Source organism: Typopeltis vanoorti, chromosome 4 (genome assembly GCF_054136105.1).
Source record: "Typopeltis vanoorti isolate ZY-2024b chromosome 4, IOZ_Tvanoo_1.0, whole genome shotgun sequence".
Classification (NCBI taxonomy): Eukaryota; Metazoa; Arthropoda; class Arachnida; order Uropygi; family Thelyphonidae; genus Typopeltis; species Typopeltis vanoorti.
Window position 1 is genome coordinate 57,227,179 of NC_143552.1, and position 142,184 is coordinate 57,369,362.

Consider the following 142,184-nt stretch of genomic DNA (forward strand, 5'->3'; position numbering starts at 1 on the left):
AATCTTCTTATAAGATTCAAACTATTTTTAAGAAAATGTTATGAAATTCCAGAGATAACAGTATCCATATGTCAATTTGATGTAAAATGAGATGTAAATGCATCTCTTAATTTCGTTTTTCCATTAACATATAAATAAAGTGTTCAGAGTGTAAATAGAAGCAGTTTTTTTTTTCTTTAGCAAACGGTAGAAGTAGGAAACTCACCCAAAGCAAGTTCTGAAGTGGGTGAAATTTAATACAAAAAAAGTAATTTATCAACTCCCTAACTTTTAGATTTTTCAAACAACTAAGTTTCACCTCTCCCAATCCTTCTCTTCAAGACGTAAAAAAAAATGATCACATTAATTCTTTCGACTATCTTACTCAAATTAACTACACACATTCGAAATAGAAAACTTGGAAAGTAAGTAAAAGGGCTTCATTTAGCTTACAAAGAGTTCCAGAACACATAAAAGGTACTTTTCTTCATCTTCACGAAGCCAAATTACAGAAAGCAAAGAACTCGCCTGCTAAACAGGATGCTTCTTTGTTTCCGTCTCCCCAGACCAAAATGCGTTAATAATGTTGTACGGCAATGGTTTACAAGAAACAGTTTTATTTGGCGAGTGGCTTGTTTGTTCTCCTTCCATTTATAGATAATTAATGGCAGACTGGAAGCCTCGCTGCATTCATTAGTGACCAACACCTCTTACCTACACGTGGAAGCACTTCGGACTCCTAATGACTTTAATTACCACCAGTTAGGTAAAGACTCTTTCTGGAATGCCGCAGTTCTTATTTTCCTATTAGACTCTAACATCTGTGTAACGTGGCAAGGAGGGTTTGGGAGTTTGAGAGATTACTTTTGGCGATTTGTTTGCGTATCCGTAAATATTTTCTGGTTTGTTTAAAGTTTCTAAATATTTTGAAATGATTTGTACAAAAATGCAGTTGGCTTTTGGGCATAAAAATTTCTCAGATATCGATATTAAAAGTCCACGATGAGTAAATAAAACTAAGCATTTAATTTCAACTTTTATTTACACAAATGTGTGACATTCAGGAGATAAAAGCATCACTTAAGATGGCCGTACGAGATTAAGAAAAATTAGCATTGACTGAAGTGAATCCTAATCGGAAGAATCAACTTAAGAGAGAAGATTGAAATGCACCTCACGCGCCTCGCTTTTCTCAGAGAGGAATTAACGGGACTGCAGTTGATGTTTTCAGGACTAATGACCTTCGATTTTTTTTTTTTTCTAAAAGATTAGATGAGATATAATAAGCAAGAAATATCGGGCACTCTACAAGCACAGGAAAAACATTTTAAAAGTCCACACACACACGTCAAATGATATTTCCAGGTATTGTCACAGAAAGAACACTTATGAGAGATGAATGCGTGGCGATTTTAAACTGGGCTTTCAAAAGTCAGGCATAGCCCAATTAAGAATCAAATATGAGCAGCTTTGTAGACTCAATCAATAAGAAATTCATTACTTGCTGCTATAACAGCTTTCATCTGGGAAGGTTTTTCCACTAGAAATTAACACTCGGCAGTCTAGATCTCCGATCTTATATGGCCTACTAAATGACTGTTGCGCTATTGTTGGGTGCAGGTATTTCCATTTCACAATAACCATCATTTACAGCAGTCAATCGGGGAAGCTGAGCACCAATTTCCCGAACTAAGCTATCAAATTTCCTGAACTAAGCTATAAAGGTATCATGCTGCGATAGGGTCACATTGAAAGTCACGAAGGCTCATTTTACTGTTCAATTTTGTATATAAAAGGTTCTGCATCGTTCCCACTGTTTTCCTTAATCTATATGGATCACGTTATGAAAAAAAGTTAGTATTAGGACACTCTCCTTCGTAAGAAGATAACAAAATAAGAAATCTTAACCTTCGATGGTTACTTTATTCATACTCTTATATAAATGAAGTGTCAGCACGACTAACTAAACTGAGTGATAGTCTAGCAAATTTGGCAAGGAAATGAGCAAGTTGAAAACATCAACTGCATCCTGAGTGAAGTAAAACATTTCAGCCATTGAGACACAATTTTAGTGAAGTCGCAAAGAAAACGACAACAAAAGTATTTCTTGTAGTTAACGTATCAGGTTGAAACGTATTATCAAGTTTCCACTTTTGGCTTCCTATGTTACACACGATTGTTGCAAGCGCCCTCTCGTAGCTATTCTCTAAACTACATTGTTTAAAAAAATACTTGCCGCCTCAAAGTTTTTTTCATTAATATTATTGAGACCTTTTGTGAGAGAAATACGTAAACTGATGCATTACAGGAAAAATTTTAAAGATGTGTAATTAATAAAATACAAATTATTCATTAATGCATCGCATTAAAGTGTTTCAAACAAGATATCTCCCGACCGGGGGGGGAAAAAAAACAGAAGCAGGCGTTTTCACTTCTAGACGTGGAGTGTACTTCTACAATGTGCTAGATAAGAGGCCTAATATGTAAGTGATTAAAAAAAAGTGAACTAAAAAAAAAACATTTGCGCCAGAGATCGACTATGAAATGTGCAGAAAAATTATTGTGATTATTTTATCTCTAATGATACAATTAGAAAAACAAACATGAATATTTGTTTTTCTAATTGTATCATTAGACATAAAAATAATCACAGGAACTGAATCCTATACGTTATTCCTTTTTATTTAATGTCAATCTATTAAGAGATTAATTTTTTTTTCTTTACATTAAAAGAATTTGTTAGTAACAAATTAATATATCCAACAGGGTGTGGGTTCGATTTCCTTCGCTGATATGGATATTGGGAATTATCTTTAGGTGAAAGATGAATTTCATCTCCCACTATAAGACCCCCGTCCCCCTAACTTACTGGAAGCCTGAAGTTTGTTGAGAAAGTTCCATGTTAGCAGGTGTTTCAGGACCATGAAAAAAGTAATTAAAAATACAAAACAGCAAAATTTATAAAAAAGGGGGGGGAATAAACACTCCTTGGCAACCACCAAACAACCTTTCATGGAGAACCACATAAAATTTTAAATATCAATTAATCAATTAGGATTCGTTGAAATGTAAATTTATAGAACGGAGACTCAAAGATAATTTCTCAAGAAGTTGGTATGTCAAGTGACATACCAACTTCTTGAGAAATTGGTATATTCACAAAAATGAATCGGGTGCTATTTTATTATATAAATTAAGAAAAAAAATATATTATATAAATTTATAATAAAAATTATATTTTATCTCTTATTATATAAAATAAATAAATAAAAATATTATATATATTTTTGGTTAATTATATTGTTGCTCTCTTTAAAAGAAAAAAACTTATGCCTTCTAAATTAAATGTTTAAAATTTGGAAAAAAGACACACCAGCACTCTGAAACTAAGTCCAGGTGCTCGGTTTTACAACATCCATGCTTTCGCGAGACTCGAACTCGCAGCGTGCGTGCTGTAATGGGAAGTCAGAAGGATATTGTTAAGCCTCAACCAACCTCGTGGAATATTTCTCCTAACCATTACACCACACATTCCAGCAATTATAACATATTTTATCTTTTATTTAAGCTTTACAACAATGAAAATACTCTTCAAATGATGGTATTACTCAACAACTTATTTCACAAATTGTTTCATTGGTCAGCTATAATTGTTGTCACATGACATCCGTACAGAAGGATTCATGTGGATAACGACTGAATTAAACAGGCTTTTCACGACTAATGGGCTTTGATTTAAGGGAAAAAAGGACTGGATGAGATATAATAAACAAGGAATATCAGACACTCTACAAGCACAGAAAAAACATCTTAAAAGTCTACACACAACATATAAACGATATTTCTATGTATTGTCACAAAGAACACATTTGAGAGATGAATGCATAGCGATATTAAAGTTATACACAAGCCAAGAATTTGATTTGCACAAAGAACCGAAGAATTTTGAATTGACGTTATTTATTTACAAATGACGTCACTTATCTTCATCTGATAACAACAAACATTCACGTCACGATTCCTTATCGTATCTTGATCTTCAACTGGTTCAAAGTGTCCCACCAATCACAACACGAATCCTTATCTCTACCATCACCCGTAATTCCATACGCGAACCAAAACACAAGAACTGAAGCCACTGACACATATGCCCACAGGGAAATTCCAAACATTCCCATCTCATGAAGGCACGCCCACAATGACGTCACGATTCCTTATCTTGATCAAAGCGTCACCCCTACTAATTACAACATTATATAAATGCAGTACAACATGTTAAAGGTTACAGCCTGTATTTTGACATTGAATGAACAGTTAATTGGAATTGTTCGATTAATGCTTTAGATTACGAAACAAATGCACTGCGATCTAACGCCGATATTCGTATGCGCTTGTCATTGCACGTTACGACATTCCCACACTGCCCAAACAGCAGTGTATTTTTAGTATCCATACGCACGTTATTTCTGTGAGATATGAAACGTTTATTATTGGTGCGTGTTCGTGGTGAACTATTTTTTTGTAAATCTTATTTTATTTTGTTAAAATAACATATAATTATTTATTTATTATCGATACAAGGCTGAATTATGACGAGTGTCACTGTTGAAAATATGAAAAGAATTATATTTTTTCAATTATCGTTACACGAAACAAATGCACTGCGATCTAACGCCGACGTTCGTTTGCACTTGTCATTGCTATTGATACGAAACTTTTATTATTGGTGTTTGTTCGTGGTGAGGATGAAATCTATTTAATATATGTAAATTTATTTATTAATAAATTGGTTACTGATTAAGAAAAAAGTGTTTTAATTTATTATTAATTAATTTAAAGTATTAATTTAGAATAATAGAATAAAACTATTATTCTAAATATAAACTATTTAGAATAATAGTTTTATTCTAAATTGTATTTTAGAATAAAATACTTTTTATTCTAAAATAGTTTCGCTTGAAATTTCTTTAGGCAGTGCATTCTTTAATACTTTACTCTAACTATGCACACCTTACATGGCAATGATTTCGGCATATCAGCGCTAAATAAGCTCATAGTCGTTTTATGAGCTTGTATTACAAAATAGACGCCTAAGATACCCCCGTGCTCAAGGTGGCCCTATCAAGTGAGAAGTTTGAAAAAAAAGAGAAAATTTTTCTCAACACTGGAAACATGTATCTAGTCACGTTAAGTAACAAGCAACACTGCTTAATAAATTACACAAGATATTTTATTTCTGAATGTTTTTATTATACATTTTCATATTTATTGAAAAAAAAAATTACACCTAAGAAATACATGCATATACGACAACAATCAAAACAAGTTATACTAATAGTTACTGAACAGCAAAACAGATGGCGCCACCACCATTCCGATGAAAAATGGATGAAGCTTAATGTAAAAGAAAATTAAGTTTACTTGTCACTTTAGACGTAGCGGATGATTGATTAAAGGGCGATAGCTTTCGCCACTAAGAATGCTTCCAGCTTCTGTTGGCAGTGAGGGAGATTTAAGGAGAGTGAAAATTACTAAGTGATCTGCTGAATTTCGAGCATCCTGTACCTCTCAGTGCATGGCTAGTATCGGCTGCGTATAATTTGGACGTGGATCGAACGAATCCAGCTTGAAGAATATTTCCTGGAACGAAGTTAAGTTGACTACAACGATAAGAACACATTTCTGGCAGTGTTAGGATTACAGCTTTTTTTTTTAAACTAAACCACAAATACTCCCCTCACAGTTGAGGGTCTTTTCAAGGCAAGCAAAGAACGCAGTCGAATGTGCTCATGGCGATGTCAGGTGTGTCGTCGGTGGATGACATTGCTGATGATCGCGTTGTCGTCGACTTCATCTTGCTTGGCCCACACTCCGACGATGAACATTTCAATATCGCATTCGTTTTCTCCTCTCAGTATGCGGAAATAACCATCTTCGCCCCAATGATGACCCCACGAATTGGCACAAAGCTGTCGAGGGAAGCAAATGAAACAATTGAATCCACAAGTGGTTCGGATAAAGAATGCAAAACAACAGTTTTAGACTTTGTTCTCTCAAAACGTATTAAAATCTTAATTATTACTCATTTAAATTATCTGTATTCCATGAAACTCGAAGTTCTACTCTTGTAAGATACGAAATGTTTTACGTCAAGTTTCGTACACGCTATAAAACTCGGAAGTTTTCAAAGAAAATTCATCACGAATATTGACTTGCTAAGGAATAGCGGATCCTCTCAAGATTATTTTGATTTACTTGCCATGCATGGACTCGGAGAATATATAAATGTCCCCACGAGAGAATTCAACGGTGGTAGAACGTGTCTGTATCATGTATTCGGGAGAACTTTAAGTGGCCCACTAAAAAAATCTAAGCAGAAGTTCTGTGCCAACCTCTCGCGGATGACCTTCCAATCGGTATTAAAGTTTGCAAGTACAGCACATAGATAGTACAACCGAAAACGTCACCAACACAACAATTCACTCCAGAGTATTGAAGCGTAGCTTGAATATCTCTTGGAAAGAGATAACGACGGAAACAAATATGGATACCTCGTATCATAAATTTATTGAGATATTAAACAATAAAATACAAGTTTTTTTAACATATGGATCCGAGAGCTGGGTCAGAAGTAAAACACTTGACCAAAGACTAGAGACCCCAGATATGAGAGTCCTGAGAAAGATCAGAGGCGTGAACAGATGGCATCAATGGCAATATCATATTAAAAAGGAGGAAATTAGAAAAGAACTTGATATTGTCAGCATCAAGGAATGTATTGACAGAGCTAATCTCAGGTGGTATAGTCACTTAAACAGAATGGACGAAGAAAGATTAGCAAAACAAGTTTTCTCTGCCAGGTTGGCAGGAAAACGACCCAGAGGAAGGCCAAGATATAGGTGGATTGATACGGTACAAAGTGCCTTAGACAATAGAAATATGAGATCTGATAATGTTGGAGTCTTGAGAAGTAACAGACTGATTTGGAGGAGGATTGTAGATAGGAAGTTAATAGTGATGTAATTTTTTTTTTCATGTAGTACTATCATATCCTGTACACTCCTTGAGGGTACATGGCAGGAATTTGATGATGATAATAAAATACAAGATTCAATTAAAGTTAAAATAATAGACAAAATGAAAGAAACAAAGGCCTGGATTACACAGACACTACATGCAAATTAGAGATAAAGTTTATATAAAAAGTTTAAAAAATACCCGCACAGTCAATATTATGAACAACGTTTCAAGTACTATAGAAATCTAATACACCAAAAATTAAAAGAAAGTAAAAACGAATACTACAGAAATGAATTCGTAAAATGCCAAGGAAAGCAGAAAAACAGTGGAAGTTTGTGAATAAAATAATCGCCAAAGATATACACAAACAAACCCTCTCCGTATTTAAAGATATCGATAGAAATAGAGAAAACGGAGACAGAGGATTAGCTGAAGAATTCAATAATTACTTTTGCCACGGTCAGTGAAAGCATTCTGAAAAATGCCAAAACCACCTCTCAGAATTGCACTCCCAAGAGAATTGATAACTCCGTATATCATTTCCCCACTTGTGAAAACGAAATCAAGTGTCATAACTAGCCCCAAATCAACCAAAACTTCAGAATACGATGGTATTAACACTAGCATTGTGAAAGAATTCCAAATGGAACCCCTAATATACATTTTAACTTATCGCCGATGTCAGGCAAATTTCCATCAGATTTTAAGAAGGCCGTATTGTACCTATTTACAAAAAGGGAAATAAATTAACTTGAAAATTACAGACCGATCTCCCTTCTACCGGTCATGAAATGTTGGACAAAAACAACTTCTTTTCAAAGAATCAATTTGGGTTCAGGCAAAAGTTTAGCACAGAACATGCTTTACTGAACTTCACAAACACAGTTTATACCTCCCTTGATGAACAAACTAACACAAAGCTTTTGACATCGTATCACATGAAATTTTAATTTAAAAAAAAATTAGAACTCACAGGAATATGTACGAGATACTTCCCTAAACTGGTTCAAAATTATTTAAATGCCAGATCACAAATTGTAAAAATAGCCATAACAGCTCCAAAACAGTACACTGTGGTGTACTCCGAGGATCTGTCTTAGGACCAATTTTATTTAATAGTTTTATCAATGACTTCTGGAATCTTAAACTAAACAGTAAAATAAATGACTATTTTTTTTTCTACGGACACAGCCGAACAAATCAAACCATCGTGAATGCCGAGCTTTAAAAAGTAACAAATTGGTTCCAGTCAAACAAACTCAGTCTGAATGTCTCAAAAACTAAATATGTAAATTTTAGCCTGCGAAATACAACTGGAAAAATGAACTTCACTGCACAATTAATTTTGCATGATTGGAATTGCAGGACAAATTCAAATTGCAACTGCGAGAAAATAGAAAAAGTCAGTGTAATAACTTACTTGGGATTAAAAATTGATAGTAATTTAAGCTGGAAACCGCATATTACCGATGTCGTAAAGAAAGTAAGGATTATGTTAAACAGACTTTACTACCTAAAAAGATTCTTAAATTTAAATATGCTAAAAATACTGTATTCTGCTTGGATTAAAAGCACACTACAGTATGGTATATTAAGTTGGGGAGGAATCTATCGCACTACTCTGAAACCTTTAGTCTCGAATCAGAATAAATTAATTAAAATCTTAGCTAGAAACAAACATAAGGATACTGCAATGTGTAATAAATACACCATACTAAACATACTACCCCTTAGATATTTATACGTCTATACTATTATTCATAAAAAACGACAACGAATACGTAAATATCAAACAAGACAGTTTCCTTAGTAGACATAAGGGCCTAAAATATTTAGTTCCAAAAGCAAATAAAGAAGCAATACACAAACATTATATTTATTTAGCGCCAAAAGTATTCAACACACTACCTTTAACAATAAGAAACGAAACTAACCCAAACAGATACAAAACTCGAATGAAAGCCTATTCATTTTCACACAGGAATGAGGCATTTTCAAAATAATAACATAAATTGTTTTTTGTATATTGGTATTAAAATCCTGTTTCACGTGCAAAATGTAAAACATTTAAGACTATTTAACTACTTTGTTGTATTTTGTTCTTAATTTGATGTTACAACTTTCTCTGTGCACATTAGCATGTTTCCTATGATGTTATATATTATTATAACATGTATATTATGCGAATGTACACGTGTGTGTATATAATGAAAATGCATTACATCACTTTTTGTAGCTTTATGCATATCGTAACCTGGACGAGCTGTTGCTCTGTTACACATATGATTGTCAAGCTTTTGTACTAGAATATGAAGCTTACAATAAAAATATCAATCTGTCTGTCTGTCAATATACGAACTTCAAGTACCTTTCGGAATGAGTTGCCTTGGTATTGAGTTGTGTCCAGAACATTCTTTAAGTTTCATGGTGCACGCAATAGTTTCTTTGCATATCTGACTATACGATGAATTGCTTAATTAAAAGAAATATCAATTTATATATTCTGAATCGTCTTACTCAGAACTGTCGGTTAACTTACCCAGTACTTGACAGGTCTTCCACTTGATCGGTCAATTCCCCACCTAACGGTAAAAACACAGATCAGAAAATTATACTAGAAAAATACTTATAAGTTTTAAAAAGAATACTTACGGGATTTTAAAGCGGATTTGTAATATTTAGTAGTGTTAACTGCACACAATACAAGTAGGTACACCTAAAAGCGCAATTTCAGGTGCACATTTAGTGGTTGATACATCGAAGTGCAACAAATGAATTGGAGACATGAGCACGTCACCGATAAATAGAAACTGAAGAATCAATGGCAAATAAAAAAAAACTTAAAAGAATGGGTTAACTGTTTTAATGCATTTGGTCTTACTGAACATGCCAAACAGGAAAAAAAAAAAGTTCGCTTACAACTTGCAGATCACGTGCAATTTTAAAGGTTATTTCCCGAACCGAGGACAGTAAAAACTTGTGTAACAAGTTTTTTTTTTTCTAGTCTACATTATGATTAGCTTCGTTAACATCATTCAAACCCCCTTCCCGAGTTCCATCTTTCCTTGCTTGTCAAATAGTGAGCGAAGTCTCCAAAAAACGCTAATGGTTTAATATTACGGAAATTATCGAGTGCGTATAATGAATGACAGGTGCTTTCAGATAGCAACACTGTCAAAGCGGATGACCAAGTTATTAAGCCGTAATGTAAGCAAAAAAAAAAAAGAAAAAAAAAAGTCTGAGCTTCCATTGATTTCAAGATCCTATGAAAGAGACGCAACGATAAAACGAAGAGTACAAAATATGAATTGCGTAAAAATTTTCTGTTGTAGAGTGCCTTGCAGTTGTGTTTACCAGGCTCACTTTCGTTTAAATAATTATTAGTTTGTAATTTTTTTTTCTGTAGAAAAATAAAAAACATGAGCCAACCTCTCAACCATTGAAAGCCTCGACTTTTAGCGATTTCGTCACTCCAGTAATAACCAAACAAAGTTCCAAGAACCCCGCTATCCATGGTAAAAACAGTTTCGGATAACATAAATTAAACATGAGTTTCTGTGCGAAATTTCCGGTATTTAGACCACCTTATAATATAAATAATGAGCTTAATAAAATGGAGCAATTAAAACCGACACGTTTCGTGTGTTGTAAGACTTGCATCATCAGGAGTACTAGAACATAAGTTTCACACAACAAAAGCCGATTAACTATTAATCACACACATTAGACGTTTTTGAAAACTTCACATCTGTAACATAATTGATAAACCCGAATACAAATGGTAAATTCGTTACTGGATGCGTGTTGGAACATTGCTAGTTGTTGATATCACGCTGTGTGGTATCACGCGTGCTGTATCCTAGGTTCGTGGCAGTTAAACATTTTATATATTGATTTTAACTGTTTTACAAGAAAATTTAAATAAGCCTCGCAAATGCTTAGGATCTCTACCACAATCCAATAAAAATCAAGGCTTAATTTTACATCAAGCATGGTCTGCTTTCACCAACAATTTAACTGCCAATGACCCAGGATACGATACGGCTGCACGCGTGATATCAACAACTAGCAATGTTTTGACTGTTACTTTCGCAAATGCTATCCTGACTATTTTTACAGGATTTGAAACTCATCGCCATATCGATTCAGAGTCGCATCCAAACACACATCAGCAATGCATTTCAAAGGACTTCAACTAAAATAGATTTTCACCATGTTTTTCCTTCTTTTAATCAGATGCATCTAATTCGCATTATAATAAACTTTCTAGTCAACTTGAAAGTGCCATTTTTATCACATCACAGCCCCTCACCTACTTTCTCTACAAACTCAAATCTCTCAGTCAACTTTTCTTACTATCGTAAGAAAAGTTAACGTTACCTCAATAAGTAGCCTATTGCATGCTACAAGCATGCAGATCACTTCAAAGTAAAAATAGCTGCTTCGGCTATTGCAGAAAAAGGATAATATTTCTCAACAAACTTCTAGAAGCTGGAGAACAGCCAACTTCATACCAACTTCTGCTGGATTTGAAATTGGGAAGAAGCGAAAATTTCGAATAATCTTCTGAGTGCTACTAGCTTAGATTACAGTTATTCTCTACTCTCTGTTCGTCTTCCTTGAGCGAGCCAGTCGGATCTTACTCTTTGATCATGAAAAAAAAAGTTGAAAGTCTCATTGCACAAAATTGTTTTATTGAGAAGTTTCTATTCGAAAGAATAATAATAATAATAATAATAAAAACGATCGAAATTTCTGCATGTAACCGTTTTTGTAATGTTCGAAATTTCTGGTTAAAATCACAAGATGCGTGTTCGAGTCTAGGGAGAATTATCACAAGATCATTCTTATTAAGAATTTTCTAAGAAGATCTTTTTCTAAGAAGCGTGAGTGAGTGAAGAAAGAAATGTAAGGGCATCTCTGGTAATGATATTTCCTGTGGAGAGTTAGCGGGATTAGATCACGGGAGTTACTTTCAAGATGGAGAAAAACAGGATGAATCTTAAGTTTGAAAAAACATTTCAGAGGTATTAGAAATAGGAACAAAACCAATCGAATAAATATAACATCTTCAGCGAAGGTAAGTGACCAAAAATTCAATTAAAATAAATGAATTAATTCCTCAGGTTTTGTATTATTCTGTAATTACGAAGATGGCTTTTAAATTTTGTACGTGGTTGCAAAATGGATTTTTCACCGCATTTGTTCCGTACAATCAATTTACCGTGAATTTTCCTTTAAATAAATTAGTGAGACTATTTCTCAGAAACACCAGTAAATAAAAGCGTCTCATCTAACTTAATTCCAAGTATAACCCACTATTCAACTGTAAATGGGATTAACAACTGAGTCGCTTAAAGGTCAAAGCTACTTCAATGGTATTTAGCCGAACAATTTTTTTTTCCTCTATTGGCTGAAGCCAAAATGAGAGTGAGGATGAAAGATCATGCTGGCGTGGGAACTGCCCAGTTAAACATTTTTTTTCCTATAAGGGAACTAGGGCCAACACTGAAAAGTCAGCTACTGGAACATCCTCCTCCAACTCATTATCAGAATTCAACTCAAGATGGGTAGCATCAAAGTAAGAAGTGTCGATAAAAAAGAAATTTAACTAGGTAATCATAGTATTCAACATAGCCTAGAATGGAAGGAGTGTAATAGTCACGTACGCTAACATCATAATTAGGAATTGGACAGTAAGACATTTGCGGGTTTAGCAAATGTCTTACTGTTCCACTAAGAAGGTTCCACTAAGGAAAAAGCACAGAATTCTGAAAAAGAAACTGCTAACCTAGAGAAAATGTGCGTTCATGTTGGAAATCTAAACAGCAGAGTGAGAAATTAACACCACATATAGAAATGCTTTATATTCATTTGGGGAAAAGAGAAGAAAGTTAATAATACCCGCTGGATTTCTGTTTAAGACATGGCGATGTAAAGATGTGTTTAAATGCAAGTACCCAAAACTCTTATTGGAGATGCTGTTGTTGATAGCAATACTTATTGTAATTCAGGAGACGATTATACATGAGATTTCATATAAAAAAGTTTCACATTCACAATAACCATCCCTTACAGCAGTCGATCGGGGAAGCAGGGGCACCAATTCCACTAAGTTGTTGCAAAGTTATGCTGTGATAACAAAATCAGAAATCTTAATCTTAGCTGTTTACTTTATGCATAAATAAATCAATGAAAATAGGCAGAAACATTGAAAACATCAACTCAATGCAGAATACATACAAGAAGAAGAAAAACATTTCAGCCATCGAGGCACAATTTTAATGAAGAAGTCGCAATGAAAATGACAACAGAATTATTCCTTGTAGTTAACAGATCATGTTGAAACGTATTATCAAATTTCTGCCTTTGGCTTCCTATGTTGTATACTATTGTTGCAAGCGCCCTCTCGTAGAGATTCTCTAAACTAAATTATGGAAAAAAAAAAAAAAAAAACAGAAGGCGGCGTTTTCACTTCTACACGTGGAGTGTACTTCTGCAAGATCAGAGGCCTAATATGTAACTGATTATAAAAAGCGGGCTTTTCTTAAAAAAAACTGCGTCAGTCAAAGATCGACTAACTGTGAAATGGGCAGAAAAATTACCCTAAAAATAATATTAGTGTACCCTGTGATTATTATTATCTGCAATGATAAAACTAGAAAGAATATTAATAAAAAGCAATACATAAGTAAATAAACCTTTATTATATTATGCAAATGACAACGCTATTGCTAACTTAAGATGTAAAGTCAAATATTTATTGCTCTTCTTTGTCGATGTATGAAAAGTTGGAACATTCGGTTAATGAAAAAAGTGATGTCTTTTAGTGGAACTGCAAGATTTTTTTTTTCTTTACATTAAAAGCATTTGTTAGTAATAAATTTATATATTCAACAGGGGGTGGATTTTTCGCTGATATGGATATTTGTAATTATCGTCAGGTGAGAAATGAAGTTGATCTCCCAGTGTATGACCCTCCGCCCCACTTACTGGAAGTCTGAAGTTGATTGAGAAAGTTCCATGTTAGTGTTTCTGGACTATGGAAAAAAATAATTCAAAATACAAAACAGCAAAATCGATAAAAGTGGAGAAAAAATTCTTAGCTCCAATAACCTTTCGTTGGCGAAGACAACATGAAAAATAATATACAATCTCTTAGGATTCGTCTAAATGTGAATTCATAGAACTGACTCAAAAGGTAATTTCCCTAGAAAGTGGAATATACCAACTGAGGAGGGAAAAGAATTGGTGGAATAATTATATTACATGTTTTATGTCATAAACTGTATAAATAGCAACATAAAACTGCTATTCCATTATAAAAAATAAGATAAAATATGATACATAATTTATAATAAAAACTATATTTTCTCTCTTATTATATTAACATATAAATAACATTTTTTTTAGTTAATTATATTGTTGTTCTCTTAAAAAAAAAAGAAAAACACTTGTGCCTTCTAAATTAAAAGTTTAAAATTTGGGGGAAAAAAGACACACCAGCACTCTGGAACTAAGTTCAGGTGCTCGGTTTGACAACATCCATGCTTACGCGAGACTCGAACTCGCAGCGTGCGTGCTGTAATGGGAAGTCAGAAGGCCATTGTTAAGCCTCAACCAACCTCGTGGAATATTTCTCCTAACCATTACACCACACATTCCAGCAATTATAACATATTTTATCTTTTATTTAAGCTTTAAAACAATGAAAATACTCTTCAAATGGTGGTATTACCCAACAATTAATTTCACTGATCAGCTATAATTGTTGTCACATGACATCCGTGTAGATGGATTCTTGTAGTTGAGTTACATTATTTGTTACGTTTACCGAATTAGCGGTGGGTATTTGGTACAAGCCAGAAACGTTGTGTTTAAAAATACTGCAGCCAAGACATTTGATGAAAAACATTCATAAAAGGCACCGCATCAGTGTCTAACACACACGCGCACAAATGAAGGAAAGATGAGGAGAAACAAAGAAAACATGAAAACCAAAGTTGAGTTTTTGCTTTCCATATAAATTGTTATTAAAACGTAATTTAAATTATCTGAATAAACTACAAAATCTTTAATACAAAACTATGTTATCAAAGAATTAGTTTGCATATTGCGATTGTTGGTAGTTATTGAAAAACTAACGCATGCTCAGTTTCAGTGTATTAAGAACACAAATATTCTGAATCTTGGTGAGTGTTGCTTCGTTGAAACCAAAATGCTATCGTGAAAATCATCGTCCAACAAATGGTTGGAGAAGTTGGGTGAATATAACGAGAAAGAGAAGTATATTTTTCACTTATGCCTGTGAGTTCTGATAAAAAATCAAGCTGCTAATCGAATACGACAGACCAGATATGCGAGCGCTCCAAGAAAGGGAAATAACAGGCGACTACGCTGCTGTACTGTGTTTTTGTTAAAAACGAAATATTTGCAACGAAATCGACTATTAGTAATGAATGCGTTCAGACCTTAGGTAGAAAAATAACTTATTTAATAGTTTAAGAAGCTTATAAATAACTTATAACATCGCCATAAGGAATAAGACATTCTTTTGCCCCAAAACTGAAATCGGAACGTTTGGATTTTATTGTGAGCATCCCCATATTTCGCTTGTATCTCGCAGTGGCTGTCCATCCTCAACAAAGAACAAACGCAACACCGTTTCGAGATGTGTGTGTCATCGCATTCACCATAATGACAGCTGCGAAGTCTTTACTACTCTTAAATGCGGTTGGGCTTGCAGAGGATTCAACACTCAAGTGTGTCACGCATTTGCAAATATTATTGGACACAAACAAATATGGTGCTCACTTCAATAATGAACCAGAAATCGGTTCTTTACTCAACTGAACAATTGTTCCTCGATGATTTCAAAGAAGAAAAAAAATACATAAATCTATCGACTGATAGATTTATGCATTTTTGCATAAATGTGATCTCAAAATCCATTGACGGCGGGATCACTTTTGTAATTGCAAAGACAGTTTGAAGAATTCAAATTTGTATGAGAATACGTTAAGGATCGTCACAGAACTATTTTAATGGAAATACTCTTTTCAATTTGGCAGATCAAAATTAGAATATATATTCAACTATTTCAGTAGTAACAGAAGACTTGACAGTGTTGAAAGAAAAAACAGGTTCATAGCAGTACGAATATGCTTTCATTGACGTAACAAAAACTCTCCACTTGTTGGTCACTGAAGGGCAAAGAAATTCACGCATTCATGATACGTTATAATTTTTCTTTCTTTATTAATTTATTATTTTTGTGCGTGCATTTAGAATAAGTTATTCACAGAAATGAGAATTACATTTAACATACTTTTGAGTTGATATGAAACTATTATTATCGGTAATTTCTTCTCGTCGTCGTCCGGTAGCATCCTCTAGCAAGAGGGTTGTAGCGGATGAGCTTCTCCATTTCTCTCTGTCTGTTGCTTCCATCATTCTTAAACCAGTCCATTCCACGATGTCATTAAACCACTCTCTAGTTGGTCTTCCACGTCTTCTCTTCCCCTCAACTTTCCCTTGTAATGTAGTTCTTGTCAGGTGTCCCGAAGAACCTCTCAGAAGATGTCCTGCAAATCTAGTCTTTCTTTGCATAATATTCTTTAACAGTGTTCTTTCCATCCCAACTCGTCTTAAAACTTCTTGATTTGATATTCTTTCAGTATAGCTAATCTTTTCCATCTTTCTATAACACCACATTTCCAATGCATTCATTCTTTCCATATCTCTCTTTCTGAGTGTCCATGACTCACTTCCATAACTTGCAATACTCCAAACTGTTGCTTTAACTATTCCAATTCTAACGCCTATTTTAGTGTTCTTGTTTATTAAAATTCTCTTCATTTCCATAAATGCCGATTTAGCTTTGCCTATTCTATTTCTAATGTCCAACTCTGAAGTTCCTTTCTCTGAGATCCAACTACCTAAATATTGAAATCTTTCCTCCACATTTTATTTTTACGTTATCTCCTAATTTCCTACCCATTATCATTATATTGGTCTTGTTTTGTGTTAATTCTTAGTCCATACTCTTTACAAGAGTTTTCAAATCTTTGAATAATTTATTGCAACCCATTTTCACTTTCTGCCATCACCACTACATCATCCGCATATCTAGTTATTAATGATTCTTCCATTTATTTTTATTCCTTCTTCTACATCCTCAAGTGCCTCTCTAAACATTTGTTCACTATAAAAGTTAAACAATAATGGTGATAACTTTCATCCCTTGTCCGACTCCTCTCTCAAACCGGGAATTCTCCTGTTTCCTCTCCATTTACACATACTGATGCTATTTGTGACCAATATAATCTCTTTAAAATTTCCAAGTCATAAGAGTCAATATCAGTATTTTCTAGAATGTCAAAAAGCCTTTCATGTTTCACTGTATCAAATGCCTTTTCAAAATCTACAAATCCCCAAAACAACTTTCCACCATGGTTTAGTGTTTTCTCCCCAATAATTCTTAGACAGGTTATAACCTTTCTAGTTCCTCTGTTGGTTTTGAATCCAAACTGTTCCTCGTTCATTTCTTTTTCTATTTTATTCCTAATTCTCTCTAGAATTATTTGCACAAGAATTTTTGTTGTGCGAGTTATAAGACATCGTTCTAAAATTGTTACAGTCCAAAACTCCCGTATTTTTTGAAATGGGGATAAAAATTGATCTTCTAAACTCCTCTGGTAATTCTGGAAGTGTTATGACAAATTAATAATTTGCCATAACACTTCCATACCTTTTTCACCTATATTCCTTCTAAGTTCTATCTGTATACTATCTATTCCAGGGGATCTTCCTTCTTTCATCTTTTGAATTGCGCCCACTATGTTCTTTCCTTTGAATTTCTCCTCTTTCCCTGTCTTCGTAAAGCTTACTTACATATTCTTCCCATCTCTGTAATATCTTCTCTTTTTCTATCAGAATTTCACCTCTTTCATTCTTGATTGCTCCAGTCCTTAACATCTTTCTCCTTCCTGTCATCATATTAATGTTTTTATAAACATCTTTTATGTCCTTTCTTTCTGCCTTTGCTGTTGTATCTTTACTTATTTCATCTAACCACTCTTCCTTTTTCCTTCTTATCTCTCTTTGTATCTCCCTACTCGAGTCTTTATACTGCTTTTTTTCCCTCCTCTGTTTTACTATTAACTAACGTTCTTCTTTGTGTTATTTTCCTCAAAATATTTTCCGTCATCCATGGTTTCTTTCTTTTTTCCTCTTTTTTAGCTAAATGTAATTCTGTAGCAGTAATTATGCTTTCCTTCAGAATCTTCCATTTTTCACTTGCATCATCATTTTCTTGTATATTTCTCTCGTCCATTTCTTCCTCTACTTTCTTTGAGAATTCATTCGCCGTACTTGGTATCTTCAGCCGCTCCATGTTCCATGACTTGTTCCGTTTCCCTGCAGTTACCTTTTTTAGATTAATCCTTATCTTAGTTGACAACAATATGGGATCTGTATCACAGTCTGCTCCTGGATATTTGTCACATGTTTCTATATCTTTTGTTTATCAAAATATAATCTATCTGATTTCTTCTACTATTTATATCCTCCCCTGGGGCTTTCCATGTGTACAATCTTCTTGGATGTTTCTTAAACCAAGTGTTCATAATTGCTAAATCATGCTTTCTACAGAAATCCAACAGCATATCTCCTCTTTCATTTCTCACTCCCAATCCAAATATCCCAACAATATCTTCCTCCCTTCCTCTTCCGATTTTTGCATTCATATCGCCTTGTATTATAATTATCTTTTGTTTCTTTACATTTCAAGCCCTGTTCTATATCGCCATAAACTCTCTCTACCTTCTCATCCTCATAATCACAAGTAGGTAAATATATCTGGACAGTGGCGCACTCGGGATTTAACCTTTGGGGGGGGGGGGCGAGTTGAGTAGACGTTTTGCGAATACACACATCGCATACGACCTATGACTGAGCATCTGCAGTGATCGCTAATTCATAAGTAGCACACAACATAAATAAAAAAAAATGAATTTTAATTACGAAAAGATTTTTGGAAATTTTTCTAGTGTTTTTTCCTTTTCTTTGGGGGGTGCCCGGGCCTCTTGGCCCCCTCCCCTCTGGGTGCGCCACTGTATCTGGATAAGTAGAATATTTCTTGGTTTTGCTTTCAACTTTACCACTAAAACTCTGTCTGAGATTTGCCAGTAGCTTCCACACATCCTGCCACTCGTTTATTCAATATTATTCCAACACCTGCTTGATGTTGCTCTTCCCCTCCTGAGTAAAGTATTCTTATTCCATCCTCTGTTCTAAAATCTCCTTTTCCTTTCCATCTCACCTCAGCCATTCTCAGAACGTCTATTTTCAATCTTAGCATCTCCATCTTTACAATCTCCAATCTTCCAGTTTGATGTAAGGTATTCACATTCCAAGATCCAATGCGAAAATTACTTTTAGCCCCTTTTCCACACGAATACTTTCCATCTTCCACTTCTTCACCTCCTGCAGGCTTTAGTAAAGAAGATTCATATGACTGACATGCAATCTGGTCCATATCCATACGGGAACAAGTGACATCCCTGGTAGCCAATTGCGCAGTTCCGGACCCATCCTGAGCTGCGCATTGCTCGTCATTTTGATCTTTATTGCTCATCCAAACTAGGGAAAAAGTAGAAGCATAGTGGTTTCCCGTTACCTTCTATGCATGAAGAGATGAAAAAAAGTAGAAACATTGAAAGAATCACCCCTAGCCCTCGATTACTCTAATAGCATTGAGGGGAAGGAACAAGAAAGAAGGATAGAAAGAAATAAGAGTAGGGACCATCCTATAGATAATATAACAGATGTATATTACATGAAATAAGGTATGGTCCAGCATCAGGTACCTCGGGTTCGCCACTTCCGTAATCACTAAAGTGAGCCCTTGAGACATTTCTTCTAAAAGACCGAAATGTGAAAATCTTTGATGTTGGACCGATTTCCATTTTCTCTTTGCTAATTGCGAATTCATTTATTCCGCCTCTGCAGACAAATGCAGAATTTTGAAAAAATGTGCTATATGTTTATTTTTGTTTAACGATATAAATTTTTAATGATATAAAGGATATAAATCATCGTTAAGATTAACTATGTCAATGTAATTTTAAGTTATAATTAATTAGTAATATTCAATATGTTTATATTATTTTCAATATTATTAGACAGGCAAGTGAGAAAAGCGCTTACAATAATAACGCCTACAAGTCCCGAAAACAAATATTATCAAGACTGCTAACAAACCAGTTGAAGGGCACAAAATAAAATTTCTCCCAGTAGGTTTATTTTTCTCTAGATGGCACCATAGGTTACATAGTACGATAAGTTATTGTAAATAAAAAAAAAAATTGTTGATTTCATCTATTTAAGACTTAAAATATGTGTAAAATTACCCGATAATCCTGACTGAGTGCCAGCCTTGTTCTCTGTGTTTCTCTCCGAGATGCCTCGTCAGGTGAGCATATCTGTAAACGCCACCACGATACATGAAGAAATCTTCTCTTACACGGAAGGCAGCTGCAGTTAAAAACATAAGGAAAATTTGTCAAGAGATTTAAAATGTATTTGTATTATTAATATACTTAACTATAAAATATCGATTAAAATATTAAGTTAGAGTATAAAGTTTAAATAAATCAAAAATTTAATACAGTAATAATTTAAATTGATAAAAAATATTTTTATATTTAAGTTTTTTATAGATTGCTTTGCTTAATACAAGAATTAAGACAAGATTACAGAATAGCACGAAATAATTTTTGCTTTAATATCGCAATATGGTTTAGCATATTTTACATTTGTAACAATGAAATACTGGAGAAGAAACAAAAAATATTTTATAAGCGACTGGCAACAGCAACGGAGCGCCACTCAGTGTCAGTGGGATGATTTATTATTATTATTAGACACCTCCAGGGAGTCCAAAGACTCATCGAAGGAGAGTGTGCCAACAGCATCGAACGATTGGTCCCTCGCGCTCAAACTTATTTAACTGAGCCATTAGCAGCAGAGGTTCCACCAATCGACTAACCTTTACCAGTATTGATCACTATCTCGAACAATCTAAAAACATTTGTATTTCCATCGTAGAAATGGAAAATATTTGCTTTTTTTTTCCTGTTAAGTATGATATATTTAGTTACCAGAATGCACATGAAATAATAAATAACTTCTTGTTACCTTGAACAGGTCCATTAGTATATATCTCCTGCATAATAATGTCTTCCTGAAAATTAAAAATTCAGTATTAGCACTGACTATAATAAATAAATTTCAGTGCATGAAAAAAAAAGTATGCTTTATATATTCTACGGCAGATGGCAGCACAAGTAAACTTCGCTGTAACTGCAAATTAATATTCCAATTACTGGGCAAAACAGCTGAATCTTACCCTAGGACTAATTCTGTATGGTGGAGTAGAGTGATGGAGTATATCTGTCCTTCCATTTGGGCAAGCCACTTGGGGTTCTCTACCTCTGTGTCGCCCTAAACGTCGGATTTGACATTTCCCTTCGTCTCCAGTTTGTCCACTTACGTAAGGATAGCAATTTTCGCTCGAAACGCTGGACAGTATCAAAAAAAAAAAAAAGAAATTTATAATTAGTCAAAGCTTGCAAAATGTACGACTGCATTTTGCTATTAAATGAAAAATATTTCATAATATTTTCTGAAATATTCATTAAACATTTTTAATTTTTTAAATAAACGTTGGTCTTGTTTTCACGCGCATTTTTAGTTGTTAAAAACTGAAGCTGAAGTGAGAAGAATGTTAATATTAAAGATTTAATATTATGAAGATAATATTAAAGAATATTTTATATGTTGATCGCAATAAGAAGAGTTACTGTAGAATAAAATGTATTTCATAACTCAATGTTTCTGCAGTATATCAAAGTAATATAGTTTCACTAATAATCCACTAGATGGCAGCAGTTGCTAACCACAAAATAATCAATGTTACGTTCAAGGTAAATAGTTCACCGTGTCATTTCCTGCTTACATAAGGATTAAAAGGTCACGTTTTTAAATTACAAAAAAATACGAACCGTATTTCGATCATATTTGTTTTGAATATTCTAAATAAACCGTATCACTTACCCATGCTTTCTAAGATACCACCATGCGCGATCTAAATGACCTCCGTTGCAACCTTTTTGACGACGATTTTGACAAGAAACGAGGTGTTGGGCAGACAGCGTTACTCGTTCGTGTCCCAACGTATGCACTGCTAAACGATCAGAAGCCAGATCTGGAAGAATCAACAGAACAACTGAGGAAACTGCCTTTTCTAAAAAAATCCAATATAAATGCTAGAACTCCAGAAAAAAAAAATATAAAGCATTAACATTAATGTCGCCAATATCAATCGTTACATTTCATCACTTAAATGTCCGCGCGGTCTTGGGAGTGGACAGCAGGGTTTTTTCCACCAGTTTATCTGGGGTTTTTCATCCCGCAAGCAGGCAAATCGGTCCCGTGAACACACAGACAGATCTACAGCCATAAATACTTAGCCCCCCTATGAGGGGGCTCATAAAACGCCCCAATAGGGACGGGGGAGAAAAAGGGAGGAAACTCCATACGAATAAATAAATAAATCACTTAAATTCATTCAAAAACATCAAGTGTTATATTCCTTCTGTTTCTCATGGAGCCAATTCCTTTAACGGAATTAATCAGTACATCTTCCCCCTCCCCCAGCCCTCCCATTTAAACTTGAGTGATAGACATTTGCAAAATAAATACCCTCCACTATGCGAAAATTATTTTAATGTTTAGTGTCCTCGTGTGAAATAAGCGCACTTGCCATTTGCTTGTAATATTTATCATCTAGTATTCAACAATCATCACACTATTTCTCCACGTGATATAAATTAATAAAATTACTGCAGCATATTAAGAGGATTGACACAATCTAGTTTTGTTAATGGTTCGAGTAACATAATTCCGTAAATTATTTACGAATTAATCCATTTGAAAATTTATCTCAAAAACTAATATGACAGTTCTAACTTCAATGGACGAAAAAACATTCTTCACTGTTCTGATGAGCAGTGTCCATTGAAATATTTGCAGTAAATGCAAGAGCACCAGAAACTAAACTCCGTGTTTAGTTTCGTATCCAGTGAATTGATACGATATCTCATTAATCAAACCTAACCGACCCATCCTGTATTAAGCATTTTAAGTATTTGTAGGGAGCTTTTAGTGGCAATGGCCCAAATGCGCGAACAGTATTCAGTTATTATATGGGTTTGATTTATATTGGAAGGCCCGTATGTATTATTCAACTTATAGTTTTGGAACCTTCACCAAAAGAGCTCATATCATGCGAAACATCGTTTGGGAGAGGGGGGGGGGGGAGTAAAAAGTAAAGAGATCATTTGCATCGCCAATTTCCTGATGGTGCGACGAGATTGTCGCACCATCAGGAGATGACAGAACGAGCAGAGGTGCAAATCTACCGTAGAAACGATCCAATTTCTGCCTGCATAGTACATTTATCGCACTTGTAGAAATTCAGTTTACAGCAGTGTTCGAAGCAAATGTTAGGACACCAAAACAGGTTTGCTGTAATACTTTCAAACTCCCTCACCTCATCTCAGACAATAACAATTGGCCTTATGGTTTTGGATAACCAAATAATAGAAATTTTCTCCGTGTCCGCAAATAAAAAGACACTATGCGGGAGAAAGAAACAGGAAAGATAAGATACTGATCTTGGTTTCCTCAGCAATTCTTGTCCAAGATTTCGGGCAGTGTTTGTAATTTAGATGATGTTTTCAAAATACAATAGTTGTGAAAGTTGATGAATGGAAACTTTGTTAAGTCGGGGCACGTTCCTGGTTCTAGGATGTTTGTCGGAGTTTTATTTCGCTATTCGTAGTCAAGTAATTAAGTCACCTGTGACCTTCAAATGGTCACAAGTTTGGATTGGGATTGGATAGGGTAGCGTGTTGTATTACATTAAACAAAATGTTGTTAGACTTTGTCAAATTACTCATGAAGAAAAAGGGATTAAAGGAATTTAAGGTTAAAATAGTTTTATTAGTAGATTATTATATCAAGATATTTTATTCTCCTCGGCATAGGTAGGAAATCTAAGGGAAAAAACAGACTCTAAAGAGATAGTTGAACATTGTAGTAACTACAACGTTCAACTATCTCTAGTTTGAGATATTTGGAGCCACTGAAAGTAAATATAGGGTTAGTTGATAGCATCTCTTAAATATGGACATACTTTCTCATGCTCATCTTAAAACCTCCAGAACTAGAACTGTCCAATGATTTTTAACTGAAGGCTATCCTTTCTCGGCTGCAGGATTTTCCCCTTTCAAAAACCTTTCCCCTCGCAAGACAAGCTCACAGGGTAGAAGAACGCAATTTACAAAATATTACCTCATTGTCTTAGTTGCTTCGGCCGTAAATCTAACTAAACTTCAAACTTAAATTCAGAATTGTTTAATTGGGAGGCAGGAAATACAAGGGGTGACATCGATAAACTCATTCGAAGAAGATTTAATGGGGAATGCGTTTCTAAACTGAAAGCGAAAAATCAAGGCAGATAAGTGGAGTCATAATTTGGGTCAATGAATTCGAGGATTTATTTGGCTGAGAAAAGGATTGTAATAAGCGCCTCATCCCCCCCCCCCGCTTGCCTGTGTTTTCTATAGATCCCGGTTTAATTGAGCTGGCATTGAAGTAGAGAGAGAGATGAATTATAAGAGACAAATTATGAAGATTTTATGTAGTGGGAATAAATTATCTAAAAATTTGAGTTATTTAAAATCTAGATGGTTTTAATCCCTTTATTTACTGCTAAAACGAGGAGTTTTAGCAGTAAATTTAAACAGTTAATTTTATTTAGAGCATTCGTAGCCCAGAGACTTGGGTACCTTCAAAAAGTCAAGGATTCATCGAGGGAGGTTACATCCCACAAACACACGACAGCTATCATAACCTTTTCTTCAATTCATTCACAGAATATGCACTTCCAAAAGACATCCATTACACCCACACTCTACTCTTTGAGAGAAAAATCGAACTCTCACCCGTTTCTTGACTGCCTTCATTCTTAACTTCAAAAAGCTGTCCTCTCATGAAATGAAAAATTCCATCCACTGTTTCCAGTTTGATCCTTTTAGAAGTTTGCAGGTGTCTATAAATTCCCAATCCCTTATCGTAATCTACATTTCCGATACTATCTTTAACACTTTCTGTCAGCATCAACCACGGAAGCCAGGAGACCAAACCTGCGCAGAATAGTCGAAGTGAGGCCTTGTAAAGAGGCCTCACTTCGACTACACATCTTTACATGTCAATTTTCGTTTCAGCATTGCGATTATTCTCTCAGTTATATTTCATTCTTTGGTCCATGAACTTCAGCTAGCTATCTATTTAAACTAAAGACCCCTTGCCCTATCAAATTTATTCCAGCATCCTATCCTATTCCCTCAGCCATACTGCTGGTGGGGGTAGCTATATGCTACCATACTAGGGAAATGATTATGAGCAAGGTGCTTTCCCGTTGCCTTCCTTGCCGTATATTTTTATGACAGTAGCTGCGTGTGTTCACGGGACCGGTTTTCCTGTTTTGATTGATGAATATCCCGAGTTACCTGTGGAAAACCTTCCACCTCCGTATGAGACCGGTTAACTCATCTTTAGTCGAAAGAGACGAGATAAAAGATCCTCATGTCACTAACGGGAATCAAACCCAGGCCTTCCTGACCAAAGGGTTTCGTCTATACCGACTGAGGCTCCCTATTCAAGCATAATCTCATCCATATAATACGCCACTGTATCTCTCATTACACTGAAGTGCCTAAACTTTACAAACAATGAAGTCATTTTCACATGCCAACAATTCAAATCATTCTGCAAGTACTACATATTAGTCACATTCACCTTTGCATCATGAGCAAATAGCTGTATGTCTCAATCACCTTAAATCTTGTAGACCCCCCCCCCCCATACACCACTTTTTATATCGGCCAGTCGGACATCCTCTTATCTAAAGTAAGAGTTTACGATTCAACCCCATATCTTTCACACATTATGCAACAACCTTTTATCCTGTCAAAAGCTTCATCAAGGTCCAAAAGTATCAGGTTGTATCCATTTTCCTTTATCAACCTTAACATTATTACAAAATGTGAGCAAGGTACTCTAAACATGATCGTACATCAGCAAATCCATCCTGTTCATCGCAAAATATAGATTCTCTGTCAATCCGTTTTTTCATGAGCCCTAACTAACTGAGTTTTCCAAAATCTTCACCTCTACTCCACAGACACCATTAGGTTCGATAGTTACAGTTATCCATCTTTGCACTTCCCCTTATGCGATGGGATTATACATTCTTTCTCTCCTGTGGAATCTTCTCTGCCGTGAGATTCAGCTGAACACTTAATATTCATGCTAATATCTAACCAGTCCCTATTGCGAATTCTGATTCAATTAACGCAGCATCTCTCTAAAACCTCCTCATATATCTGAGTTTCTTCATCCAGCGTAGCAACAGTGAGCTTAATGCTGCACACACTTGGATGATAATGAATGATAACTCTTAGCAAAATAGACACTCATTAGGTGACCAAAAGCCTTTTCTGCATCAGCCGTCCGATAATTTTTGTAACTGACGGCATCCATTCCTTCCACATCTTTTTTCTTAAGAATCTCTCAATAGGATCCTTATTGTCCATTCCATCTAGAATCCAATACCATGAGATAAAACTGGTATTCTTCTGAGTCGTTCGTCATTTTCTTGTTTACTGTTCAGCATGCAACCTTTTCTGAATGGAATATTCCTACAGTTACCCACTTTGCAGGTCAGTACGGCATGATTACCGTCACCTACTGGAGACAGAACAGTGAATTCTTTAAATTACCCCCAACCCCTCCTTGACACTATAATCTAATGTAACACCCTTTGACCTCGAGTTCCTTCTGGCACATGCTGCTTGTGGAAGTTGCCTGGCGACAGCTCAATAAATTTGGCTTCATTCTTCTCATGAAATTTCAGTGTTCGGATAATTAAACTCACCCGTAATGATTATTCGTTTAGTCCCTGTTCGACTTGTTTGGCAATGGATTTCATCGTCACCACTAACTCAACCATTCAATAAGGCTGTAACAACATTCCATGACATCACGCCAGATGGCTTCAAACAAACTGCTGCACGAACTGTTCTTACTAATATTGCAATCAGTTTTCTACCCCTAACTGAACTCAAATCATCTGACATTAGCAGCACATCCCACCCCCTCTCCTCGTCTTACTATGTTCTCTATTCTTCTTAAAATTTCTGGGATCATATTCTCGATAACGGATCATTTGGGTGGCTCCAGTATCCACCTAAATATTTTTTTCCATTGCATTGAGCGAGGTTATAATGATTTGCAATGATTTGAAAGATTTAGAAACAAAGTGAATTAATTGGAAATGGAGAGATTGTAGAAATGTAAAAAATGGTATCCAAATTAACAATTAGGTGTTCTTATAAACATAAAAGAAATTTTAACATTGTCATGCAATTCGAAGGGTATCACGTCGTTATAGACTAGTGCACGAAGTTTAAAGAATAGGCTCGTGTAGTTTAAGTAATTTATTCGATTTAAATTGCTAAAATTAACCCAAATACTGTAGGGATTTTTTTTTCTAAGCGAGCAAATGGTAATTATGTTGTCAGAGAAAAACGAATAGGAAAAAGACGTCATTTCTTATCTGATCGACGATACGTTGAATTCGAAATATGAGCCAATTAGTTAAAGAAAAGCAAAATATTATTAATGGGGAATTTTAATATGGGGAAATAATAACTCTAAGAACGGAAGAGTTGACGATTTAAGCGAGTCATTTTTGTAGCAAAATTCGTGACGGTCATTACAAGCACTGGAGGAGATAAGATCTTGGATTTCATAACAACAACAGTTGAATTAGTGATAGATCATAGTAAATTACTTAGAATTCTTCTGTGATGACAGGGATCATTGGATCTTAGTACGAGAATTAAGAGATTAAAGGGAATATAATAATTAGAAAGTAGCGGGGATGGAATTAAAAACAGGATGACGAGAAAATTAACATTCACGCAAATTGTCTAAAAGCAAACATTTAAATTATCCTCAGAGGAGAATTTCGCGATTTTGAACGATATTGAGCTTAGAGTTGCAAAATATGTATTGAACATGTGAACAGCGGTTAGTTGGTGGAAGAAGAATGAACTTCATTGCCCGGTGTGAGACCACTGCCCTGCTTATTGGAGGCATGAAGTGGCTTGAGAAAGTTCAGCGTTTGTTCTCTAGAGCAGAGTTTCTGGACTATGTAAAAATAAATATAAAACTGCTAAATCTAATTAACTGTAAAAACCCATATAAAAGGTCTATCTCATCATGATGAGAATCGAAATCGGGTTGTTTCTGATCGAAAGGACCTTTGTACAGTGTTTTTTTTTTTTTTTTTTTTTTTTTCCCAGTTGCGGCACGGAGGCTCTCAGAAACAAAACAAAAAAATGCTACAGACGAAGCAAAGAAAATTTATTGCAATGTCATCCAGAAACAGAAGATAATTTATCAAGAGAAGTATTTCATTTCAAACCCAAAATCCCAGTATGGAAATATCAATAAAGGATTGAATGAATAGCAGAAGTGTGTTGCAAAAAGAAAAATTAGAAGAATAGAAAAGGATAATGGACTGCAGTGAACATTGTCGCGACAGGTTTAAAGTGGAGAATCCAGGATATTCTTGACAAATTGTTAAGTACACCATGACTTCGTTGAGGGAAGATAAAATTTACAAATCCGCTTAAGTCTACGAAGGATTGACGTGTTTTTCTGCTTATTTTAACGAGTTAAATAGATCAATATAATGACTTAAGTGATTTGAATTTCCACCGTAAGTCTACTCATTAAAATTCATTAAGTGATCAATATTGATGTTCACCTCGTGAGATGAGTGGGTCGATATTAGAATATTTCTTAGATATATATATTTATGATTTAGGTTCAAATATTAAGAACAAAATTTCTTTCATAGAAGACGATAAAGTTAGGAAGGGGGGTAGTTAACAGTTTGGATTTCTTTTCTTTTTTTAAACAAGATGTTCAGAGAATATTGGAGTTTAATGTGAACAAATGCAGGCATCTCCAATTCGATAAGATGTCAGATGGATGGAAGCTTATAAGAACAAGAGTTCAGCATTTGTTTAATAGGGAATTCAAGAGCGGAGCAGATGATCGACTTAATTGAAACAGGTTCGCCTCTAGGAAAATAAGTTACGATACTTAAGTCTAGCGAGACCAAGGCATGTATAAAATACATGCCTTGTCAAAAAAACTTTGACAGGCAGGAATGCCAAGAGTTCAAATTATCCTGGCGATGCACTCACGGTACTTAGGACTGAACACAAGGATTGAAACAAGTTCGTGTTCTTTAAAAGAGAAGGTTCTTTATGAGAAGAGTGTGTAAAGGGAATCGTGAATTACTTCTACATCGTCCTAATCCCATTACAAGGACTGCGTTTATTCTAGTTGTGAAAAGTAATCTTACTTACACTGCTCATCTATGACAGAAAACTAATAAAAAAATACGACCTTTTCTACGACTTCCTATTTTTTTTTTTTTTTTTTTTTTTTTTTTTTTTTTTTTTTTTATGTTCAGCGGATACACGAGAGGTTGGGGGAAGGAACACATCAGGGGGAAGACTGTTCCACAATGTAGTAGCAGTAGGGATGAAAGAGGAGGAGGAGGAAAAGAAACTTGTTCTGTGATTTTCAAGGCACACTGTGAAGGGATGTTGAGTAACAGCTGTACGTGTTAAGTTGTGGGAATTACTGATGCTATTTCAGATGAACATTTGCCATGGAAATATTTATAGTATACACATATTGCAGAAATGCCTGTGCAACAGTGGGAGTGAGTTGGTAAGAGATGGGTTATTAATCAATCTAATTTTCTTCCTCTGTATTGAGTCAAGCATTTTGAGAGAGCTTTTAGGGGTTCCCATTCCTAATGGGAGAGCAACATTCGATAGTTGAGAGGATTTGTGATTTGTATAAGGTTAACAGCTGCTCAGGGGCGAAGTAATGTCTTGAGCGAAAGAGAAATCCTAGTTGTTTTTTTCTAAGATGAGGATGCAATGGTTGTGATATGTTTATGCCAGGAGAAGTCTGATGTCAGGGTAATTCCGAGAAGAGAAATCTCCTCTTGTCTGGGGATTTGAGTGTTATCAAATATAATACTGGGGGGATGTTTTTTTTTGTGGGAAAAAAGACAGAACTGGGTTTTACTAGCGTTGAAGTTGACGAGGTTATCTGAGCACATTGGAGGATGGCTTGGAGGTCAGAATTAAGGGGCAGTGGTGGTTGATGTTCTGTGAATTGTGTAGAGCAAGGTTTGTCAAATGAAAGAGAGGAGTGTAATGTTCTGTCGTCTGCAAAACTGTATTGGGTTGGAGGTCAACTGAAATAGGTCATTGATATACAGAAGGAAGAGGGTCGGTGAGAGAACAGAGCCTTGTGGAATTAGTTGGATGGTGAGAGGATAAAGGAACCATCCTTTATCCTCTCATCACACAGACAAAACCAACTGCAGAAGTCCTGGGACAGACCTAATTTATAATTAGACCATGCAGCTCCATTTTAAGATCCATGATATTCAAATAGGCTGCACTGTTAATCCTTCTGTCATGTGCATGCGATATTGTGGAAGTTCTTCATGTGAAGATGTCTAAGACAGGCTATATATTTCAATATCAAATGATTCACATGCCTCTTCGGCTTAATGACACTCAAGTTTGGACGGCCATAAATTTGCCGAAACCAAGAAAACAAATAAATGACCTCGATTTTGTGTGAAGCTTCAATTTGTAGGTTTCAAGAAGAAGCCAAGGGCGATTTCGCTACTTTAGCACATTGTATTAAGAACTGTTTATGTTGGAGATATTAGAAACAAAAGTTTTAGCATTAAGGTATTTGGTTTTAATTATGGATTGTATAAGAAAACATTACAATCGATCATTTATTTGCAGAATAAATGGTTACTCTAGTTCTTGTCTTCCTAATAGTCGTACTGAAACTTCCTGACCGGATTCAGAACTGTCAGTTCTGCAAGACGATCTAATAGCGAATGTCATCCCCCACCCCCCCAAGATGTACCTTTTCCTCTTTCAGAATCAACCAATATTTGAATGACAATCATAATAAAATATTACCCACCCTGCAAAATGTCAACATAAATGAAAAATTTAGTCAATTTTTTTCACTAACTAAATCAGTCAAGTTAATCGAACCCTGAATGATGATCTGAGCAATTTTGTCTTCTGGTGGCTTAAGATTCTAGTAACAGACTTATTAGAATGCTTTAAAACGAAAACCTATGGAAGGAGACCTTCCATAGGTTTTCGTTTTTATGTTGCAAACAAGCAAGCTGGAAGATTGAACTTTTGATCTTTGCCATTTAAATAATACTTTTTATTCTTATTTGCCCACTTTTGTAAACAACGCACGCATAAGTCTGACACACTTCTAATGACGAGAAAAGGAAAAAATGCTTTGAAGAAATTAGAATGAAAAAAAAAAAAACTCACCGAGAGCAGAACGAGACACTGAAAGAATGATTGCTTTTAGTATTTCGTATCCCTTACTTTCTCCGGAGGGAAAAGGTCATAATGAGGAAGTAAATTTAGGTCAATTAAAAGAGAAATGTTAATTCACGAAGGAAAAAAAAAAGTCTTCGAACATTGTGGTTAGAAAAATAAGTAAGCAGTGAACTATTTACGACATGAAAAAAAAAGCTTCCTGCGTGAAAAATAGGAATGATCAGTGCTATTCGATGAAGGAAAGAATTCGCAATGAAGCAATTTATTAAGGATTCTAGTTGCAGTAGCGCCCTATGACCTAGTCAGGAGACGCCACGTGGAAAGACCTGAATTCGAATTGAAAGAAAGGCGAGAGGAACATTTCGCCTAAACTTCAGTTATGTTCAAATCACCCGACCCAAATGAGGAAAATTTGGGTAACTCACCCAGAGGAATACTAACCATTGGAAATAAAATTAATCATGAATATGCACCTTTCAAGAAGGAAATAAACATTGTAACCCACAAAATCGACGAACTATTCAAATTTGTCCACTACCCCAACACCATCGTTTCTGGCCACCTATTTTATCTCACAAACTACAGCTTAAAATCTTTGTAGGCTACACAATTAACTGAATAAGCTTCTTAAAAGAACTGGGCGATGGACTGAGTCCTTGATTCTTTATCCCGTCATTTGAATGAAGAAATTCTGTGTGGATGGGGTGTTATTGAGCTAAAATCTCTAGTCATGGCTGAGTAACGGCATTAGCCGAGCCTCAGTTAAAATTTCATTGGCTACAGCATTGCCATCATTTACCCTGGAAGTCATAAAAAGGATTGGGATGTTAATGGGCGACATTTCCTGATCTCTTGAATACGCTTCCTTATAAGGACTGGCTTTAAAGAGGCAAAGCAAGAATGCTTTTCATCTTCCCCGTTATCTGTAGAGGACAGTGTAGGGATAAGGTGTTATTGAGCAATTAAAGCTCTGGTCATGGCAGGAGGGTAACAGCAATAGCCGAGCCTCAGTTAGAACTTTATTGGCTACAGCATTGCCATTCATTACCCTCCAAGGGTATTGGATTGAATGAATCAATCAGATCTTCTCTTGAATAAGCTTGACAATTGACATTTATGTCTTTGAGGGTGAAGCAAAATGCTTTTCATATTCCCCGCTATCTGTTGTGGTTACAGTGAGGGTAAAATTTACGAGCAGTTTGCTCGCCCTGAATGAGCATGGAGATTATGCATCGTTATAGGAGGCTAATATAGCTTTTGGTCTTCTATATTTGAATATGTCCGTTGGCTCGTATGCTGCAGCTTGCTCAACCAAATCGTTGGGATGTGTGGACGTCTTTAGGAAAAACTTGGATGCTAAGGATTGTAGAAAAGATAGAATATTGGGTCTCTGTGGAGTTAATTGTTTCTAACATACCACGGGGCGTTCAGAATAATTCTCAAGCACTTGTTCTGCACTCGCTGTATTTTGATAATGTTAGCATTAGAGGTGTGGCTCCAGGCCGGAGAGGCATAGGTGATGATAGGACGAATCGTCATCTAGTATAGTTGCAATTTGATTCTGTTGCTGAGTTTGCTATTTCTATTAATTAACGGGTAGATCTGAGCTATGGTTGAATAAACTTAACATTTAACATTAACATTTCTGGATAGATGGGTGAAGCAAAATTGCTTTTCATATTCCCCTTTGTTTTGTAATGGAAGAACTTTGAATGGAGTGTTTGTGAGCTATATGCTCGCCCATTGAGGGCAGTGAAGTTAGTTGCGTTCAGCTGAACTTAAAATAGATTTTGGTCTTTTAAATTTGTAGATTTCTTCTTCATTATATTCCGAGGCTTCCTTGATTAACGGGTTTGGATGGTTACTTGTCTTGGTAAAGAACTTCTCAGCTAGATTTATGAGAAAGGAAGAGATATAAGGGATAAGGGATATTAACTTCACTATGGATCTGGGTGTTTCTTATGAACCAGGGGGCCTCCAGAATCAATTGAATAAACTTGGCAACTTAGTTTTGATTTAATAATATTAATATGTTTTCCAGGAAAAGGTGTATAGATTATATACTAATAGATTAGCAAACTTTTCAATAATTTTATATATTCTGCATTTCTCTACTTAAGAAATATTAACTGCATAAAATTCTTAACATTAATTTAATTGGTTTAACTCTGAAGCCCTGATATCACAATTACATAAAGACCTTTTGGTTCTTTAATACTTTTTCTTCAAAATGAAGAATTAAGTTATCACTTTATAGATTGTTTTCTATTAAAAAGAAACGAGCAAAATAAATCTTGCTAACCTGTTGTTGAGATAGCCCAAGATGAACCGCAATCGCCTTGATCTTTTATCGGCTGAATTAACCCTCGCCACTTGGCTCGGACATCGAAATGTTCCGGTAAGTGGAGTTTCTTCTCGATATGAATTTCGTTCATTTCCAGAGTCTGAAAAAAAAAATAATAAAAACAATTAAAACATATCTGAAATCTAGAATTTACATATAAAAAGCAATATCAACGAAGAGAGTGTATGTAATATTCGTTTTATACAGGATGCAGATGGTGCGTAGCTTATTAGAATTATTTATTGCGAAACTCACAGTAATGGTTTTAAATAGGGATGGATTGTTGATGACGAAGGCTTATTACACCTCCACGGGATAAGATATTGTGATCTTATTCGCTTCCAAGTAATTATTATCTTACCGGTCGAGATGGTCTGTGTGTTCCCAGTCGATATCTTAATCCTTCTGCTAACGTCTTTCCCCACAGGAAGGAATAATTCGATGCGCGCCATCTGGCGAAGAAAAATTAAAAATTAGCCATTAAATTCATTCTCATTGAATACATTCTAAACTAATTTTAATTTAAAATTTTAATTGAAGCAATTTCTTCTTTTTAGCACCAACAATGATACGCAGGACAATATATTCAGTTGCTTGATAAAGACAATAGAAGCTGCTAGATGGGTCTGCTTAGCTATTACATCATCTTGGAGTCTTATCTTTGAAAAGGTGAGGGCAAACAACGTGATTTAACGCAGCGCGCGCCCGCGTCAAACAAACCCATGATGTTGATAAACACGTATGTTGACTTACCCGTAACTCCCCCTGTTGACAGCGTCGATCAACTCCGTTCTAATCAAACAGACATTTTCTTCGCAGACAAAGTCGAACACGCCAGGAGACGTTTGCTTGCACGTGCTACACAAATACAAAAAAAAAAAAAAAAAAAAAAAAAAAAGGGAGAAATAAAAAAAAAAAACGATATTGTGAGAATTCGAACTAAAGAAAACAAAGCATGACTGCTTCTAATGGGTGGGGGGGAATTAAAGAAATAGGTTGGTGTAATTAACATTTCGTTATAATCTTTTTCACGTCTTAAATAAAATTTCTACTTGGAAAGTGAAAAATATATCCCCTCAACTGAATTTGCAATACTTCGCTTCCCCCCCCCCCAAAAAAATATAAATATAATAATAATCCAAGGCGATGTTCATATGACTTCATAATCAGGGTTATTACTGTAAATATTTTTTCCTGCAAGACAAATATATGATAAACTCACTAACTGATGAAGTAGGTAAGCATTGAATAATGTAATGGTCTTCATATATTTATGCATACTTGAATTTAGATATCTTGCTCTGCAATAAGTACAAAATTCTTTTCTGCAGTCTGTATGCATGGCATAACTCCACTTTGTGTGAGCATATCGTAATAGAAGTTGATATTTAGAATCTCTATTAATGCTAATCCAATCATCTTGGTTTTGATTGCAATTAAATTAATTTATTGACAAAATTTCGCAAATCAAAATTATGCCCAGTGCATAAACGAAATGTCTGTAAAAAATAAAGAATAAACTCACAGTACAAGTATTCCTAAAGATTCCACTTTTTTTTTCTTTACTTAAAATTACTCGAAAATACATTCATCGAAACTTTTTTTTTTATTTCTTTAAATCACGGTAAAATATTCGAATATGATTTAGTGATAACCATCTTTCAAATAATTTTTTTTTATAAATTTCATTGCCAAAAAAAACTGTAGTCTGGTTGGTATTCATTATTTTCTATCTTTAGTTTATTCTACTGGCAATCAGTGTACAGTAAGTAAGCTATAACGCAAGTTAAGGATGGTCAACGAAGAAGTATTATCACGCAAAATGGAAAAACAAACAAATCTGAATGAATTACTTCAACTAAATACAGTAATCGTCACGATATGTTCTCTTTAACGATCCATCACACTTATGCAAACAATGTCACGATGGCTGCTGACTACTCAAACCCTAAAAGGAAGTTCCGTAAGCTAAATTGGGTTATCCTTTTACGCTAAGCAGAAAACCAAAGTATTATTTGATAGTAAAATAATGAAATGTAATAAAATTAAAAATTTGTTCTTAATCTGACCAAATCGGTATTTCAAAAGAATCATTCACTTTAAAAATTGCGTGACAGATGCATAAACAAGTTTCGTGTGGCTCTTATAAACTCAGTTGTCTCGAATGCCAGTGGCTTGATCATTTACTTTCGATGCTAAACTGGTCATTGGCCCTATTTTAATGGATGGGCGTAATATATGCAACTAAAATATAACGGTTTTGTACAGAACCACTACATTAGCTGCACCTATACCACGGCATTGTAATGCGTGACCTGTTGGAGATATGACCTCGCTCTGTGACCAGTTATTAGGCCAGTTTGAAACTTACTCAAACTTCCCCGTGAGTTTTCCATTGTAAGCCAAAAATCACTCAACGAGGAGGTCACGAAGTATAAGGCTTTGTTACTTTTCTCGCTTCTGTCTTCACGACAGTCATCTCTTTCCAACTGATTTCAATAGAGCATTTCATTGTAGAAATGCTTAAGGAAATCCGAGAAGTTTCTTTAAATATGCTCCCCCCCGTTCCACTGCTTTGGGTGAACTAATAGAATCTAATATGCATACTAGAAAACAGCCTAAATAACCATTGTATGCATAAATACAGGTAAGCAAAATGTTACCCTTCATAAAATGTGACTATCACGTAATGAGCGCGATGAAAATATATGAAAAATAAAATTAAATTGAAGGTTGATGAAAATCTATTCTTTAATTAGTCGCTTTTCCCAAAATTCAGACTCCAATTACCGCATTTTAATGAGTTCTGTTGTACTGTAAACAACATGCAGTCTTTCTAACAGTGGCTGCCCATTGTCAGAAAGGTTTAAGCATAAAATATTTAGCTACAATTATGCAGCTTTTAATATTTTAATTGCCATCATTAACTCCATAAAAAACAGCGCTGAAGACGAAAAATGTTGCTGGACAACTCAGCCGTAAGCCTTGTGCATAAGATTTGATATTTTTCTAGTAGATGCACAAAATATTGCTGCTGTAAATGCCACCTTGCTACATCAAACTACTGAGTTCATCTAATTGGCTAGCTAGGAGTTCTTATATTTTATTGTTTTTTTTTTCTTCCCTGTCTTATCAATCATTATTATGTCGTCTGCTATAACTTATAGATGGCAGATAGCCATTCACATTTAAATGGAGGTTTCATGTTGGAAGTCATTTTAATAAGCACTTATGCATATCCAGATGTTGGGTTTTTCGACACTAAATGTCAAGAGATTTAAAAAACATAACCGTTGATCGAAATAACTTAAAATGAATCACATTCGACAATATGATTAACATTCTATAAGGTCAGCTCCTGTAGATCGGCAAATATTGATCTTATTCAACAAAAGCGATGAATGGGTATTCGTTTTCATAATTTTTAGTGACAAAACCTTCAGTCTAGATTACAAGTACTTGGGAATTCGCTGAACCCACTTGGTACACGCATCAGACGTCCTCCAGGTTAAGGCCATACGTTTTTTCAGTTATTTGCAACTATCATAAATTCACTTCATCTTTACCATACATTTTTACCGATCAAGAAAGAGGTGAAACATAAGTAGTGGTATCTGCCTTTCGTCGATCCATTCAAGGAGATGTAGAAAAAAAAATTGAAGCATCCCAAGAGGATTTATGTGGTTGCGTCCCGTACTGAAGGCTGTTTGAATGCAACATGTCTCCTTGGGAGAATTCGTAAAAAATACTGCTAGAACCAAGGACACGAGTCCACTTGGTCGTTTTGCTTACTTTAATAAAATGAAGTTTCTTTTGCTATAATATTGTTCCGCAATGTAAATTTTCATCTTTATACCATCCACGAAATCCTTGATTTTGTTCAGAAGTACTCCGCTCTCGGGATCGATATTTCCATGAGAAGATTGATGAAATAAGTTCTGAGTATAATTCAATCCCATTCTTGTAGACATGATGATTGGGTAGCACTTCAGCTTTCGCATCCAATCGTAATTGACCGAAAAGATTCTCCAATTAAACCATATTTATGTAACCTAAGCGTTGTTTAAATCAGATTTTACAAGAGTATCTTTTATAAAGGGTTTAATAATTAAGTTACATATAATAATAATATATTTTATATTTACATTAATTAAGCCTAATAAATTTTGATTATAGATGATAATTAAAAATTACTAACACACTATTTAATTTTTTTATGTCACAAAGCTTATTTCAAAAAATCGTAACGTTTGTATTTTTGTAGTTTTCGTGACTGCAGCTAGAATTTATTGAATTATTCATAGTTTAACTTACCTATTTATTATTATTTTTTTTTATGGCTGATGGGTGCTGTGCCCAGTGTGTTCTTGAAGAACTTTGGATAGCTTGTCACATGCTATGAAGGAATGAGAGGGGGGGGTGGAGGAAGTTGATCTTGAGTGCCTAGTTTAAGCAGGATGGGATTGTGGTCTGACGATAGCTCGTTGATAGTCTCTAGCTGTGATACTAATATTTCTGAAACTAACGTCTAGTACATCTGATCTGCCATGGGTGGGGTTCGGTGGGTCCTGCTACTGCAACGGAGTTTCGTGTTGAATAGTTTACTGTGCGACCATTTTTGTTGATTGTGGTACTGAACCATGCTGTATGCTTGGCGTTTAAGTCTCCCGCTATGTTGGTGGAGTTTGTGGAGCCGAGGATGGCGTCCAAGTCTGACATCAGTAGAGGGTTGTGCTTGGCGAGTTGTAGGCTACATAATAATACTTAAGTACTATAATAATGCTATACAATATACTACAACACAACAGCCCCACAAGACAAAAAAAAATCCTAAACAACATGAACAGCCAAGTCAGAGAAGTATTTCAAAACTACAGAAATCAGGAATGGGGAAACAAGCTAACTGCGCTCAACCCACAGGATTATATAATCTGGAAATTCCTGAGAACCCTTCGTAACCAAACGCAAGTCGCCCCACTCCCCATGCAGGCCAAACACAGTATTGCACACAAAGATATGGAAAAATCCGAAGCTATCATGGACAATGTCGAAAAAGATTGTAGACCATCATATGAAAACAAACATTAACCTCATCTACAAAGTTTAACAGGTTAAACGCACCTTAAGGCTATCCAAGATCAACTCAGAACGCATTACCCCCCCCCCACACACACACACACTACTCCAGTAGAAATGAACATCATAAAGCATCTCAACATAAAGCCCCAGGGTCCAGATGACATCACCAACAAAATTATAAAGCTGCTTCCACGAAAGGCTATAGCGAACCTAGTCAACATAAACGCAATATTAAGAATGCAGCACTTTCCCACAGCATCGAAAACCGCCGACATCATATACCCATAAAGAAGTCAGGTAACGACCCCCAGCTCCCCCAAAGATACCGACCCATCAGTCTATTATCCAACCTGGAAAAGTCACAGAAAGAGTCATCCTCTCAAGATTACAAGAAACAACAGATAAAGTAGGAATCTTACCAAATGAACAATTTGGCTTCCGACGAGAGCACAGCACAGCTCAGCAAATCTACCGACTAGTAGAATACATCACAACAGGATATAATTGGAATTTGCACACCGGCGCAGTATTCCTAGACGTCGCTAAGGCCTTTGACAAGATCTGGCACCAAGGCCTTCTCTATAAACTTATAAATGCCAATAAACCAAATAGGAGTAATAAAAGCATACCCCAGTGAAAGAACCACGCAGGTAATCAACGGAATAGTCTCAATCAGGCACAAAATCATAGTAGGAGTTCCATAGGGCTCCCCTGTTCCCGCCCCTACTATTCGCAATATATATCTCGCAGACATCCCACAAAAGTCGATAACAACCATCATAGCCCCATGCGCAGACGACACAGCAATAATACTAGCAAGATTTCTCTGTCCAATCCGACGACTCCAGGACAGTATCACTACACTGGAGAAATGGTTTGCCGACTGGAGGATCCAAGTAACCCCCCCCTCCTCACAAAATCACCGCCATGCTATTCTCAAGAAGGAAAGCCTCGATTTAAGATGACATCAAGCTCTTCGTAGATAAGATTCCATGGCAAGCAGAAACCAAATATCTCGGAGTACAACTCGACAAAAAAAAATAAATAAAATAAAAAACTCCATTTTAATAACCACATTAAACTCATAGGTGCAAAAGCATCCAAATCCATAGCTCGTCTCTACCCCATGATCAACCACCGCCGCAAATTAGATATACGAAACAAGCTACTATTATCCCAGATGGTGTTACCCCCTGTAATCACATACGCCTCCCCAGCATGGAGCCATACCTCAAAATCAAACAATCTAAAACTGCAGAGAATTCAAAATAAGTTCCTGTGGATAAAACTGGACGCTCCATTGTTCATGAGAAACACCAGATCCACCGAGAGACCAGAATCCCATACATCTTTCCGCTCCTTCATGACCTAGCTGAAAAGTTCTTCTCAAAGGCAAGCACGCACCCAAACTCACTAGGCAGCTTGTCTGACAACTACAATGAATCCGAACACTGCTAACACAAACGACCCAAGACAATCCCAGCTGAACACAAATAATTCCCCAGCCCCCAAAGGGCGAGCGTAGAGCTCACAATTCCCTCCACCCCCGCCTCTCCCAAGTTTGCTTCCACAGATAAAGGTGAATAGGAAAAGCATATTTGCTTCACCCATCTAGCTAGTAATGTTGTTGTGTATATTGTTCGTTCTATTTTTTAAAAGGGCGAGTTTCGAGTAGATTGCAAACAAATATTGTAATGATCTCATGATTATACAATGGTAGGAAACTTTTCTTTATTTTCCACAGTGAGTAGGTCATCCACTTTGAACAGTTTGCGTTTCGCACCAGTGAAGATGTAAAATGTATTTTACTTTGCAGTGATATTATAAAACAACAACAACTGTGGTTTGAAGTAACATTAATCATATAGAAAACGTGAACTTACCACGCGTTGCAATTTGACTTGAAGCTCTGTCCCACATAATACCTCTTGCCTCCGCTCACGCATGCTGAAATGCAACAGAGAACATGGTATGTAAACAGGATAGTAGAAATCATCATGTAAGCGATAAATAAAATCACCTTAATGGATTACTAATAAGCGTACATTAAATTTTGGCTAGTGGTGATTGTTAACTGCCTCTTTGGATTGAAAATTCCTTACAGGGTTACATGTTAACATGTAGAAGGTGATACGAGTAAATATTGAGATCCACGATAGCTAGTTGTGAAATAGAAACCAAACTTCACATCTCTCTGGCTCGTGTTCTTTAGTATATTTAAGTTTTAAACCCAGTGCAAACTAAAATATCACAATCTCAGTTTGCTCGTGTGCAATGAAAAACTGTGGTCGGTTATTTTGTTTACGCTGTAGATGGCGCCACAAGTAAATTATGGAAAAAAACAGGCATATGTTACGAAAACGGTATTTGTGAAATACCGTTTTGTTTCCACCTACTTTCGCGGAGCTGTTTCAACTACAGTTCCTGTTATCTGGAACTGTAGTTGAATAAGGAAGAGTAAACAGACCTCTGGTCCTTCAACACAACTCCTCTTATCTTGGCGGCACTTAGACGCCAAATCGTGAGATAAACCTGGACTGTGTTCTTTAATGATGACTCAAAGAGAAGGTTGTTCCGCGAACAGGTGATATTGTTATGAGGAAAAAAAAAATGGAAAATTCCATTAAGATCATATCCTCAAGATCCAAATCTATTAAAAAAGTAGGAGGAACTCAAATATCTGCAAAGATCTTCGGGATTATGATTAGCATACATAATCTAACGACAGAACTTCAAAGCAACGGACCTTTAGGATCAATCTAAGATGCGCAATAGGTAAGGTCCAGGTGAGTAACAGCATCTGCACTTGTAAAAGGTTACTTGGGGTGGAGAAAGGATAATGCGTGTGTGTGTACGCACGCTATAGCGATCATTCACGAAGATGAAATCCTGAAAACGCAAGAATGAAGACATTGCTAGAGACATGAGGGATGGGCTGATAAAATCTGTTTCCGTCATATTTAATATGTTTGCTAGATAACTGGTTTCCACCAAAAGTACAGCCCCCCCCCCCTCCCCCCGAAATAGTAAACATTCAAATACAGGGCTTTTCCTTAGCGAGAACAGCATTTTTGGTGCTTCCCTCGAATTCCACAAGGGCTTAATTTTTAAGTTACCTTTACCACGCCGAGGGAAATAGAAAGGGGTTGCACTCTCACGAGGTTGACGAACTCTCCGAATTCGATGGTGATGTAACCATCCGATTAACATTCTTGTTGCCCGCTATCGGATCATCATGAGGTCACCGGTGAGGTTACATCCCTGTAAGCACCTGAGCAACCAATGATGAGTCGCGGTGGAGAAAGACGCCCACAGCCGCTAATAATGAATGACCTGTTGCAAGTGGCATCTCAGGCGTCACAGATCTACGACAAATTACCGACTCCTTATTCAAGAGGGCTTGCATTGCATTTTACGTTAGATGAGCTCCTCTGTCCAAATTATCAAAATTATTTCAGTTTTCTGTGGCTGAATAGTGCAGGGATATCTTCTCGAAAAACATGTCACGAAACATTCAGCGAAGACATTGAATAAAAATATTCATCTTAGATCGCTTTTCGTTTTCTTAAAAACATTGAAATTGTGAGATGAGTCCACTTGACTTTTTTTTTCTCTTCGTATTATGCAAGAAAGCCATTTTGGCTACTGGGCCACCGGCTTATAATCCCGTAATTTAAAAGCCTATCTATCTTAAACCTCCCCCCCCCCCAAACTCCTCAAAAACCATTTACTTCGAAATTCCTTCTCCACTTAATTTTTTCTAAAATGCACAGCCTAATCAAGGACAAGCATCCTTAGCTACTGATGTCAGTGAGTTATGTCCCATATTGCACATATTTGATTGGGGACCTGGTCCCTTAAATATATGGAAAAATCTAAATTTTTCGAGGTAAAAAAAAAAAAGTACAATGTCTTAAAGATCACGATCAGAGAAAGATAAGTAAACCTCCTCTATAATAGCGTTTGATCTTTTGTCGAATATGAATATTTCATCATCATGTCGTCTTCTAATAAGACTTTCGTGTGGCGATAAGCATATCGAGGCTATTTGCGTTGCGATATATTTGCTAAAACTAATGAATAAAACGTTTAACTTTTAAGCCATTCAAGTCTGACATTATAGTAGTTGACGTCGCAGACAAAAAACATTTGTGGCTCCTTTACGCGCGCGCACTTCAGTTGGGTTGTATCGAGCGAAAATCCTCATAACTTGAAGGAAAATCTTTTAACAATATTTAAAATGATAAAGTCTTCGAGAGCTAGTTGGATCTTAGCGCATTCTTCAGGTATACACACCTTAAAAAAAAAAAAGCTCAGTTAAGTGAGGTTTGTCAGACTTCCGTGTTTGCATACTGGTTTCCTCATTGCATTTTTTTTTCTAGCAAGCATCATTCCGACCAGCTGTACCACCTTTTTTATTTGTGTCAAAAGAAACAAACAAAAAAAGTGTCTTTGTTAAGGTCAATGTCCACAAGTAATATTTAGGAAACCTGTATTTTACGTCACTCTAATTTCTTGTTATCCCCTCCCGTCAATCCCCTTCCATTCACACGGAACAGGTCACTGTACCCAGCAGCAATGTCCATTTGAAGTATCTTTGCTCAGCTTGGAATGAAGTGCCGATGCAGCACCCAGTAGAGGAGAAAAGGTGGGTGGGTGGCTCTTACACCCTTCATCGAGCAACTTATAGCGATGAGACAGCAGAGCGGCGTCTTCACGATTGTCCTTTAAACCGGTCATCAGTAAATAGTTAAAATGATACATCGGGAATCCATTTGTCACTGAGAGTTCCGGGTGACTTCATGTTTTACCAGTTACTAACTATTCCTAGTTATTTAAAGGTCTTACCGGATAAAAGGCCCTTAGGGAAAGGAAATTACGTATATCTGACCTCTTGGTGATTAATTTATCCCCTCATCAAAATTCTAATCACCAGAAATAAATTCCTAGATAAAGTGCGCATGCTCTGTACTGTATAACACATCTTATAAATTCAGAACTATTATAGGTGATTTTGAATGCCGATATGCGCGCGCCGTGTGTGTGTGTGTGTGTGTGTGTGTGTGTGTGTGTGTGTTATCTTCAAGTGTTGTATTTAGCATTATCATGATAGCCCCCCCCCCCTTTGCAATTATGATAGAATATGGAATAAACAAAGCATGTCAGTTTAGCCTAATGCACATTTAAATCAGCTTTACTAACAATTCAATTAAAACAAACAGTATCGGCTTTTTAAATAATTTAAAGATAAAAAAAATAAATAAAGTTAAACTACTACTTACTAGGTCGGATGACAGGCTCCGGTGAGGGACGCTGTCCAAGGCAATGTTCCAAAAAGTCTGGACAACAATCCGCTCCGTTTGTCCTGTTACAGAATATATCACAATAACAGAGGGTGCCGAGGATTGGTACCGTGCACGAGTCCTCTCTCCCGGGACAACAGTCTATGGGCCTGCGAGAGCGACAATAACTTCCTTTTAAGTCTTCTGTATAGCAGCTTATCAAAGAAGTACACAGGAGCACCCCCAGCGCAATGAGAACGGCGTCTGGAGCTTTCATGTCCACACACAGGAGAAGTCTATTAGCCTCGATAGGAAAGACACGGCTTTTGTCTATCACACTACTGCAGTTGACACTTCACTTACAGACCTTTTTGTTCTACGTTTAATTCACCTTTTGTGTTCGTCCCTCGAAGCGGTCCTGACCTATATAAATATATAAAAGAAAAAAAAAAAAAGAATACGTCAGATTAGTTCGAGACGAATGTCAATATTTGTTTTGCGTGCAGACACCATTGATATATGTCAAGCTCAGGTGATAAGAGGCCGGAGAAACAGCGGGGCTTCTTTTACCCCAAATCAGTAAATCCGCTTCTTATTCCAAGAGCTTTAAACTAGTTAGTAATTCTCGTTGACCACTACAGTACAGATCCACTGAGATACGCGAGTTACATAACAATGAACACCTGACAATACCACGTGCTGTAGTTGGTATAGCAATGCGCGTGCTGTGGATATGGAACGACCAGAATGGCGCATGTGCACTGCAATTAGATTTCTTCTCCCCCCCTCCCCCGTGTACTAACTAAATATGATGTAAAAATTATTTATGCAACTAATGAGCAACTCCGATCTACATTTCGGGATCTTTGCTATTTATAGGTCACCACTTAAGGCGCTCAAGTCACCAAAGCTATCATTGTGTTGTAAGACCGATTACCAACAGAGGGCGCCATCGGTTATAGAAGTCTATGTCTTCAATAGAAGAGTTGTGGTTTTAGAATTCATTACGCTACCGAATTATAAAACGCCTAAAGGGTCAAGGCACTACTGGCTCAAGTGATCACTTTAGTTACATAACAGTCACTAAATTCACGCAGTGATGATGCAACAAGGAAGTAAATACGGATGACGTAATCAACAGTAGGAAGAGCTCAAAGTATAAATTAAATAAATTAGATAATTGTAACACCAAATACGGAACAAAAGACTTTAATAAGCTAAACAAAACCACACGTTTCGTAGGCTTCCGAGAAAAGTGGGAGGGGAGGGGGGGGGAGCGAACGCGTTGGTTGTCGCTATTCAAACAATTACTCCGCCGTAGCTGGCAAGAAATGTAAGAAATTATTCGGATATCATGTTACGCCAATTAGAACTTGGAGTTATATCACGGATAGACGTAATGTGCCAGAAAAAATATATTTGCGAAAAGGTACAAATTTCTAATAAAAAAAAAAAAATAGAAACAAAATATATTCAAAACTTACCATAAAACAAAAACCCTTTCAACAATTAAGCATAAAAAAAATATTTCTTCCCGACACCTTATTCTTTTATAACTCTACATTATGATGCTGAACTAGAAGATAAGCGAGTTAAATGTACTGTTCAAATACGAGTATTAAAAAAACGATAAAAAAAGAATTAAAACAGTATATATGGAGGTTATTATTCAGTTTCTTTCTCTGACGAAAACACTACCTTCCCCTCCCATCCTTTTTAATTAAATTGAGCAGTTCAGAATTCTTCGTACTCATTCTTAGCAATTAGTGAGATTCTTTATGATGTAGAAATTGAATATGAGAAATTATTTAACACTTAAAATAATACATTAAACGATTTCTAAATCTACTAGAAATATAAATTAACGATTTCAATCGTTTTATATAGCAAATACTAAACAATTAAAAAACAGCTCATTGTTAGACAACAATGCACGGAGAACGAGGCTACTCTATAATGCTAATAAACGAGAATAGCCGGAGGACACTGACCATATTTTAAATAATGCCGATTCTATTTGTCACAAATAAAAGCACTTACTTTAATAAGCACTCCCGTAAGTCTACTAATACGAAGTCCTCCGGCCTCTGCCACATTATTACATTAATGAACTTACCGTGGAACAAACCAAAGTAACCAACCAAGTTGTGAAGTGCAAGTCCTGTATGCGCACGCGAAGGTAGTACTGTCAGCACGTACCTGCATTCCGAAAAGGTGGTTACATACCGCTCTTTTTATTCTATGAGCATCACCGTTGGCAGCTAAACGCCAGGGGGTGGAAACAGACGGGAACGCACAAAGCATGATGTAGTTCTTCCTTTAGTCTGTTGTACTCTTTTAGTTTCTTTTATACAATGGAAATTGTTAGTCAAAAATAATCGTTCTATCTATTGAGAGAATGGTCGTAAGGAATAAGTAGATGGCCGTTCTGTGCATTTTCATTTCAAGTCAGTTAGGGAAGATTGCGTCTATTGTTGGGAGTAAACTGTTTCTTTGAACTTTGTTGCGTTCAACGTTCCCACGAGACCGTATATTCGCTCTATCAATGGATTCTAGTTTACAGAAAGCTCTCGAGTGCGTTAATATATTTATCGCTTATTTAAGGGAGAAAAAATTATTTGTCATTAAACTAGCGAGAATTAGCTTCCAAAAGATTTTAGTATTAGTGATGACTTGCATAAACTTTTGAACATTCGTAAAGACCAGTCCTTTATTTACATCAGCCATAATACGCAAAAGACATTCATCACTAAACAATGTGCTAAAAATTGTTTAAATATATTTAACAATATATTGTTTCAACTAAGAATGTAAAAGAAAAAAAAAACGTGCATTTTTAATTGTTTAATTTTCATAATTGACACAAAAATAAATATTTATATTTTAAACAATGAAGAACAATATAAACGACAATTAAACTGAGCTGCCTTTATTTATATTAGCTGCACTAAATAATTGTTGAAATATAACAATATATTGTTAAGAATGTAAGAAATATGCATTTTAATTATTTCATAATCGATAACAATGTATTCATTTATTAGATTCCAAACAATGAAATGCAATATAAAGTTCAACAATTTAAAAAATATATATAGGCGGGTGGATATGGTCAACACCATTAGGTATTCCCAATGAGAATCCATTCAACAATTAAAGAGAACTGATTAACATTGTGCAATTACAATCACGTGACTATAAATAAATATTCACCTGTGGTTTACAAAAAAGAAGCAACCAACCATAATGAAAGCCTACACATTGTTCCGATTTATGTCAAAATTTTGTACAATATTTAATTATTGGTGCCAAAATTATTGGCAAAACGGTCAAGAAGTGTAGTAAACTCCATCAAAAATAGGATGTGTACCTTAAGAAAGCTATTGCTCACTTATTTCATTATATTGACGTAATCAAGACCTATAAACTTCATGTATGGATCACCAGTGGTCACTTTGGTGTCACGAACTATTAATGGTTCTTACATCATCGCTTCTTAAGAACGCAAATATTAGAATCTCTTTTAATGAGTGCGTTAAGTATCGGAAGGTTGTTTTATTTATTTATTTATCTGGACAAGTGCTTGCTGAAGGCTTTCACAACCCTGACCTACTTTTCTATCACTCAGATAAAAAGAAAGCGTCATAGAGCGATCTTAACGCTGTATTTTAAAGTAGATCTTTATGATTAAAACCACCCCTACTGCTCATACGCCGATCTCAAAGGGTTGTTCACGTGTAAAAGTTTTGAGGCAGAAAAAAAGAAAGAAAATAAAAAAAAAAGGCTTTTTGGAACAATAATTGTACTGATACTTTGAGCGGTATACAATCATCGATGGAGATTGTTAAAAGATGATGGCGAAAATGCAAACAGAAATGATATTTAGGACCTTAAGTCTAAGATCTTAATGCTGATTTTTCTACAGTTAAAATACCTTAACGAGATTTGAGAGAGGAAATGTCGTAATACCTCTCTCTGTACCTGATTTATTGTTACGAAAATGATAAGTGCTTCTTAAATAGTGTTACAAACTTCTTTAGGACAGAAATAAAATTTTTAAGTTCGTCGTAATAAACAAAAAAGTAATAAAATATAACCAACTAGTTCTACTACTCACATAAATGGTAGCTTCAGAGTCACAGAAAACGTGCATAAAAATTAAAACACGGCGAAGACAGCTCTTTTTTTTTTTTTTTTTTTAAATAATATGCGTTAACAATTGTTACTCAACAATATAAACCAGAGAAGAATTCACCTATCGAACTTTGTTTACTAAAAGTCTTCTGCCATCGTTTTACGGTGATTGTTCAGAGAAGTGGCTTCTAAAATGTTAAAACATCTGATAAACAAATTCCATACGTTTCACACAAAAAAAAAAAAAAAAAAAACGAGGGTTCCACGTGAACGAATAACTTCAATATATTTCTTAAATCGACACCAATTGGTCTTCCAAGCATTGCATTCCGCTCAGTGGTGTGGTTTGCAGGTGTGACATGAGCATTGACCCCTGTCTTTTCTTTTATAAGCGACATCGCTCACCGACCTGCTTAGTGGAGGACTGAAGTGATAACAGCGGCGTTCCCAGATTATTTAACATTTAGCCCGCCCACTGTACTCGATGTATGACCAACGTTTAGTGGGTGGGATGCACGTGAAAAATATAGAAAATCATGGAAGTTTGGTGAGCAAGCCTCGCTACTATACACCGGAGATGTCAGGTGCGACCACACGATTTCAACAAAGCTTTCCATAGCACGTGTACAAAAGTGTGTGGTAACGATGAGGAAGAAGTTCGTTGTTGATTTCCTTCTCCATGATTTTTTTAAAGAAATGAAGTTTAAGTAACTGTGCTACAAATTGATAGCTGACTTTTATATTTTTTTGAATGGCCTGAATATAACCTTGTTTTTTATCATATATGATGGGTATCAATTCTAAAGCCAACATTTTGAGTCCAATTAGGGAAGGGGAGGAGATATACCATCAGAACCAGATGATTATTGGTATGGAATTTGCATACCAACAGTCTTCTAATTTCGAAAGAAAAAAATTCATAAATTTCTCAAATGGAAGCACGCGATAAGCTGGTCTTGGTATGGGGAGGAGACGGCACTTTGCTTTGATCATCTATGCAGGTGTTGGAAGAAAAGAGAAGACTGATTACACGAAAAGGATCACAGATAGGATCGTTATACAGTGTTTGATGTATTTGAAATTTTTTTTTTTTTTTTTTTTTTTTTTTTTTTTTTTACCATCACATGTCCGTTCTTCATACAAAACCAGAAAAGGGAAGGATTTTAAGTTAATATTTGTTAATGTTCTAAAATGTGATTCCTCCTACTAATTCTGATGTAAAAATAATTTTACAAATATTACCAGCGACATGAAATGAGACTGTAAGAATGCTCCAAGGATTCCAGCGCGTGTTCACTGACACACACACACACACAAAACCAAAGAAAGAAAGAAACCACTTTCCCGTGAGTGGGACGAGTACGTTAATTGAAATGCGTGGTTAGGCACTGCGTCGTGTATGGTCAACGAGATGATAAGCCTTGTAATAAGGGGGAAGGTAGAACTCCGCCCACTTCTTCAACCCTTGACCTCACTAACCATTTTTTTTCTCGGAATGTGAAAGATGAAGTAACTTCGGGCAAAACTTCTTAAAACAACAAAAAGAAAATGGAAGGAAAGAGAGAAGGCGTAATAGAAAGATTATTAAAATAATATATTATGAAGGTTGATAGTTCAACAAGTACTTCACTCGATTAACCATCTATTATTTAAGGATAAATGTTCCTCCAATACACGAGGAGGAATAGATGGAAGGAACCAACACGAAAAGAAAAGGCGGAGTAGAATTCCGATTGTAATTCTGAGGAAATATTTAATTATAATCGCACTCTGGTTTGTTGGTTAAGGTTGAGGCAACTAAGGCAAAAAGGTCCGGGTATTGTGTGCGCACGCGCTACTTCTTTCAGGTCGTGTTATAACTTATTTCCTTCCTATGTAAACCACACTGGAATTGTCTTATAGAGGGATGAACAAAAGCACGACTGGGGGAAAACTCAAAATTAAATATTCGTCCATACTCACACACATGCCCTTGATATTTCAAGGACAAATGCGATTCCCCGAAACTTTCTGGAGATGATGGCGCAAAAGTGAAACTCTGGCGGAATTTCTATTGGAGATCAGTGAGTGGGAAGCTTCAAGGTTGTACGAGTTGGCTGTTAAGATATTCCTCCAATACTTGAGAGAAGAAATTGATTTCAGCAATAGAATTGTAATGGAATGGGAAAGGTATTCTTCCTTTTTAGGAATCAGAAACGTATGGGCACATATCCAAAGCACGCGATAAATGCTAGCAAATGGGGAATATTAAAAATCACACAAGATAGGAGTTAACTACGGAGCACACGCTTAGAGAACAGTTGGAGAGATGCCATCCGCATCAGAAGACTTCCTTCTTTAGAGATTCGGGCGTGGACTTTTTTGTGGAAAAATAAAAGGCGGTAGACTGCATGACGCTGAAAGCGTGCATTTAGCCCCAAGGAAAGTGACCGATTAAGCAACTATTAGGTACACAAAGAGCAACCTGTCTGGCAGACTAGAAATTGTAGCTTACTTCTTGTTAATAGATCCGCAGTAAAGACGGTACAACCTTCGGGATCTTTAACTCAACACTTTAGCTCATGCACAATATAAAATACAGTTTAGGAAATGACCAACCACAATTAAACAGAATTATCTCTTGCTATCTACGATTCAGCACCGATGGTAATGGGCCACTAGATTTTGTTACATGCCAGTGTTGATAATTTTTTCCCCTCATCTCCAGAAAGGCTCATACATCCGTTGGAAGGAATTGTGGGTATTTTCGTTTCGCTCCAGTGATATATCCAAGGTAGTGTTGATAGGGCAAGGACTCCGAGGAGGAAGCTAGATTATCTACTGGATGTTATTTTAATGTCAAAGAGCAGGAGAGAAGCTGTGACAGGAACTCAATAGCAATTATAATCCGGGTTATTCACAGGAAGAACTAAATCTACAGTATATAGAAGGATTATTGATAAGAAAATATCGGATTTGCAGAAAATAGTTACAATTAAATGAATTATAGTAGTAAATGAAGACAGATTTGTGGGCAGATCGTTTGCGCTTCGCTATCTGTACCGACTGAAACAATGCAAAAGCTTAAAGGGAAGTTAGTGGAAGCGAATTTCGATTGATGAATGCATGTGAAAAATGAAATATTGATAACGGAAAATGAGTAAAAGAAAAGATTTTAAAGAAAGTGAGCTAAGAAGATTATAAGCTGAAATGGATTTCATCAATAAAGGGCTGGGGGGGGGTAACATATTTGGGAAATAAATTTGAAAGGTTTAAGATAATTCCACCAACATAAGGTTGGTTGGTTCCAATACATTTTTGTACCTTGGGTGGGTTAAGAGGTTAGAAATCAGGAACCCTATTCTAGCGATCAAACATGGAACTTCTAAGTCGATTAAGGCTCCTAAATAAACAAGGCGGTGGTCTCACGTCGCGACGAAACTCGTCTACCAACGAAAGTTGAGAATCAGAGTATTTATATTTTAGCAGCTACGCCTTTTGTTTTTAAAATTATTTTGAAACCGGAAGCCAAAGAAACTGAATCATAAAATAATGAACACTTTAACTGCAGGAGTTTTATGTAAAATTTTCATATATATCGCAAAATATCATGGATTTGACTCCTCTCAGTTATGACGAATATAATGTCGTTTGAAATTGGTAGCTTTTTATAGACCAGAACGAAGACTGTCTTCTCACACAAGGCATGATGGAAATTATTCACCATCTAATTTGCCACTAAAAAAAAAATCACGAAAAGTAGTGGTCTCGTGTATCCTGTAGTTTTCTTCATCATCGGTTGAAAACAACGCGGTACAGATATTCAGTCACGTGCTACTTTGCTCCAACCCCCATTTTTGTCAGTTCCAATTTGCAGCTTGTCACAAAATTATATGACGTCACTACCCAAGCATAATTATCTGTATCTGATTAATGAATTTGGGACACACCCGTCTGCTTCGAGAATGGTTTTTTTTTTTTTTTTTATGTATCCAGGTGTTCTAAGCACCTGAGCATACATACGTGCGTCTTATGTGTGAAAAAATTCCCTTACCCTTTACACCACACCTTAATTAGGTGTCTACAACAGTTACTTGGAAAGAAAAGACTTCCAAATCTTGCACGTGTTTCTATTTTTATTTATTTATTTTATTTTTGCCTGGTTCTAAAACCTCCAATTAAAACCATAGTCTAATTCCTATGCGCCTCTTAATGTTATGATTTGTGGAAGGATACGGAAAAATCCAAGAATAATTATAAGAAACTGAAAAACGAGGATAATTTATCTCGAGATTTCTAGAGTGTAATGCAATTACCTTTCATAAATGAGGCAGACAGCGAATACATGGCTTGCTTTTTTTATTCTTAACATGAACCAAAGCAAGCTTTGCCATCGTATGTTTGAATGTAAGAAAAATAAATTCAGTCGCATCTTATTTAGAACAGGCGAAGGGCCTCTGGCCTTTGTGAAGAAGTAAATTGGAATGCTATTGAGGAGAAAAAAAAGTAAAGTAAGTTAAAAAAATACATCAATAATGTAGTGACAAATTATTCCAAGCTGTATGTGGAAGTGCCAAGCGTGAACAAATGAATTATATATGTAGAAAAACTAACTTCTCTTCGCAGTCTTGTGTTCTGAAACCTAAAGACTTAAAGCGGTCCCTCTAAAAAGGATGTGCGTATGGGAGCGAATTTCTTAAAGAAATTAAAATACAAAAACGCACACCCAGTAATGTATTTATTGTAAGAAGTTTGCAGATAGAATATATATTATATACAATAAAATGCATACGTATTTTATACAATTTTTTTCTATTTCTTTTAATGTAATATTTCCATAAAGAGCTTTATATTCTTAGTAAATGTCAGATGAAAATGCCTTTTAATTGACTAAGGGTATATGCTTTTTTTTAGAGCGGATGGCCTCTATTAATTTGCCTATTTCCCGCGCTAAAAATGTGTAAGAAATAGGCTAAGCAACAATTTTCACAAAGGGCAAGAATTAGCAATACTGGCACTGACCAATTGTAGTACTCAATCATACAAAATAATTATTTAATTGATTTGCAGTTAGCAAATAATTAAATATAATAGATAATTTCTTTACAAGATATTTTCTGACAACACATCGGAAACATGTTTTCATTACACTTAACATAAGCTGCAGTTATCATGGAATTATGACGTCACATACATTGCAAAAAAAAATAAAATAAAATAAAAAACAAAAAAATAAACAATAATTATCAGTAAAACAACAATAGTCCACATATACACGTGACAACACACGTTTCGTATATAATGTTAATGAGTATGTATTGTTGCCAGTATAATCAGAATGTTTGAAATTCTGATAACAAAAAGCAGAGCCAAAAGCTGACTCGTTGATATCTAAAAGAAGGCTTTAAAACACGAATATTATTTTTTACCCTAATGACTACATTATTAATTCTTAAAGCTTTTTTTTTTTAATTCTCAAGCCAACAACAGCGAAATAAAATTTCACAATTTTTAAACTCATTGTTTTATTCATAACAAAGCCTTCAATTCCAACTTCAACAAACATTGAAGATAACTGCTGGCTTTTGTAAGGTGTCAGTTTGCGCAAACAACAATTCAGTTTATGAAACTGACGCCAATGAAATAACGAAGAGACGTTTGTTGAAACAAACACGCCTGAGATCTCGTGTTACAGGACAACGACAGTATAAGTTACGGAGTTCAGATTTAAAGTCTCAGAGTTCCCCAATTTTTTTTAAATTAAATTTTGGTTCTTCTTGCGAGATTGTCTCTCGAGATAAACGTAACTCTTAAAAACTGTTCCCTTTTCAATGACCTCCCCCACCCCTTCTGAATACCGTTCTAGTTAAAATTCATTGAACGATGTAGTGGCGTACTTAAGGTGGTGGTATCCGATTTTAGCACACTGAAAATTCAAATATCTCGAACAGTTAGTATACCCTAATTAAAAAAATACTTTTGGTAGGGTAGTGTATTTGCTTAAGGATGGATGGGGGGGAGGATTTTAATGAAATTAAAATTCCAAATAATATTTGGAATTTTAATAAAAATTTATTTTAATACGTATCGATTTTTATGATGTAAATAAATATAGTTTAGAAAAAAAAAATCCCATTGAGTCTAATGATATCGAAGACAGAAAAAGTCGACTTACATTAACGGTCTCCAAAAGTTCTCATCCGAATCTTTCTCCAGTAATAGAGTGACGGTGAAATATAGTTACCGCTTCTTGAGTGAATCATCCTTATATACGTGTCAGCCACCTACAATATTAGCAACATTATCTTGAGGAGAAGGCCAAGGCCTGATTGCCTCTGAACGGACGCATTCTGTCTTTTGCAACATTTCCCGCCTTCTTCTCTTGCACCTACTTATCAAGTAATTTATCACCTTCGTTCCCTCAGTGCAATGTTTCCAGTAATGACCTTCGTGAAGTGACGGCTGGAAAATTAGCAAGAATGCCAGCGATCGTAAATTATTTCATTGTTAGTAAATGAGGGCGGTTTCCCTGTGTGCTCAACATCCGGAGAGGACTCATTGATGTTCGTCGTCCACAAACAACGAAGGAAGGAAGGAACCATGCCAGAACACGTACGCACGCGCCACTTAGAAAAACAACAAAGAAACAGAAGATCCTCACACACAAACGATTTAAATGTCGACACGTGAACGACGCGAGAAATATCCTTGCTTAGATTTCATCCCAGTTATCAAATAGACAGAGCTGATATTTGACGTACATTTAAACATGAATTTAACTGTGAAAAGAGCGAGATTTTAGATAAAAGGCATGCTCGAGCTAACACAGCATCATTAAATAAAGATCAATACATTCGCAGCGATAAAGGACGGTCTCAAAATGGCTTATCGGCTTCATTGCTTTACCTTAAAGAGAACCTAATTCCTAGAAGCCAGATGTCACTGACAAGCTGCCCTCCTTTCGGTCAGTTGCTTTTAAATCACCGACGGCAAAGTCTAAAACTTTGGGTTCATGAAGTAGTTTTGCATAGTACGACCTAAGATGCTGTTCAATATTTTTGGTAGGGTAGTGTACTTTTCCCGATTGCCTTTGACATGTGGCGTGCTCAGAGGTGAAATTATAACGTTGCGTTCATAATTGCAAGGGGGAAGCGAGGGAGGGGCTCATTTAGCGTGTAGATTCCTCCTAATTCCGACGACCAGTTAAATGGTTAGACCCGCGGCATATCGTGCTAATAATAGCTTAAGAATACAACACAAATTACAATTTCCTTGAGTTGCTATGTTTTCATACGTGTGTACCTTCATTAGTCACTAAGTGTTTTCCTTTGCTGATGATTCTAAAAATAATGGAAACATCCTTTGAAATGTGCCACAATGATTTAAGCAAAGAACCCAGAACATTACTTATGTTTTTATGGTAATCTAACTAGCAGTAGGCAATTAGAAATATTTTTATTAAGAAATGAGAATTTGTCGAGCTCAAAAAAGGTGGTAGTTCGGTATTCGTACAAATTTAGCATTTAAAGATTATCATTATTCTTCCTTAATTTGCTCATGCGCAGTGCAAAACAGCACAATTTAAATGGCTGTCAACAATACATGCATCGCATTATAGTCTAGAACTAGAGGAATGAGATATGCATTGTTGACCTTCGCGTGAATTGTGACGTAGTACAGCATTCAGGTATCTGTAAGAATAATGTTTTATCTGAATCCGTTTCCTTGAAAATCATGTATATTACCTTGGAGTACTTCTTTATCTCATTTACCTTTTCATGTTATCTAAAAGTTTCAATTTTGATATTTAATGCGTATCTATTGGAAAGGAAAGAATGAGAAAATTGTTTTGAATACTTAACACTTTGTTATATCTATCGATGCATATGAATGAAAAAAAAGGTGAACAATAGACTAAGATGATACCAGTTTAATAAAAATGCATTTATTTAAATAAAAACAGTAATATATTAAACTTATATACTGCGATAAAAGTTACAAATTTAACCCCTCCAAAAAATAAAAATAAATAAAAAATATCTTATAAAAAAATGTAAGCACATGTCTTGTCTTTATCAATATTTAAAACAGCCTTTCTTTCCAAACCCTTACATAATTCCAAGAATATATTTAGAACACTCTCAGATCTCTCCTCCACGTAGTATGAATGGGTCACTGTTCTACATCCGGGATCTCCATCATAGGAACAAGTTAGCTTTCAATTCCAGAACATGAAATAATAGTTGAAAGAACACTTTTATTGGAATAAAGAACAAAGCAATGTAAATAAGCATATAACTAATTAAAGCTGTTTATTTAGCACAATATAGACGATGGATGGTTTCAACAGCCCCACATACAGAGAATAAACTTAGATTTATTTGCTTATTCATAAAGGACTGAATAAATACGTCGGGCATCGTGGTTCCTCTTGTTTACAAGAACCCTGTGGCATACTAAGCTTGGATAAGTAGGTTAGTTCATTTGCATTATCTTTACTTCCTCTTCCTTTCTATCTCTGGTGCTTTTATCACAGGAAGGACTTCAACTCGTCACTATGGCAACAACACACTGGTTAACAGTGTTTGGCAGTTGGATTTCTCAAGTATTGAAGCCCACTTGAGAATCAAAGGGACTACTGTATCGCAATGAAATCGCCCGTGAAATTTAAGATTCTTTAGCGTTCTATGAAAGAAAGGGTATATCGTAAGTAGATCTATTTCAGTCACCAAAAAAGAGTCTAAGATTACTAGCAGTAAAGAGATATTTATTGTACTAAGAAACACAAATCTTTTACAATTATTATGGATAGCCTTGGGTGGTTATCTTAATATCAGCGTGAAGTGTCGTTGAACAGGTTATTGAAGTCATTTTTTCTTTGAAAATGTGTGGCTAAATGAGTATTATTGTATTATTTAATATATCCCACTACATCCTAATGTTCCATTAAGGTTAAATAACTTAAAAAAAAAAAAAACTTTTTTTTTTTTTTTTACTTTGAGCTAAAACATTGCAAGAAATATCCTCATCAAATGTTCTTTGAAAATAAAAAGGGAGAAAAAAAACTACGCATCAAACTCATTTACGATGAATCCCTAATGCGGTGTGTTCTCTCCCTATTTATTTTTACTTGTCATCAGTGTATAAATAAAGACAATAAACGTATAAATACCATCTTCGCTAGCCGAGTGTTGTTGTAAGCTAGTCCTTTACTGCCGCGGCTGGAAACCTACCAAGGTAAACTGTGTGAAATAAATTTCTACGAAAGCGGTTCGAGCCAGCTGGCAAAGATGGGATCCCTACAATCAGGGTGAAGGTCTGAACTGTCAAGCTTGTTGTACGAGCGGCCTAGTTACCAGGTTTGTTTGGGTAATGTTGTTGCCAATGTTGGTAGGAAGTTACTTAACTGCGAAGAAAAGCAATTATAATTTGTACTTCGTCGGTGATCTCATTTTCCGCCTGCTTTTCCTCTCTGATCATCACCTACTTGGTAAACTACGAACTTCACTTCGAGCCTACGCGGACTCTATTTTCTGGATGTCACTTATTTACAATGGGAAGTCTTATTATCCTTATTATTCTATAAATCCGACCGCCTATGTTTCTACACACCAACGTTGAAGGCAAAATAAGCGAGTTAGTTACTTCCTTTAAACTTGGAAATATCCCTTAAAAACACTTATTTTCTTTCGGCGAGTGGGGGAAAGAATTGGTACTTCCGGCCAGATGCTCTATTAAGAGAATCACGGACTTTATTGCAAATGCCGACTGTGTAATTTTTTTCTCATTTATCAAGAGCTGTATCACCTTTACTTGTTCCACTTTCTCGTTTGTAGGGCTGACTGGATTTCTGCTGTCTTTTGAAATAAAATCACGTCACCTGTTCTTCCAGGAAACGTCATAAACTGGACTCCAATACGGTCGCTTGTCTTCTTAATTACGTGAGATATTTAAACAGATCCCCAAGGGAACCGAGCTTCATATAATTTAATACTATTATCCATCATGTGCTTGGAGATCTTACGTTTCCTTATTCTTCAAAAATGTAATGAATGACTTTTGCATAAATAAGCACGAAACATACGATACCATCATAGTACATGTCCCCGGTAGTGGCTAATAAAGTTAGTTACGTGTGGTCTGGCGGGTTGGTGGAAAAAAATTGTTTCATACCTTCTAAGAAATATGTAATCTTTTCCCTATAAGAATTTAAGACACTACCACACCTATTCTTTTTGTCAGCATGAAGTTCTTAATTAGTTTATCCTCTGATTCGATTTTTTATGACTTCATTAAAATAGCACTGAAATAAAAATAAAATAAAATAATCACTTAATATTTTTTTCATTAAATAGAAAATCAGCTGGAAAACAAGTGAATTATTACAGAAAGAAAATCAGTAAATGACTAGCGAAAGATATCTTCAAGAAAAGATCGACGACAAATCCAGAGAAACAAATCTGCTTTGCACAACATTAAAATCATATATAAAATAATTGGAAATATAATAAATAACTCGAATATTTGAATAAACAATAAGAATTTAGGGAAAATGTAAGAAAAATACAAGCAATATTTTTATTAGAGCAAATAATAAAGAAATCATTTATGGCTTTGACTAAAGTATTTGATAGAACACAGTTAAGACAATCACCACGCTGAAAATAACACGTGCAGCCTACAAAAAAATAAAGAAATCAATAAAACCACTGAAATGAAATTGAAGGTGTAACAGAATATTAAACAAAATCAGGACCACGGAGATCAGAGAAAACTGTAAGATGCAGCAAATGGTTGGATCCAAAAACGGATAGAATGTAGGATAAAGAAAGTAAATGACGGGATAGTAAGAGAAAAGAAGCAGAGGGACACCAATGAGAAGATGGCGGAATGTGGCACTATAAGCAGCTAAGCTTAATAGCCAAAGTAAAAAACTGTTTTGCTAAGAAAATAACCCAACTGCACGCAGAAAAAAAGTCAAATTTCAGAAAACTTTGGTTCTACTATTAGGGAGGATATTGATTTGTTTTTCTTGCTGAGTTTCTCCTTCAAATTTGAAATTACTGAAGATATAGCAATTTCAAGTAAGTACAAGTTTAGTTGCGCTTCCGATGTAGTTCTTGTAGATAAATCTAAATAGTGTCGCTTACTTTACTGATCTCTAAATTAGCAAGAAAACAAAATTACATTCTAGGTTAATGACAAGATCAACCATACATTCAACTGACCTGATCGAATGTGCAGTGATGTCTTCGTTTTCCAAGCTATACGCTGTAGGTTCGAATTCAGTTTATTGGAGGACTGAAGTGGCTTGAAAATTCATTCTGATTATCCAATCTACGGGGCTACCTACAGCAAGAGACGTTAACACGCTTTTATGGATGAGATTCGCAAAAACAAAACCCGAAGCAGAACAGTCGTTTGTTTACAGTACTCGAATTTGAATCCCCCTACTTGGCGTAGCACATCAAAGTGGCTTTCGTAAATATTGGAGGAAAGGGAATGACCGGAAGTCAGCGCCCTGTTTTATACACTCAACACCATCACCTCTCTCTCACTCCAGCACTGCGAAACCCTCCAAACATATTTCTAACTCCCCATTCATTCGTGAAATATGCTTAATAAAATATAACTAAAATATTTTCACCAGGAAGATCACACGATGATGTCGATATTAAATGTAATCTTCCTTAAGCGCGTATGGTTTTCATTTCACTAAAAGAAAGGGAGTTATTGTTTGATAAGAATCTTCTGGCACACATCACATTTGTTTTCACTATCAGTTTTCTCAGCCCAGTCAGTGCTGTGTCCGGTTCGCAACACGAGGGAAACAAACACTAATGCGGAGAAGCAAATTATGCGATAACAAGATGGGTATTTGTTAGGAGGAGAGAGAAAGAGATGGGGGGGGGGGGATTAAATTAGGAAAGAATAACGAAAGAATGTAAAAATCAAATATTACACGAAAATGTAAACTAATAATTAATAATGATTACAATGAATTTTTTTTCACAATAAGAAGGGTTATTAAGTGTACAAACTGTTCGATGCACTAATATGGTAGCTTCATCTAGAGGATTCATCATGAAAGGGATGAATTTCTCTGGTCCAGCCTACGATGAGCGGACAATCTGATTGGTGATGTTAGATACCAATGAATGTTTTTCTTCTGGTCGGTTTCCGATTTGGAACGAAATGACCAGGGTCGTCTGTTAATAACTTGGTCAAAGCAACCAATCAGTCCATCATGAGCACTCATCATAAAGAGATCGCAGCACTCCATCGTACCTAAACTAATGCATCAACTGAAACAGGAAGAAAATTTTGTTTTCCGGTCACTGATGCTGTTAACTGAGTTGTCATCAAATGAGGTCGCAGAAACATTGATTGGTTGCCTGTTTGACCACTTTATATCCTCTTCGTTTAGTTTTAAGGAAACTATTCAACTGTACTTTTCTTAATCGGATTTTAGTACGTGAATGGAAAATAAAATCACTGCCTGTAGGTAAATTAAAGTGGTTTATTAAGATCAGATAGAACAGTGTAAGATACAATCATCCCTTTATTTGAATTAGTTGTAAAAGTATGGATCACAAGGGAAGAGAATTTAAGTTAGGCCTATTCTCCGGATAAAAAACATTCATTGATTCATATGGATAAGCGTTTAGCCGGACTTATAAAAGTTAAAAAAAAAAAAAAAGTTTAAAGACTTACCTCATCTCCAACAGAATATACGTGAAATGCTCACATTCTGTTAGAGTGAGTTTATACAAGCATTTATTACCGTAGGAACACCATTAGCATGACCTCGAGGAAGGGGAAACTGTTCCCTATATTGCCATTTGCTACCAATCGTAATAATCATTTTGACTAGTGGTTCGGCTTTCACCCTATAGAAAAAAACACATTACGGATCATCCTTGGGACACTGGAAAAGTGTGTCAGATATGTTAGGTATGTCCTCCAGCCTTGTTTTGGCACCAAGGCCAGCAAACTACATGTGACAGAACAAGCCAGCAAGGAAATGACACGACGAGAGGCATCCAAATGAAATCATAGAAAAGACGGTTGTTTGTTGGAGGGTCGTCAATCCAGGTGACTTCATTAGCTTAAAATATTCTGCTAAATTAAAAAGAAAAGATTATATTTCAATACGAGAAAGTGTATTACATTTATTGTATCAACCTACAGATCAAACAAATAGAATCCCTCTCCCATTGGGTTTACAGGATTCCTGTATAAAATCTCATGCCTCAATAAGCAGTTTTCCGAAGAATTAATTCTTCAGAAGAATTAATTAATTCTCTTTGTGTTGTAAGTTAGAAATACTAAACCAGTAGATGTTAAATTAATATTAACAAAATATTGCAATTCTAATTCTGCTTATATTCATATGACAATTCTTAAGATATTGTTGAGAAATGCATTTAGAATGTGAAACTAAATTTGCTTCACTTGATTAAGTGAAGCAAGTTTAAAAATCGCCTGAAGCGATCTATAAACTCTAATGAAAGTGTGCAAAATTAGAACAAACCTAGTTACGTGCCCATAAAATTTTATTGCTTAAAATAATGAGCAAATCAATGTATTTCTCTGTTCCAAATAAGGGCTCGTCCATCTATTATACAACTTTAAAAAAAAATTTTAGAACCCCTCCCTTCTGTGATAAAAAAAAAAAATCTTGTATAAAAGTTCGTTGCCACAAAAACATTTGGTCCCTTTATCCGTTTGCGTCAAGTAATTTGTCGCAATTAATGGAATACTTTTAAAAAGCTTTTAGGCAGATTTCTTTGCCATTTGAGAAGATAATTTTGCATAAAAGATTACTGGGAAAGCCAGACATTTTCTCATTTCTTTTCCCTCATTTCAAGATCTCAAGAGTTGTACTGAAAAATAAAAACTTTAGTGAAAAGTTTCAGAATCTTTTAATAAGTATCAGAAGAATACATTTTGATTTACAAGTGTATTCTGTCTTTTTATAACCATGTCTAGGTGTTTCTTTAAATATCTAAGGAGAGATTACACAGACTGCGTTTTGATTGATTCAATGCGATAGATGATCAAAATATTCGGAAGTTTTTTTTTTGTTAAGAAAACTGAACATTATTGAAGATATTGTAAATTGGGGACGCAGCTCCAGATGCATTAACTGGTAAAGAGGACACCAGCTAGGCTTAGAGTATTCAAGACTAAAGCAAAGCGCAAGCATACTGCGTGCATTTTAATTAACATGACCACAGAAACATCTCAGTAAAGAACACCGAATCAGTTAAATATACAGGGTGTTCGGGATAAATTTGACAGTTTCGTAAGGAAAAAGAAAATCTTCTTTGTATCTATTAAATTTAATGAATTGACAAAAAAACATTACAGGCAGAGTTAATTACAATACTATCAACAAGATTTACTCAAAATAACCACCATTAGCATCGATCACAGCTTCAATTCTGCTTCGGAACCTCGAACAAGCTGATGCTACAGTCTCCCTGGGAAGGGCCGCAAAAACTGTTTTAATTTTATCCATTAACTGGGCTTTTGTATTACTGGAAGTGCGATTGGTGTCTTTTTCAACTGCGCCCCATACAAAATAATCCATGGGGTTAAGGTCTGGGGAGTTTGGAGGCCAAACATTTGGACTGGTGAAGTCGTAGAAAATTTCAGACAACCATTTTTGACTTTTCCCAGAGGTGTGGCAAGGGGCCGAATCCTGCTGCCATACATACGGCCTACCATTGGCTACCCTTGTTATCCAGGGCTTGACTACAGTTAACAACTCCACGAACAAAGCCCGAATTCCAATGCCAGGGTTCTTCAACACCTGTTCCTGCAGATTTGCGAGGAATTCTGCTGTACGAACGCAATCAGATCGTCTGCTAGGGATCTTTCTTCTTGCTACATCCTCGTAGTCACCATTGCAAGTCTCTAGTTCATGCCTGATTGTTTTTACTGTATTCAGGGAGCATTGGGCAGCAGTCGTAATATCCTTATTTTGATGGCGGGCACGAATCATCATGATACAAGTTATTCTCTTCCATGATTCAGGTGGGTTCCAGCTATCCATCCTTTCTGACATCTTGTATATGAATGAAGAAGGGTCCAAACTTTTAAATGAAGAGAAGTGTGTGTTAATACATGTATTACGGAAAAATATAATTAATTATAAATATGTCAAATTTATCCCGAACACCCTGTATTTGAATCATTCTCCAAATGAAGTAAACGAGACAATGCTAATCACTTTCTTTAACACGAAAGGGCAAGAATTCGACTGGGTAGTACAGTACGATGTTTCAACATGGTCTTCTAGCACCCCGCTTCCCAAACTGTGGGCCGCGTCTCCCATGGAGGCCGTAGGTTTTGTTGAGGCAGGAGGGGGCGTGAAATAATGAAAACAAATTTAAAATCTTTTAAGACTAAGTAGATTTTTTTTTATCTTAAAAGAAACGTATTTAATTTTTATTATTTCTTTTTTGTTATTTTTTATATTTTAATGGAAAAAAATCACCCATTGGTGTTGGTTCACAAATTTTGTTTCCTGCGTATTTCGGCGCTTAATGAATATTAGTAAATATATGCTTATTCATACAAGTTTCATTTCAAAGCAGAAATCTAAGAATTGCAGTTTCAAATATTTCACCTGATATTGGTATAGCAGTATTGAAACACATCCGTCACATTCAATTGTTATTAAACTTTTTATATTTTTAATTCTTTCTTTATTACTAATCGTTTTACGTTTCATGTGCTTGTACTGCAAATGTACAATAACAATATACCTATCTATCTATATAAAAATGAGATAATGTGCCATGTCAAATGCGTATGTAAGACGCTAAAAATATAATATTTGCATTTGATTTTTGCGTCCTGGCATCCAGAAGTTTGGGAAGCACTGTAATACCTGATTTCACTTGCAAGACAATGAGCCAACGCACTTGCCTCTTAATCCCGCGTATTCTCGCGGTTCTCTACACGCCTTACTAATTACATCTCTCCCCCCCGCCCTAAACTTCTTACACACACACACACCGAAAAGCACCTTGAAAGAGAATCCAGTTCAACGCTTCAGATATGCAGAAAAATACTAAGCGGCAGCTAAGCCATTACGTGATAGCCTTCCCAGAGATGAAATAGAAATAATAAAGGGTCGCGCATACATTCAGCAGCTTATTCTGTCTCCACATATTATTTCACGCTGGAATTTGCATATTTTTTTTGAAAAGGCTCTTTCATAATATATAAAAAATAACAGAAACATACATTACCGAATAAATGTCCGAGTACCATACTCAATCGATACCTAGAGTGTGTGTGTGGGGGGGGGGGGTTGGAAAGCGTCTTCTCTTTGCTTCTAACAAAAGTGGAACATGATTTTCATCGTCCAGTGTGATGCAAATCACCACCCTGCGTATTGGAGAACTAGGGGCTTGAAACACTTCCATGTTTGATCTTTAATGAAGAGTTTTCCCGATTATCTAATCGATAAACTCATATTGGGTGGGCTTAAGGATTAGATAATCCTTAAGCCCACCCAATATCAGTTTATCGCCTTTGATGGATGGAATTAACTTAAAAATACTCATACTTCATTATACAAGGCGGACAAAGAAGAATGGCAATGATCGGATCATCTGAAAGTCTGTTCATCTTTCATTCATTTATTTCAATGGGCAAATCATGACAGACGAAGTCAATGTTTTTCTTCTTTAGTTAAGAGTTTTTGTTCTAATATTTCAGTTAAGACACCTTACAGTATTGTAAGGAGATCTAAAGATAGAATAAACCCAAGAAGTTATCTTTTACACATTCATCAAAATCCAACTGCCAAGTTAACGGTTAAGACATCAATAAATATTGCTTACCTCACAGTGCATTGTCCTAAACATCGGGGAATACGGAGTAGCTGAAGGAGAAGGCAGACAGACACTTTTAACTCTAAGAGACACTCGATAAGCTTTTCTTGGAGAAGTTCAGTGGCCTAGACCCCACCCGATACTTTCACCACCTTTAGGGAGCTACTTCTTAGATAACATTCATCCCTCCCTCCTTCCAGATGTTGTGCTCTATAAATAATTCATGACCAACGGGTGTGGCGCGAGATGTCTGTTCCTTTCACATCAAGAGGTTGATGCCTTCGCAACTACCCACATCGTTGCAAGGTGTTTCAAGTGGGTTCTTTATAGCAACACAAGTCCCGAAGCTGTTAATAAAATCACAATGAATGACTTGAGTTATTTGAGTTTTACAAGAGACACATGAGCGATGTTATGTAGCTATTAAAGCAGGCAATGTCTCGTGGCAGAAGCTCACTTATCCAAGCCTCAAGACGATTTATTGGGCTTGTTTTGTTTTCTTCTTAACATTGCGTTTGCTACTCTGCTTTTCAATCGCATTCTCCTGAAGGGTAACGGCCCATGAATATATTTAATGGGTGTTTTATCGGATCCTATAGAAAGATAATAGCCACTTGTGGAGTTGTAGAGTTGAACGAGCTTCCATTAGTAGCTGGAAGGAGAGATTTTATGAGTTGAAACCCTGTTAGTCATCAAACTTATTCTGAGCACTATGTTACGAGCGCCTTATTGGGACGTTGAATGGCTTCCGACATTGTACGTGCATTTTCAATCTCGTGGTCTGATTTTATTGATAATTTAGCGGGTGGTCCGTAGTTCGTCACTGCCTTATCCGTATTGAATCGTTACTGTTTATCTTAATCAGTTTTTGTTTGATTTAGTGGATGACTACTTGTGATTCGCATTCACCATTTTCCCCTTTGGGTAATCCTCTACCCCCAACCTCCAATAGAACTATCATCTCGCCTTCCTTCGCATAATAGATTTTGCGGGGTTTCTTAAATTCAGTAATTTAAATAGTTTACAATTCTCTAAACATGGCACCTTTAAAAGTTCGATTTCCATAATTTTTCGCATTCTGAAAAATAGCTTTAAATATTATTTCACGTAGTATGAAGGTTTGATATTTTTGCAGCTCTTATACAGCAGTTACATTTAGTGGAACTATTTTAGTCATTTTCGACAGAGCACGTGTGTCTTTCTATAACACACTAAACACGTTTTTACTTGATTCATTTGGAAGTTTTTTCCCCTTCGTAAAAGGGTTCAAGTGCTTATTTCTTAAATTCATATTGCTGACTTCAGTTGTTTATTAAAATAACAAACACATGAAGGTTATTACGAATTTAAAATAACTGCTTGCTGAAACTTGTATGAGTCCCAACTTCACCGACATCCACTAATGCTTAGCTAAATAAGCATCTCCTAAGCTCTCTCTCTCCTAATCCTGCAGCTAGAAATTGATGAGTTTAGGCGTAGTCCGAGAATAAACTTTTTCCCCGTTTTCTGCCCTCTCTTAGGAAGATATCCACTCTTAATTTCTTGTTTCATTTCAAGATGTTTCATCCGCATAATTTCAAGAACGCCTTAAAAGGACATCAATAATTTAAAGAATTCTTGAAGACGATCTTTCAGTTCTTCCAGGAATTAAGACGGTTCCCAGAAAGAAGGATGATCCAGTGCTGAAGCAAAATATACCTATTTAAAAATATGTATTTTCGTATATCCGGCTATTGACATGACTAATACACCATAGTGTTGATAAGGACAACGATTCTCATGAAACTTCCAGTACTACCATCATATTGATTATCCCGTATATATTTCACTAGTTTTTGTTCCTTTTCTGTCTTAAAAGTTTTTGTAGTTTTCATATTTTTCATTTTCAAAATCTACAGTTTCTTTCTTTTATTTACACTTCATCATCAACACTCTTCTCTTACCGCATGTTCTCGACTCAATCAAGTTTAGCTCCAAATATTTTATCTCCCACCTTCTAAAAATATTCATCCGGGTCTGTGTTTCAAATTACTCTTCCAGTATAAATTAAATATTTTATATTAGTCATTTAATTTAATTTCTAGTTGGAGATACCAAATGGCTCCATTACCCAATAAGTTTTGCTATTTTTAAATTGTTAATACGTGGATGGATATTAAAATTATATATATATTTTTTTAATCTCGTTAGACCATCTATTCATCCGACATGTCTAACGTCAATTATGTAAAACACTTTATATTCGTGAAAAATGTCATCGGAGGTTGTTTTTTTTTTTTTTTTCCCCTTCAAGCAAGTTTGATGATGTACATCAATTATTTTTCAGAAACAGGTCATCCGTGAAGTCACTGGAGAATTAATTCATTGAGAGAAACCCGAATGAAGAGGGACAGACAATTACGCATGCGCACATCCAAAACAATTTCGACTGCGATCGAAGACCAGTGGTTCCCTAATTCGTCAAATGACCTAAATTAGTCGCCGAGGGTTTACCATTGCGAAAGGCCCTCAGAAAAATAAATAAATCATATTTCGGTAATAATATCATTCTTTTCTGTTTTATTTTAGATTGGACGATGTTTTATTTCATCAACGTCATCATTTAAAGAGAGGGGGGGGATAATTTTGTTGAACAAAATTGTTCAGCTATGCAATCAGCTCAATGTGCATGACAGCCCGCTATATAATTCAAAATAGTCTATTGGACGAACGAAAACAAAGAAAATAAACTGCAACAAAATTGCACAAATAAAAATATATAAACTAATTTATATATGAATTTAAATAATTTAATTTAAAGTTATTCTCCTCATAGGTACGCCTGCTATTTTGGTCATGTAAATTAGCTAGATTTTTGGCAAGAAAATATTACTTAATTCATTTTTTATAGAAAACGAAATTATTAAAAATGTAATTGAAGGGACCTCCATGGGTTCGCCTTTTCTAATCTCACTTATAAACCGATCGAAGACACAAGCCATATATTTATAAGTAATTTTACAGAGGAAATATAAGCTAACATTATACGCTCAAGCAGAATGCTGTTACTATGGAAACATCACATGCATCAGTATTACTAAGTTCAGTAAACAAAACAGATACTCTCAATGTACGTAAACAAAATTGTACCTTCTCTCGCCAAAATAAACTGAAAAAAAAAAAAAAGTTAGCCATTTCTGTATTAAGGAATGTCTGACTAAATGCAAAATAAAAGTACCCCCCCCCCCTTCACTACACAGGTTACATGAGAACACATTAGTTGAAAATGCAAAGCAATACCGTAAAACTAGTGTTAAAATTCATCATAATTAATAAATTAATAATAATTTCCACTATAACGATAGTGGAAGTATATTTTAGGAAAAATAAGTAGGCTGATATCAAAGCTCGTATTCAAAATAAATAACACAATTCTAATCCGGTCTGTAGAGAAGTATTTTGAGGGATTTGTTAAAATTAATAATAATAAGTTTATTATTTCACTACTAAACGCATGCATATTAATTTTCATTTGCACGCTTCCCAACTGTAGTAATCTGTTAGAATACTTAATTTTCAAACAATGAAACTTAAAAAAATTTAAACAATGATATATTTGCAATAATAAAATGCAATATTTTGTGTTAAACTATATTCTTGTTAGCTGAATGAACAATGTTATTCATTCAGCCATTGCATTGGACAACGCTAGCTGTGCAGTATTTTCTATCTGCGCAACAAAAATAATACAGTTTCATTTTCTCTCCTAATTAAAGATATTCATCGCTTAAATAAGTCAGTAGTTAACATCATTTAATAGCTAATATCTCCCACAACACTCACCTTTAAGTCAAGGGGACTGTTTCCCGTAAGATACAACGTTCAAGGCCTCCAGGCATGGCATATTTGTCACATAACAGCCAGCCTCCTCCCGGGATGTTCCTTATATAACATCACTGACCAGCAGCCTCATCCAAGTTTCCACACATCCCATTTGTTAACATGTGTGTGTCGTCAAAAAAGTAAACCCCTTAAATACCAAACGCTCCTGGCACCAGAGTGTCTGTCGGTGTCCCTTGTGTACGGTGAAGATGATGTGAGTCAAGGTCTAAACTGGTACGACGCTTCAATGCTATCTGTTGACTGCATGGCGTTTGTAAGATGTTGGCAGCCCATCGTGCTCTGCCCTACACGTATCTACTTGTTAGCACAGGTCGGGCTGACATCACCGACCTTAATCTGTCTTAATTATAATTAGTTACACTTAGGTGTCCAGAGATGTATCACACTTAGATAAAGCAGAAGACAGTCTTCGAAAATTTTATCTGCTTGTTTTCTTTTATTCCCCCTCCCCCTTTTATTTCGATAACACTATCTACTGAAAAAGTGCAAACTAATGAGTTGGATATTATTATGTAGTTCACGTGTAGCACACCATTGTTAGACTCTATTGCTGGATTGCAACAATACAAAGTGATTATTGTTACATTTACTGTTGGGAAATTGAAAAGCCACACACTAAGCCTATTTTTTTTTCTTGTTAATCTGTTAAAATAGAACTGGGAATTCTGACTAGGAAATAAAGGGTATTTTCGGGTAACATATTTAGCGACTTGTCTGATAAGTTAACTATGACTACTAAACCATCTTTTGAACTTCTATTAACGAAGTTTTTGCAAAAGAAATGTAACTGTCCATACTGATGTATGCTTAAACACAAGCTAAAGAAATGTCGTTAAGAAATTGTCCCAAAGCTTCAAACGAATTTTTTTTTTTTTTTTTTCAGTGGATCATATCATCACAGACCACACAACTGATCAGTTCGGTACCTCAGGGCCTTTTCAGCTTCGAAAGGTCACTAGAGACAGACGTATTCTTTAATATTCCCCAAGGGCAGCAAATTACAGGAGGTCCATTAGGAACAGCTCTTTGATAAAGAGCAACTCCAATAGAAAACGAGTTGCATTGAAAGCAGCATAGACACTAAGAAAGTCGAATTCCTTTCATCTCCGTAATTAAGATTCCTGAAGTGATATTTATTAGCCCAAGTGTGAACCTACATATAGACGCCCCCCCCCCCTCGTTTCACTTTTTCCCACCACGACATGAGAAGGAACGTAGAGCAGTGTCGGACCACACATCGTCACTGCTCAGTGTTACGAACCCAGTCACGGAGTAAACGAACCTCAACACGCGAGTGGGTCGGAAGGCAAAAACAAGGATACCTAAGAGGTCACGAGGGGCGAATGAAGATATGGATAACACTTACGGAGCAAAAGATCGCGGTCTGTTTAGTAGACCGAAGTAGTTTGATAAGCGGTGAATGAATCGGAAAGAGTTGAGTGATGGCGTAATGAAAAATACTTGGGGGGTGCATAATGGCGACACCTATGGTCGATCTGCTGATAACGCACGCCCTGGAGGTAGTGGAGGTGCTTGGCAGACACCGAAAATATTCCTTTGGCGAGTTATATCGCCGATAAATAAAGATAAACGCATCCGATAAGCGTGTTGCGATGATCCGGCTGTCAATTCCTTGCCAGGGAAACGCGAGTGGTTCTGGGATTACTTGTGAAACCCGCGCCGGCACGTGCATGTCTTTCTCTCTCTCTCCACGCGACATGCAAGCGGATGCAGTGACAGCATCGAGAGCTCGTGCAAAGAAATGATCTCAAGGAAACATTTGTAGATGTGTTGGCTCGAATAATGCGAACTCTGTCTGGAAAAATAATAACACGTGAAAGATGTTTCCATGGTAACTGAAAATTGCGCTTACGTTGCTTACACAATCTGCTAGTAGCTTTTTTTTATTTATTTTTTGAATGGTTCTCTGTATATTCTTTATACAAAAAACCGTACCCTCCATACTAACATTCAATTTTGTTACCACTTTTTGGCAAATACAATTCGGGGAAGAGAAGGGGGGGGGGAAGCAGAGCGGAAGTTGTTAATACAGTATGTTTGAATATACATTTCTAATTGTTAGAAATGCCATCAAAAATGATAACCGTCAAATTATAATTTATCGATTAGCGGTTATCATTTTTATATATAATGAATAATTATTCATTAGGGCTTCAAAAAAAAGTGCAGTCATTTAAATAATTACATCTGACCCCCATCTTCCTTTCCGTATATCATCCAATGGCCTGTACGGCCCAACAGCGTGGATTTCTTATACATCGAATTCGTTTCTGTGTTTTGCTGAAGTAAGAGTGACTTGCGGGGAGGAAAAACTTCCACTTTCGTGTAAGACTGGTTTATTTATCTTCGGTTGAATAGCCCTTAGAAATATCCTCATCTCCTAGATGAGATTTGGAACCCAAGAACTTTGCTATTACACACCGCGCGCCATTTTAATTATACGAGATTTTTTCTTTATCAGCACGTTAGTCAAGCATAACTCACTCGACCTTATAAAAATCAACTTCCACTCCAAATAATTTCTCGGAGCAATTTTTGCTTCTACTTTAACTTATTAGGGGCCAGAAATGATGGAATGGATCCAAAGACCGTTTTCATAAGGTCAAAACAATAAAGTACTCTTGAAGAAAATACATCAAGAATACATCTATCGAGTCGCTAAATGGAAATGACCTCGTATGATTAGTTCGCATATGCAAAAGACTACAAATCTTACACTTTCTACAGACTGCAATGATAGTGAGAAGAAATATCCAATCAAATATTCCTGCCTAAGATCATTTCAAGTCCCCGTTTTATCCAAATCAAAGATGGCTAAAGCTACATCACGGCATATCGTTTGGCGAAGTAATGAACTTTCGGGAATTCAAGAATAAAAAGAACGCCATGAACAGAGTTGTATTGTGTGTGCATTGCGTACGTCACCAGTGTTATCAAGTTGTGGTGGAAATACCCTCATTTTTAGAAGGGAGAAACGATCTCCTCGCCTTCAACAGAAAACATCCTCAGAGGATCCATCTGTTTTAGATGGATGCACGAGGAAGCAGGTAGCAAAGTGTATGTTAAGAAAAAATAAACCATGGGTAATGAAACGAATGCATTGACTGCTGCTGGGTGGACGCCGTAAAACAAAAAAAGTTCGTGACTAAATATTTAGCATCTAAAAAGGTCGGGCACTTCACTTTACGCGACTGACACCTTTCTGTCAGTTTTTTTTTCTTTTGTAACTTCCCAAAGATTTATCTTCAAAACAATCGATTTTTTATGTACCCGCATTCCGCTTCATTTAGCCGTCGTCAATTCTGTGCTCCAGAATTGATTCCCGTTCTGTGTTGTCTTTTTACACGCTTATTCCATTGATATCTATACTGCAATCTGGAAATCAGCTCATATTCAACCTATCTTTAGAAACCGCAATAAATCTACACCCTCAGATTATCGTCCAATCTCTCTCTTACTCAGGTTCTTTCCGAATTAATGGAAAGAGCCATCGACACTCAACTGCTACACTATCATGACCGCTAGTACGGTTTCCGCCACTGCCAACAGGCGATCTACCCATTTATGCTACCCATATCTGGACAAGTACCATGGAAAAGTTTGGCGAGCCCAAAGTGATGTTGCTACTGATATCTCCAGGGTTTGGCACAAAAGGCTGTTTAATGAACTCCCATAATTTCGTTGCTCCCCCTCCCCTTTTGCCGTCGGACTGCCAGCTTTCTGACTGGAGGCTCACTTCGGGTGATGGTTCCAACAAGGCTCTGCTCTCTCGTCCACCCTATTCCTTCTAATATGCTTTACTCCAGCAGAATACCAACCCAATACATAGTTTGCTAATGACAGCATTCTGCCTTTTCATTTGCTAAACCCAGCAATAAACCAAAATTTCTATTTCTAGAGCCCTGACCACTACTACCTTAAATTCAGAACTCCAAAACATTCATCGATGGGGTTTGGATAATCTGCTGAATTTCAATGCAAGAAAAACAGAACTCTTGTCTTATTTCTCACAAAAGATGACTTTCTCTTGCAGCCTTACTTTTGACACCGAAATCCCTATGCACGACGAGATCTACCTCCTCGGGATCGCCTCCAACCTCTCTTGGAACAAGCCTATTTCAAATACATCCGCCACAAATACACCCTTCCTAGCAGGGGCGAATTCTCCATGCTTGCTGCGCAAGCTCATTAATTGAGAAAGAAGTACTATTTATTTGTTAATAAATGCATACATTTATAAGTATTCCATTTAGGCTTTGATTTTTGTAGACGGAAGACGTCTTAAGCTTGCGCGGCAATAATTGAGCTTTGCGTTGCGTATCGAAGGCCGATGCTTGCTCGTCTAGTCAAAGCTACCTTGGCTTGCTCGGTTGTAGGAGCTTCCAGGCCTCCTCGCTGCGGCACTGTGATTTCATGCGCGCGCATAACCATTTCCGCTTCCTTCACGTCGTCTTAAACACAAGACCATACGCAGTCAAAGTAGCTCTAGCCAGTGAGCTTCAGCCAGCGCCTTTACAAGTCTGCGTGTTGCTTGGGAAAATTAAGTTACAACCAACTTTTTATGACGATGTTATTGACCAGTTCATAAAGAAGAACTGTAAGGTAGAATTTGTATTCAAGTAGCTAAATTGAAAAAGATAGAATGTCATTTGTAAAATAAATGTTGTATTTATATGATTAAATGTACATAAATGTCTAAATACATGTACATAGTGTTAAATGGTCAATAATTCATTATTCCGCAAATCAAACTTAAATCACACCTCTCACTCCCTGAATGATAACAAGAGCAAGCGTGAATTTCAAGACTAGCATTCGCCCCTGCTTTCCAGTGCCATTAAATGGAGGGCTCAAGTAACTCTAATTTAGATTAACTAATATGGATTTCTTCAAGATTTGATTTGTACGCGCACTTTTTTTTTTAAAAAAAAAAATCAAATCAGCTAATTGCAAAGCTGACCCTTCACTTTTAAGCTGTGGGTGCGACCCTCACTGACACCGAAGTTTATGAATATCTTTGTGTGACCGGCGATTTTTTGTGCGGTGTGATATCCCAATGAAAATAACACCCTTACTTATTATTTAAATCGATGGGTTCAAATCTTGCATAAGAAATGAATGCTTTTCAGTATGCGTTTTATGAACAAGCTTGTACAGCATATTGCGTTTGTGAAGTTACTTTTTTTTATATAAAAAATGGAGAAAAAATGCTGTTAACAGCTGCTTTAAATAATAACTCTGCGAGTCCCAATAATTTTCAAATACGTATTGGAAACAGATCCCAATATTTCTTTGAAGAGCCAATCAAATTGTTTGATCAAACAACGTTTCTGAAGACGTACATTTCTATCCTGACAATGCACTGCTCTGTTCTAACCCCTCTGAATCCATCTCCCAAAAGTTTGAAGGACTTCGCTAGCAAGAAATCAGTCGACTGTAACCATTATTATGATTTCTTTAAGAAAGATGCATTATAATCAAGGAATATCGTACAAAAGTGATCATCAGGATGTTGCTGGACCAAACACGTGGCATCACACGATAATAGGCTACTTGTGTAAAGACGTTAAGTTATGCCATTGGAATATATCGATTAAAAATATTTTTAAATCGTACACTTCGTCGAAAGGGTTCGTATTTAAGCCCACAACTGCATTGGCAAATGAAACAAATATACATGGCCTCACAACGACCACTTACTGCCTTTCTTCATCCTAATAGATACAAATCTTTTCGTATCCTTAATTATCTACATATATTAAAACCTCGGGGGAACTTTTCCCTAAGGGGTTAAATAAAGCAAGCTTCTCAAGATATTTAATACACGCCGAAATCACGAAAACGACATAACTTCAAACAACCAATCGAAACCAAGTAGATTAAACATTTTTATTCTTCATTCGAGCGATTAAGAATTTCCTGTTTAATCATATGCTTGTAAATGTTTCCGCTGACATAGTTCACATTTATTTTAAGAGTTCTTGGAACACGCTAACCTCAGACGTGCTCCAAGAACACACACCTGATATGTTGGCTTCCCATTGCTGCTAAATAGTAAGAGAAATGGAGTAACGATAGACTTCTTGCACTACATATCCATAAATAAGTGTTATGACTCAAGGTCTAAAGGCAAAGTAGAATGGGAACTAGAAAAAAACTTTAAAAATCACGTGGAAATTGCATTGTATCATCCCTCGTTAAGATTTCATATTTTTCCTTTATAAGGAGAGCTCATGGCGAATGGGACGAGTTGCAACCCATTTACAATGTATTTTAACAACAATGTTTATAAAGGTGACTTATTGTTTGTAATTAAATGCTGCGTGTGAAAATGATTTATATTTAGAAATTAAAATTATATTCGCTCTACAATTGGAAACTCATTGTTCACGGCTTAGTTATTCAAAAGAGACTCTTCCTGACAACAATGATATATCATCGCACGTGACGTTCAGCTAATTATTAAACAGCTGCGATTTGATATTGTTACTGATATTGTTCAGTAGATGATTGTTGAAGTGCGCATGAGTGTGTTCAGTGATGTTTTAAAAAAAAAAAAATTAAGACTTTCACTCATTTATTTTATCAAAGGAGATGAAAGATCTTATATTTAAGACCTCTAGGCAATAAAGAACAATTACAATTTGTTACAATTGCATATCAGAATGGCCCTTTACTTCCACTTTTATTGATAACAAATCATACATGAACAGTTTTTTTTTCTTTATTTTATTCAGGCCATTCAATTAAATCTCTCAGGCAGAAAAAGATTACAAAGGATCATGGAAATAAACTGAATTAATATATAATATGGAAAAAAAAAATCAATACCCAGAGGGTAGACTAGCAGTGACTAATAATGCATAGTATGAATCTTTTAGCAAGGCCATTGAAGCCTGCAGTTACTCTTGTGGAATAAATGAGACATCTAAAGAACTCTATAATGTAATATTTTGTAGAAAAATAACTACTGTTCAGGTACTACTATGCGGTTGTATACACAATAAAAAGCACATAAATACATGATATATACAGAAATCATGTGGTCTCAGGTTGGGTTCCATTTTTACACCAAGGAACATGCAGGTAATCTCAGAAGCTTAACGAGCAGTTATCACTAGCCGAGGGCCACATCCTCACGCACGTGGCTTGTTCCAGGTGTAGATCTGAAATAAGAAAAATTAAGCTTTTCAATTATATACAAGCAATTTTTGGCATAATACCTTCATTTGCAAGCCTACAAATTAAATTAGGTTTACAGACAATTATATTAGAATTTTTTTCTTGTAACAAATACAAAACATGCATTGACATAATTCTTACATTGGCGCACTGCAATAAAGTACCCATGAAAAAGAAAAAATATTAATAAAAAGAAACCACAAAGGAATTCCCTTTTGAGCGAAGGGGATTAGCCATGTGTGGGTAATGTATCGCTGTGAAGTCGTAACGGGACTGTGCAACAAGCCATAAATAACCAGATCATCTTAAATAATGCTTACGACACTGAAGAGGAATGTTGTACTTTGTGTTATGCAAACATCCGCTGTTCATCTTTCCATGATAGAAACAAGTGATATGTTTGGTTCTTCCATTCCGGTGTCGTCCTAAGGTTCACTTTATGGCCTTAGATTGATGATCTGTTTAAATTATTAGACATGGAAAATGTCAGATAAAAAAATGACCTTTTTAAGTAATGTTCAAGGTGAAACCACTTCAAGGACGCGTAACCATCCGTGACTTAATCATTTTTACATTCCTGTTAAGCCCTCGGCAGGATTGGATGCTTTAATTAATTCATAATTTCGTTTAGTAAACGTAACATTTGCACAGCATGAACTTTGAGTCACGCAACACAAGACAATGTTTGCATATTTCAACAATGAGTTTTACAATCCATTGTTGAATGACGCAAAGTGAAGTGCATTTGTTCATTAGCTCCATCTACAGTTAATACAGATTAAATTCCAAAATATTATTCATGTATCTCGTCATACAATTTACATAAGTTCATGAAAGTTAAATATACTCTAGGCGACACTTCCCATTTATGTGACGTCGCGTAAATTAACTCAACATTCGCTAATTGATTTCAATTGTCGAATTCATGCTGAATAATTAAACGCATACAATGATGTTTAATTTCCTGGTTTTCTTATTTTGTCAAGATTGTGGCGCCATCTCTTGGTCGCAATGATAAGATTCATTAAAATAGCCATTATTCGTATTTTTAAATGTAAAGAAACTTGATATATATATATATATATATATATTGAAATATATATAAACAGGATAATCATTAACACACGTAAAATCTATTTCTATTGCATCAAAGAATATGTGAAGAGATAGACAGAGAGAAGACTAAAACAGCTTAAGGGTAGGAGGAGAGAACAGAAGATACATCAGAAAAACATAATTTTGGTCACCTTTTTAAGATAAAATTAATGCACATTTCCAGGTAAAAAGAAGCGTATTGAGTGCTATAGTTTCATTTACCCAACTATAATCTTTAGGTCTTCGTACGGTTTCCTAGTATTCTTTGATTTTTTTCCCCTTTAATCTAACAGAAGTATTTTAGGAGAGTTGCGTAGAAATTGCTTATTAGGAACCGTATATATGCGATGTATTAAAAACAATCTACGCTATAATCATTTTGATGACAGCACAGGCTACATCTTACGTTTTTTCTTTTAAATCAAAAGTTCCATTACATTCCAATCCCTTTCAAATTGTTCGATGTTTAACAATTCGTTTATAACAATTAAATTTATCCCTCAGCAAGCCATTGTTAGGATTTGCACCAATTGCCCAACAATTAACAATGCGAAAATTGTGATGTATAAAAAATATTTATTATTATTAACCAAAGGTAGGATTTAAATCAGCATCACAGCATTTTATACAAGAATTCTGACTTAAGACAATTGAAATAGAACGTAAAAATTCGTACTCACCAATTTTGTTTTTTCCGTCGGCTGCCGCACTCCCAGACAGTGTTCCCAATAATCTGGACAGCAATCATTCCCTTCGCGACGATCACAGAATACATCGCAGTAGCAAAACGTGTCCATTACAGGAACCGCACATTCGTCCTGTCTTCCGATGCAGCAACCACCTTCGGGCCAATTTCTGCTACAGAAACTGCCTTCGATGTCTAAAAACTGGCAATCAATACGCCACGAGAGAAAAATTAGAACCAAGCAGCACGCGGATAAGAGCAAGGTAGACCGCTTTAAGAGATGCATATTCTACGATTAGGGTGGGCGAAAGTCTTCCAATATACTCGCGTCTTACTGATTTTACCGGCTTTTCTTTTTTTTATTATTTTATTCGGAACAAAAAAAGCAAACGGTCAATCGTTGCCAATAGCAACCGGAAGGAAACAATGCAGTAGGAAGCACGCAAGGATGAATGCAGTTCGTTGCAGTTAAAAATTCAAGCAAATATAGCAAAGTTCCTTACGGTTTGTGATATTCCTGGTGTTCGATGGAATACTGGCTTTAGAAAAGCGTATGCACACAAAGATGTCCTTGTGGGCTCTAATCTAATTAGAGTCTTGTTTACCCATACATCTTTCGCTCGCTTCGACCCACTTATCCGCCTCTGCCACACTGTTTTACGGCAGTACTGGTCGAAACGTCGGCAATGAAAATTTGGCAAATTTACAACTATTGTACTTGGCGCCATCTTCCGCCTTTTTCTGGAATTATTACCTCGACACGTACAACGTTGAGTCTTACTGACATGCCATATATATTACCGACAGGATAAAAAATTGACAATTACTTATTAAGTGGAAATTTATTTAAAAAAAAGGTATACAAATTTATTATTAAATTTTAAGAATAAAAATCTTATTTTGTCAAAAAAAGGATGAAATAACAGAAAATATTATAGATCCATTTATATTTTATAGCTAAATATACAAAAAACTATAATAATTAACACGCATGCGCTAAATAAATTAATTTATACATTTGCTTTTTTCTCGTATTTCAAATTCATTAAGTTTGTTATAGAGCGGGATGTGGAGTCTAAAATATCGATTTCAAATGAAATATTAGCGTGTTTCTTCAATCCATGATAGTATCGGAAGCTTACACTAAGCTTATTAATGTTTACAAGTTGTGTGTGGGTCACGGGCTTTCAAATGCATTTTCATTCAAGTGCCTGCTCGACTAAAGGTCATGGTGACTGCATACGAGTGCAGATGATTGGATGAACGGTGCTATGTTCACCGCATCTGAATTTTATTAACTTAATTTTTATTTTTTTAAATAGTATAATTATTTTAGTTTTCATGTAAAATTTTCATTTTATTATGTTGTTCTTCCATTATTGTACACCGAATACTTCGGAAACATACCAGGTGTGAATTACATGAGTGATTGTATCGGTTTTTAGTTTATTCTCAAATTAAGGACGTTATAAAAATTTATAAATTTATAAATCTGTTGACAAACGACATGCATCTCGTGGGACGTCGGTTTAAAGTTATCGAGACTCATTTGGTTTCCAAACAGTTTTCATTGGGTCCTCAAAAACATATCGAGCTTCTTATCTCGTAAGCCATCTTTGCATTTCGCACTCTCCTTTCTCCTAAGCGATATTAGTTCTCATTCGGATCCCAATCAGTTAATTGTCTCGTATTATGGAAACTCTGTCTTTCAGGACCATAAAAACGAACCTGGGTAGGAATAAATTTCGACAAATGTCTTACTGGTCCTGCCTGACCATTCAAAGTTTTTCCCACATCTGCACAGTACGTCGAGTTCTTGCAAACTGTGCATCCATTCGTTCACATCACGTAATCGACGATGCATGTTTCTTTGTCCTTACACACGTCACGTTTGATGACGTCACTGCAGTACGAATTTGTTGAAGCATTTCTTCCAAGTGTAAGGCGACTTGCGTCCGAAAAAGAACAGCGTCATTTATCTTCTTGACACACCATAACAGCTGTCAGCAATGGCTTCTTTTAAGATTTTCTACCTTAGCGCGCGCGCACACACTGCGTCTTCCGGTGCACTTCCTTCTCTGAACATCAGCTCGAGACAACTGTTTTATTAACTCGAGAACTGCTGAAAAGGGGTGTCTGATGTGGAGGAAGAGAAAACTTTGGATGTCCACGGGTGCAGAGGTTTAAACATTTCAAGACACTTAACACTGGATAGCAGTCTTGCAAAACTTCAACAGTACGAAATAGATTTATTCTGATAATGCCTTCACTACAGAACTTAATCCCATACAAAGTACCTTCTTAGTCAATGGATACAATCCCCTAAACTCCTACCCTTCCAAACCCTAAATCCATCACAATCCCATATATATATATATATATATATATATATATATACACACATATACATATATATATATATATATATATATATATATATATATATACACACATATACATATATATATATATATATATATATACATATACATATATATACACACAATACACACACACACACATATATATATATATATATATATATATATACACACACACATAACTTATTATTCTCATCACGTATAAACAATATTTTTAAATATACGATTCAAGTATTACTATCATATTTTCTGTTGGTTTTTACATTTGTTTTTGGCTGATTATTTTGTTATAGACAAAAATATTTTCCTTATATATACAAATAGAGTAGAAAATGGTATATACTTGTCAATGTTTTAGAATCATAATTGGACATGATATGCGAGTTATAGTGATCTCTTGTAATATACGTTTAAAACAAAAGTGAACATTATTATTTAGTCCCATGAGGTAGTCGCTCAATCTTTTTCTGAATGCATATTCTGAGGTTATTGATTTTGGGAGTTTATTATAGCTGCTTGTTGCTAGGTGTTCAAAGGATTTGTGAAATATTTCTTTGGGTACTACCAACAATTTCCGGCCACAACGTAAACCATAGTCTACATTACATACCGAAAAACTTACAACGTTCTTTCTTACATATAATATATAACCATAGAGATAAAGTTTCTTTAATGGCAAAATGTTATGAATGCCAAACAGATGGTTGGTTGAATGTGGTCAGTAGTCAATAATAGCTATAGCTCTAATTATTCTAATTTGTATTCATATCAAAGGAAGCAGACCAGATTGTTGTAGTCATCTCCACTCCAAAAGGTGATACTACATTGCAGTGAGGAATTGACCCAAGCATAGTATAAGCATCTTAAGAATGATGCACTTATAAATTTTTTTAACATAATACATTCTCTTAATTGCGAAAACTTCAGGATTGTGGATTATGAAGACAGATTGAGAATTTGTAGAATGCAGACACTAGCAAAGAGGAGTGATATGATTGAGACTTGCAAACTTCTGAAAAGGTCATACAGGATTTCAATTGACGGAATTTATGGACGGATGGGGGAAAGGACAAGAGGGCATTTCTCTGAAGCTGAGAATGAATGCTGCTAAGAAGGGGTGAGGGATAGATTTTTCTCTCATAGGATGATGCGTGATTGCAATGGATTGCCTTTGGATGTTGTGAGTGCAAGCGGCGTGAATGAATAAGAGAATAAGTATGATAGCTTGTGCGTGTAGCCTCTCTTAATAATAATCCAGGCATGTCTGAAAATGTTGCAAAAAATCGTAAGAAAATAATGTAATGACAACTTTCAGACCACATAAAAGTTGACAGTCTATAGATATATCTACCAAATGTCCTTTAGGTGCAATTAGTCCTACTCTGGCCAAATAGGTAGGACGGCCAACGTCAGAATCTCCGAGTACCACATCTACCGTCATCACTATGGCCACTCAGAACTCGCACACTTGGATATCAACTACAAGATCTGTTTGGAAAAGGTCACCTTACTTCACCATAGCGAATAACACAAATACAAAACTTCCTGGAATCTGCCTCTGTTTTTTTAAAAAAGCTTACATTGAGATGCATGAATCTGCCTCAATTCTGAAAAGTGCTCATCCTCAGGCTAAAAACATCCAATCAAGCCAGTAGGGGTTCTGTTTAAAACTTGGGACTTATCTTTGTTTCTCCACTTCAGTCTCACTCATGTAGAGAATTTGTGCAAGTATCTTAATCCATATATTGTTCCCTGATGATGCCAGTTTGACTTTGTCGAAATATAGGACGGACTAAATTGTATACGGACGGACAGATCCTAATTAGTATTTATGCACTGGTACCAACAGAACTCATTAAAATACGAAATTGTTTATAAAATAGTTTTAAAACATTTGACAACTAAATTTTAAGTACTTAATTAAAACGTTATGTATTGTAAAAAGTTAAAAACGGCTTATGTTTTTCCTTTAAACAAATCTATTCAAAGAACACAACCTTGTTTATAAACAGAACTCACACTTTTACAAGACAAAGAAGCTTTTTACATAGACGTTGCAGCATTTTTTTTTTTTTTTTGAATCTTAATATGAAATGAGTTGAGCGCATTCTGTCCTCGCTAGTAAACAAACGCATCAAAAATGCAAGAGTGCGTTCTCCGATGGTGTGCGTGCACGCACACGCAACTTGATTACTCAGGTGGAAATACGAAGTTTCGTATTCTAAAATTCTCTTGAGATTGCTTAAATAAAAACAAGTCACTTGCCATAGTTACACAATACGATTTCTTACTTAAGAGTTGATGACAAGTAAAACGAATGGCTGCATGGGAAGATTCAAGAAACAAAAATATTCAAATCCTGTTTCGAAATAAGAGAGAAGATGTAGAACATTTTATTATTCTTACGTACATGAAGCTCAACAGCCTCTGCACGAAGTGAGCTTTCAATTAGTTTCGCATATCAAATGGGACTTCCGTAGCTCAGTTGATTTAGGGAGCCCTTTGGTCAGGAAGACCTCGGGTTCTACTTCTGTCTACGACTCGAAAAAACTCAACTCGTCTTGGACGAGTGGATTGATTTCACAAACTTGGCTTCTTTTTATGTGAATCCCACCTACGAGACTTACAGTATAGTACATCCATAGTATACTGTACATTTAGTACTGCAAATAGGCAGTATTAAATATACAGGATCTGGAAACCCAGTTCTAGGGACCAAACGAACTTTTTTTTTCAAGCTATTTCAGGGTGGAAATAGCTTGAAAATAGTTGACTCCAATAAGCAGGGTGGATTTCTAACACGGAACATGATATTTATCTCCACCTCAACCTAAATAAAATCACCAACATCCATGCTCACAGCCGAGATTACAAGCGAAAGCCTATTTGGAAAGCGAGTACGTTAACCACTCAACTAACCAGGTTGGAGCCGAAGAGTACTGGTTAATGCAAATGCTAGTAAACCATATGAAAGACCTAATCGTAAGATTGTCTTCTATAATATTAAAATAAGGTAAAGAATACACCAAATGACGTGTTGTTCATATTTATTAGCAATACATGAAATATTTTATAACCCATATGACGATTGAGATCAAGAGACTCAGAGCTCCAATTGTAGCTGACCTGACGAACAAAACAGTTGATGACGTCTTTAATTCAAAAATATCTACTCCTGAATTGTGACATTTTGTACCTGATTAGCCTTTTGTTTTTGAATTTATCGAAATGATTAACGAAATTTAAATACGTTTAGGCTAAATGACATGTGGAACTTCCGATATTTGCCTTTGATTTAAGTGATCAGCTGATGTTTGCAATGGTACAGATGTTGTGGCAATGGCTAACGACAACTCGCTCATGCAGATGATTTCGATGCGCTATGCAATTGTCACGGATTCCCATTCTCCAATTATAATTTAGAACGAATAAACATCTGCAGATAAAGAACCAATGATAAAGAACTCCGAACAACGCTAGGAGTCTAACGAAACCAAGTAAAAACTCAACCGATATAAATCGAATCATCTGTACCGCAACACGAGGGATTAAAGAAGCAAATCTTGTACGGAGTAGTGGTGTGGTGTGTCAGATCTCATCATTGTGATCGTCTCATTATTGTTAAGCACTGGAAAGAATACGTAAGACACGCGGCAATCTTAAGATAGAATAAAGAAACAAAAACTAACGCCTACAACTAAATAAGACTGTTCGAAGCATTCCCAAAGTTAATTATAGGAGTCGAAGGTGTGCGCGTGTAGGAGAAACCGAGTGAATATTTATAATGTTCGCTTCAGGATTATCTTTGATCCCGAAGGATTTGGGGGTCTTCGAAATGCGGTCTTGTTGCCACGGCAGACAGAAAACAAAACGAGACTGGCGGTTATTAGCAAACAGCCAATACGAAATGAATAAGGGGTGGGATGGGGGGGGGGTGATTTTATTCATTTCCTTTCATAATTAGAACTTCGAGGATTGCGATTAAAAATTCCCAGTAATGATACATCGTGCATTATCTTTGAACGTGCACATTCAATGCTAACAACGCCTTTTTTTATTATTATTTAATTTCTAATTATGTGATCTTTCCTGTTCCTTCGTGAATGTTATCGTTTCTTAGCAGCGTGTTGACTTAAGGTACGAAATAACGGATATTTGCGACGCCCATTATTCTGAGTGGAGCGATATTCCAATAAAAGGAAGACGATAGGAGGAGGAAATGAATTCACGAGGTGCTTGGGCATTAGTTCTTCCTCTTGATCTAAGACATGTCTGTTTTCTTTAGATAGGTAAAGAAGTATGGATGGTTTTATGAAAAGAAAAACGACATTCTTTCATTGGAATGTATTTCACGTATTATGGATGTGGCCTAAATAATTATTTGCTCTACTTTAATTATATGAAAATTTTTATGTTTTCAATTCTAGTTATCTTTAAACAAGTTTAGTTTTCGCATATTATTCATAGATGGCGCCATTATTACTAATGTCAAATACCTACAGATAAATTTAAATTTATTAATTAAAAATGCACGAAAACAAATGAAGATTTCATTGTAATAATAAGAAAATTAGGAACTGCAAAAATTGCCTTTTAACGTGCAACTTATTTCTCCTATTTTTTTTTGTCAACGTTTAAACGTTATTTATTTAAATAATTATAAAATTAAGAAGATGAATAATCAGAACAGTTGTAAATGATGCTACGTAATACCCGCCCCCCAATTGGTCTGGAAAAACGGAACTAAGTGAAAGACCAGAATGCCATTTGCTTGGGTGATCTCACACACATAAATACGCAAATGGCGTGTTTGTGTGTGTGTGAGATCACCCAAGCGTCAAATGCCATAACAAGTGGTGATTTATTACGGAAGCTTCCTGGTTGCGCTACTGGGTTATGTTTCATGTCCGACCGCTCCTTCTGCTTTTTTAGTGTTAGCTCTTTGATAAAAATCATTTAACGCAAGAGTAAATATTGAATATGATAAAAAAAAAAAAATTACCGGCTGTCCATATATGCATAAGTGATTTGTGACATTCTGATCAATCCTCCTTCCTCCAAGATACCATCAGGAGTGAATATTGAAAAACGTCTGTGAAATATTAATTCCATGCTTCATCCTCTATTTTTTTTATTTATTTATTCAAGCCCAAGATCGCTTTACGCAAAATGGGTCAAGGCTAATATATCATAAGACAATCGGCTTGCTCAAAATCAAGGCCAACGTGCTAAAGAAATGATCATGTCTTATCTGGTGTCTAAGACATTTCAAGTCGTTTCGGATGAAATTGTGTGTAAGCATGAGACGTACATTTACTTTTAGAATTAAAGTAAAAAAGACTTAAAATAATTATTTTAAAGGAGCCTTTAAAAAATTATTTTTTAAGACGTGACCAATTCCATATGCACTTGCCACGTTTTCGTTAATTTTTTTTTTATTTACGCAGGTAAGTAAATGACAAAACTTTAAAACATTAAAGCTCAATTTAAGTTAAACAAACAAAAAAAAAAACTGAACGCAAAGTTGTTAGGCACGAAACTAAATGTTTAAGGGCACGAAAAGCCATGCTATTTATTGTGCAGACACTCACGCGAGTTGCGTAATTATGTAAGTTTCTTCCGAGGATGTCTTTGACCCCTTCACATCATAACAAAGCAGTTTCTGCCGTGGTCTGTCTCGTTAATCTTCTCCCATTTACTGCAAAGCTGTCTTTTGCAACTCGAAAAATCCGAGCAGTTCGGTTGAAATTTGAAAAGACGCGACGGCGTGTGTCACTCATATTGATTAGGTCCGTAAAAAACGAAGAATAAAAACGATTGGCACTTTCCTTCCATTCGGATGAGTAGAATTATGAGACTTTGTTTCTACGGGAATCGATCTATCGCTCCAAACAGCGAGCGACTGCGCCAGAGGTGGAATCCCGAGCGATAGTAGCAATCCCCGCAAGGTTGAGAGATTGCAACTGTATTAGCAGACACCGTCTCTCAGGATGCATCGCATTTTATCTTAAGATGCGTAAAGATTCTTTAAAGGCCACAAGTGAGAGAGAAGGATGGAAAGAAATATTGTTTTTCTATGCGAAACATACAGGTTTAAACGAGAAAGAAAGAAAAAGAGAATCATTGAAGCGATATAATGACTAAATTGCATATATTTCATTCAGCTATTTTTTTATATTTTCCTAAAAATTATTTTAATCACCGTAACGACAATACATTAATCTTGAATCAGAAACTGACGGCCTTGAATGCAGCCGTGTGCGCGTTCACGGCCTATAAAAGGTGAAATTACGTTCAGTCGACTCTAAACTGGCGATCTTTTGCAATTATCATTGCTACTAATTCCTACAAACTTTCACCAAGGTAACAAACGTCTGAAAAACTCCTCTCATTGTAAGGAAAGAAAACAAAACCGAGCTTAATCTATGAGTGTTATTCTACTTTTATGAACATGGTTTAGACCACTGAATACCTACTTTCTACTGCATCTAAATACATTACGTTTTGGCAGCATCACAAATGTAGTGGGCCAAATAATTATCGTATTGCTGTCCATTACTAATATTAGTTGAGTTCTTGAAATTAGCCAGCTAAAGCCAGGAGAGAGGAGTGAATTATAGCTGCCATTTCGCACTTCGTTGGTGGGAGAAAAATTCCAAGTAAGAAACTGTCATAGATATCCACCAGCTAGTTCAGTCTCTTCCTATCAATGCTTTGCCTGACTGACTCCATGGGAAACCTTAAGGCTTCTGACTTCCTACAGCTAGGTAGTATTGTTCTACTGCTCATGCGAGTCAGTATGTTCAATATCCTTATCATAACGTGGGCTATTAGTTTATGGCTTGTCATTGCCTGCAGCTTGGAGAAATCTTTAAAATGTTTCAGCATCAGAAAAAGTATGTCGTGGAATGTAAAAGAAGCCAGAAAGGTCCGGTCAAACCGGAAGAATGATGAAAAGTGTTTTGTGGACTGTGAAAGACGCATCAGACTCATTTCTTCAAATTGTCAACTTACATTTAGGTGTCCTCATGGTTTTAAGGGAGAATACTCGAAGAAACGATCAGAAACGTAGTCCATCCAGAAGGACTACGTTTCGGGGAGTGTGAAGCTTCATCACGACAATGATCCAGCGCATTTGGCCAAAATAATGCGTTTGGTCTCACACCATCCGCACTTTGATACGTGTTTTTTCTTTCTTATTTATGGCTATAAAAATGATATAAAATGAGCTTGTGCCTCAGAATAAGGAAGATTTTTTCTGATATCGAGACCACATCGCAGGTAAGTTTTAAATGATGATTTTCAGCCGTTTCCAAGAGTGGGTTAGTAAGATTATTTTATTCTGTGAAAAACAATTCTTAAGAACTACTTTTTAATCGGATCCACAAAGGCTTGCTAAGCACCTAATTTTTCATCGATTTCGAGAGATTTTTGAGTAGCACCACACACACGATGAACTTAAAGCATACTGGAAACCTAAATGGAACAAGCGTACCTTTTTGTTAACCGACTCGTGCAAATAGGATAGGTCACGAGGAAAGGAAGAAAATGTTCAATGGCGTAAGAGATAAAGTGTGGCAATTCAGAAGACAAACATCAGGAACTGGTTCGGGGAGTGTGAAGCTATTTGAGAGTAATGAGATTATCAAGAAAAATCGGCTGAAATGGCCTCTTTCGTGAGACATCGCGGAACAGGGAAAGCCAAAATCTACACAACGAAATTATCTTAAGGAGGCTATTTAAAGAAAAAGAAAGCATACCCTGCTTACCCAGTAACGGAACCGTACATAAACTGCCCCCCACCTCACAGAAATGAAAATGTATATTTATCGATAAAAATGAAACAAAAAAAAAATCCATTAGTCTTATCTTGACGCAACAAGAAGATAAGTTGCTTGGGTTCTACTTGGCATGTTATTCATCCTTAATGTGGCAATTTAAAGTACTCAGAAATGTTTCAGATTGCTAGATGAAAAGGGCCCACGCACTCTCTGACGGAGAGAAAGCACACATTCCTGGAAATTAACCCAAAATGATTATAAGGACAGAGATGGCAGTAACGTCACTTGAAGCCATCTTTATTCCAAGAACGTATTTTGGAGTTGGAAAATTGAGTTGAATTGGACGAGCACTTAGCCAGTTAAGTGCTCTAACAGCATTAGCAAATTAACCAACAAGGCCATCAAAAGAGAAAACTTGGAGCTCGCTACAAGACAAAATATTCCAACAAGCCAATGAACGTGTAACAAATCTTTGTAGACATTCAAATGTTTATTCAGATGGCTTACGTAAACAACCCCATATTCCACTTATCTAAGTGCTCAATTCTCCGTTCTTATGGGGGGGGGGGGGGTCTAAGTGAAATTTAATACGTGCATAAGTCGGTTTCGTTATTCCAATTCGATAAAAGTCTTCTATACTCTGTATATAGATTTACATCAAGTAGCGCCACAACCGAGTATTTGATGTTTTCTTACAAATATCTCCATCTCTTCTCTAAGTTTCCTGTTTACTGCGGTAACCGTGCAGATTCTATTACAACACACGCATGTATGTCATCAAACGGGGATGCGATATTATTGTCTCCTCTCGCATCGTCCATTTTGCATTGATGTTCCACCGGCGTTTAGATCACTCTCGTTCAAAATAAGGAACTCTATTGACGAACAGTTGAATGCATAGAATTTGCTCTGTATCTCGTGCTATGTTCTGATTGGTTCCTATAATAATCTGTTCCTCTTTTATTTTATTCATATTTAACGTGATGCTTATGAAAGAGCTAGCATCCAAAGGCGTGTCCGATATTCTACGCTTGCTGGGGTGTAGACTTGTGAACTTCTACAATCTGCCCACTTAAAATATTTCGGCGTTTACAGCATAAGCAGTTTTGGCTACTTCCGTCTGCACTTATCGGCCATTCTGAAAACTAATATGCTATACGACAGAGCCATCTCGTGGCCGCATACTGAATTAGATTCTCAACAGCCGAAATTAAGCCTTGTTTTATCTAATTCATGACTGTGCATTCAATAGATGTTTGGGGAAGCCGATAGGAGTCCATTATCATTGTCATAAATGTCTTTTTCAACAGACATTTAAGTCATAAACGCATTCTCCACGCTGTGACAAACCCCCACATCATATTTGTTGAAGGCAGTTTTTTTTTTTACTGTTCTTAAATCCCTAGTAACAGTATTTTTTCTAATTTCAATGCAGGTTAATCATAAAAGTGAATATATATAAGATATATAAGAAACAGAGGAAGGCGACGTTCTCCAGACATGGGATTTTACGACTCTGCTATCTCAAGACATAAAACTCGTCTACCGCTATAAGAAAATACCGTTTCGCTTGTGCATATAGAAAATGCCTGGATCAATAACCGAACTCTAGAGGAGAAAACTCTATAATTGGCACTTGAACGTCAGAAACTCGTGCATATAGAGGATCCAAGACTGAAGAATTCTTTTCGCATGCAACAGCATCTTAGAGAGAATATCTAACCATAGCAAAAATTCTCTAACAACGAGCAAAAAATAAATGCAGAACAAAAAGAAAAATAAAATTCTTATTTTATGCATCTGTCTATGAATAAAATCTTTAAGAAACAAATGCTATTTTTGTTTTGTACTTCATAAGTTTGCTACTAGGTGGCGCTGAACACCACTGACTTTTTTTAATAAGAATACGTAGCAACTTCATTAATATGAATGACATTAGCAATTTATGAATCTCATTATCTTTATTCGGAGTTCCTGATCTTTTTTTTTATTCTTTCTCTTAAATTAATCTTTTCTCATAATCTTAAGCGTTTATTTGATTCCGTACAATTTTTTTAAAGTTTTTTCTTCATTTTTTTTACCTATAATTAACCAATGGGAATGTTTTGTGCAGAAGCGTGTTCGCTGTTTCTTGTAATACAAAAGAAAGACATCTTTTGTTTGTGCAGCCGTAAAGATAATCTTTCTATAAATTGCTGTACATCTCTCCATGAAACCGCTGATTATTCAACGCAGAGGAGAGAAAAAAATTGCGCCCTGAATTTAATTGCATACGACGTTCTGAAGAAAAGGTAATTCTCTGGTGACTCGCAGTAACCTTTGTAATTAAAAGTCTCGAAAACACAGCTCTAGTGAAGAGGCCGAGATTTAAGACTAAAACCTCTAAGTTGCGTAATTATCTCTTCTTCTAACATCACTTAATCGGATCACGAGCCTTCTTGTTAAATCAGACAACGTCGTGGAAGCAAAAAAACTTAACTTTCTTTGGCAAAGTTTATTTCTAAACGTGAAAGTGATAAAAAAACAGAAGACAAAAAAAGGAAACCAAAAAACAATAAAAATTACGTCTTCCAGACAATGAATCGAAATAAAAATTGTAACTATCCCAACAATAGGATTCCCTACATTGTTGTAGAGCTCCTGTTAACTTGGTTAGAATGCTATTGTATGCCCCATTGTTAAGTTTGATATCTGTTATTGGTTATTAGTATTAACCTATGATTGCCACATGATGTGCATGCGTTTATGGGCCAATCGTGTTCTCTATAACTGGAGACTTGAATGGACTTCTAGGTCACACCTTATTTGAATGAATAATTCATCAGATAAGCAGTTTATCCAAAACTATCGCATTTTTCCAGTTTCTTAGAAAATATATCTCCATCTCTGAACATACTTAACTTTATTATCGAAATCTAATTTGTTTAATTCCTGTGAATATTCAAAGTTTTGAGAAATCACAGAAAATATCCATTTAATTTTAACAAGAACTCGAAAATTTTAACTAACACGTGGCTTTACAAATAACTGCACGCATATTTTTTACAGTTTTCTCTTCCTATTGTTGCTTCAATTCAACAATGCAAATATTATGATTGTTCAAGCAGTCTATCAACAATGATGGCTCGTCCATATGCTGGTGACTTCAAATTGGATTAAAACTGTTATTGTGTACATATACAATGAGAGTTGAGTAGCAAAAGCCGTGAATAGATGGTGGAAGAAAGTTCTGGAGCACTAAGTAACATATGGGAAATCTTTTATCCTGTCTAGTTATTGATAGGATAAAAGATTCTCTTAGAGTTTCTTCTATGGGAACTTTTAACATACTTAGACCTTCGAAAGAAGAAAAATATATTACGACGTTCTCTGCATAATAAAGAATTATAGAAAAGAGGGGTTTGGAAACTTTTCATAAAGCAGCGTAAGATATTTAAATATTCTACTGAGAGTAGAAAACAGGCAACGTTTTATTAAACATCAGAAAGTAGACAGAATTTAAGACTTAAAATATTTCTTTAACTGGATGTCTTCAAAGTTATCGAAGATAACTTCAAAAAAGAATTCAATAATATGTAAACAGGTAGTTCCGCACAAGTGAATAAAATTTCACTGGCGCATTATTCTTTGATACGTTATTTTTATTTGCTTGTTTTATTTACCCTCCGTGTTTACATTTCATTTTGGGTGGTTTATCAACCGGAATGAGAATTAATAAATTCTTCCTGCAGGATTCAATTTGAAGTCTCGCGTATCCTGGTAACCTTTGCACGAGGAAAGTATCCGGTAGCAGAGAGCAGGAACTCGTCTAGCAACCACAGGAGACATTTAACACTGCAAGTTCCGGATGTGTAAACTAAAATCACTTAAAACATTTCTTCATTCAACAGGAAACGTCCTACATGGTTACTCTTTTCTGCGTTTCATACTACACTTCTGTTTACTTTTTAAACAGGTCAAGTTACCTCTAGCTTAGTCTTATGTCGTGGCTATGTTCGTGAATTAAAGCTGTTCGACAGTTAAAATAAATATTCCGATGAAACTGATAGAAATGGCTGTTTTAAGTACCTTAAACTGTGATCCCGTCCTTTGCTAATGGATTTACTTTAAGCAAAAATTACACAGTAACTGATCCTACGTGATCCGACTTTGAGCTACGCATGACTCGCCTATTTCGTTCTTGAGAACGTCATGTATTGTGTCTCCGATACATGGCACAGACGTCTTAAAACAAACAGTATTTTATTCTATATTATATAATAAGGGTAAAAATCAATTCTGACTGGTTTCCTTGTGTAAGTTACTGTACAAGTTTTAAAAATTAGGCTTAATTTACTTTAACTCTTCAAAAATTATCTCAGTGTTTGCCATTGAAAGATCATTGACTTAAATTGATGTTTTCTATGAGCTGGAAAAAAAAAACAGATTCGATAGATCTTTTAAAACAAAATTAGCAACATGATTAATCGATTAAAATAATAATTAAATAATGCAGTAATGCTAAGCAATTTATTATGCTTGAAGTCATAATTCAATATTGTGCCGCCTCACTGTTAAAAGAAAAGGTGACGGAGTCAAAGCGAGTAATTGGGTTTTGCTGTTTTTTTTTTTTTTTTAATACCTTCACGAGGTTTGACATTTCATAAGCAGCTAATTTCCTGATGGAGAACCCTTTGTTTCCTAGTCAAGTACTTTCGACGAACAAGAAGAAAGCGAGCTTCAAATTTCTACTCAAATCGCACCGAATAAAAGCACACACAAAAAAAGTTCCTTATCAATTTTCGGCTTGTAATTAAAGTCTTAAGACTTCTACCTTTCCAAGCAAAAGGAAAAAAAAAGGCTGCCCTACGGATTGCGTTCTCCCTTCTTTGACAGAAGAGATATTAATTCTCTCTAAACCACTTGGACGACTAAAGTTCTCCGTCTGACCCCCCCCCCCATAAGAGTAAAAGGTTGATTAATTATAAAGAGCACCACCAGGTGTATTAAACTGGTAGGATTAAATAAAGAATAGAACGGATTAGCAAACGGTGAAAATCTTGCCCGTAACATTCTCTCCCAAGTAGAACAAACCTTTTTCTCTCTGCGCAGTGTTCAGCACCAATATAGCCAGTGGTATTATTTAAATTGGTCTACAGGTTTAATCCTTAAGTTTTTAAAATGAAAAGGACAACAGTTTCAGACTAATCTAAACCAGGGTATTATATGTAAGTATTATATAAAAGATTACTTCCACTACATTACGCTTTATCTTGGTTTCGTAACCGAAAACACATTTTCGCTTAATTTTTTTATAGCAAACGATATCCTTATCCATTTTAATTTATAGCCTCGAAACCTTTGTTTACCAAAAAATTAAACTGTATGGTTTATCTGCTACTTAAGCCACAAAAAAGCGTACTTTTTTATTGTAAATTTTTAACGGTGACTCGAGCCGATGTTTAACACACAGGCCTGGGAAAATTAGATCTCGATTCCGATACCATCTCAAACTAAAGAAATTGTATTAAGCCTTTTGGCAAAACCAAGTGCGGAGAAGTCGACGGAAAATAAAGTCTTCCATGCTCTCCATGTTTTCTCAAAGTGAGCACAGGGATGAGAACCTTATCCACTGAAACGAGGTCAAATGTGAAACTACCACACCGGATGCGGTTTCGAGGTACTGAACGAAATATATTTTCTCCTTTCATAACAGTTACATCAGTGCTTCCTTCTGCTTTTAAACAAAATCTGCTTTTATTATTCATATTACATTAGGAAAAAATAACAAGCAACTCGCTTTTCAGCTGCTGTTAAAAAATCCATTGTGTATTACATGTTATAGCATAATTGTATTCCACTGTGTTCGTTTTTTGATCATCTTACCAATAACTTAGATACCAATATACGATTACTATAAAATGGAGCTGTACAGAAATCTTTCCAACCACTTTGTGTTAAATATAGACCAATAGAAAAGAAAATGCAGTTATATAAAATTCCAGTCACTCGGAAAAGTAATTGAATCTCTCGCAGTGCAATTGTTATTATTGCGTCACAGTAAAGTACATGAAATTGTGTTGTTTGAAATTTCCGGTTGTTCACAACAATAGATAGTTCAAATCCCATAGATGCAAATGAATTTTTTTATGAATATATATGAATTGTCGAAAAGAAAGCTCGGCAAAACACGAAAATAAATAAGAAATACATCAAGAAACTTTAACAAGCATCCAAATGTGTGTAAACATTGTCAACAATGAAAAACTGTGATGCTTCTATTTGCTTGTTTCACGAGTGAGATGAGCATGCTAATAGACAATTGAGAGAGAGAACGAAAACCCTTCACTCATCCCCATTCTTTGATAAAGCCACAAGATGAGTGTGTGAAAAAGTTTTCTTCTCTTTCGCGGTAACTTACCTCTCACCGCTGACAAGTAGCAAAACTTCGTTTCACTTCCAAACCAATCTGTCAAGGGAGAAGAAGCAAAAACCATTTTCACGAGAATGGCGTCTCAAAATTAGATTTCCGTGTCTTTCGATTTCATTTTCCGTCACATTACTTCTTTCCCAAGCAAGTTTTCATCGCTTGTCTGCACTTTTTGTCTTGGAATTGTACATCGCTACCAGAAACGGAAGTATTGAGATGGTGGATTGGTCAGGATAGATGTTTTGCCTATCAGTCAGAAAGATACAGCCGTTTTGACTACGGTCACGTGTTCAAAACTCCTCATCGTGCTATTGTAGCAAGGACGGTAGCCACGATGAGCGCCGCCTGATCTAAGAATTACCCATAACTTCAGTGTTACCGTCCACATCCTCAGGATGGCAGCTGTGCAGGCAAACTCGGTGAAGTTCTCTTGATGTTCCTTCATCTAGGACTCGCTAAAGTGCATTAACAGATACACACTGGTGGACGTTGGCGAACAGTGTTTCCATGGCAACACTATTCTACTGCATGCCAATGACAGCCGTCCTACTTACGATGTAATATCTCAACACAGATCGCCCGACAGGTAAATTTTAGCGTATTATCTACACGAACATGTTGATCATCCTTAAATGATTCCAATCCGAAAAGATATTCTCCAATAGTTCAGACGTTTTTCTAAACAACTCCGGTCGAAGTTGAGTCAACCAGCCTCAGATGGCGACAGGGGTTTTTCCTCTTGTAAACCCGCTTTTCTGGAGTTGAAAAACAGATGAATCTTAATAATTAAGATTAATACCTTGAGGGTTAACTCGGCAGTAATTTAAAAAACCAAGGAAATGCGCTTCTATTAATTTTAATGTAAATTCGTTGGTAATATTTTTCAAATAGTGTATGATATACTTTCGTTATTTAAATTAGATATTTCTTATTACTCTTATCAATTAAATACGTGGTAATAAGTTCGGTATATTTTAATTGGATTTATCGTGTGGTAATATTTTTTTTTACCTTCCTGCTGTGAGAGTCAGGCAGGTAAAAAATCGATGACTTCGCAGTGAGAAGATGGTTTTCGCTCCAAGATAATTCGATTGAGTGGAGGAATGGGTCGACTGTATTGATAACAAAAACAAGCAAGGATAGAATTCTCAGCAGACATTTTCATGATAAAGCAAATTTGTTTTTCTGTGAAAACTGTTGAAGTTAAAGGTTTTCTTGCACACAAATTAAAAGAAAAAAATTATAATAATCAATTTGGTTGACTTTGGTATTGTGTGCATCTTGACGTGCTTCACTGAACAGTTCGATCGTTGGATATTTTTCCTCATCTCCGAGAATGCATAATAAGCTGAATCCTCATGATTATTTACAAACAACATTGCATTAGATTGGGATATGGTAAGACATTTTGTCGCTTAAAATGCTGCTCACAAGATCGCTTTTCTGCAGATAAGCATGGAAAATTGATGAACTTAAGAATCGTAGTCTGCACAGAAAAGTCGATTTCGATGAAACTTGACACTGGCGCTAAACCCCTAATAATCTAGTAGAGAGAAAAACCTTATTTCGGAAAACTTCATTTCCTTCACCAACTTGTGATTTAAGTCATCAACTTTCTTCTTTTCCCCACATTTAACTTATCGCATTAGTGGGCTGCTTCCTCTTCTCTGTCGGCTTACCACTAAACAAACGTAATGTAGATCGATTCAGAGTACGCACCACATCAACAGCGTTGCCATAAATGACTTCAGTGTGCGTCTTACAGTAAGTTTTTTTACTTCATTAAGATCGTTTAGTTTTAATTTAGCGCTGATTATTAAATGAAGTAGAATTCCTTCGCTCTCTTTAGGATGATGTAAGAAAAAACTGTAAATCAGTTATTTCACTTTTCTGATAACTTAAATAACAATCCTCATTGAGTTTTTTTTTTTTTTTTTTTTAATTCTTCTGGGCCAGATGTTTAAGTGTGCGCGCGATCTTGGAAAAAAAAAGTTTTTCATTTTTTTTCCAAAATTTTTTTAACCGAATAACTTTATTACACGAACTTAAATATTTCACCACATAAAACGAAATCTTGCGTACATACTATAAACATAAACAATTCCAGTCGTTCAGAAGGCAATATAGTTCCGCGTGACAAATGACATTTTTCAGGGTGTGATCGAATTTGACGTCAATTTCTGCCAACTGCGTGGATTTGTATGATTTGTATGACTGCTGAGAAAAACATGTATTCCAGCTAGCAACTTCTTTTTTCTACTTCACCCCCCCCCTTAAATTTGTAAGTCGCTCATTTTCCCAACAAAAAAACAAACATTCATTATCTTTTCTACTTGAGATTAATGAGAAAACAACACATAATAGGATTATGGCAAGAAAATGAAACTTCGGAACTTGGCTTTAAGTGTTGTTCAGTGGTTTGAAACGGTTGGCAAAAAAAAAAAAAAAAGCAGAATATCCTTCATTCATATATTTACATGCTTTACAAGCTCCATTCCTTTCGATAATCTGGAGTTTCTGTCAAATGGCGACAGTGATGCAGTTGATGGTCACCGGGGAAGCGATATCGGGCCATGATTGAAATTTTTGCACGTCTTGGTGTAGAGGACAGACCCGAGTTGTGGTTTCAGCAGGATGGAGCCATAATCCTTACTTATAACTAAACTGAAATCGTACTGAGACTTAACGAGTCGCAAGATTCACTGGAGCGTGATAATAATTTGCTTAACCGAAGCAAATTTGCTTGAATTTATAAAATTCACATTTTGGCTGAAGTAGCCTTTCTGAAGCAGACATGTTTGTCTTTCTTTTTTATTGGATTAATAGTTACCAAATATTTACTTTCTGCATTAAGCGAATTATTCATTCTTATTTCATATGTAAATTCATTAGCACAAAAGTTAGGAGAAATGTTCGCGCAAAATGCGAGAAATAATTTAAAATTATTCCAAATGGCTTCGCCGACGGCGATGATGATTACTGCCTTCTTTCAATTAGAATCATTTTTAAAAGGCGGTAGTCATCGTTTATTAAAACTATTTCTAAATAAAGTTTTAATATAAATATGAGAGAGTTAATAAGGTAAGGAAAACGGTAAAAGCTATCGCCTTGTTACAGAAATCTTGTAATATTCACTGCAACAATGCAAGGGATTCGGGCGTACATAGAATTCTCATCGTGATAGAGAGAATAATGAAAAGAAAGATATTAAAGGAGGAAGAAGGAATTCTGTGTGTGTGTGAGAGAGATAGCGCAAGTATGTGCTCCACATACACACACACACACCTCTCTCTCTGGATCAATTGTCATATTCTTCGCGCTAATTGGCTTTTCGTTTTCTCCTCATTCTTCTCGCAGCATCCCTTGTGCCCTTTCGCACACGTTAGCCGTTCGGTCCTCAAATGACAGTCAAACGCCAATTGGAAGTGAACAGAAGAAATGGCGGCTTTGTTGTAATGTCCGTTTAGTTTCTGTTCTGAGGCTTCGCATGTGCAATTGACAGCTGAATTCTGGGATGGATTTTAAAAAGGAAAATTCTCCTCGCGGTATATCAGACATTAACTGCAGCCTTGCGCATCCCACGGTTAACCACTGAACTTCGTCATGTACAAACGCAAAAAGAAATTCGATATCGGGAAGAATAAACTCACAATACCGTGCATCCAATTTCTTATTACATCTTCTTATATAAAGCTCAAACAATTATCAGGAAAATTGAACTGTAGTTGCAGTCGTATAGGTGAAGAGATGCGATTGGTTCATCAAATTGGTCACGTGATTTCACAGGTTGTTAACTGGCTAATGCATTTCTCTTATATTTTGAACTTTTACAGAAATTTATTCAAGTGGATTATCAGATATAGTTCAGTGAAAAAGTATATTCACTATTTATTATTATTATTTTAGTGTTTTGCAACGATGCAAGGACAGACTGCTAAACGGTGAAAACGTAATTCCATTATAAACTTATACTTGAGAACTTTCCATTGGGGAAACTGTCATAAATTTTAAACTAGTTCTGAAGTTTGTTAGTTTCTGTTTATAGGTTTTACCCTTCTTTTCTATTCTACTGGATAACCGCAATGTTCATTTTGAACTTGCGATTTATCGCCATTTTCGTTTGTTTTAGGAACTCAAACAGAAGTTGATAAGATTTCCATTATCAACGACTACAAAAATCGATTTTATTTTTTTTATTTTTTTATGTTTTACAGGAGTTGTAAAATCTAGTGGTTGTCAATTCTTTCTCTCACTAGAAACCACTTGCGATAAAATCTTTTACGGCTGTGTACCAATAATGCTTGTGTTGCAAACTCAGTTCACTCCGTGTGAGTTCTTTCATCTCGGTCCACTAAAATGCACTCGCCATGCTAGACAGGAATTATCACGGAATCCGATTTCTAGCATTTGAGAGAAACACCTCATCTCAATGTACGAAATCAACGTGATCTGGAAGGGTTCGTTGCTTTATATCTTTCCATTCTTTACGAGATAAACCCTATTCTTTTCGCGTTTCTATTCAATATCTTTTCTTTATTCTATAGATTGTCTTCTAAGTTCTTTTTTCCCATTATTTCTCCAAATAAAAAGAAAGCTCCCTCCAATAATGATAGCGCGCTTCCATTTTAACATCGATATTCTTTACTCGTAAATAACTACACTACTAAACAGAAGATTTGTTTCACCCTGAAATGTGCATTTTTCGATTTCAGGCTGCAACAATAACAGAAATCTGTGCATGATTTATATCTTACATACCTCTTATTATTACGTCATTTAAAAGCATTGTAACCTTTGAAGTAAAGATCGTTATAGAATATATTCAGTTTAATTGTGAACCAAAATTTTACTTTATAATTTTCGTTTTTAATATTTTTATCATAATTCATCCGTACAAGAATATTGGCATGAGGAAGAGGGAGAAAAAAAAATAAAAACGAAAAACTCCTTTCGTCTAGAAGGGAAGCTTTGGTCTGAGGCATGCCCATTTGCAACACCTCGGCTTTGCAACGTTGGATAGACAGAATAACGGGGTTTTAAGATTTGAACGTTAACAATGGGGAGGCTAGTAACGATGACATTGCTGGCAACAAGACGTTATTAAATCATCGGGGCAACACCGTTACATGAAAATAATAAAATCATACGCGATGCAAATATTATTAACAGAGTTATTGTTGAATCGGGAGCAACGACGCCATTTTGGTGAAAATTAGTTGGCATAAAACACGAGGAACAAAACATGGTGATGTTCGCAAAGTGAATGCAACAGGGGGACAGATCCCAGAGTCTATGATTATGTTACCCCCCTTCCACATACATACATCAAATGGTTTTTTGGCTATATTGAAATAACGAATTTTATTATTTTAGTGTACTGAAGTCACAGGTGGTACTTGATCTGCTTAACGGTGTTTGCTCTGGCATTATTTGAAAGCTGTCCAAATAAGGGATAAAAATGTGATGCTCACACGAAACGAAGTGCCGACGACTGAATTGATTTTTAATAGTGTTAGGAGGATCAGGAGGATTGTAAGACTTGACTAGTTCAGTAAAACTTTTTAATTTTAAAATAAAAGAATGCTAGGTTCATTAATAAATATTTTATTGATGAAAAACCTCATAAAATTAATAACTATACTGAAATATGAAGAAAAAAATTAACACAGCTATGAAACATACCAAATTGAAGTCATTCTTTCTGCCCTAAGAATTAGAACTCTTACACTGCTCAAGAATACAATGAATTTCTGACGTAGTTTACCCATATAAAACTTCTTTTAAATGCGATTCACTAAAAAGGTTGGAAAATTATAGTTCATTAGTACATTAGGCGGGTTATGGATATACATGGTATCTCATAAGTTCCGAAATATTTCAATAATTCATAAAAATTAGAAAAATTGGTATATTAGAGGACGGTTTTCACGAAAGTGAATCGCTGCACCGATAGAGGGCGCTGTACCGCATGCGTTATTTGTAAATGCGTGTAATGAGAGTTCTATAAAATGCAGGATGTGCCACTGACAGCTCGTAATGAATGCGTGCAAATTCCCACTCACTGAGGGTGAACAGAGTTATTTCTGTGAAAAGAAAAATTTGTTGCTGTGATGCTTACATTGGTGGATAGTTAGTGAAGTTATTTTACGTAAGTGGGGAATCGATAGCGGAAATTTTACGAAAGTTTCGAACGCAGAATGAAGACAGGTCGAGGTCCTATCACCCCTGCCAACATACAGTCTGTAATACGACGTTCCGAGGAAACTGGAAATTTGTCAGATCGCCCTCGAACATTGTAGACCAGTGTTATCCGAAGCCCGTACATCAGCGTTGTGGTATTGCAAATGAACGTCCTAGCGGCACAATCAACAAGCGGTGTAAGCAGTGCACGGGAAGCTGCAAGAATCGCAGGCATAGCAAAATAGTCAGTATTCTACATCTTTCATGGTACGTAATCATCACACCACAAAAACAATTCTGTTCGCCCCAATGACTGGGAATTTGCACTAATGCATTACGACCTGTCAATGGTACACCCTGCGTTTTATAGACCTCTCATTTGCACGTATTTGCAAATACTGCATGTGGCACCTCGTCCTCTATCGGTGAAAATTTAAAGTAAGTTTTTTTCTCCCTGCCAAAAAAAAAAAAACTCCCCCCTTGCGATTCAATTTCGTGCGAACTGCATTCTAACGTACCAATTTTTGTAAATTATTGAAATATTTTGGAACGTTTGGGACACAGTCTATTTCTTTATTTTTACATAATCGGGAAAACTTGCTTTATAAACCAAATATATGTCCTTTTCGAACCAGCCTGCAAAAGTGGGGAGACTTCATTGTCTATCACTCCGATTTGAACTCTCAGCCTGTTAGGTGAAGAGGGGGGGGGTATGTTTAACCACTCAGCCCACCAACGATAATTGATCATTTTAAGAAATGTGGCGTCGTGATATTGTAATCGTTTTATTCAAATTTCGTTTCCTTTAAAGATGCTCTTGTTCGTTTTAGATGTCGTTTCAAAAGTTTAACCCCATCCGTCCGCTTAGAAATCTGCTAAAAAAAAGTCTCTTTATGAGACCATCCGAGTAACCTTCATTTGAAAAGTCGTTAGTGTATATTACGCATGTTTCTATAATGTCAGAACTACCAATCAAATTTAACCCAATAACTACATCAACAGAGAAAGTTAAAGGGCTTTTTGTATTTTAGAAATTGCATTCCTCAGCAATTTCGTGAATTCGGGTCATGGCCAGGAAACAATTTTTGCAATTTAGCAATATTACTGTATTAGGTTAAACTGTAAGCCAGTGAATAATAATGAGTCATCATTAGAATAAAAGAAAGAACGTGGGTAAAGTCATTGTGAAAAGTCAAAACATGATTTTTTTTTAGTCTGAAATGGCATAAACAATATTTGATCCCGAGGACCTACTCAATGACATCTTCACCCGTGCACGTTACTATATTTTTAGCCTTTGAATAGAATTGCATTACAATCTACAAATGTGCATTTAAGTAATGCGTATTGGGGAAGTAATTACAATACCAGTATGAAAATTATCAAGGGCAATTTTAAAATCATTACGAAACACAAAAATGCATTTTTGTGTTTTGTAATGATTACTTATGAAAATAATATTATTATATAATGACAAGGAAAGGGCTAAGTCAGGAATTTTTTTATAGGTAGGGATCGTTGCAATTGATAGAGATCAATTTTTTGTGGGGATTATTGAGCATGGAAATCTTTCTGCCATCCGGATTGCTTAAATGTTCTGCATATATCAGCCTCATGAACTGTAACAGATAGTACAGCATACTTCCCAATGCTCTGCTGACTGAAGCAACAAACTAGCGTTAGGAATATCATGTAATTTAAAGTGATTTATAGTTGCACTGGAGGATATCCCTTTAAAATATTCATGTTTACTATCATCACGCAGTGCGGAGAAAAGGAAAAAAAAAACTTGCAAAAATTATTACGAGAAGCCAAGATCGCATGCTGCCTGCACTGGATGACAACTCCACTTCTGTGTAATCTCTCCTCCGGATTTAAATCACCCTAAACAACGTAATATACTCGTGGCTCTAGAGACACCCACGTGCAACGCGCATATAAAAACATTTTAATCTACAGCAGATGTAACTCGGTTCATGGCCGCTCCCAGAATTGTCGTTAAGGGTTTCCACTAGCAAAAATGTGAAATACTTCTACTATCCGTCCTTCTGTCAGCTCTAAAAATAAATTGTTTGACCAGTGGAAAGCAGTGTCGGTATTGCCCTCTGAGTGACAGACCGAAAAGCATGTAATTGGAATATTTGCATCGAGATGTTTCGAACTTGCTATTCACTAACTTTCTTTCAAAAACTTTCGGTGATTTGTATGCAAATAGCCGCCTGCTACTTGCATCCGCAGAAATGTGGGCGCGCTTAATTTTGAAGTAGCCATGAATAGAAGCTACACGCTGCTATTCATACAAGGAACTACGGAAATTGGTTGGGGAAAGTTTATTTTCAGGCCTATTAAGATGGATAAATTGTTCACATGGATCTTTTACTATAAACTGAGATTGCTTTTATTCTTTTTTGTGGAGTGAATTACGTAAATAAATCGGGGAAACAGATTAGTAGATCGTATAAGTTAAAATATACTGAGTTATAGTTTTATATTATGAAGTGTGTAGAGAAGGCATTTCGTAATGTAAAACTGGACAATTAATCGCGAAAAATTGACAAAAATAACTGCATCGGTTTACGGTTTATATAAAATGCAAAGATGAATGTTAAATTCATAATGGCATTTAATATGACACAATGCTGTACTGGACTGATAAGTTAACAGGAATAGCATCACCTTGTTAGTATAATTATTTCTTTGTCATGGAGAAAAACGTACTTCTAAGTTTTCCTAATAGGATCTATACGGTCACTTGTACAGAGCAGTGCAACAGATCTACCAAAGAGAAAACTCACCTTGGTAGACAGAGGATTTAAGGGTTTCAGTACTAATCATGTACGTAGGATTACCGCAAATATTAAGTACGGTTTAGCTGTCTCTAAGCAGTGTGTGCTGTTCATTACAGTAGCTTGTTTGTGGGACGGAAAAGTAGTTTTTCTAGTAAAACGAAACACTGATGGCTTTAGATAAACGAACATAAACAGGGGAAGGGCGAAATGGTTGGTACTTGGCAAAATGGCCGGATTACCAAAAATTGAGACAATTTTACGGTCTGTAAATTGCGTGTGTTATCTGAAAAATAAAAACTAACCGAAAGACAAACAGAAATAAAAAAAAGCTGGATAATAAAATGCATCACTAAATATCACTGTACTATTGAATTCGATGGAGTAATACATGTTTTCGTCTGTTCGTGTGTTGGTATTTCCGTTTCATAGATTACATACCTTACTCGATGACTATTAATTCCTCTAATACTATCGAACAGGACAAACAGTGGGATTTCATGTTTGGTGCATTATCAGCATCGCCCCAGCTGTCATAATTCCTATTGCATGGCTTGTGTTTCGTCCTTTGACACGGTAACTCATTTAAATCCCGCATTTAATTGAGTGCAATATCAAACAGTACAACCGCCTCGTTACTTGTCGACCACATCACAATTTCTTGTTTTCCCGTACATGGCACTATAACGTCAGCAATTATTGGACAAGCCGTAGTTTTGCAGGACCAGACCTCTTCGTCGAAGGTAGATAATTCCATTTAGAAACTGCAGTGTTCGCATTAATATAATAATCCTACACATTTACTGTATTAGCCTTCTGGGGTAAGATAATTTATTGTCTCATATTTTCTGTGTTTGCTTAGGAAGAGTTAGTTTATTATATGGAATTACGTTTTTTTTAATATATTTTTTGGCTTCTGATCTTTAGCTTGGTACTGGAAAATTATTTTCTCAGATTATTGATTAATAACCTCTTATTACTTCGTTTAATTGAATTATCTTTGCCCATTCATGGGATGTTCAAAGTTTGTTTGTCGCGAATTATCATAAGACTTCCAGAATTCCACCTGATTGTTTGCTTCATTTATTTCGTTTTAAACTTCGGCATTTCTACAGAAAGGATTATAATCCTAACTACTGTTTCAACCCCCCCCCCCAAAAAAAAACATTCATTCTTTTCGATAGTTTAGAGAACAATAAAGGCAAATTATTACGTCAAGCCTAAGCTCGAACGTGCCATCGAACTCCATTTATCATTAACTAACAACAGCCCTCTACAAGAAGACATCTGCACATGACATTGCATTACGAATGTTGGATCACGTGAGAATGCCACGCAATAATAAAGTAGCTGAACTTAAATGGCTGCTCTTGTTAATAGCAGTTTCAAAGGCTCGAATACACAAAAGACAAGATCCTTCAGCCTGCGGCTCTTTCACAAAGTTTTAACTAACTCCTTTACGATGAGGAATACATTAGAGAAAACTTAAAACAGTTAAACAAAAAAAATCCTATTCGTAACGTTTTACAAATAAAATGCTATTTCCATAATGCTGAAGATAAAATTCAAGTAGTCGAGCCTGTTTTGTTCGATCCGATGTTATACTCGTTTTGTGCTCCGATAGAATCCATGTGGTTACTTAAGTACGTAGGTGCCTGTTCAAAACAGAACAAATAATCCATTTTTTTTAAAATTTAAGCCTTATTTCTCTCGATAACTTTCTTCTCAACATAAGATCGTAATCAGATCGACTTATACCATTTCTATCTCAAATGAGACGCATGACTGTAATGAAAAATTCATCCCTCTGCCTTAAGGATGGTTTTTTTTCATTTAGTATATTAAAGCGAATATCCAAGCTATCATTAAGAGAACATAAGGACAACATTTTCGCTTTATCAATTATTTGTCTTTTGATATCTTCTTAAATAGTATCAACTGCCTTCTCAGCCTCATGATTTTACTCAGTGAATTTTGCAGACGAAAAAAATGACTTCAGTAAACAAACTGTTGACGTCATTTTTACAATTCGTTACGACGCTAAACGAGAATAGAGAACAATAGGTATGAATAATTTATTGGCACGCTTTTAGAGCACTCGAGATAATAAAAACAAAACAAAATCCACTGCTGATGGATGCTTATCAAGCATAGTGAGAGAGTCGGATGTCTGCATTAAAATAATTGGATTAAAGAATGTATCATAAACTACAGAAATCGACAGAAAAGGGATTCATAAGTACACGTGGATACTAGGTTCTGCATCCTGTTACGGAAAATGATGTAAAAAATTAAGAATTGGCGATTTAAGCATACTTCCGGAAGCATATTGAACAAGGATTCTTCCTGCGTTTAAATATCACTGAGATTTTATGGGGAACACGAATGAGAGAGATAATATGAATTGAAGACGTGTGTGAACAACATAAAAATTAAGCGTAAAGATAGATTGTAAAATAACGAAATATAAGTCAAGAATTCGTTCTTTCAAGGTATAAAACTGGGCTGCAGCAGAGAATGTTGTTCGCAGGGACGTTTAAGGCAGTGCTGCATTTCCTAACCATATACAATTCATAAGTACCGAGGCAGCAATATACTGTATAAATACTTTATATATCGCTGCCTCAGTACTTACAAATATATAGTACAGATCTATAAAGTATTTATATATTTTATTATTAATTCTGAAAGCTTTTATACTCCCTGAGATTATTTTTAAATGATCCGGCTATCGCTGCAAAAGTTAATTTAGCAATAAGTGAACAAGTCTAAGAAATGATGCTGTGGTGTAAGATTTACCCAATGATGTAATACAGGAAGAGGAAACTGTTTACGTCATAAATTATTAGACAACTGATAAGGTTGGAGGTGGGGAGCAGATGTACGTTAGGGTTGATCAATTTACCTTTGATCATCTTTAATGAATTGCAAAGACTAGGAATAATAATAGAAAACCTTGCTGGGCTATGCATAATAAGGCTCACTTGCTGAGCAAGGTACAGCACGGTTTTGTTAAAGGGAACTTGGTAATGGCCATGATGCGATTTAATTGGATTTAGCACAAAAGTTTACTTGTTTAAATGTGCCAAATAGGTATTGATGATCGCATTGCGACATGATAAAATATAATAGTCATTTACGAATCGGATGGTTAGGAGCTACATCATCATGATAATGTGTTAAGGTTCTTGTTTAATACATTTATAAAGGATTTAGATTCAAATATTAAGATACAATTTCATATTTTTACTGACAGTGCTTCATTCAGTTTCATTTTGATGTCGATAGAATTGAAAGTATTTAGAGAGAATTTAATAAATAAGTGGAGTGAGAGTACCATGATAGTTATGAGAATCGCATGGATAGTTGTAACGGATGAGTGTATCTAACAGGGGATTTAATTTATAAGTTAATTCAGGACATATATAAGACAGGGAGCCGGAGTTTTTGCGCTTGGTCGAACCATGTTCTACTAGAGGATATAACAAGACGTTAATGACAGGAAGCAAACAATGGAAATTCATTACTGTTTTTTACTGTTGAAAATATGTGCAAAGAGAGATTGAAGCAGTGAATTTAAGTAACTTTAATGACTGAAGAACAAAAAAAAAGAACATTAACTGAATTGATTTATCTATTGATTGTTGATCCAGAACTGTTGAACATGTCGGTGCATGCAGAGATAACAAACGCAAAAATCACGAGCCTTGAGCTTGATGCTTCAGTTCTCTCGTCACAAATAAAAAAAATTAACACTCATCTTGTCACAAATATAAAAATGGAGCACCAAGCTCAGGTCACAATCCGTGATGTTTGTGCTCCACTTAGACACATTTGGCTGTCATGTTATCTGTAAGTGGGGAGGAATCAAGTATATATGGGGGTAACTCACGCGTCGTTTTCCTTCAAGATGGAGTTGTCTTCTCATAGAAGATAATAATAATGAAATTTTGCAAACTAGAGACAGTCTTCCTAATACCTTTCTTGAAGGTCAGTTAAATGTACGATTTAAATCTCTCGTCTAACTTTCGGCGTATAACAGTAAAATATGGGAGCTTTATATATATTAACCACGATTTCAGCCAATATGAAATCACAAGAAAGCGGAGAACATCACACATGAACATTGATGTGTGATGTATTTGTCAATATTCAACATCACACATGAATGTTTGGATGACATTCAAACTAGTTCTAAACACGCTTTGTGGAAAGAAATACGTTCGCAGATGTGAAAGCGATAAACAAGATGAGAGAGAAATTTTCCAAACTCGAAAGAAATAGAAAGAAAGAAGACTCAAGAAACTTTCCATCTGAGATACGCTCGAGCTACTACGAGCGCGTGGAATCTTGTTTTAGAAATTTCCCGAAAAATATTTTCTTTATATGAATGCTGAAATTCGACTTTCAGACGAAGCCATCTGTGTTGGGTTAAAATTTATGGTAATCTTTTTCCTATAAACGGATTCTATAAGAATATCGGGAATATGCTTGCTATCTACTGAAATATTTTCCTGCTGGCTCATTCTAATCATTTTCTCATAGGCGTTCAGATCCTTCCTTTTCTATAGTTTCACAGAAACTATTTTGCTGAACTGTCAGTCACTAAGGACATCTGTTGGTTTTCCATCCACAGTCCATACTGAAGCCTACGGAACTACTGCTAAGCAGTTGCGTTTAATTCTTAACCACTTATCTACATATAGAGCTGATGTGCTATAGGTTTCGCAATCTCTCACGTGTGGCGCAAATATTAATATAAACAATATATATATTAGAATTTTGTATGTAGAGACTAACTAAAGAAATTATTACTGCGGTCATCAGCTATAAAACTGCGGAAATACAATAAATTCACAAAAAGTAATTTAGTAGGAAAGCAAAACTAAGAAACAGTTTTTTTCGAATCGTAGACGTCCTAAAAGTGCTAATGAAACTGAGTTGCATGGTTGTGTAAAGCCGATTCTTGTAATTTAACAGACATTGATTTTATATCGGAATATTCTTTTAATTCAATGTTTATATCGTTATTTATAAAAAATGCATTTCAAATAGTGTATAGTGATGCCAATTTTTTATTAATGGTGTATTAAATAACCACCAAAAGTTTTGTGAAAATCACAATTTATAATTTTCCACGGACAAAATGGGAAAAAAACTATTAAAAGGATTAAGTAAAACATTAGCTTCGCAATTTGAGATGTACGCAGTGGATGAGCTAAGGGTCAGATAATCAAATCAGTTTTGTTCATACCAAACACGTAGTTTTGCTTTTACAAGCTGATCAAAATCATCAACCATCTCAAGACACGTTAGGATTCGAACCCACAAGCCTGTCTTTTGAAAGAGCTAAACTCTGTTCAATCGGTTCTGTGACAACTTTCCAGGTCTGCACAGTTTGTTACAGTTATTTTTATAAAGCTCGCTCAATAATTTTAAATTAGCAACGTTTGTAGGGCTTATTAAGCGCAGTCTAAAATCATTCAAAAGACAAGATCACCTCTGCAGTGTAAATAGCTCATATTAGGCAAGAAAGAAATCAAAAACTCTCATCACGTTCATAAATATCCGTCAACAGTACGAAGCACGTTGTTTTAAATGCATCGTCTCTTTCGACGAAATGATTTTCTAATGCAATTTTAGGGGGGCGTATGCAGGATTTATTAAAGAAAGTCATGTTAAATAACGCAAGATTTTAGGAAGATTTCTCCCAAACTAGTCTGATGTCAAGTGGATTTCTTTTTACGCCTAATGTCTATTATACTTCAACTAAGACATATTTAGAGAGATTACAATAAATGTCTCTCAAAATATGTGATGCTTGTGACAAACGTACTTGATTTTCAAAATTTATACTAAAACGCAGCTGATTGAATGGCTAAAGCTTACATTCCAGAAAACCCTGCTAACGAGACTAAACTTAACTTTTTCATATCACTTCAGACTTGCAAATGAGCTCTGGGTGATAGTCCCACACGAGTTGCGAACATCAACTCCTCCTTAAGGATATTCCCAAACAAGCCTGAACTGGGATTCGATCTCCGAACCTGTTGTTTGGAGAACAACACGATCCACTCGAACAAATACGTCAGCAGCCTTTATATAACAGGCCATGCGCTCTATTCGTGAATGAATTATGCTTCGTTAAAATGAATTAACTCCAATGTTCAAGGTCATTTCACTTTGTTACAGGCACACTAATGCATTTATTATAAACAGTACCGAGTCCACTGTGCATGACGCTCGTGCATTCTGTGCAGAATCACTGTTATTTGCCATCAACCCACTCTTGTCAGAATGGGAGGAGGTTAAACATCACTGCTCGTTAATATTGTTTATCGGAACACGAAGGTAACTGTTAAAAGTTCAAATCTTACTTGGTACAATTACAGTGTCCTTCGAGTGTTGATTTTCACAGGCAGAAATCAATAAATAAAAGACGCACGTTGCTGATTTCTATTGATAGTTAGCTGATGTAAGATAGCGGGAGAAGTGTTATGCTGAAAAGTATTAAAAAGCGAAAGGAAGCTAATACTATACAGCTCTTAACATACTATTAAGACCTGCGTAGCTGAAACGCATACGATAACCATCGTACTATTTTTATTTATTGTATGGGCCAACTCAGGGCGTTTAATCTTTGGAATTAGCAGTCGCTTATGAGTTGTAGTTTGAAATTTCTTCCAAAAGTGAAATGAAAATGCAGCATTCTCAGCCTAGGAAGGGTCAGAATAATGAATTCTCATTTCACTTTTTCCTATATTTAGACAGCCCGTAATCTTTATTTCAGAAATATACTACATCTATTGCTGAAGTAGAACTCAGCAAGACAACCATCCCGTTTATATTGCTTGTTCGTTGTCAAATATACTGTTGTCGCTGTTGATGACAAAGGAGAATGACTCGCTAGGACGACAACAACACATTGCATGAAATAGCAGTTGAAGATAGGAGTAAATCGCCATTCTCTCTTTCGGACATGGGCTAAAAACAACAGACTCACGTGTTTACAGTCTGACCAATGCATAAGCCAAGGCAAAAAAAAAAAAAAAAAAAAAAAAAAAAAAAAAAACCATAGAATATCTATTGGGAAAATGATCTAGAAAAACCAAAAGAAACAAACCAATAACTATGACTGGAATGTCCTTTGAAAACGGGATATCTTTTAATCCATAAAAAATTTTGCAGGAACAGCTGATTTTTTGTTAGGGCAAAAGGCAGTTCTCTGAAGTTCGTGGGTAATATTTTTCCAGTGTGTCATCACCTGCAAGATTTTATGACAGAACCGTAAAGTATTCGTCGATGTCAGCAGAGTAGTTTTGAGCAACTACCGAAAAAGAATGTGGACGTTTGAAACATTAAAAATAAAGAAAGTGATGAGATACTGATTGATGACTCGCTTTGGTTCTGTCCAGATAAAAAAATGAAACTTATGGATGACTTTAATCGTATTTATGAGGCAAGAGTTTAAAATAGTTTTATTCAGCCTAGATTGTTCGCTGTTTTAGGTTGACTTTTGAAACCGATTTTTCGATTTAGCTATTGAGGCTAAATTTGTTTTCAGAAGGCCAAAGAAAACCTTAACGTGATATGTCTCCGAGCGAAAATTTGACCCTGCATAAAAATTAAGTGAGCAACTTCGATTAAAGGTGGTTAATTTGAAACAATTCTATGAGCGATGGCAGCAGAAAAATGTACTTTTTCGATAGTACTAGTAACAGTGCCACGATTTCATACTTTACTGGGCATTAAGTTATCATTTTCCTGCGTTATAAACAAATTAAACTCATCTCTGCAGTTTCCGGGTAGCTCGCGACTCTCATTGATCGGATACCTCAAGTTGAGTACCTTGTTGTGATTCTATGCATCCTCAGTATCTTAATCGAAAGTTGACATGCAGCAAACGGTATTATTGCAGTTGTTTCTATAGTAACCGATGGTAAACAAGTATAGCTTATCTCTCCTAATTACCCGTGTTCTCTATGTGAGTCATCATATTGAACCTACGCGAAATTATAACAACTGCAATAGTGCGCTATGTTCATAATCTCTTGCGGGGAAAAAATACTATGTTTTCAAATTCACGACTCACTGTACATACTCCCACAATCAAAATATTATGGTAAGCAGTGATGCGAGGCAGCGCTTCCTAAGGGAAACCACAATTGTAGACCATCTCTTTACGTGCTGTTGAAAGATGGATTTCTGTATATTACTAACATTCGGAAGCCACACTAAAAGAAAAAATATATACGTTAGGAAATTGTGTTTTATAGTGTAGAAGTATTATGGCTGCTCAGTTGATAAGATGATATCCTTCGTAATGGTACATGTCCAAGTTCTCTTGCTAATAACTTTTCGAAAGACGATCAGTCCCATGAAAACCTGCCTTAAGATTGTCGCAAAATGGAATTGTTTACGATTCCTATAGAGTGAAATCCACTTTCTCCATCTACACGACATTAAGTAGGCCATCAGTTTATCCATTTGGAAACTGGAAATCTTATAAAAAAAAAAGCGAAAAAAGTAAATGTACTTCTCGTTGTGAGGTTCTCCGTTTATACAGTCAGCCAGTTTCTAATATTTTAAGTCCACACTGCCTTTCAGGAATGGCTGTAGGTTTTCTTATTCGATTGAAAGAGCAAAAAATCCTTGATTAATATGAGTGCATACTCGTCTCATTTTGATCAGATCCCTCTCCCTTGACTTTCCTCCTATGTGATACGATCGAGAAACCTAAACATACATTACATGCCCAGAAACACCCATCACAATAGTAGATTAATATCTAAACTACGCTATCTTTGGACTTCATTTGTCTTCGTTCTAATGTATTTTAAGACATATAAACAGACAGATTATAACAAAATCAAACCTACCTTTCATTTCAGCCTCTCTATAATCCTGCTCGACTACTAAGCTAGTTGGGATAAGTTAGGATAAGTAAGTTGCTAAATAAACACCACAAATGATTCTCATTGCGACACGTGTCGAATATCTCTCTCATTGTATTTTGCATTCCTAATAGTACTTATTGCTTTAATACTATATTAATAATGACCAGCATGTTTAGAATAATATCAGCAAACGACAAGGACAGCATAGATTAATTTTAATCAGCTGATTAAAATGTTTATTGTAGGATCCAATGGAAAACCTTTCCAATCGTAGTTTCGACCAGGATGTCTAATATTGTGTTTGTCATTTTTATTTATCTCCATAAGTATTGTTTTTGATGTCGAATTGTGGGTATGATCTATTTGATTTTATGCCTATTTTACTATTTATTAGAATAATTTATTAATACGTATTCACACAGAAGTTTAGTCTAGCTTGGTTTGTATTACGATGATTTGAGAAATGTATCTGGTAAATATAAAACTAAACTGTCCTTTTAAGAAGTGCAACATCCCATCTCTACTTACAAGCATCAAACCTGTTCTGCTGTTTTTGAGAGAACCTCCACTGGCAACCAGAACCACTACTACCCACGTTCGCTTTTCAAACTACACTTTCACACAACTTCTTCGTGCAAAGGGCGAAAGTGCATTTATGAAATCGGACAATTCATGAACGCTGTCCCCCTCCCCCTCTTCTGCTATCGCTCAAAATTTCTTTGCCTCATTCAATGTTCATTTGCTGCCTCTATCGTTCTTTCAATTCTGAAACTTAACCTTTATCTAAGAAATGTGATCATCTGCAGTCTAAATGCCCAAAACAGTGAAGTTGTATTCCTTGAATTTCCAAGGTTCACAACTCAAAATGACTTCCCTTTTCCAATTTACTAATCAAACCCAAAAAAGATCTTACGTTACCAATCTTTAACGTATGGAGGAGTCATTAAAATATTTACAGTCGGCGCCAGTCTCGTGCTTTTTGTAAAGTTTTAGTAGTTATTCCAATTAGCATGGAGATAACTAATATTTTGTCCACCGAGTGTATATTACTGAATTAAAATTGCAAAACATCAATAAATTACTTTATCTCGATTCATTGATGACCTTTACTGGCATATGGTTATCGAAATGTGTTATATTAAACAGTTTCTGATAAAAAGTGAATCATAACAAGCAGCTGATTTAAACTCGAACGATCAGGAGATAAAAGGATTGCAATAAAGTAGATAGCAAAGAAAGGAAATCGTCCTCGCTAAATGGATTCAGAAGTTCGGTGTTCGAATCAAAGAAATATAATTCAATCATTCTGTTTTTACCCACATTAAAGCTACGTTTTTTTCGGGTTCAAGTAAGGGATTTTTTTTTAATTTGCTTTTTCCTTAAGAGCCAACGATTGGTAGTGTGTTAGAACTAGTACCACAGAGAAGAGGGAATGTTGTCGTAGCCGATATGAGTGATCGATAACTGCATTGAATATGGGAATTGGGATGATCAAAGCAATCATCATCATACTTCCACGTCTTTCTATGCTAATACAGATTATCGCACCGTTAAAGAAGAAACAGATGACTTTATAGGTCAAAGGTGCATAACGCACCTTCAGCCAACTATTTTTTTACGTAACCGATGCCTAACTTATTCATGACCTTTAACGATCCATTAGCAATAATGTTTCCATTTTCCCGATAGAAGAAATCTTCCCACGGCTTCATTTCACTTTCGAATAAAACTGTCTTCTGATAAGAGAAGGAAAAGATGAGGATGGACCACAGGGCAAGCCGCAACGATCCTACTTAGTGCTCTAAATATAGATCTTAACGGAAGGAAATGAACTAAATCGATTTCCAAGACATCAGATTAATGCTGCACAAAGATTAGCTTTGTTTCTTCTTCCTAGTCACATACCTTATCTACGACCGTAATAACTTGCATCGCTGTGCATTAACTAATTGAACCACCCTTTCGCCGTTTTCTTTTTTAAACTGCAATATCATAACACACGGAAGGAAAAGATGACTTCAGTTAATGGGGAACCCAAAGACGATGTTCGTGCAATTTAAAGCCAATTTCTATTTAAATTTTAAAGGATTGAAATAATAATGAATAAATGAAGTTAATCTTCTATTCATGTCTTTAATACATGAAGTCTATTAAAGATGTCTTCATCTTTAATAGAATAATTTTAGTAACAAGCAAAAGAGAATATCTCGTCTCAGTAGACTGCCACCTACTTGCACAAATATTCACACTAAATATACTAATTAAAACGAGATAAAAATGGCTGAAAAATTCTAAGTTAACAATTACTGTGCCGTGCATACCAAAAACATCACTCGCCCACACTTCACTGCTGAGGGAGTTCCGATATGACAGTACATTACGCCTTCCGTTTTCACCCCTGCAAACGTACGCCTCCGTGTCGCATTTGATATCCACGTTGTAAGACCGGTGTTCTTCGTGTTCTAAACAGGATCTGAACCCAGATCTTTCCAACTAAAGGGTATCTTCGATACCACTTGAACATGTTATTGGATTCGCTGTCTTAGTTTCGGAAATAACGCCAGAGAAATCAGAAGCAAATCACTAGTTGGGAGAGGTCAAGTCGTTGGAAAGATTTGGATTACATCCCCGTTCCACTAACGAAGAGCTTTTATAGAAACCTTACATGAAGGTGAGTTAGCGGTCTCAAACAAGCGAGAATTTTTTTTTCTCCTATTTCTTCAAAATAGGCAACCGACATGAGAATGTATGCAATTAAAAAAAAATGGTCTGATATGTGAGCATCAGTCATTTATCCTAGTATTTTAACATCCTTCTGTCCTCGTACTTTAACAGACATTGCGTTCCTATCGATTAGTAGTTACAAGTTCGATTTCTTTCAACTACCTGCACTGCTCCCTTCCTAAGGAACTTTTTTAAACTCAGCTTTTATGTAGTGGTTAGGTGGTCCTAGGAAGATATAATTCGCTTCAATAAATTAAGTTTTTTTTTTTGAGCGAATGGCCTCGGAAAACTATTTGAACAATCTGTCTCAGTAATTCTAAGAAGGATATAGAGGATGCTTGCCAGTTTACAGCGATGTACTTGGAGGATGTATTCCTGAGGCATGTATACAACGATCTCAACAGTTTTTCCATGGATGCCATGCATCCATGGAAGTTCTCAAATGTGACTGTGTTGAGAGTCACTTTCTGCGATTCTGCCTGGATCTCCTCAATCGTGTCAAAACGATGCCTTTCAGCCGGAATTTCTTCGTGGGCGAACAGGAAAACATAGTAGAAATGACGTCAGCAAATAGGAAGGTTTGAGAATGAATATCATGTTTTTGGAAGCGAGGAAACTTGGAAACTTTCAAACCTCGCAGTAAAACTTGCCGATGACAGATTTGATCGGGGGGGGATTACTTTGAATGTAAAAAAATAAATCAACATTGACTTGATTTTTTCTGCCACGACTCTTCTTAAACTCCAACATTTCAGCTGGAGAAGAAAGTCGCTTTATTTATTCCTATGGCAAAAGGAATACAGAACAGTTACAGGTCAATGTCCAGTCTGGACAGCCAATCCAAGGCCTCACCTGTGGACCTGTAGGCCACCACCGTGAAATTGGCGCCTTGGGCAGTCGTACACAATATGAGTAATCGTCTAAGCCACGGGAGAACAATCACAATAAGGGTGGTCTAACAGCCTCCATAGTAGGTAGCCACGTCTGCACTTAGTTCTAATCCTGTTGATTGATGACCAAATCTTCCTAGGAAGAGCAAAACCAGGCTGCAGAACATAGGCATCTTAAACCAGGAAGCCGTTTGTTGGGAGATTGTTGGACCAGTGTTCTCTCCGCATGTCAGGTGTTGATGGCAGGGCAGCTGAAGAGAGTTCGTCCATGGACCAGAAAGCCTTTCTAGATTTTAGGTGAAGACTAGGTGGATTTATGAGAGTTGATGTAGGGGCAGGAGTGGGTTGCTCATTGCTTTATTAAATTCCTTAATCGAGACTTCTCTTCTCCGTATGTGTGGTGGAGCAATGTTAGATAGGACAGGCAGCCAGGAGAGAGGGGTGCTTCTCACTGTCCCATTAATTGTGCGCATGGTAGAGTTTAGCTGGGTGTCTATAATGTTAGTGTGTGCACTTCTTTCCCAGACAGGGGCACAATATTCTGCTGCAGAAAATGCGAGGGCTAGTGCAGACGACCTTAGGACTTCTGCACCACAACCCCAGGTTGTTCCAGAAAGCCTTGAAATGATATTGTTTCTCGTTTTAATTTTGTTGGACAGGTTGGTGATGTGCCTTTTATAGGTTAGGTTCTGTCCAGGCCAGTGGCGTATCCAGGGAGAGGGCCATGAGGCCCTGGCCCCTCCAAAAGAAAAAGTTAAAAAACACTAGAAAAATTTCCAAAATACTTTTCCAAATTAAAATTCATTTTTTAATTTATGTTGTGTCGCGTCTTCTATTTCTATACTACTTATGAATTAGGGCTCACATAAGGTAAGAGAACGCCTATAGCAGTGTTTCTCAACCTATGGTCCGCGGACCACAGGTGGTCCACAGGCTTAAATTAACCAAATAAATCTATATATGTCAATTATCCAAACAAAACAAATTAAAATTGAATAAGTAAGTAAAAATTATTAAAATAAAATGAATACTTAAAAAAAAAATAGCGGCAGAATGTTCATTCCATGAACATTCTGCCGCTATATTAATTTATAGCGGCAGAATGACGAGTAATAAAAGAGGGGGCGAAGTGAAAAACAATATGGTTGTATTGCTTCCACCTTCCCTTGCTGTTTTGTCAGATTTGAAGTGAACATGTGTTGTCCACATGACCACATTTCAACCAATTGCTTGTTGTTTATTGATGAAGGGTTTCCTCCTTCAACCAAGGCTCAACATATCTTCAGAAGTGCTAAGTAATACTTAGACAAAATGTGTTCCTTATAGTCCTTATAAGGACTGGCTTAAAGGGGCGAAGCAAGAATGCTTTTCATCTTCCCCATTATCTGTAGAGGACAGTGCAGGGATAAGGTGTTATTGAGCTATTAAAGCTCTGATCATGGCAGGAGGGGTAACAGCAATAGCCGAGCCTCAGAACTTCGGCTACAGCATTGCCATCCATTACCCTCCAAGGGTATTAATTACCGCATCTCACGGTCCATATTGACAAAATGTGTTGTGAGTTAACTCCAGTATTTATATATTTTTCAGAAATCGCGCGAAAAGCAAGCTGACAATTGAGTTGAAATGCTAACTCTCTTCAACCGAATTCCAATAATATGTGAAACTGCCATAACAGCATTCACTATATATATATAGTGAATTCGTAAACGTGTTAAAACAAAGATATATATTATATATCTTAGTTTCAACACGTTTACGAATTTTAACACTTTCGGTTGAATTTTACTGCTGCCGAGCGAACTCACACAATCTAATTAATAACAATAGTTTTTAGTTAGATACTGTGTTTGCCCATGCAACATATGGTTTTGCTTGAGTCTACATATACAGCATAGTTCCTGTATGAGGGGAGATGTGATTTATTAATTAGTGTCGTTTTTATCTCAGTTGTTTCTAATTACACTATTTGTTGAGAAATATATTACACAGACTGCTTATACCTTATTCGCTTACATAATAAAAGTACTTGTTTTTCTTGCCTCTGCAATATAGTGGCTATTGGGGGAGGGCGTGCTGTTTACCGCGGGAGCAAGTTACTATCGCCCTGCTCTGAACATGTTTCAGCTTCTTTCATTTGCGAGGTATATGCGAAACTTTTTAATTTCTTTTTTTCGAAAAGTAAAATCAGGGGTGAGAGTTATATGCGAGTAAGTACAGTATATCAATTATGGATAAATACATTGGTACCTTCTTTAAATCGAAAAACATCTCGGATGACAGTGATAATACAAAACGAATTTGTAATGACAGATTGTGTGTAGTTTCTGAAGAGAAAGAGGTCTGTAACGAAACACAGAATTCCCATCAATTGCAATACGCTGAACGAAAGGAAAGATTTGCTGATTTGCTGGACACTCGACCAGTGGATCACATTTAAAGATAAATACAGTTGGTTATTTTATAGGAGCATTTTTCTGTTTTGTGACTTTTCTCCCTTTACGGTAATTATGCCTACATTATTGTGCTATTATTCAACAATTGTTTACAGTTTTGAATGTGTATATAAAGTCAATATCAACATTAGCTGATTACAAACACGTGATGAAAGGGACGGGGAGGTTTGGAGCTTCCCCGATTAATTTATATTAGTTTATAAAATATTAGTTTAGAATTTAACCACTGGGAAAGGGTTTGTGTCCACCTCAAAACTCTGAAACAGAATTTGGAAACATTTTCCGAATAACTTTTTATAAGAAATTTCTGTGATTTCACGATCCATTTCAGGCTTGCAGTCACGAGAACCACCTTTCGTTATCGAAAACAGAGCAGCTAATTGAGCTTTCAAGTGACAGTGGGCTTAAAATGCAATTCCGTGATCGTGGTTTGGCTCGATTCTGGATCTCGACTTCAGTGAGAAGTGAATTTCTCGAATTATTCGAAGAAGTCGAAAATCTTCATGCAGTTTTCTACAATCTATCTTTGCGAGAAACGATTTTCATCGCTCCTTCAAATAAAAACGAAATACAGAATTCGTCTCAGTGTGTGTGCCGATCTTCGACTGAAGTTGACCAATATTGAGCCAGATATCCAGCAACTCTGCAAGGTCGAGAAGCTCATCCATCTCATTAAAAGTAAATAGTGACATAATTATATCATTTTATTTATTTGTTTAATAAAAATTAAAACTTTGTTTTAAGTTTTATCTTAATTTTTGTGGATAAAAATTAAAACTTTAATTTTTATCCACAAAATTTAATTTTTTTATCTATATTCCAGCCTGGTTGGCCGACTCTCCAGCCAAAAGGCTGCGAGTTCGAATCCCGCCGTGGGCATGGATGTTTGTGATTGTCTGTGAAAATACTAGTGGCAATGGTCGGCGGTAGACAGCGTTGGTGTAGATGATGATTGTAGTTGTGGTTGGTGAAGACGGAGAGTTGTAGAGTAGGTGCCCTTCCTCGATATGTCTTTGGACTACCTGGAAATGTTATGTAATAATAATATCGACAAGCTTTATATGTTCATTGTGCATCACTTGAATTTGGCACTTGGAAATGCTATATCTGTGACAAATAAGAAATTGCATTGGCATAATTGAAAAGGTATAAATTTCTTCAACCCCTAAAAGATAGGACGTCCTTGTTGTTTATAATATTATAATATTAATATCTTTTAAGATTTATAATATCTTTATTTAGCTTGCAAAAAATAGTTGTCTGCACCTTACCATTGTCTAAAATAATGCAAAAATCTGACAGTAACCTCTTAATTGCCCAAAATTTCGTTGATGATGATGTGGCTCAATTAAATACCGTTCGTGAAACACCAGATTCTTCATTTAAAGATATTTACGATGAAGCATGTATAAAAGCGAGTAATTTTAATATTGACATTAAAAAGCCAAGGACTTCATCAAAACAAACATTAAGATCCAATGTTACAGCTGATTCTGTAGAAGAGTATTTCAGGAGAACTATTTCATTCCATTTATTGACCAAAGATTGACTCAACTTCATGAACGTTTTACTCGGCACCGCAACATTTTGAAATATATTTTTTTCTCTTCTACCAAATGGAAAAGATGCTCCAACAGCAAGTGCAATGGAAGATTTTCGTCAATTGTGTGAATTTTTTTTTATGCCGATGATTTGCCTTATACAAATCCAGCAATTTTGAACGCCGAATTCAAGTTGTGGTATAAGAAATTTGAAACACCGTTTGCAATAGCTCCATGCAAAAATACTGTTGATGCAGTTTCAAAGCGTGACAAAATGATATATCCTAACATCTATAAATTATTAAAAATATTTGCAACGCTTCCGGTAACAACATGCGTCAGTGAAAGGTCATTTTCTAACTTACGACTTTTAAAACCTATTTAAGATCTACCATGACACAATCACGATTGAACGGACTGGCTTTGCTGTATATATACACAGAGAGAGAGAGAGATTAATGTACCCACGACTGAAATAATTCAAGAGCTTTGTAAAAAAGAAAACTGGATTTTATTCATTAAATAAATTTTTATAATTACGTAATGAATTTATTTAATGAAATTTAACGAATTTTAGTTGAACGGATAAAAATATTTTTAATGCAAATTTATTGTATTAAAAATATTTTTATCCGTTCAACTCCCCCCCTCAAGATTAAATCCTGGGTGTGCCACTGGTCCAGGCTCACTCCAAGGTATTTCGGGTGAGGCTCGTGTTCTACCATTTTTCCACAGAAAGAAAGATTGAGGTGTCGATTTGCCTCTGCATTCTTCAGGTGAAATACTGTGGACACAGTTTTTGTTGGATTTGGATTCAAGTACCACTGCTTGAAGTACTCCTCCAGGATGTTCAGGTCTGTGTGCAAGGTTGATTCCAGGTTGGCAAAGGAGGTAGATTGATGTAGGATCGCTAGGTCATTCAGTACATATACTTGCTTGAGCTGGTATGTCGTAAGTCGTACAAGATGTTAAAGAGTAAAGGGGATAACACAAAGCCCTGTGGGAGACCGTTGTGAAGGAATCTGGGCCTGCTCTTTTTTCCGCCAATATGGATCCGGATGTTTCTATTGGAGAGAATGGATTCAAAAAGCTGGAAAAGGTTTTTTTTTTTTTGCACCGTATAATATTTCCTAGCTTTAGGAGAAAGCCCCTGATCCAAACAGTGTCATAAGCTGATGTTAGGTCAATGAAAGTGGCTCGGGATTTAAGTTTCTGCTGAAAGCCTTCGTCAATCTGTGTTGTCAGGGCCAGGACCTGGTCACAGCAACCTTTTCAATCGGGAGTGCTCTTTCGATGAGTGGTGAAATTCGTTTAAGGAGAATTCTTTCAAAGAGCTTAAAGGTGGAGCAAAGCAAGGAGATAGGTCGTAGATTTTTGACATCATTTGGATCTTTAGTTGGTTATTTTGGCTTCCAGCCACAGATTTCATGGTTTTCCAGTCATTATAATTTTTGAGAAAAGGGCGGCGAGCCATGTATGACCTCGTTGGCCGAGATGTTTTAGAAACTCCGGGAGGATACCATCCACTCCCGCAGCCTTGTCATTCTTGGTGAGTTTTAAGGCTATCTGTACCTCTTCCCGAGATACTGGGTGTAAAGTTCAGGAAAGTCGCTGAACCACTAAAAAAACCGCATTGCAAAAACGCAAGTAATCCAAACCAAGAACGCAGCCCTCAGCTTGTCGGCATACTGACTCGCCCCTTATTGCAGCGAAAGATCGTACTACAACCGGTTCGCGCGAGCCGTTCAATTTCGTCAAAGTTTTGGGTACTACTTTGTATGTTACTACACACGGTGATCATAATATTTTTTAACTTTTCTCTTGCTTATTATTATGTATCACTGCTTAATCAATAATAACGTTATTTCATAACAAAACCCCGAGAGATTTATATTCAAACAAGAGGCTCTTGATTTAAATTCAATGGCCGCAGTTTGTTTAACTTAAAACATTACTTTCTAATACACAACAATAATTCTTCTCACAGGCACTTTATAAAACTCAGAATCAATCGTTACTGTTAGCTGACACTACTCTGTACTACAAATATGTTGCTTCACAAGTGCTCAAGGTTACGGCGTAATTTAAAACACAAACATTTCACTGTCCAGTGGCAACTGGAAGGCGAAACGTTTGTGCTTGCCACGGAACTAACCCGGTGGCAAGTAAGCATAGAAGTGTAATCCTGGTCAAATAACGCAATCGTTATGGCGTGTATGGCTTTTTATAAAAGATTGATCTTTTATAAAAGAATGACAAACTTATGACTCGTGGGTGGAGTTGGCCTAAAAAAATAAGTCCAAAGTCGATGCGAATTCCGAAAGAAACTCTCTTTTGGGCATCAGAGCTTACTGGGAAAAGATTTTTCACACTCCAACGTCTACACACAAAGGAGAGCAATTACCAGTCAGCTATTTGTAGTAAACCATCCAATAGTGTATGGTGCGAAAGGACGAACGATATCTATCCTTAAAAAAAAAAAAAAAACAGATTAGTCCGTCAAGAAAAGCAGCATATCTTTTGTGTTCATGTTACAGATTTAATGGAATATTAACAGCACTGAGAAAGGATTAAACTAATTTTAATACTTCCAATATTTCGTCTCTGTCACAGACATCTTCGGGGACTACAAAAACTTTGTAACAACACACACACACAAATACAATACAGAGTGAAACTAAAGTCCTATCTAGGTGGTGCGCCCTCTATGGGCATTTGCAGGTGGCCTGGGATGTCAAGAGGGATCTCTGATAATTAAAGTTTCCCAAATTTTGGGAAGTTTAATGCAACCATATTTGTTTAAATTAGGTTGATTCCTGAGTGCAAATGCAGATTCAAAGAATAGTCTTTCTTTTTTGAATTTACTATAGTGGAGCATGGTAGTTTTTTTCCAGGAGATCCTGTGGAAGGTATCCAAAACATGGTCTGCAAGGCCAGACTAACCATAATCTGCTTGCAGATGTAAGAACTGTGTTCTTCTAACCGGATGGATGCTGACCTGCCTGTTTGTCCGAAGTAGGCAAGTTTACAGGAACAAGGTACTCTATATACACCAGGCACTGAAAGAGGAGAGAACTGGTCTTTAGTGGAGCGGATTAGGTTAGCAAGTTTACGGTGGGGCTTAAAAGCTGTATGAAGGTTTTACTTTTTTAATGATCTGGCTATTTTTTCTGAAGTGGCACGGATGTAAGGAATGGTGATGGCATTTCTGAAGTCCTTTTGAAGAGATGGTCGGGGAATGAGGAAGGACTTGATTATTTTTTTTAATTCTGTAGTCATTATAGCCATTGGAAAGGAAGATGTGTATGTGTTTGAGTTCGGTTGAAAGAGCAGTTTTACTGGAATAAAGATTGTTGGCGCTATTGGTCAGAGTTTTAATAATGCCATATTGCTGGGAGGGGTGGTGGTGGTGGGAGAGTTTGTGAATGTATCTGTCTGTATGAGTAGGTTTTCTATATACAGAGAAAGAAAGGCTACCATTAGGAAGGCGTGTTAACTAAAGTGTCTAGGAAGGGTAAACTATTGTTATTTTCCTTTTCCATCATAAACTGGATTCTTGGATGTAGACTATTGAGGTGACTGAGAAAGGAATCTAATGTGTCTGGGCCATGAAGCCAAATAGAGAACACATCATCTACATATCTTAGCCAGATAGAAGGTTTTAGAGGGAAAGAATCAATGGTTCGTTTTTCAAAATTTTCCATGTAATAATTGACAAGAGGGGGGGGGGACACATCTTTAGTGTTCACCGAAATTTTGAGCTGATGAACAGTTATAATTAAAAAAGTACGCTAAACAATAAGACCAAGGAAATGGACTATTACCATCAAAATTTTATGAAATGCCTGCTGTACAAGGACCAAAGAAGATGACGACGGTGGTTACGTATTTTTGTGAATAAGCCACATTATACAGCCATTGACCGGTTCGACATGAAAGCAGGAAATTTTTAAACTTTAAGCCAGATATTTTAACAGCTAAATTCGAAACTTCTGTTATAAAAATCGAAAATTATCTTCTACAAACCAATATTACACCAATGTCATAATACATTCTGCCAGATAAAGAAATCATACGTTATAAAACATCTCCGTACAAGCAAATGCCGTCAGTTACATTTCACGCCTTTGTATAAGATGACAAATGGATAGATCCACGACTGTTCAAAGTATTCAAATCAGAATGCTAAAAATTCTTACCCGCACAACAGAAACGTAATCCTATTTGCGTTATTCAATAATACAAACTCTCTGCTACTATTTGCATTCGAATCCCGTATGTATACTATAACATGTTTGGTGGATTCTAACACAGTTACTAGTGGGATAAACTTTATCAAACCACGTGGTTTTGGTAAAGAATCTACCATGGGTAGATTTAATATAGATTTGAATTAAATAGAGATTCAAATTAAAATTTGAATATGACAATATTGTCAGATTTATATTTGGGATTAAATGATATTTAACTAAAGGTTAGAAAATATTATCTTTAATATAAATAATATCCTTAATACCTTAACCGAATATACAAAATAAAGATATGGATAAATGAAATTGATTTTTGGAGTGCAGTTTTTCAAAATAGCATAAAATATTATTAAAATAACTAATAATAAAAATATTCTAACCAGTTTAGGAATTAAGCTAATCAACAGAGTTCAAAAAATTAAAAAAAATAACAGTATATCATCGCTGGTAATAAATTATGTGAATCCCTAATTCTGTACATACAGAATTTGAAATAAAAGCAGGCCAATAAACTATTCAGCTGCTAACTACAACTTCGAGATTCCATGACAACTGTTTTTTTTTTTTTTTTTTTTTTTTTTTTTTTTGGCTGTTGGCATACTGCCAAAAGAAAAGTATCAAACGCAACAATGGAAAAGTGTTTCATAAATAAACAGTCACGTATAATGGACATCTATAAAAATGATATATGAAATAGCTCAGCACCAACTGAAACTGGTTTATATAGCGATAATGTAAGTAGAGCTTCCATCCATCAAATTTCTTCAATATCCATCAAGTCTGTTCAAACAGAGAGATCAGATGTGCAGATTAAATGTTCTGTTTACTATTATTCAGCTGGTAAAAAATATAAAAAAAAGTAAGACAAACAAATCCTTCAAAAAATAAAATGGAAAAAGAAGGCATTCTTAAAACCTCCGATCAAAATTTGATGACATCTTTCTAACTTAAAAAAAATATATCAGGAGCTTCTGCACGCACACCTGTCGGTCTCTCGGGGAAGTTTGACGATGATATTTCGCCTTTGCGAAAGTCTTAGCAAATGAAGAGGATATTTCGGCATCTTTTCAACTTGGAAAATTTGTCATTCTACTCCAAATGAGTTGATTTCTCCAAGTAGCCCGACATCGTTCCATCGTATCATACATATAAATACCTCGACATATCTCGGAAACAAGGAGAAATCAATCACACTGAAGCAAAGCGTAGCTCCTGTCTCCGGAGAATGACTGCGCATGTGCTAAAGCGAATTTTATGTCTTTCCACCGGCAAGCATCAGGAGTTTCACAGTCGGCTGTGACGGGAATGCCAAGGAGGAGAGCATCGCTTCCCACATGCCATCCCGGCGTCTAAACGTACGGAATACATCAACATTCTGCAGTCATGGTAAGTAGAACAGTTCATGTCAAAATAATATTCCTCGCTTTACACCCGTTGCATATTGTTAGATATGCAAAGTTGGACATGTAATAATTAAGCATTTTTTTAGCTCGGTAAACTGAGCAAAAAAGGCAATAATTTAAAATAAATACTTTTTGCCCTTTATTGATCAGTGGTTCTTCGTGTTCTAGACAGATATTTGAACCCAGAGGTCCTTTTAACCGAAGGGCATCATCGATAACTGGAGTGGAAACTGATTATAGAAATATGCTTGTAAAATCTGATAATAAAAAAAAAAACTTCCCAGAAGCCTAAGCGCTTAAATTACTTGGAAAAAAGTAAGTATTCTGGTCTGCAGTTTGCAAAAGTTTCCCGTGTAATCCCTCCCACACAGCGCGTCATGGAAGGCGATACGAAACCGTAAAAGTTGCGTGTAATTTGGTTGAACGACTTCTACTGTTTGAAATCCAGATATCCCGCTTCTGAGATAAATTTAATTGCGAAATATTTTGGTGCTCTTGAATCCTTAATGGTAGCGGAGGTATTGTGAACATGCTATCACTTGAAATTGTTTTGCGCTGGGGTCCAGGGGAGCAGCGTGTTCTTCGCACAAGAGTAGTTTATTAAATAGGCCAGAGTAGCATCAGTAAAAATGTTCATGTTTTCTGCCTAAAAAGAAAGTTAACTTTACTGAACGTAATTCAAAATCGCCACAGGCATTCACATCACCAAATCTCTTTGGATCACGTGACTAAACAATCCTAACCAGGAGGAGGATACTCCACGAGACTGAAAAATAAATATGCGAAGATTACACTTGCAAATCATAACAACTTGACATTCAAATTAATGTTTAACATTTAAACTATTTTTAAATGAATTGTACCCTTCTAGAATGGTCGTACGTTGGTACACTGGCTAGGCTAAGGATTACGTAATGCAGAACCCTGCTCTAGAGACCAAACATGAAGCTTTTCAAACCACTTCAGGCAGATAATGGTTCACTGGGCAAAGTAATTCCTCTATCAATTAAAGAGACGAACAGCGGGATCCAAATGCACAGCCTTTGGGTTGAAGAATGGATCCGCTATCTACTCTGCCAACTAGTACTGGTTGCACTAATTTCTATACAAGAAAAAGAACTTCGAATTTTTTTAAATTACTTGCTATTTGAATTTTTTTAGTTAGAAAAAAGACAACTCAGGATATGATAAGGATCTCATATTGTCTTTAGCATTGTCTTCATACAAAATATTGAAAATTTTCGTTGGCAAAGTATACTCTGGGAAAATGAAGGGATTTTCTTGATCATTGAGCGTGTTAAAAATATTTTTTTCACTCGCCACCTACCCATCAGAGGAGACAGGTAGGCGCCCTGTTCTCAGTATGCTGCTTTCAAAATTCACCAGTTTTTCACTCGATTTCACGCATGCGCATATAAAACCTTTGCTGCATTCCTAACTTCACATTAGAAATTTAAGATCGTTAATTGGCCTTTATATAAGTTTTGTTTTTCGTATCGCCGAGTTTAAAGAAAATGTTGAACTTATTATAAAACAGCTAAAAGAAACTGTTTTAGGTATTTGAATCGAACTCTCGTTATTCTTCCTGGTGGTCATTTCGTCTCAAAATGATATGAACAGTGCACCTCTGCAAATAAGTGACACCTAATTGGGTTATTGACCTGAAAAGATCGCGATATATTCGTCTATTACGTGTCCTTATGTTGGAAAATAGCATTTCGGAAAACTCACCCACCTCACTTTTCTGCGACACATCGTAAGCAGGAGTAATAAAGAAAGGCGTCCAAGATTACCTCGAAATAAGATATGAGTTTGAACACGACATTCCTTTCTTTTAGCCTCGTACTCATGGAACTTGCTCTTCATAGATCTTTAGAGTTCATGCCGACTAAACAGCATTGGATTCATTTTGGAAGCGCCAACTTATATTACGTTATAAAGTTTCCTAATATTTGTTCGAATGATTTCATATTACAAATCATGTTGCTTTCCACCACCAGAAAATATTTCATAAAATTTTATTGATATATACTTGTATTGTCATCATAATAACGAAGTAAAACGTTGCTGGAGAGACTTAAACAGAATAACGTTCTCTCTCTTACATACATGCACACTAAGATCGACTACAATCCGTTCCAACTCAAATCTAATTAAATCTTCAACAGACTGAACAATTTATGATATTCTCAAATACTGATAAAGCAGAAACTGCGGTTACAACCACATAATCCTCTTCGGGAATGTTTTGATTAGATATTTCTAAAGTCCCGACAAGATAACTTTGATTCCTTACAGCGACGGCATTAATTTTCACGCAAGTTCATTTGGAAGAATAACAAGTTCACGTAATGGGCAGAAAACTAATCTTCGGTTTTAATCTTTCCCCTATAAACGAAATCAATAATTAGTAACGTGAAAGCCCACTTGTTGATTGCTTGTTAGGATGGCAACAGCACAACAAATCCCTCTAACATGTGTAGGAATTTAAACTAAGCCACGCCATATTCGCCCAGATTAAAACAAACTAAGATATGAGATCGATTTAGAAAATTATAATTTGCCGGTATTGTTTTAATGAGTATCGCATCGTAATCTGTTTGGTGATATTTTTAGTGTTCTGGGAAATATGTTTATTATGTTTATCATTTACACCAAGTAAGTTCATATAGATATTCATAGAGCGTGTTAAGTGGTCATCTAAGTGGACTTATCTTTCCTGGTTCAAGGAAAGTTAAGTCCACTTAGGATGACCATGGCACAATTTATGAATTTAAAATTCGTTTTACTTCATAGTTTATTTTTTAACGGCGAAAACAACGATCATTTTACGACGTTTAGTCAGACAAATGTGCATAGCGAAAAAGTTATTTAAATGGCGATATTAAAACACTTTAGCTGTTAATGGATAAAAAAAGAAAACTAAGTGATGTGATCTCAATATTTTCCCATGAAATTAACATCTTGGGAAATTAACATCTTGAGACTTTTCGCCCCTCATCATGCAATCTTCTTGTGTAAAAAAGCATGAAGAAGAAAGTGTATTTTTGATGTCATCTTTATATCGTATTTCTTTGTGAAGCATCAAGCAAGTACGTTAACTAACTGAATACAATTATGAGGATTTTGGTTTCACCCACGAAGTTTTCCTTTATTATTCTGAAATCTCGTAAGCAATTTCCTCTGTTTCATTTTACCATAAAATGCTAATGCGCGTTATTTTCGGAGCAAAAAAAATACATTTCTTTATTCTGACGTCACTTTACTTCTAATTCAATGCAGAATAAGAATTCAATAAACAGAACAAACAAAGATTGTCAAGTTTTCCCAAATTGAATATGCAATTGTGCTAACTAAGTGTTTCTTAGATCAACCAACTAGCGATAAGCATTTTCTATTCGAGTTAAGTACTTCATTTATACCAGTTATTACGTAACAATAAATGACGTTAACTTCAATACCACATAGATATTGACTTCGGTATTGTTGTGCATGTAAAAGTAATTTCGTATTATATGCACGTGATCCTTTGTTTGGGAAACAATGTGTACAGCAACCAGCTATTCTATTAATTTATACTTTATTAACTCTAAAGAACAGTTGAGTTATTTGAATAATTAGTTCAAAATTTTCTAAAAATAATACTAATATGAAAAAAAAAGTAAATTTGCTTAATTCTATCGTCGTTTTAGTGTTTTAAACAAACATTTGTTCCCCCTGTTTGTTTAACCAAACTTTCGTTTCTGCTTCCGCCAGTTTGAAGTCGGCCAAGTCATTATTTCAAACACTTCTTTGGCTTTTCGTAATATTCATTCGGAGGATAATTGACTGCGCAGAGCTGAAGTTCTTTTGTTGTCTACCTCAGTAAACTGTGGAAACTGCTAATAAAGCGAAATTATTTTTCGCTATGCCGACCACACTGTAATTGCGGATTAAACAACATGCAGGAAAATATGAATGTAAAAATAGATTCGAAAAATGTTTCTGGAAAGTCGTTGGAGAAATCATCACAAGTTTTCTTCCTTGTGATCCTTGTGAAGCATCACAAGGAAGGCATTTTAAATGCCAACGTTCGTAAGTATGCAGACACACAAGGTTTTTACTAATTATACTTACGAAGCTGGGGGGGGGGGGTCTGGAAAGTTCTGATAAACACCTAGAACAAAAATTATATTATATCAGTTGCTTTAATGTCATTTTTTCAACCATTAGGTGCTTATCAGAACTTTACCGTCCCCGCTCGTATATAATTAAGTACAAGTCTGTTTAAATTCAGTTCTCTGTTTAAAAGTACTGATTCTTTGTGGTAAAAAGCACGACTTAGTAGCAGGGTGCCTCTTACCGAAAGAGGTATGTAGTCTCAGACATTTTTTTCTTAATCTTTGCTAATTATATCTATACAATTTCATGAAAATCTATCCTGGTAATAGAATAGATATGATCACATTTTTAAAGCGTCTTTTTTACTCCTAAAAGACTACTTCAAATTAGGTTTTTAGCAAACTATCTAAAGCTGAGTCATCATTATATTAGGCCTCTGCCAACAGAGCAGATTCTCGGGACTGAGCCTGCTTTGGAGTGCGAAAAATCCTCACTTCGGAGCAGTATGAACCGATTTCTCCTTCCAGGACCAACTATTATTATTGGCTACCCCATGGAGTCTTCAGACTCATCGAAGGCGGCCCTAAACATCATGCTATCCAACATTCGAGCAATATCTATCATACTTCGAACTCATTGACAGTCATGGCACCCACAACAGATTCTGGCGACCTATTCCACTTATTCACCAAGCAAAAAATCTAGTTCTAACACTCTTGCTAACCACACTCTTGCTCAGTTTCCAAGAATGGCCCCTAGTTCTCTCACCACCAGACTTGTTCTGAAAAATTTTCCTCTGAATTAATCTTGTAAACACCCCTCAGAAATTTATGTCTCGATCATATCACCCCCTTTCCACCTGTCAACCAATTTCTGTAACCCACAAATCTTCAACCTGTCCTCATAAAGTTCATTCCATAGACCAGCCACCATCTTGGTCACTCGCCTCTGGATCTCCTCCACCCTCTCCTTATTCCCAAGAAACCCAGGTGACCAGATATTATGTGCACAGTAGTCAAGATAGTCTTATCAAGGCTCGATAAAGAAAAACAATAACTTGCTTATCTCTGCTCGTCAAAGTATTCTTCAGTAAGCAAATATTCCTATGAGCTACTTTAGCCACTTTTGCTATGTGCCCCTCCCCCCCAAACTTTAACTCACTATCCACTAACATTCCTAATATCTGGCTTCGTCAGTTTCCCCGAGTACAGTTCCATCAATGTGATATGCTATTGCCTAATTACCTATACCGTTAACGAACAACTTTAAACCTGTAGCGGTCCAAGCACACCACTAGTCACAGGCCTTCTTTTGCATTCTACTCCTGAATAAACTACTCTCTGATATCTCTTCATGAACCATCCTCCTATCCATTTCGCCAACCTTATGTCCATCCATATGTGCTGCAGCTTACTGATTACAATTCCATGTGGTATCCTGTCAAAAGCTTTTTGTGAAGTCCAGCAGTCTCATTGGAAATCCATTACCTTCTCAGCCAACTCTCAACTGTCACTGTATTATAAAACGTGAGAAAGTTACTGAGGCATGACCTACCCTTCACAAAACAATGCTGCCCCCATACAGCATCGCATTTCCCTCTATCCATTCCTGTATTTTGCCCTTGATCAGCTTCTCCAGTAACTTGACTGCGACTCCTGATATGCTGATCGGTCGGTAATTTTCTACATCAATCTTGGAGTCTACTTTATGTAATGGAGCTATTTTCCCCTCTTTCTGCCCCTTTGGGACTAACCCAGAGCCGAGACTTTAATTAAACCACGTGGATACAAAGGGACTGCCAATTCACTAGCACCTTCTCGTAAAACTGGAGTTGGTGTAGCATCTCCGGTTCATTTACATCAGTTTCCATATAAGTCTTTGTCTCTCTCTCTCGTTAGTGGAATATCTCCACCTGGATGATATTCTCTTGCAAAGTGTTCAGTTAGTGATTCTACCATTTCGCCTGATTCAGTGAACCGCTACCATCGGCATTCATTAAAATCATTCTGCCATAAACATTCTTCCTTTTACTTGCAACATGTCGAAAGACCCCTCTCCAGCATTATCTTTGGACTGCTAGCTAATCTCTTTTCATACTCTGCTTTTGCCTTTCATACCACACTAGTTATTCTTCTGGCCTGCTTTGTACTGCTCATGTGCTGGCCACCTTTCTCCTTGAATTGCCTCCATTTTTTTGCAGTTCCAACTTAATGATGATATTCATTCATTCAACTCCCACTTGATTTACTCTCCTGACTCTAGGCAGGAGAGTAGGCAGTCTTCCATTACCTGCCTCAAACGCTCCTTTACCACTTCCCATGCACTATCAACATCCATCCCTTGCAGTTTAACATGCCATGGCACCAATCCAAGCAACGTCCTAAATTTGTCATACTTACCACACCTGTAATTCCACATGTACCCCCCCCTCCTTAACTGAAAATTCCACACATTTAGCCACTTCCCAGGTCAAGACCTTATGATCACTCTCACCAATTGGTGGCAACGTGGTCATATTTGTTATATCTCAAATGCAATTACTAGATCGAACACTCTCAAACCCCTAGTATATTCAATCACATGCTGTCTCGGGTAATTATCCCTTAGTAACTGCATAAAATCCATTTCTTTCCTCCCATGTGTCTCCTCTTCCTTCCAACCTATGTTCCCATAGTTGAAGTTCCCAATAATAAATACCTGTCGTTCATTTATTGAGTCCATTTGCCGATGCATACTATCAATCATCATCCTTTACATCCCCCAGTCTATACACGCATCCACCTGTATATTTTGTTCTACTGGCTTCATTCTAACACTAGATGGCCTCAAATGTGCTATTTTCACTGGCCTGAAGTTGAAATTCGACTCTCTTTAGTTGCAGTTCATCGGCTATCATCCATAATACTCCTCTCCCTCATTCTTTTCTCTCTATTATTCCTATACACCTGTACCTTCTATCCCGCTAACTATATCTTCTGTCAGCCATGTCTCACTAATGCCTTTGAGCAGGATACGCTAACCAAGGACAAAAACTTCATCTCCCTGTTCCGAATGCTCCTGGCATTAATGTACATAAAGTGAAAAAGCCAAGTCCCTTGGGCCCACCCTGTCCTGACGCTTTATACTAACAATCCCATTCTGGTTTGTTACCAGCGGTAACAACTTAGAAATTTTATGCACATTCTTACACTGAACTGCTCAATGACGTTGTATATAAGGGCTTCCCTCCTAAAACCTCACTTTCCCAGATTTTGCACATCCACTTTCCCCAGACTGTGAACACCAAATCCATCTAGATGCCAACCATGCTTCCTGTACAAGTCTGTTCGTCCGTCAAACTCACTCCATACATCCACAAATCCGACATCATTCCTCCCGCATAACCTACGCCTCGACTCATTTGCTGTTATGGCATTCCTTCTGTGCTCAACTCTGTCATACCGCTGAAACAGACTCACTATCACTCTCTCACTCTTTTCTTTTGCTACTTTCAGTAACTCTTTCATACTATACTTTTCTCCTTTCAAATCATCCTTGGCAGAAAAAATAGGTCAAAAAACGTAGTACGCAATCCTTAATAAAATAATGGTTATATGGCCAAATGCAACATGCTTTAAATCATGAAAATATGGCACTGCAAGGCACATAATTTAATAAATTGTTGCGCACATCCGAGGAGAGATTTTGCTGTTTAGCGGCAGTTAATTAGAAATGGTTTAAATGCTGTTGTATCTAATTTATTTTGCTTTTTTTCATATTTCTATTCAGTGTCCTAATCTAAGAAAAACGCGTTGCTCTTGACAACCGAACGAAGATGAAAATGTAAATTTTACGCCTTTCTACCTGTAAATAAACTCCAGTTAATGTAGGCTTTTTATATGTTTTAATTAACACCAAGAATACTGCATAGACACGAAAAAAGTAGCCATTTTTTTTCAACTATTTAAGAGCAAGTGATTTTTAAAAGGCAAGATGAGCATTCAAATAATCACTAGATAAGTACATTTATTCAATTTAAGGTCAGCCTTATAAAGTATATATAAGTTAATTAAATATTGACTTAAAACTAATTTGCATTCATCTTTGAAGTCAGTGAAAGAATTAATTAATACAGACAAATACACGTAATAATTTGACAGTTTGTAAATGCAGTGCTTTTAAATTTGTGTAAGGCATAAAACTCAAAAATAAATAATAAATATGCGCCTATGCAAGTTTAAATTTTGAAAACTTTTTAAGAGTTGAAAAATCTTTTAAATTTTATGACATTTACAAAAGAACTTAAAACTCTTCTTAAACTTTTCAAGACTTTATAAACTTCTGTTAAAAGGATGAGAATAACTGACGCAGTACAGTTAACAGTTTTCTATCTTTTACGAGACGATTCATTCTGTTTACGGGCCAATTTATAAAATTAAAGGCAAAGATTAATCAGCTTTAGGCAGTTGTAATACGAAGCAAATTGCTGGGAATTCTTTGGCGGTCAATAATACAAACCCTTTTAGTTCCTTTAGATGTTATGACCACCATAAATAATCGCAAATGTCCTCGTTCAGACAATACTTGTTGATAAATAGGACCATCAGCAAAGGAACTGAATCGATTGAAACATCAACTATTGCTACCGAATAAACAAACTATTTTTCTTGTGTGCAATCCAGTGACATATAATGGGTACGGCGCATCTGAAAGAGTTTATTTAAATCTTCTTGCAATGAAGAATCATAACCGATAACGTATGCTTTTCTCTTGGCATCTCTCGCAAGCCAGCGGACAATCGTTCGTGCATTGAAATACTGTTTAAAGTAGACAATTACCATGGCGACCATCCATTACTTTCATGCATGAATTTTGACTTTAGTTCGATGCAGAAACATTCCGATAGCAGATAGTCAATAAATCTTAAATGCAATATTTATATGCAAAAGAAACTGCCTTTGAAATATTCCTGAAGAAATGGCAGAGCAGTTTTGAATTGTGGGTTGTTAAGTTGTGGTCGTGGATTGGCGATAAATAATGGGCAGGCCAAAGAATGCAAATAGAGTTATGGTATGCGCATTTTAGGCAACTGGGGGGGGGGGGTTATAAGAATGAAATCAAATCTCCTGTTTGGTCAACGATTATTTAAGAACTAACCGGAATGACTGGTCTTCTTTCGGTCAGTGGTTCGAAATTAAAGACGGCAAAACCCTAATCCAATATATAAGTGGCTATTTATATCTTGAGAGCTTTTAGGTCTTTCCAGTTGTCTTTTGCCTTGTTTGAGAAGGTTTTTTTTTGTCTATTAACAGAAATTAAATTTCCTCTTTCGGTCTTGCAGCTTTGGCATACACCCTCTGTCCAAAAAGAAACCGAACCTTTCGAAAATAGAAGAAACTAGTGGCGTGTCTTTTGTATTTTGACGAACGGTCGGTCGTCACGATATTCATGCCGTACGCGACGAATTCTCGTTATCAATCGCTTCAAAACATCTAGATAAAACTCACCATTGACCGTTTGGCCAGGCGGAACGAATTCTTTGTGGATAATGCCCTTGGAATCGTAGAAACAAATCAGCATTGTCTTTACTTTCGATTTCTCCAAGCGACTTTTTTTCGGATGCACCAGTAACGATCGTTTCAAGGAAGTTTGAGTCCTTACGAGCGGCTTTAATGATATCCTTGCAGTGTTCAATTCGATACATTTTTTGGTCGTCGGTCAACTTGTGGAGAATAAATCGCGAATTGAATTTACGAAGGCCCAAACTCTCGGTCAAAATGTTGTGCACAGTTGATTTTGGAATCCCTAATCAATCAATCTCACGAAAGATTTCGGGTTTTCTTTGATGAAATCACGCACGTTTGGTATGTTAATTAACTTCGCTCAGTCCAGTTTTTGGACGGCCCGGATTTTCGTCGTCCTCAAGCGTCTTAAGACCACTTTGAAATCGCTTAAAGCATTCTTAAACTTGAGTACGGGATAAGCATTCATCACCGTATATTTTTGAAGCATTTGATGCGTTTTGGTAAAACTTTCACCAAGTTTAACAAAAAAGTCAATCGCAACTCTGTTTGAAACTCATTTTCCGACCGTTCTTCAAAACACACTGTCACTCTTGGCACTATAACTCGGCTTCTAATGAAATAAATATCATAAACAGTTGGCACAACACTAATAAATGTCGCCGCTTTCGACAACAAAAAGATACAACAGGTGGCACCACTAGTTTATTCTATTTTCGAAAAGTTCGGCTTCTTTTTGGACAGAGGGTGTACAAAGTCATTTTTATGACTGCATTTACTGCTTATTTAATCGAGTACCTAACCTCATACAATACAAAACTTAAAAGTTAACCATACTTTAAAAAAAGCATGCACAACTTCTGATAAAGTAGCCACTCATTGCATAACAGACCAATATAAACTGTGAGAACCTCCGTCGATACATCCTCTTCTGTAATTCAATTGTTGTTACAAAGACGTGGACGCTTCTACGGTCTAAAAATGCATCTTCTAAGCAGCAGCAGGATGTTCTTAGAAAGAACGGTGCGATATTAATTGCGTGTCAACAAAGAAAGTTCTTCAAGACATTGCGAAAAGATCCAAGAAAAGGCCGTCTGAAGAGCACAATAGAAAATGAAATGACGCCTAATGACAGGTTGTATGTCATGACGAGAGTGCCATTTAATAGCGAGACACTGTTATGAAATGCCGTATTATGAGAACGCGAAGATTAAATGAGACATTCCGGTTAATGCAATGGATGAATATAATGTTCAATGGTGCAACCCCAGTAAAATAATGGTGAGCCGCTTATTTGTTCAATAAAGTGTTTTAATAGGACATCTTTAAATTGATAATTAAAAAGAATAAAAGCGAAAGCCGAAATGTAATTTTAGGCGTGTTAAAGCGAATAAGTGTCACGTGTACGTTTCAAAGAAAAATGAGATCAGAGACGGATACAAGAGCTCTTAGTCAACTACTAAGAAGTTGTGAGTTTAGGATGCACATCTTATAGGAAAACTAAATGTTTGCGATGAGTGCATCAGCTTGCACTCATCAGCAGCTTTGGGTGTGTGTGAGAGGTAGACTTCAATATTAATTGTGTTTGCAGTTCATCGTTTAGTGAATGTTGCGCTGATCAATCGGTTTTCTTTTGTATCGATCGGCAATTAGCGCATTCACCTTTAAACTATTATTCAAGTAATTCGGTGATACTGACATAATTTGTCTATTGCTCTTATTATTATATCTATCTAAAATGACAAGCAAAGATCGCTTTAAATGTCTCAACCAGACACTTTAAACTGCACCCAAATAAGTGTTTCAAAAATTACCAAAGAAATATTTGAATAGAGGATGACGGTGGAGAAATTTCAAATCAAGCCTCTTTCTTACCTTAAAATGTAACCGTGTGTTCAGAAATTACGAATAATCCACACAAAAATATCATAATGGAAGAGAACTTACGTTCATGAAGAACGAAATACAAATTATTGGCACATCTAAATGGTCCTTTTTTAGCTGAAAAAAAGCCCATTGTTATAAATTTTAATCGAATAGTTTTGCTAAATTTTCATAGCTTTTTCTGAATGGCACAAGTGCCAAACCTTTTCAAAATCGATTAGGAATGTTAGCTATTGGAATGAGACGAGGAATAGCGAGTGAAATTCGCCTCTGGCTATATGAACGAAGCTATGATCTGTTATTTTACTGAAATAATAAAATTAATATCATACGAAGAAATTTCTTGATTTTGATGCTCGTCGAAAATCACTTAAATAAATATTGTTAAGTCTACATTGCGACATTTTACAATCAAAACGTATGTACATTGTAAACTTTATTTCAACAACCCCATTTCTCGCAAGCATCACACATGCCCATGACAAAGTATATGGCAGAACAAAGTATAAAGATAAGAGAACGAAATGCCTAGTTTTGTATAATGGTGGAACTGTGACGGAGTAGGAAGTTAGCCTTCCAGTGGGTGATATCATAGGGAGCCATGTTGAGCAGTCAGTGCGAATGCAGTCTAAGATGAACTGTAATACCTAATGATTAAAAGAGGCAAATGTATGCTAAAAAGAGAAATGTCATCAGACCACCAAACAAACTAGAGGAACAGAATAGTCCTGAAAAAGGTTTGTTGCATTTCGAGTTTGCATGCAAACTCGAAACTACCAATCTCAATGCTGTGTGCTAGAATTAGAATGACCAGCACTGGGTCCCGATATCAACACCTTAGGGGAGAGTTAGAACATCATTTGAAACAGAGATCACTTTCACTACAGAAAGTGATTTATTTTCTTTTTAGGGGGAGGGAATTGACCCAAATGCATGGCTCTGTTTATTAATCTTTTGTGGAAATTCTATCCAGGACAGCGGCGTCTATAATCACGCCGAAAGAAAGACAACGAAAAGTGTGTATTTAAGTTTGTGAACAGTGTCCACATAATTTTTACCACGTACTGTACATATCTACGTAATACTAATGATTCTGAAAGAATATGGAAGAAATAACAAGAGGCAGTCTCTCTCATGCGGAAAAATTGTTTTCGAGAGTTTTATAGCACCCTATTGAAAAAAAATACAACAAAGAAAAAAATGTGAACTCACCTCACCAGATGCAAAAAAAATATATATATCATCATCATCATCATCAAATTCCTGCCATGTACCCTCAAGGGGTGTACAGGATATGACAGTACTACATGAAAAAATTACATCATTACTAACTTCCTATCTACAATTTTCCTCCAAATCAGTCTGTTACTTGTCAAGACTCCAACATTATCAGATCTTATATTTCTATCGTCTAAGGCACTTTGTACCGTATCAATCCACCTATATCTTGGTCTTCCTCTGGGTCCTTTCGAAGCCAACTTGGCAGAAAACACTTGTTTAGCTAATCTTTCCTCTCCCATTCTATTTAAGTGACCATACCATCTGAGATTAGCTCTGCTAACGCATTCCTGGATGATGACAATGTCAAGTTCTTTCCTAATATCCTCATTTTTAATATGATATTGCCATTGATGCCATCTGTTCACGCCTCTAATCTTTCTCAGGACTCTCATATCTGCGGTCTCTAGTCTTTGGTCAAGTGTTTTACTTCTGACCCAGCTCTCAGATCCATAAGTTAAAATTGGTTTGAACACAGTCTTGTATACAGCTAATTTAGTGTTCCGACTAATTTCTTTCTTATTCCATATGAATTTATTCAATTGACTTCCCACGATACCAGCTTTGCTGATTCTGTTGTCTATTTCTATATTTAGTTTACCATCTTCAGTAAAAATTGTGCCTAAGTAGCTGAAATGTTTTACTTGTTCCACAGGTTCTCCATTCACAACACAGTTGACATTTTCAATGATTCTGCTTATTTTCATTGTCTTTGTCTTTTTATTGCTGACCTTCATACCATATCTATTACAATTATTCAATTTAGTCAGAGAATCTTGCAGACTTGTTGCGGATTTATTTAGAAGTATAACATCATCCGCATAAAGCAAAGAGCTGACATTAACATCTCCAATTTTGATATCAGGTTTAATACCACATTCCTTCATAATGTGATCCATATAGATAATGAATAACAGAGGAGATAACGTACATCCTTGTCTCACACCAGATTTAACATTAAACCATCTTCCTGTACTTCCTTCAATTCTAACTGCTGACTCACAACTCAAATAAAGACTAAGTATTGCTTGATATAATGCCCCATTGACACCATATAACTGCAGCGTATTGAATAGCTTCTCTCTTGGCACCTTGTCATATGCCTTTTCCAAATCGACAAAACTTAAATACAGATCTTTGTTATATTCCCATGCTTTCTCGACTATTTGTCGTAAAGTGAAGATCTGATCCTGACAGCCTCTATTTGGCATGAATCCAGCTTGTTCTTCACCAAGCTTTTCTTCCACAATTCTTCTCAACCGTTTCTCAAGTATACTTGCATAGATCTTGCCAGGAACACTCAGTAGGGAAATACCTCTGTAATTCTCACATTTAGTTTTATTTCCCTTTTTATATATGGGTACTATGAGAGCTCTACTCCAATCATCGGGAATTCGTCCCTCTGTCCAGGCTTTCTGAACTATGCAGTGCAGCCACTGTAAGACTCTTATACCACCATACTTCAGCATTTCTGGTCGAATATCATCTACTCCTGCTGCCTTTCCACATTTCAAGCCATTGATGGCTTTTTCTACTTCAAGTATGGATATGTATTCCTGACTGCATGCCTGGTCAGTGTTTTTTATCACTGTGCTGTCATCACTGCTTGTTTCATTTAGCAGTTTTTCAAAGTAATTACTCCATACTTCCAGGATATCTTTTTCTCCTGTTTTCATTTCACCTTTATCATCTCTAATTCCTTTTACAGCACTCTTTCTTCCATTCCTAAGCTTCTTCAACAACCTCCAGAATATTTTGCCACCTTCTTGATATTTATTTTCTATATTCTTGCCAAAGTCCTCCCATGACTTTTGTTTAGCTAGTTTTACACACTGTTTAGCTTTCTAACATTTGTTTCTGTATTCTGTAAGAGTAAAAGCTGACTTATTTGCCAGGAACTTTTGATATGCTTTCTTCTTTTCCTTCACTGCCTCTTTAACTTCCTGTGTCCACCAGGGAGTTCTGATTTTTTTTATCCTTGCACACAACCTCACCACATGCCTCTCTGGCAGAATCAATCAATGTTTCCTTCAGAGTTTGCCACTGAATCTCCAAGGTTTGATTCCTGTTCTCAAACTCTTTCATTTTCTTTTCAATAATATTTCTGTATTTTAGTCTACAGTTCACATCTGAGAGGTGCTCAACTTTTATTCGCTTTAAAACTTTCTCACATGTTATTCTTTTCAATATGAAATTCAATTTTATCCTGCTCAAGACTAAATAGTGATCACTTCCAATTTCAAATCCTCTGTACACTCTTGTGTCCTGCACCAGGGAGAAAACATCACTATCAACAATAACATAGTCAATGAGACTTTTCTTATTCCTTGCCTCTTCTCTCCATGTGAATTTGTGCACATTTTTATGTTGGAACATGGTGTTAGTAATAACCAGTCCATGTCCTGAGCAGAAATCCAACAGATATTTGCCATTATTATTAGCTTTGCTCTTTTCTCCAAATTTTCCCAAAATATTTTTGTATGTCTCACAATCATTTCCTACTCTACTATTTAGATCCCCAACAAGGACCAACTTTTCCTTTTTCATTGTGTCAGTTGCTTTTTCTAAAGCCTCAAAAAATTCCTCCCCTTCTACCTTAGTAGAACCTTCTGTGGGACCATAGGCACAAATAAGTCTCATTGTCCAGTTCCCCATTCTCATATTTGGCCACATTACTCTACTTGAGACTGACTGCCATTCATGAAGATTAGCCTCGTATATTGTGTTGAATACTATGGCTACTCCTTCTTTTCCTTGATTGTCATTGCCTGAATATAACATTTTGTATTTATTGCTCAGAAAGATCTCACCAGTTTTGGTCTTTTTTGTTTCAGTCACCCCTATTATGTCGATCTGGTACTTATCTAATTCCTCAGCTAGCTCCATTTCTTTGCCATTCAGGCTTCTTACGTTGATAGTACCGATCTTTAACTCTGGTGATGTTGAGTTGGGGTTTGTTTTCAGATTTGTTCCAGTAGCTGACTTTTCGCTGTTCGCCCTGGTTCCCTGGCGAAAACAACGGGGGCCTTGTTTAACCGGGCGACGCCCCAGCCGGCATGAAATTTTGTCATGTTGTACCATCATTTTTTATTTTGGTTTAACCAATAAGAATACAATTTGGTCGGCTAAATCCCAAATTGCCAGCCCATCCTCGTTCGTTCAGTATCAAAGTAGATACCCAACAGGGTGCACCACGAGAAGGTGAGGATTGGACATTAGGTCAGAAGCCCTGGTCGGTTCTCCGCATTCCTTTAAAGGCTATGTGGAGGTCTCCTCTCAGTTATACAGCTTTGACCCTTAAATATATATAATCTCTCTGTGAAACCCTATACAACTTTCCGAATTCGTTAAAAGTTTTATCTAGAAAATTATATGTACAATAAAAGACATTCGAGAATAATAAACACAGGAATGAAATTCTCTCATTTTAATAAACAAGAGCTCTTGATAGTATTCAGCTGCCTTAACTTGTTCTTTAAAAAAAGATTCTTTTGTTATGCTACACCAACTAACATTTAGAACACATCTGAAAGAACTCGTACCACTTTTTACTAGCATTTTGAACAT

At 36.0% G+C, this 142,184-nt stretch overlaps 1 protein-coding gene and 1 long non-coding RNA gene across 3 annotated transcripts; both read right to left on the minus strand.

The window, feature by feature from the left end:
* Positions 1-5,191: 5,191 nt before the first annotated feature.
* Positions 5,192-69,270, minus strand: LOC150107327 (putative peptidase C1-like protein F26E4.3). 2 transcript variants are annotated; one of them, XM_090391813.1, is made up of 12 exons: positions 69,113-69,270; positions 44,325-44,747; positions 40,926-40,989; positions 34,717-34,821; positions 34,325-34,415; positions 33,922-34,063; positions 22,117-22,267; positions 21,410-21,581; positions 21,199-21,244; positions 20,412-20,535; positions 9,539-9,581; positions 5,192-5,948 (listed from the first exon to the last, which is right to left on the minus strand). In XM_090391813.1, exons 2-12 carry the CDS (start codon positions 44,599-44,601, stop codon positions 5,778-5,780), a joined length of 1,386 nt encoding a protein of 461 aa, XP_090247939.1. In that variant the 5' UTR covers positions 44,602-44,747; positions 69,113-69,270; the 3' UTR covers positions 5,192-5,777. The 2 variants fall into 2 exon arrangements, with proteins under 2 accessions (XP_090247939.1, XP_090247940.1); XM_090391814.1 differs by lacking the exon at positions 69,113-69,270 and adding an exon at positions 54,613-54,696.
* Positions 69,271-75,753: 6,483 nt separating this feature from the next.
* On the minus strand, positions 75,754-78,811 carry LOC150107328 (uncharacterized). The gene is made up of 2 exons (XR_016548189.1): positions 78,151-78,811; positions 75,754-76,359 (listed from the first exon to the last, which is right to left on the minus strand). It is a non-coding gene; the product is annotated as an uncharacterized LOC150107328 (long non-coding RNA).
* Positions 78,812-142,184: the final 63,373 nt, after the last annotated feature.

Coding starts and splice junctions, on each gene's coding strand:
- LOC150107327 (XM_090391813.1), bottom strand. CDS start 44,601: ATGAAAGCTCCAGACGCCGTTCTCATTGCGCTGGGGGTGCTCCTGTGT. Junction 34,822..40,925: donor AAGTCAAATTGCAACGCGTG/GTAAGTTCACGT, acceptor GTATTTGTGTAG/CACGTGCAAGCAAACGTCTC. Junction 21,582..22,116: donor TGGTATCTTAGAAAGCATGG/GTAAGTGATACG, acceptor GATACTGTCCAG/CGTTTCGAGCGAAAATTGCT.